General features: G+C 44.7%; 2 protein-coding genes across 2 annotated transcripts; both read right to left on the bottom strand.

Annotated features, from left to right (window-relative positions):
* Window positions 1-13,572: 13,572 nt before the first annotated feature.
* Window positions 13,573-78,341, bottom strand: VSTM2B (V-set and transmembrane domain containing 2B). The gene is made up of 5 exons (XM_029608450.1): window positions 77,681-78,341; window positions 76,421-76,605; window positions 74,572-74,604; window positions 71,277-71,643; window positions 13,573-13,796 (listed from the first exon to the last, which is right to left on the bottom strand). The coding sequence occupies exons 1-5, from the start codon at window positions 77,754-77,756 to the stop codon at window positions 13,708-13,710; spliced, it is 750 nt and encodes a 249-aa protein (XP_029464310.1). The 5' UTR covers window positions 77,757-78,341; the 3' UTR covers window positions 13,573-13,707.
* Window positions 78,342-116,181: 37,840 nt separating this feature from the next.
* LOC115096158 lies at window positions 116,182-125,055 on the bottom strand. Its single transcript, XM_029610669.1, has 3 exons — window positions 125,025-125,055; window positions 117,433-119,801; window positions 116,182-117,145 (listed from the first exon to the last, which is right to left on the bottom strand). Exons 1-3 carry the CDS (start codon window positions 125,053-125,055, stop codon window positions 116,363-116,365), a joined length of 3,183 nt encoding a protein of 1,060 aa, XP_029466529.1. The 3' UTR covers window positions 116,182-116,362.
* Between the last annotated feature and the right edge of the window lie 19,124 nt (window positions 125,056-144,179).

Raw genomic sequence — 144,179 nt, forward strand, 5'->3', positions numbered from 1 at the left:
TGTGGTCTGGAGACCTTTGCAGGGAGGGCAGATTACAATAATAAAAAGTGACTTCTTCAAGGCACAGACTTGTTACCAATCTCTCAGGCCTGATGCAACACGGACGCACTAAAAACCTGCGTCCAAACCGGGCGCACGTTTTTTTTTTAACGCGCGAACGATCACCGCTCCTGGGCGCTCAGTGCAATTAGCAAATGAGCTGCCGCGCTAAAAAGGATATGCTAGGGATAAATTGTGCGTCCCTAGCGAGTCCGTGGCTGTATATCGTACGCCCCCCATTTTTTATTTTATGTCAAGACTTGGTTTTGCGTGGTACTGCTTTCGGTGGTTCTTCCTGCTTAGGATCTTGTGGCTACTAAGTAGGAGGAACCACAGAAAAGCAGTTTTTTTTGAGTTGAGCCCTTGACAAGCAGGAAGACTTTACACCTGCTCAGAGGCAGGCCTAAAAATTTACGGTTTAAAAAGTGGGCCACGGGTACACAGGGATTTTTTTGCATTGTGAGGTAATAGCTAAATAGCTTCACCTACATGGCATTTACATGGATGAGCGCTATTAGCTACACGCAAGTTTGGATGCACCTTTTGGATGTGCTGATCCCCTTTTTTTGCATCGGCGTTTATCGATGCACGTCCAAAACATGCATCCAAACACTTGTTAACCTGGGCGCATTTTATTGCATTGGCCCCTCTGTGCATTGCAGTCAAACGCACTGAAGTCCTTTTCTCATCTCCCTGATGTGAGCAGGGTCGGAGCCGTGAAGCTCAAGCCTTCTAGCATTCAGAGCCAAGAGAGGGGATTGGGAGGGGCAGCAGGAACGAGGGTTAAACGAAGACATTATCATTAAAGATATTGCCTTCCAATGGATCCCCTGCTGCAGGATGATGCCTTAATGGGGAATTTATTTCTCTGTCACTGTGTGAAGATTTATTTCCTTGTGAAATTTCGGCTGGGAGGAGCAATATTTGAGTCATTAAGGAAATTGGTCAGGGCACTTGGGTGATATCCTAAATATACTAAAAGGATACAGTCTGTGTATGTCAGTGTTCTTAATTGTAAGGCTCTCCACTTAGGACTCCCTGACTCTCTTCTCCCAATCTACACTCTTCCTCCACCTTCTGTTTTTTTCTGGCAACCCTGCAGCTCTCAGTGAACTTGAACCACTCATGCAGTGCCCAGAAACCTTTGCTCTTCTTGCAAGATTATGAGAACAATGCAGGAGTTCAGGCACAGAGTGGCTCAAATTTATTGAGAGTCAGGTAGTGCCGGAAGAAAACAGAACATCTGTTTCAGAGGTGGCACTGACAGCAAACCTCTAGAGAAGGTAGTGGTGGTGGTGGTCGGGGGGAAGAGAAGGTGTGGGGGAGATAGGCTGAGGAAGAGAGAGAGAGAGAGAGTATGTGTGTGTGTATGTGCGTGTGTGAGTCTGTGGAGCGGGGCAGCCAGGCTGATGGGGAGAGAGAGTATAGGGGAACGGACTTCATTTTATTCCGAGTCACCACGAGTGCACCTAAACAGCCAGGCTGGTTACATCATTGGAGGGGAATGTCCCCCATTCTTGTTTTTCCAGCCACAGTCTTGGCTCTCGCATTGAAGAGAGCCAGGAACCGCTTAAAAAAATTAGTGAAGATCCCTGCCCTCGGTGCACCTTTCCCTGCTGTGGAAGGAATGGAAGTGCAAGCTTCAAAGGTGCCCCAGATTTAGTACAAGAAATATCTTAAATGGAAGACCTCCAAAACATATGTATTCTTTTCTGTTATATCTTGCAAAGAATCAAATTTGATCTATTTTTTGTTGTTTTCTAAATTTTGATTTTAATACACCTATACCTTTATACTTGCCTCAGTTACAATAGTTTTCAACCACTCCCCCTTCCCCCGGTGACTTACAGTGTGGCCCAGAATGAAAGTAACCCTCAAGAAAGACATCCAGTTGAAACACCATTGCCTGGGGGACTTATTTGCACTATAACACACCAAAGACAGTATTCCACCAGAGTATCTTTGCATCATGAGATTGATAACCATGGAAGGATAGAGCAGCTAAGTTGACTGCTTTTGCTCTGGCTAGCATGAATGATGCAATTTCCAGTCTCTGCAGATGTATTCTGCATGTTTTCATAGTCTGGTGAATGTGTTTGTATGCACATTATAAAAAAAATAGATTCCCTAGAAGTGGCAAAATCCTAAATCAATCGTGTGTCTGACAGAGGAAGTTGTATGAATGAGAGAGGAAGCTGTGTGTATATATGAGAAAAGAGGCTGTGTATTTGGGAGTGTGTGTGAATATATGAGAGAGGAGGTTGTGTGTGTGTATATATATGAGAGAGGAGATTGTGTGTTTGGGAGTGTGGGTGTATATATGAGAGAGGAGTTGTGTGTATGAGAGAGGAAGTTGTGTGGGAGTGTGTGTGTATGAGAGAGGAAGTTGTGTGTATGTATGTATATAAGATAGGAGCTGTGTGTTTATGGGGAAGTATGGAGGTGGGTGTGTATTAGAAAGGCTTTAGTGATAAGAGAGCAAAACTGCATGAGAGAGGCTGCGGTTGATGTCTTTATTAAGATTGTTTTATAAAATTTTATTTCAGCTTATACTGAAGGGGTTGCTTGAAACCAAATAATGAGTGGATCAACAACTGAAAGTAGTAGTCTGTAACCTTCCCCCCCCCCCTCCCAAAGCATGAGGTTTAGTGGGGTGTCCAGTTATGGATCATGGAAAAGTTGGCCACCCTATATATATACACACACGTTCTTCCTCAGAAACCTACCTGCACAAAAAGGTGCAAAAATCCACAGATACTTTGTACCTGTGATAAGTTTCAAAAAGAGAATACGCATATGCTTTCTTTGTGAAAATTGGTGGAAAGGCCATGGGAAAGATATATCCATGTACATCTATACTTTTATGTGTGAGGCAATACATGTGTAAACATTTACTCACCGATAGCCTGGTGTAGACTGATGTATGCTTCTCAGATACTGCATATACATTGCAGATCTTATGGGATTTCTTCTCTAGGAACGTAGCTCCTATTAACCACATCCGGTTACCTGATGTTACATACTGTACTAGGATTGAATACAGAATATACTTTTAAGAGCCAATTCATGCTCTCTCTGACAGGAAGATTAGATTTAGAGTTGACTTTTTCCACTTACCTCTATAAATTAGATCTGACACAAGTGTGTGTGTAATGCGGTTTTGAGCTGTATTAGTATCGACTGACTTTTGAAAATTATATAGATCAAGTACAATTTATGTCTTACCTTACTATACACAATAGACCAAGAATTAGTTGCCAACTCAAAATCCCCCCACAAAACCACTCCCACACCTCTTCTTCCCCCTGCATGCCTACACTTGTGCCTGCTCCTTCTCCCCCACCCTCCCGTGTGCCTCCACTTCCACCCTCTCTCCTTACCTGAGGATTTCATCTCATGTCACCTCTTCCAAAATACAAAGCGGGTATCTCCCTCTGAAATCAATACAGTGCAATGCATCAACAGAGGTCTTTCATATAATCATCATCCCTCGTGAACAGTTGATCGCATTTTTCAAAACACATTTATTAAATATTATCATGAAACATATACATTATGAAAATACCATTACATAATAGATGAGGTGCACCCCCAAAATATTAAAACAACATGTATCACGTTATACAAACCTTCACACACTAAAATCCATCATACATCACACCATCTCATACTAACACACCATCTCATGACGGTGTCATTTGGTCGGAATGGCGGTTGTAATCAAGGTGACTGGTCATGATGCAGTGAACTTTTGAAGTTTTTGGAGTTATGAGGTGCACCAGTTGCATTCGGAAGTAGCATTTGTTATAAGCGCGTGGTCGGTGTCTGTGTTTCGCCAGACATTTGTTGGCGACATCCCGTGACTGGGAGTGGAAAACGTCTACGGTTAGTGTTTGTATCCTGACGCGAAGAGATAACTATCGACTTTTAGGATGTAACAAAGGAGACATAACGGAGTCAGAAAGCAATAAAGGAGACATAACGGAGGAGCCCTTCATATAATTGAACTGTTATTGATGTCAATTTGCTTGAAACACCGGACAGCGATCTGAGGAGCATTCCAGTTTATGATGGTCTTTGAAGGCATTTTGTGGGGGGAAATTAGTCTTTATTATGTACCCCTATGAACAAGTTGTATGAATATATCCCCTGAAGAAGCCCTAAGGGGTAAAACAAGGGACCTTGTCGGGAAAAGGAAAGGGAAAGTATAATAGGGAATTGGAAAATTCATATTGGTGGAATTGTAAAGATTTAATGAATGTATGTGTGTGTGTGTGATGGTATGTTAGTATGAGATGGTGTGATGTATGATGGATTTTAGTGTGTGTATAATGCGATACATGTTTTAATATTTTTGGGGTGCACCTCATATATTATGTAATGGTATTTTCATAATGTTTATGTTTCATAATAATATTTAATAAATGTGTTTTTGAAAAATGTGATAAACTGTTCCCGAGGGATGAGGATTATATGAAAGACCTCTGTTTATGCATTATACCTCTTCCAAAGTGGCAGGGCAGCCCTGGGCCTATTGCTACCATGGAACAGTGGTACAGCAGCAACTGCAATATTTTTCTGTGAGCTCAGGGACGGTCCTATCAGCAGACGCTCATGGACCCCGTGGCTCCCCTTCTCTTCCTTAAGTGAGCTTGGAACGGAAATCCACCCCCATGGAGGAGAAGGTGCTTCTGCAGGGACTGTGAATGCATGCTGGCTCTTAGTCCCTATGCTCAGGGATAGACTGCAGCCGATGCTGTGTTGGTTCTAGGGATGTGAATCGTTTTAGGACGATTAAAATTATCGTCCGATAATTTTAATATCGTCTTAAACCGTTATGGAACACAATACAATAGAGATTCTAACGATTTATCGTTATAAATCGTTAGAATCGTGAGCCGGCACACTAAAACCCCCTAAAACCCACCCCCGACCCTTTAAATTAAATCCCCCACCCTCCCGAACCCCCCCCCAAATGACTTAAATAACCTGCGGGTCCAGCGGCGGTCCGGAACGGCAGCGGTCCGGAACGGGCTCCTGCTACTGAATCTTGTTGTCTTCAGCCGGCGCCATTTTCCAAAATGGCGCCGAAAAATGGCGGCGGCCATAGACAAACACGATTGGACGGCAGGAGGTCCTTCCGGACCCCCGCTGGACTTTTGGCAAGTCTTGTGGGGGTCAGGAGGCCCCCCCCAAGCTGGCCAAAAGTTCCTGGAGGTCCAGCGGGGGTCAGGGAGCGATTTCCCGCCGCGAATCGTTTTCGTACAGAAAATGGCGCCGGCAGGAGATCGACTGCAGGAGGTCGTTCAGCGAGGCGCCGGAACCCTCGCTGAACGACCTCCTGCAGTCGATCTCCTGCCGGCGCCATTTTCCATACGAAAACGATTCGCGGCGGGAAATCGCTCCCTGACCCCCGCTGGACCTCCAGGAACTTTTGGCCAGCTTGGGGGGGGCCTCCTGACCCCCACAAGACTTGCCAAAAGTCCAGCGGGGGTCCGGAAGGACCTCCTGCCGTCCAATCGTGTTCGTCTATGGCCGCCGCCATTTTTCGGCGCCATTTTGGAAAATGGCGCCGGCTGAAGACAACAAGATTCAGTAGCAGGAGCCCGTTCCGGACCGCTGCCGTTCCGGACCGCCACTGGACCCGCAGGTTATTTAAGTCATTTGGGGGGGGGTTCGGGAGGGTGGGGGATTTAATTTAAAGGGTCGGGGGTGGGTTTTAGGGGGTTTTAATGTGCCGGTTTTGCGATTTTACGTTTTTTCGATTTTTCACGATTTTTCACGATATTTTACCCCCCCAAACGGCAACAATACGATTCCCTCCCCCTCCCAGCCGAAATCGATCGTTAAGACGATCGAGGACACGATTCACATCTCTAGTTGGTTCCGTGATTGAGGCTATTCCCTGCAGCTTTGAGAACGATGAGCTGGGCTAGGGTGGGTGGAAGGAGTGCCAGCTTGCTGCTGGGGGGGGACGGGGGGACAGGGTCAAGCAGATGGTTTACTGGCAATTAATTTGACAGCTTAAAGGTCCTGTGGATTGCTGCCCTCCCTTAAAATACTGTAAACAGACTGTAAATCAGCTGAGTTTGACATGTCCTTACTCAGCTCCAGGTGCCACCGCCTAAAAATCGCATCTTGCAGCCCTGAGGCTACCTCTGAAAGACGCGAAAAACAATACCTTATACGCAGGAATTGACAGTGATCTATCCTGAGCGGGCCACACTGTGCGATGGCCATGAAACTATAAAAAAAAATAAAATAAAGAAAAAAAGATAAAAGCTATGCCTGGGAGACAACAAGATGATGGATGAAGATTCTGACAATGGTCAAATATCCACATACATGGGAGGGTAAATTAAACAGGTATTATCATTACATCATATATACCAAAGACCATTCATTCGAATTAATGTTTAAAAAAATAAACATAAATACAATTTATACAGACAAATACAACACAGTATTTAACCATCCACTCTCACATACATACCAACAATATCAGTACATATTGACATAACGTATTCCACAACAATTAAAATATAACAAGTACATTAGTTATATATTTCAATATTGTACTTTGATTATTAAAACATGTCACATTAATTAGCAGGATTGTCCCTATATATATAGGGACAATATATATATGGTGTTTGGTATATAGGATAAAGGTTCTGACCATGCACTTGCTGGAAATGGTACCCAGGCCTTGATACAAATCGTGACGGACTCCATTGGTGGTGGTTTTAAAAGGCTGACTTTGTGAAGTTGTCAGATAAACTGGAGGATTCAAACACCGCGATGACCGACGGAGCAAGCGGGTTGAAGTGGTGTAGCAGCGGGTCTTGAATGCGGAGAACGTTGTGCAGGCCCTGCAGCAGCCCACGCAGATTTTAGAAAAGCGCCCTGGAGGGATGGTGGATCTTTAAGCTGAATGATCTCACAAGTAGATCCAGGCGGGATAACGTTCGCCTAGCGGGAATGCCTGGGTCCATTCTGAATGGAGAGCTGCAGCACATGTTGGAAGTTTGCCTTTAGGGCAAGCTACTGCTTGAATGGGCCCACAGACTTGGTAACAGGGTTCAGGCTGGGAATAGGCCCCAAGTCGTCACAGCCCGGATGCTATGTTTATAAATTATGCTTTCAAGCTTTCCAGAAGCAAGGCCTGCCCTATGAAGGGGACGAGGTACTCTTATTTCAGGTTTTTTTCCTCCTAAAGTAACACAGCAGTGCAAGGAATTTGCTGCAGACTGCTCCGCTTTGCTCAGCAAGAATATTAAGCTCAGCTAAGTTGAAGATTTGCAATGCAGGGAAAGTGCAGACTTTTGATTCTGCAGTGGAAGCCAAGCCTTTACTTGCAGGCTCTCACTGGGGAGAACGGACAAGTCTTCGACTTTCCCTGTCTGCATGGGTGAGCTGTGACCCTGAATTTGGATCTTCGGGAACTGCACTATCCCATTCTTCATAGAATTACAGCTTTGCCTGTTAAGGTGGAACAAATGAAGATTGCTCCGTTGGACTCTTGTCTGAGATGTCAAGCGCTCTGTCATTGATTATAGTCCTGTCCCCTAACGCAGACATTTTGGAAAGCTGTTATTAGATATTTGGGAATGATTAAGAAAGCACCTTTTTCAGTCGCGTTCAGTTTTGTTGTGTTATTTAGACAAACACATCCTTGTTGGGAGATATAGTAGACGGTTACTAGCTAAATCCTTTTTGTGTTGGCTTCGTTACAATTGGCCAAAGGATGTTCCTGCTTTTTCTGACCGGGATGCTTGCATGCTGGATGTGGTGCATTCAGAGTTTGGCGCTGCTGCAGCTGGTCCTTCGAAAGGCCATGCCATATTTCCTCAGAAGCTGGTCTCCTTTTCCTGATCACTTGCCGGAAGGTCTGTAAAAAGACAGACTGAGACTGCAAGAGGCTCTCCCTCTTGAACTGGCTGTGCTGATATTAGGAGACGGAGCTTTAATTAAATTGTTGTTCTGAGGTAGACTGGTTGTTTGTTGTACAGGGGAGAAATGAAAAACTTGGCTGTGCTTATGGCCGGTTGTCTCTGTGCAAGTATCCCTACAATAGGCCAATACAAATTATTTAACCGTAAAAACTGACCAGACTGGCCAAATGGTTGCTAGTGGGTAAACTACTAGGACTAAGAAGCTCTTTGCATATCATTTAGCTAAAGTGGCAGAACTAACAAATGATACTTTTTAGATAACCCGGACGGCGGTGGAAATGGTTCGCCTCCCTTAAGTTTTGAAATTCCGCTGCTAAGGAAACGCTAGCGTTTGACGTTTTTGAAAGCACTTCCCTATAAGGCATTCATCAAAATAAACCTGGGGACACCGTTGTGCTGATTCTCATCAGAGTCCCCATGTAAGCAGGTCTCTAATAAAATAAAACACGACGCCAGCACAAACAGCTAAAGACTGTACCCCGTGGAGATGTTTAAAAGCAAGGCGGCATGGCCATAATAAAAAAGGTACACTCATTTTATCACAGAAGTCTAAAAAGAAATGAGATATAAAATATATTAGGGCAAAAAAAACGAGATGAGAGCTAGGAATAAAAATGACAAGAGGGAGCAATAGGGACACAAATCTGCTGCTTTGCTCACTGAAGGAGCAGGAACCTCTTATTTCTACAATGGAATAAATTTGCCCTCTCCATTCTCGAGGGGCTGCCCCTCCAGGTACTCCGGCAGGATTTAAATGGGCGGTTAATGGCTGCAGGCTAAAATTTACTGATGTTAGCTGTGAGCATTGGTTTGGTTTGAACTCTCCCATCCATCAGATCAGCCGCCTGCCTATTTAGGTTCGACGCCTGTGGGTTTTAAAATCCGCCTGCTGTGCCGTGTTGTGTTTTGCTGCCTCATACGAGCAGGGATTACAATAAGGAGGGCCCGGAGAACACAGATTAAATCCTCTTCTAACGAGGTTAGGTATGGCCTCTGGCAGAGCATTGGGAAGGGTCTGCTCCCTGCCCGATATCTGAATAGCTGTAGCCTTTCTCCCCTTTCAAGCATGGGGGGCAGGATCTGGGAGATCTGCGCAGGCAGCTTTATAAAAGGCCCGCGTTAAGGTCGGGGTCCATATGCAGAAAGTACGTCGCAGGCTTCAGCCCAGACTTTGAAAGCAGACTCACGCGCGTGCAACTCAGCCTGGCACGTGTGCCCACGCTTACATCAGCGGGAGCATAAATGTGTGCGCATGGCATTTGCACGCACACTTTCAAAAATCTAAAGCATGCATGTACATGGTTTCCCCATCCCAACTCCCCCCCCCCTCCCCTTCCACACACACACACACCACCCCCCAGGAACGCTTCTTTCTAGTACATGTACAGCCCAGGCGACAATGTCTAAAAACCCATTTCCGTGCACAAAACGCGTTTGCAAATCAGGCCCCCGATGCCCACCCAGACTCCTTCCCCTCCCCTCCTGTTTCTGCTCTGGGACCATTTCATGGCTCTGTCCTTGCCTTTAGTAAAGCCTTTTGAGATTTGATTCACCCCAATTTCCTTTTGATCTCCGATGGCTGTGCAGGAGGAAAAGATTTGGGTTTTATTAAACAGCAACTGTCAGGAGAGGATCTATTCATGGGAGAGCCCAAAAGGACATTTTTTTTTTGTCAAGATCCGAGGAAAAGAAATGACGAGGGGGGTAGGAGAAAAAGATGCACCATTAACTCCCCCTCGTTCTGCCTGCAGATAGGCCCACAAAACGTATTCACCCAAATATATATATATATGACATTTATTTGTACCCGAGAGCCCTTACACTCAAGCAAGCTTACCCGCTATTTTACCCTATTTAACAGATACACCATCTCGCCTTGTCTAACATACATTTTGTTTTCAACGTTACGCCCTCTGCCACGCTGCGTACACTCACACACGCACGCCACGTACTTTCTACTTGCGTACGCTTTCTCACGTACACACCCTTCATCTTCTCTTTAACACAACACGCACCCATGCCACAATGTGCCTCCGAGACCAGTCAGAAGACAGAGACACTACTGTCGCACTACATTAGCCAGCATGGGTCACTCATGCTGACAACTTACAGCACGACAAAGGACTACTACATGCGACAGATACTGCACACACATCTCATGTACAAAACACCCCTCCTTCACAGGACACACATATCAACTGGCAGATCACCATTCGGACCTTTCCTGCATTATATAATGCTTGGCACACAAAAGTAAGAACACACACACACAGAAAAGAATACAACATTGAAACAAAAACTCTAAGGCATTTGACTGCAGTGTCTTTTTCAGGCTGCTGGGGTGTGAGTGTGGTAGTTGGTAATTTGCCTCTCCTGTGTTGCTGGTCAGAAAGTGCTGAAGGCAGAAGATGGCTCTGTTTGTGACCGAGATGAGCATCTCTCTGCCACCTCCTCACCTTTCTCGTGCACGGTTACTTAATGTAGTCAATTCAGAACTGTCAAGGCATCCTATGTAAGAAGGCGATGGAAGCTACTGAGTAGTAACAAAAGCCGGTCATGTATTATTCGGGATGTTCTGTCACTAGGGCAACCGAGAGCAAGGCCGAGAGTGCTCCCTCTGGAAAATGAGAGCCTGATGTTACTGACTAGTGTCAGGTTTTGGGCAGGTTTCCAAGTGCAGGGTTTGACTCATCCAGGGAGGTTTTTTTTTTTTTTTTCCAAACAAACACAGAATACAAGACAACCTCATTTTGATAACTCACCTCAGCGCCAGGCCCAACTGTTTCTTGCGCACAGACAGGTGAATTGTGTGGCGCAGGATAAACATCAGCAGCCTGACCAGGCTGCCAATCTCCTACCCCAGCTGATCCAAGCCAATTTTACAGCAGCAATTCAGGTTGAGAGACACCAGGTTGCTGAGGCTCACTTACAGTACCGTGACAGGGTAATTACAAGCTCGATTGTATAGTATGGAAGCCTCATACAGTGACTGCAAAATCAGCAACTAGGATTTGGGGTTTGATGAAAAGGGGAAGAAACATTTAAAACTCTGCACACATGTGGTGTTTCGTGAGGCCTATAGAAGATAATCTTTGTGTGCTGTGCAAAGAATAAAATGAAAATTTGACCACAAGAAGCTATGCTCAGGCCTTGTGGGGGAGTGTTGGATAAAAAATATCCACAGGCAGTTTGATTATTGCCCCTTAGTCAGTCAGATCCTTTTATTTCAATTTGTTAATCGCCCATATCCTAGGTGATGTACATAAAAAACTCTGTATCACCTTAAGCCATTCAGATCCTTCCCTGGTGATTATCATTAACTGGAATCAAGAGATAGACTACATCCTGTAAAGGAGGATAAAGCAAAATTGCATTTAAAAAACAAGCACAATAGTCAGGAGTATGATCCTATATTCTTAGGATCCGTCCGTGTAGAAGGCGGCTCGATAGAGCAAGATCTTATCCAACAAAGTATTTATTGTCCAAGTTAAAGTAATGGAGTGATTTGCAAAGACAATTAATGATGAGTCAGTAATATCCCCTCCCGACACGGCCCGTGTTTCGCTTTATCGGGAGGGACCGAAATCACCACGTACCAAAGGTTATCATAAGATCTTGCTCTATCGAGCCTTCTTCTACACGGACACTTCCTAAGAATATAGGATTACAATCCTGACTACTGTGCTTATTATTTTGGTTTGTTCTACTACTGTCCCCACCATTGCTTTTCATAAGAAAAAAAAAAAAAACAAATCACATTTTTTTATGATCATTTTTCCTCGTCTCTTAGTATTATGCAAGTTTGGGAGAACAAAGCAATGTCACCCCAAAGAGGGAAAACCTATGCCTAATGTGTAGACTGCTGCTATTAAGATGTTTTCCGTAGACGTCTATGGAGTAGATTTTCAAAAGGGTCTAGCCGGCTAACTTCGGGAGTTAGCCGCCAAGACCTGAGATTTTGAAGCCTTTCCCTTGCACAGCAGCTAAAGGTAGCCACCTATATTCAGCAGCTGAAAATAGAGGTGTTTCTGGAGGCATGGTTGGGTCACTGGGAGCTGCTGGCTAGTGCAAATTTTCAATGATAGCCTTATAAATGTAGCACAGGAATAGCAGGCTTAAATCTAATAGGTTTTGTTATAGCTGCTAAGATGTAGGTACATTTTTAGCCACAACCTATCCTAAAGATAGATGGCTAGGACATAGCCAGACATCTAACCACTCGGCAGCGTAATGCATATTCTCCCCCTATGATTTCAACATGCGGATTCCAAGCTATAAGTATCTAAAAGACCAGTTTAAGAAGGAGAAATAAAGTAAAGTCATGACACTGTACCAATAATTACAAAACCAATAAGCTGGCTTGTTGCTTGCTTTCAAATTTCTGTTTATATAACGAAAACATGAATCTTTATAAGCCACGATTCCTTTAGTTGGACCAACATTGCAAAGATGGTGTATTACATGACCTTCTTCAGGACACTTACGAAGAATGGATCGATGTGGTTTTCAAAGCTTATACGCTGCAGCAGTTTTGGATAATGGTCATGTTGGCCAACTAAAAGTTGTCACAAGCCAGCAAAGAGTCCATACCTCTCCCAGGACCAATATGGCTACTAGAACTCTGCACATCATCAAGGAACATTCAGGATTACCATTTTCTGTTTCCTGAAGTTGCTGTAGGCGTCAGAGTTTGACCCGAGCCTGGTTCTGATGAAAGGTGTGGAGTAGACTGAATTTTCCCTTGAATGTGAGAGGATGTTGCGAGAACTGGGGATATAATTTGATTCGAAATTGCCTTCTTGAATGACCTAATGTGGTTGCTGAAAATCAGTCCACTTAGGTATGAAGAAATAACAGCCAAGTGGGAGGTGATACCTTTTTATTGAACCAACGTAATACATTTGTGACGAGCTTTCCAGAGCTATTCCTTTTTAACTGACTTGAAGGCTCATCACAAAAGTATTAAATTAGTCCAATACAAAGGTATCACTTGGAATTTGAAGTTTCGTTGACCTTGACTTACACATTGCTCTCTTAAAAGCAAAGAAAATGGGGAAACCTTATTTCAAAATCTTTTTTTATTCAACTGTTATTCAGCAATATACAATACAGTTTATAAACAAATGTCTTACCTTGTTTCCAGTCTTTATTTAAAAATAAATATTATTGACGTTGAATATTAATTATGGTAAGATGTGCCTTTTTTAATCCAAAAATGCCTTGAAAAGAAAATAATTTAATAAAAAGAAGAAACTTCCCCTCCCCAAAATAAAAAAAAACCAAACAATAATTAAAAAAAAACAACCCAAAAAACAAACCCCTATCCACAATAACCTACTAAAATATAATTTTCCCTTCCTTGGAAGGTTTTTGACCCAACTTCTTTCCATAGACGGTTCGTGCAAAACGAATAATCAGAAGGAAAGAAAATTCTGCTATAATTAAGTGTAGAAATCATAGATGCCATGCAGGCGGCAGGGCTTTACGCTGTACCATTTGGAAACGGGATGAATTATTTCAGTGTGTTACTGTACATCGTGTCTGGCGTCTCCAAAAATATTGTTTCTTTTTTTTCCTCTTGTGTGGAATATATCATGCTTTGTTTTTTTTTCGTTTCAGTCTTTTCCTGTCCATCTTTAAAACCACAACTCGGCTTGAGGGTTTGTGAGAGATTCTGGTTGGTTTGGTTGAGGAGGAGTGGATAAATAGTCCATCAGTGGTTCATTAATAAGTGAACCAGCTTATGTAGCATTAACAAGAATGCGTACAGGAGAGGTTCTGTAGCACAAATGGATCTTGTACCTAGAAAAAAAAAAAAAAGCGAGAACATGAGAAAATCAGCTTCTTTTCAGTAGGATAACAGTGATTCCAAATGTCTGTGGCTCACAGAGCGTTTGTTCTAAGTTTCAGCAGCAGGAGAGGAGGGGGAATAGATGAAAGGAATAATTTAGGGGCTTTAGCTCTGGTCTTCAAGAGCTGACAAAAAAAACAACTTGAATTTCAAGATTTCCTTAATGAACATTTATCAAATATATCAGCATAGACTTGGTCAAGGAACCAAGTCTACAGCATAGACTGATCTTTCAGAGTAATCAATCTATAATTTGTATAGTTTGATTACTCTGAAAACCTGACCGTTTTTGCAGCCCACAAAGACCTGAACTGAGAGCAGGGGAACAGGGGACAGAGAAGCCGGGATAGGCAATAAACATTTGTTTCTACTCTGTAGCTCTAAAAGGTTACAGAGTACATAATAGCATTAGATATCCACAGAAAAATATTTCACTTAGCTCCATCATAAAACCCTCCTGAGTCTATTCATTGACAGCTCTCTTAACAGGGCCCTGCTGAAACGCAAATGAGAGAAAAGTTATTTTGTCCTGAAAAAAAGGGGGGAGGAGCAATGCAGCCTGGCCTATTATGGGGCAGCGATGGGCCAGTCCCAATTTTTGGATCCTTGAATCTTGGACCAGTAATCTGCAATTCATTCATTCATTCAAGTTTCCACGATCCCGTCCTGCGACTCACATACCGTGACTGGGGTTCATGGTTCAAAATTTGTAAACTTATTTTAGGCAGTTTCATTCTGAGTAATTTACTGAGTATCAGGTTTTTGTTTTTGTTTTTAAGACATATTTAGACATGTTTTTAAGACATATTTAAAATACCTATTTTGAAGCAGGTAGTGGTGGGTATTGGGGGCGAGGGGCAAAATGCTAGTCATTCTGGCTCAGATATCCACAAAATGTTAACCATAATTTGTGCCTTGTCTGCCAGGAGCTTCCCAACAAGAAACAGAAATACAGAACACGACCCTAGAGAATGACTGCAAGCCCCATGTGGTTTTCCCATTTTCCATATATTTCCTGCAGTAGATCTCTGGCTTTAGCCTACTTTCCCACCACTAGGGGGGGCTTTTGGGCTTGTTCCCGGCTTTCTAGTATTCCTATACTGTTTTGCCCCCGTGGAGCTCTGGCGGTACCCCATGTGGAGGGGGGAGGAGGATGAGGAGAAGGGAGAACTCACACCCTTACCCTGGAGTTATCACCGCGTTCTTCTAGTGGCAGAGAAAATCAGCACAGGGCTTGTGAACTAGGGCATGCTCACAGGCCAACGGTGGCCCTGCCCACTCCGCTAACACAGGAGGGGGGTGAGGCCACCACTGGAACTGTGAGTGCATGTTGGCTCACAGGCCTGACGCCGATTTTTTCTTCTGCCGCTTGAAGACCGGTGCAGCACGGCTCCGCCGGGCCTGATTTTGGTGCTCCTGGTTGTGGTGACACCCTATGCTGGGGCACACTCTGACTGTGCTCCCACCACCTCCACTGGGAAGCTTCTTCATGCATCTACCAACTGCTCAATGAAGAACATCTTATATCAGTTTTTCTTCCCCCCGCCCACCCACCCCTGCAATTTAGCATGGTGCACCAAGCCATGACTTAGTGATACAAAGTAAGGATTCATTTTATGTTTTTGTGATTCCTGTCATGGATTTGCACACGGACTAATCATGATTCATGGACTGCAGTTCACCGAGCAATCTGGCCCGTGCCTCCTTCTGGATGATCTAGGTGCAAGTATAGCTATTATAATAATAAGAACATAAGAACATGCCATGCTGGGTCAGACCAAGGGTCCATCAAGCCCAGCATCCTGTTTCCAACAGTGGCCAATCCAGGCCATAAGAACCTGGCAAGTACCCAAAAACTAAGTCGATCCCATGCTACTGTTGCTAGTAATAGCAGTGGCTATTCTCTAAGTCAACTTAATTAACTTAGCCAATCCTTTTTTAAACACAGCTATACTAACTGCACTAACCACATCCTCCGGCAACAAATTCCAGAGTTTAATTGTGCGATAAGTGAAAAAGAACTTTCTCCAATTAGCATATTAACTTCATCTTTATAGAGGCTCCTTTAAAAAAAAAAAAGGAGTAGAATTACATTGTAAAAACAAATAAGGAGTCTGTCAGAATATAAAGAACCTTGTTCCAGCAGGCCTATGAGTACCAATAATTTGCAATTCCAAATTTCTCTGTGAAAGAAGAGTTAAAGATTCTGCAGCATTAATGCACAGGTAAGTAAGCTGTACTTCAGAGGCGCTGAAGTCTACAAGGAGAGGCTCGCATTATAAAAATGCCACATTTTATTATTGAGGCGCGAGTCAGAATAAACGCTTAGGAGTGAATTTACAAAGCTTTATGTGCATAAAAATGAGCATTTACACATGCAAGTAGGTTCTACTCATGTATTCTGCATTTTATAAAAGTTGCACTTAGGTGGGTATTTTCACTTTCATGCACACACATATACGCATGCAAAAAAAGGAGGCTATAGGAGCTTTCCAGAATGAGACCAAAACTTACATGCACAAATTCCTATTATAAAAGACACATGCACATACATTTGCCAACTTATATTTTTACACCTACTAATCTGTTGAAAGCAATAAACCTGTTTACTATGGGAGGTCTGGATGAACTGGAGTGGAATCAATAAATGTGGATAAAGGTGAACCGGTAGATGTAGTGCATTTGGATTTTCAGAAGGTGTTTGACAAAGTTCCTTATGAGAGGCTTCTAAGACAACTAAAACGTCATGGGATAGGAGGCAGTGTGGATTACAAACTGGTTAAGACGGGAAACAGAGAGTAGGATTAAATGGACAATTTTCTCAGTGGAAAACATAGAAGTGGCAGCAGAAGAAGACCATATAGCCCATCCAGTCTGCCCAGCAAGCTTTCACAGTTATTTTTCTCATACTTATCTGTTACTCTGACCGCTGAGGTCAGGGCCCTTATTGGTAACTTTTTGATTATAATTTTCCTTCCACCCCTGCCATTGATGTAGAGAGACGTGCTGGAGCTGCATAAAAGCAAAGTAACAAGCCCAATTGGTTAGGGGTAGTAACTGCCGCAATAAGCAAGCTACTCCCACACTTATTTGTTTACCCAGCCTGTGCAATTTAGTCCTGGTTGGTTGTCTTAATATAAATCCTCCTTTCTTCATCCCCCCCTGCCGCTGAAGCAGTGAGCTGCGCTGTATATATAATTCAAAGTGGTATTGGTTCGGGGTAGTAACCGCCGCAACAAGCAAGCTACTCCCATGCTTATTTGTTTTCCCAGACTATGCAATTCAATCCTAGTTGGTAGTTGTCTGACTGTAAGTCCTCTTATCTTCATTCCCCCCTACCGTTGAAGCAGAGAGCTGCACTATATATGTATTCAAAGTGAAGTATCAGGCTTAACTGGTTCGGGGTAGTAACCACCGCAACAAGCAAGCTACTCCCATGCTTATTTGTGAATGCAAATCCTTTGTCCCACATTTCCTCTTGCCGTTGAAGCATAGAGCAATGTTGGAGTCACATTAACAGTGTGTATGTTTATTGAATAAGGGTATTAATCACCAGAAAGTAGCCATCATTCCCGCAAGCCACCCCATGCCTCTTCTCTTCATTCACATCCTCTAGACTTTATGGATCCACAGTGTTTATCCCACGCTCCTTTGAAATACTTCACAGTTTTAGTCTTCACCACTTCCTCCGGAAGGGCATTCCAGGTATCCACCACCCTCTCAGTGAAGAAATACTTCCTGACATTGGTTCTGAGTCTTCCTCCCTGTAGTTTTAAATCGTGACCTCTGGTTCTGCTGATTTTTTTGTAATGGAAAAAGGTTTGTCGTTGACTTTGGATCATTAAAACCTTTCAAGTATCTGAAGTTCTGTATCGTATCACCCCTGTTCCTCCTTTCCTCCAGGGTATACATATTTAGATTCCTCAGTCTCTCCTCATAAGTCATTCGATGACCATCCACATTTTTGGTCGCCCTTCTCTGTACCACCTCCATCCTGTCCCTGTCTCTTTGTAGATGCGGCCTCCAGAACTGAGCATAGTACTCCAGGTGAGGCCTCACCAAGGACCTGTACAAGGGGTTAATCACTTCCCTTTTCTTACTCAATATTCCTCTCTCTATGCAGCCCAGCATTCTTCTGGCTTGTCACATTGTTTCGCCAACTTCAGATCGTTAGACAATATCACCCTAAGGTCTTTCTCCTGCTCCGTGCACATCAGCCCTTCACCCCCCATTGAATACATTTCTTTCGGATTTCCACACCCCATATGCATGACTCTGCACTTCTTAGTGTTGAATTTCAGCTGCCATATCTTCGACCACTCTTCCAGCTTCCTGAGTGCCTCAGGGATCTGTACTTGGACTGGTGCTTTTCAATATATTTATAAATGATCTGGAAAGGAATACGACGAGTGAGATCAAATTTGCAGATAATACAAAATTATTTAGAGTAGTTAAATCACAAGCAGATTGTGATATATTGCAGGAGGACCTTGTGAGACTGGAAAATTGGGCATCCAGATGGCAGATAAAATTTAACGTGGATGTGCAAGGAGATGCATATAGGGAAAAATAACCCATGCTATAGTTACACAATGTTAGGTTCCATATTAGGAGCTATCACCCAGGAAAGAGGTGTCATAGTGGATAATACGTTAAAATTGTCAGCTCAGTGTGCTGCGGCAGTCAAAAAAGCAAACAGAATATTAGAAATTATTAAGAAGGGAATGGTAAATAAAATGGAAAATGTCATAATGCCTCTCTATCGCTCCATGGTGAGACCGCGCCTTGAATAATGTGTACAGTTCTGGTTGCCGCATCTCAAAAAAGATATTGTTATGATGGAGAAGATACAGAGAAGGATGACCAAAATGATAAAGGGGATGGAACAGCTCCCCTATGAGGAAAGGCTAAAAAGGGTTGTTCTATTACTGGCATTAGTAGCAAGGGATCTACTTGGTGTTTGAGTACTTGCCAGGTACTTGTAGCCTGGATTGGCCACTGTTGGAAACAGGATGCTGGGCTTGATGGACCCAGTATGGCAAGTTCTTATGAGTTCAGGCTGAAGAACCAGGAAGGTCTGATGACTTGGAGAAGGACTGGGCAAAGTGTTGAACTTACTGCTAAACTGGTTAATTTCATGTATACCCGCATGTTTTAAACTTGGTCAACTTACATAAGTCCTGCCTACTTTTGCACTTAAAATATATGCATGTATGTTTTTAAAATAGGAAAAGTACACACATTCAATGCATGCATTTATTCACACGTAAGCCTACATATGCGCGTTTGTTGCGGGGTAAAGCTACATGTATTTTATAAAATGGGCATGTATCATATGTGCAGGTTACATAAATATTAGCATATATCTGCTCAAAGCCATATTCCCATGCATATACCATGGCATGCATTTGTTTGAAAATCATGCATAGTCTAGCTAGTTGATGTGAAAAGTGCGGTCAGCTAGTGGGAAGGGTTGACTTTGACAAGCCCGGATAAAAATGTGCTGGATGCAAAGTAACACATGAAATCAAGTTTAGAAGGGATTTTAAAATTTGTTCGGGACTTGTTTTGTACTCCTGCCCCGCAATGACAAGTGTACGTGTGTGTGCGCGTGTGTGTGGCAGAAGTACACGATGAATATATTATTTCCCTCATGAGTACACACCCCCTTTTTACCCCAGTGCAACCCCCCCTCTCTCTTCTCCTCCAATTCCCACCCATCTCCCACAGCTCTTTCATTCTCCTCCATTTCTCACCCCACCCCAGTGAAGACCTGTCTCTCTTCTCCATCCTAACCACGTCCAGTTCTCTCTTCTCCTCCCTCCTTCACCCCTTCCTCTCAGCCCTATCACTTTCCTCCCTGTTCCCCCTCTCACTCTTCTCCTCCTCTCTACTTGATCCCTGCTGCAACCCTCTCTCTCTTCTCCTTCTAGCCCTGCTTCTGCTTCTCAGGCACCAAATGTAGCCATAGATACCCCCTCTTCACCCCTTCTCTACCAGGGCCCAATTAGGGCAGAAGACCATCATTCTTCCTAGCTCACCACTTCTGCTGCCTCATGGACCCTGATCAAGTCCATCGACACCTTCTTCCTTCCAGGATCATGATGCAGGCCTAAGAGCTACGTTGTCCTCTAGAGCCCGCTGCTGTTGCCTCCTGTTAGTCCCAGTCAAGGTTGAAGACTACTCTTCCTGCTTGGGGTCCCCCAAACAGGATCAAAGATGGCTTTCACCTTGGGACTGGGTCTACCTTGATAGCCATGAAAACCCACTCACCACAGATGAGTGGGTGACTGCATGCTCACTACCCTGGCTGTATGCAGCAATTTAAAATAGAGCCTTCGAAGCTACATTCCTTGTACAAAAGAAACCTTAGGATGGGAGGACAGGTTGAAAGGAACAACCTCTCAGTAAGGCAGCGAGGAGGAGAGCTACAAACCAAAAATACAGAGGTTAGTCCAGCCCTTTCTAGAAGCAGCTAAATGTCCAGATCTCAGGCAGATAAATGACTCACATAATTCCACATACGTCAGCACAGGATATGCAATCTGCTTGCTGTGAAAGTGTTGTTGAGGGAAAAAACTGAGCTTTTCTCATTTCATTTTAGGATATTAAAGTCACAATAGAAAGAGAAATGGGAGATGGATTTTTTGCTGCTGAGGGGAACACCGGATTTTTTGCGAAGTATTTATTTATATTTATTTAAGTTTTTTATATACCAACATTCAAGACAATAGTCCCATCATGCTGGTTCACATGAAACAGGAGTGCAAAATAAACTTAAACTTGAACAATAGTGCGGAAAAAGCAGTTACATGTAACAAGGAAAATTGAACTTGGAGTGAGAAGGAAAAAGGAAAAGGAAAACCAGCTAATTACATATAATTACATTGTAAGAGGTAGCTAAAAGTGATGTTGATGGTGATGTGTGTTGATTGTTAGGAGTTAAATAATATTGGAGTTAGGAAAAGCCTGCCTGAACAGCCAGGTCTTGAGTCTTTTCTTGAAGGTTGAGAGGCTGGGTTCCATTCAAAGATCTGGGGGGATAGAGTTCCATAAGGTAGGACCGGCTGTGGAGAAGGCCCGATTTCTTAGCGTAATGTGTCTGGTAGTTTTGGCTGGGGGTACTTGAAGTGATCCTTTGTAAGCATCTCTTGTCGGTCTTGTTGAAGTGTGTAATCGGAGGGGGAAATGAAGGTCAATTGGGGCTAGTTGATGGATGTTTTTGTATATGGTGAGAATGGCCTTGTAGATTATTCTGAAGTGGATGGGTAGCCAGTGGAGGCCCATTAGGATAGGGGTTATATGGTCTCTTCTCCTGGTATTAGTGAGTATACGGGCACAGGCATTTTGAACCATTTGCAGTGGTTTGGTGTGTAGTGAGGGGAGACCAAGCAAGATGGTGTTACAATAGTCCAGTTTTGCGAAGATGATTGATTGTAGGATTGTTCTAAAGTCATGAGTATGGAACAGAGGTCTTATTCTTTTCAGTACTTGGAGTTTATAAAAGCAGTCTTTGGTGGTTTTGTTGATGGTAGCTTTCAGGTTCAGGTGATTGTCAATTAGAACTCCTAGGTCTCTCACTTGTGTAGTTTTTGGTATGGCTGGATGAGTGGGGGTGCAGGATCTGTTCTCTGGTGTGATGAGTAGTAGTTCCGTTTTGGATGAATTAAGTACCAGGTTGAGGCTTGTGAGAAGCTGTTTGATATTTTGGAGGCATGTTTCCCAATGAGACAGTGTTTTCGCGAGTGACTCCTTGATGGGGATCAGGACCTGGATATCATCCGCGTAGAGGAAATGTTTGAGCTTGAGGTCAGTGAGAAGTTGGCATAAGGGTAACAGGTATATGTTAAATAAGGTAGGAGATAGGGATGAGCCCTGAGGGACTCCTACTGACGCGGGGTAGAGTGAGGATTCTTTGTTATGAATCTTAACCTTGTATCCTCTATTGCTGAGGAAGGTTCTGAACCACGAGAGGGCAGTGCCTGAGATACCTATGGCTATTAGTTGGTTGATGAGAAGGGAGTGATTGACGGTGTCAAATGCTGACGAAGTGTGATATTTTTCATTTCACCCCCCCCCCCCCATAACAATCCAAAGATATTACGTGCAAGAGCCACCAAGAACGCAAGGATGTGATGCATCTTCCCCCGCCTTTCAAACTGTACAAACTAGGAAACATTTCCAAAGTCCATCCCTCCCCCTCGGCAGCCTGGATAAAGAAATGTGGCTGCTGTGATATTCCACCTGCAAGCACAGAAATACAGGTCAAGGTAACACCTGCCAAAGAAAAACCATGGCCAAGGAGGCCTAGAAAGCATGAGAACAATTTCCAGCTTGCGCCTATCGATCTTTGCTGTTCATGATGCTGTGTGAAAGGAGTAAGAGGAGACATTTCTTTGGTCGGCTTGGAGTTCCCTAGTCCAAGGGATTCTCCTGGCCAAACCAGCACAAAAAAAAAACAAGAGAGAAGGAGGAATGGATACCCTGCGGGTATCGTCACTAGGGAAGAGAAGGGAGAACCCGAGCGACCATTCCAGACGCGCAGCTACAGCAAGCAGCTAAGGAGATGCCTACAAGGTGCACAGGAATGGAGCTGCGAAGGTTTGAGAGCTCAAGAGCAAGACTGAAGAATTCAAATCGGGGACTCCACGTTTCACAGTTTTCAGAGAGGAGACTTTGCATTCTATCCAAGGATAAGGATTTGACGCCAAGATCCAAGATTTACTATTTTTTTTGTATTTCGGCGTGAGACGTACCCAGGTGCCATATTCCATGTATGAATTATTTCATCAGCCAGGTTTTGCTGGAACACCAGATTTGTGTACAAACTGTTTATTCGCACTCAGTAAAGCGACAGCAATGCCCAAGGTCTAGGAGGTTTATTCTCACCCCCCACCCCCCATGGATGGGAATTTGTGAGAAAGATAGTGTGTTACCAGAGACTTAGCTTTAGTATTAAGTGTACCCCGTGACTCACTGATCAGAGACCTGAGTATGAGGGAGAGGGATGACAAAACGTTTAATGTAATCTGTTAAGCTATTTTAATATAAATGAGCTGCTTTGCATGCATTTATATAAATTTGCATGCAACTCACTTCATTAATATTTTACCCGCGTTAATTGAAATGTGTTAGTGTTATTCATAATGCTTAAGCAGCCTTTACTGATAACATGCATTAATATTAATTTAACATGTGTTAAGTGCCAGCTTCTGCAATTAACATACCTTAATGTTCTAATTTATTTTAGCAAATAGCCTGCTAAGTGAGTAAGGACTGTGTGTGTGTGTGTGTGTGTGTGTGTGTCTGTGTGTGTCTGTCTGTGTGTCTGTCTGTCTGTGTGTGTGTGTGTGTGTGTGTTTGTTTTAAAGCTTCTGGTGAGCCCGATATGGGGTGCAGTAACCAGGGCTCTGTCTGGCACTGCTCAACAGGTAGCAGGCAGAATGAAGCCAAAATAAAAAGACCCTTAAGTATGAATACAAGGATGTCAAAGACTGGTGTATTACCCCCGACGGGGAGGAACCAAAGTGCAGAACTCAAACCCCAACTGGATGACAAAGAGTTTAAGGCACCTGTGGACCCTTCACAACCTCCCTCCCACCGAAACAACTGAATTTTGTTTTCTGTGAAGTCTGATTGTTGTTACACGTGCCTTTTTCAAGATGTCTTCTCCTGGTCAGTGCAAACAGAAAAAAGGGTTTTGTCAGTCTGGAAAAATCTGTCAAATCCCATTAATCTGTTCTGAACAGAGGGGCCCCTGCAGATTTTAAAGCTTTCACAGTTCATTACTCTGCACTCGACTTCCATCCACAGTTTTCAGCTCTCTGTATGGGCCAGAAGTACAGTACCTATACCAATGTGTATTATACATAATCCTCCGCAGGAAGAGGCCTTTTATGTTTAACATATGGCATGTTGCACAACATCAGCCATGTACACGGTATATATTATCAATCGGCGTTTTCATCAATCATTATATCACAGTAACTATTTGGTTACTGTACAGTGGCTGTTACTGCTTTAAGCAATGTTTCATTACAGTTCACGGGTGTTACATCTGTTCAAGATCTCTTGGGGAAGGAAAAGCAGTTTCTGTTGTGCACGAGATGAAAAAAAAAAACTTATTTCACCTGCAGTAGGGTGTACCTGGGTGTTTCGGCAGGACGGTCTCCAGTTAGTTTATACAGAAATGCTGCTTTAGCTAAGTGTAGTTACTTCTGGCAAAAGATGCAACAGCATAGAAGAAGACACATAGCAGCAATTGTAGACAAGTAGACCTCCAACTAAGCCTTTGAAAATTTAACCCAAAATGTTATCAAAAATACTATCATAAACATGTAGGCCCAGTTTTGTTATTCCTGCGTATGTTATGTGAATTCTAATGGATTAACACAGAGGTTGGAAAATTAGAGCCCATGGGAACTTTTAATTAATCTGGCCCATGGTTGTCAGACTTCCAGAGAGGATTCACCTCACCCACTCTTTAAATCCTCTCAGCCCCCACAATCCAGCCCCTGGACTGGGCCCCCAAACTGGGCGAAAGGTTTGCCAGCCCTGGACTAGTAGCACTGTGCACGCATGTGCTGTGCAGTCTTGTGTTAGGGGCTGAGGCCTGCCACTGACCACCAATGCCAAAGTGGTGGGGGGGTCTGGGATTTAAATGTGCCCCATGCTAACTTCATGGAGTGCCCTCTAGTCTTCCTATTATCTGAAAGAGTAAATAACCGATTCACATCTACCCGTTCTAGACCTCTCATGATTTTAAACACCACTATCATATCCCCCCTCAGTCGTCTCTTCTCCAAGCTGAAAAGTCCTAACCTCTTTAGTCTTTCCTCATAGGGGAGCTGTTCCATCCCCTTTATCATTTTGGTTGCCCTTCTCTGTACCTTCTCCATCGCAATTATATCTTTTTTTGAGATGCGGCGACCAGAATTGTACACAGTATTCAAGGTGCGGTCTCACCATGGAGCGATACAGAGGCATTATGACATTTTCTGTTTTATTCACCATTCCCTGTCTAATAATTCCCAACATTCTGTTTGCTTTTTTGACTGCCGCAGCTCACTGAACTGACGATTTCAATGTGTTATCCACTATGACACCTAGATCTCTTTCTTGGGTAGTAGCACCTAATATGGAACCTAACATTGTGTAATTATAGCATGGGTTATTTTTCCCTATATGCATCACCTTGCACTTATCCACATTAAATTTCATCTGCCATTTGGATGCCCAATTTTCCAGTCTCACAAGGTCTGCCTGCAATTTATCACAATCTGCTTGTGATTTAACTATTCTGAACAATTTTGTATCATCTGCAAATTTGATTACCTCACTCATCGTATTTCTTTCCAGATCATTTATAAATATTGAAAAGTAAGGGTCCCAATACAGATCCCTGAGGCACTCCACTGCCCACTCCCTTCCACTGAGAAAATTGTCCATTTAATCCTACTCTCTGTTTCCTGTCTTTTAGCCAGTTTGCAATCCATGAAAGGACATCCCCACCTATCCCATGACTTTTTACTTTTCCTAGAAGCCTCTCATGAGTAACTTTGTCAAACGCCTTCTGAAAATCCAAGTATACTATATCTACCGGTTCACCTTTATCCACATGTTTATTAACTCCTTCAAAAATGTGAAGCAGATTTGTGAGGCAAGACTTGCCCTGGGTAAAGCCATGCTGACTTTGTTCCATTAAACCATGTCTTTCTATATGTTCTGTGATTTTGATGTTTAGAACACTTTCCACTATTTTTCCTGGCACTGAAGTCAGGCTAACCGGTCTGTAGTTTCCCGGATCACCCCTGGAGCCCTTTTTAAATATTGGGGTTACATTTGCTATCCTCCAGTCTTCAGGTACAATGGATGATTTTAATGATAGGTTACACATTTTTACTAATAGGTCTGAAATTTCATTTTTTAGTTCTTTCAGAACCCTGGGGTGTATACCATCCGGTCCTACCACATCTTCCAGGTTCACCGTGATTTGGTTCAGTCCATCTGAATCATTACCCATGAAAACCTTCTCCATTACGGGTACCTCCCCAACATCCTCTTCAGTAAACACCGAAGCAAAGAAATCATTTAATCTTTCCGCGATGGCCTTATCTTCTCTGAGTGCCCCTTTAACCCCTCGATCATCTAACGGTCCAACTGACTCCCTCACAGGCTTTCTGCTTCAGATATATTTTAAAAAGTTTTTACTTTGAGTTTCAGCCTCTATGGCCAACTTCTTTTCAAATTCTCTCTTAGCCTGTCTTATCAATGTCTTACATTTAACTTGCCAATGTTATGCTTTATCCTATTTCCTTCTGTTGGATCCTTCTTCCAATTTTTGAAAGATAATCTTTTGGCTAAAATAGTCTCTCTCACCTCAGCTTTTAACCATGCCAGTAATTGTTTTGCCTTCCTTCAACCTTTCTTAATGTGTGGAATACATCTGGACTGTGCTTCTAGGATGGTATATTTTAACAAATTCCACATCTCTTGCACATTTTTTACCTTTGTAGCTGCTCCTTTCAGTTTTTTTCTCTCATTTTATCAAAGTTTCCCTTTTGAAAGTTTAGCACTAGAGCCATGGATTTGCTTACTGTCTCCCTTCCAGTCATTAATTCAAATGTGATCACATTATAATCAAATTACCTCTCTCACCAAATCCTGTGTTCCACTGAGAATTAGATCTAAAATTGCTCCCTCTCTTGTCTGTTCCTGAACCAATTGCTCCATAAAACTGTCATTTATTCCATCCAGGAACTTTATCTCTCTAGCATTACCCGATGATACATTTACCCAGTCTATATTGGGGTAATTGAAGTCTCCCATTATTACCGCACTACCAATTTGGTTAGCTTCCCTAATTTCTCTTAGCATTTCACTGTCTATCTCACCATCTTGACCAGGTGGATGGTAGTACACCACTATCACTATAGTCTTCCCCAACACACAAGGGATTTCTACCCATATTCAATTGTGCATTTATTCTCATACAGGATGTTTATCCTGTTGGACTCTATGCCATCCCGGACATAAAGCGCCACACCGCCTCCCGGGTGCTCCTCTCTGTTATTGTGATATAATTTGTAGCCCGGTATAGCATTGTCCCATTGGTTCTCCTCCTTCCACCATGTTTCTGAGATGCCAATTAAGTATATGTCATCATTCACTGCTATACATTCTAATTCTCCCATCTTACTTCTTAGACTTCTGGCATTAGCATACAAACATTTCAAAGTTAGTTTTTGTTTGTATTTTCATTCTGCTTTTTAATTGATAGGGATAAGAATTTTTTAGCTCAGGTGAGTTTTTAGTTACAGGCACTTGGACTACTTTTCTTATTATTGGAACCTTACTGTCGGGATGCCTTAACTCTAATGCATCATTAATATCCTTTGAAGATACCTCCCTCTGAACCATGCGCTGCTGAGCGACTGTCGGCTTTCCCCTTTGTTCTAGTTTAAAAGCTGCTCTCTCCCCTTTTTAAAAGTTAGCGCCAGCAGTCTGGTTCCACCCTGGTTAAGGTGGAGCCTTTGCCGGCTTTAACGCGCGCCTGCAGTTTTCCAATTCGTCCACCAGTTTGCCCAGTCGAGGTCATCCAGACCTCTCTGGTTCTTCATCCTGCACACACACCCCCAGTTCGCGAACACCTCCACCCATTCACCTAGACCTCGTCTGGTTCATGCAGCCTCTCCAGCATTTCATCCTGAGCTCCCTCCCACCAATTAACCAAGACCTCCCACCCAAACACTGCAGACAAAAGACAAAGTGTGAATTCAGTTCTGCGATTCAGTGAGTAGGTGTAAAAGCGTGTCCAGGTTTGGGAATGTAAGTGCATGTACCACGTACCGAATGCTAACTTGTACGTGAACATCCGAAACCTGTCCCGGAATGCCCCTACACTGTCCCTTTTATCATCTTTTACATTTACACTAGACACTGCTAATGTGCGCATACCTCCGGCTTTTGCAAAATTGTACTTCTGCACATACATGCTACTTACATGTGCAACTTCCAATTCTACCCACTGAAACCTTTTGAAAATTAACCCCAAAATTGCTTGGAAAATGCTGGTGTGAAGTCCCCTGCTCTGTGCATGAGTTACATGCCGGAAGTTACATGCGCTCCTAGCAGTGCGCAACCTCTGCATGCAAACTTACATGCAGACTTCTGAAGATCTGCGTGCAAGCCCTATCGCAACCCAGGTCCACCCTTCAGAATGCCTACCATAAACGTGCAATCGGGGTACACGCTTACATTTTTTACACAAAACTGGATTTGTATGCATGAAAAAAGGGCTTTGAAAATTATCCTCATAAGGTGGAGAAACCTTCGTTAGCGGAGGGATAGCCTACGCCAGTCTTTCAGGTCTGATGCAAAGTTACCTGATTGTTAGACCAAATCTATTTTGAAAATCTCCATTGCAGATATTAAAAAAAATAAAAACCAAACAAACCCAGAGCTGTCTGAAGTCGTTATAGAATGAAACTGCCTGCCCTCACACTACGGAGTAGATGGAGGCCACTGAACTCTTTTTACTAGAAACCAAAGCCAGATATGAACTTAGGAAAGCAGAAGCAAAATGCTTTTGACTTTGATCCTAACGCACACATAAATATATGTCAAGTACTATTCATTTCAAGGCAGCCTTCTTAAAGTCACCTTGAAAGACAGCAGAAGCAGAGAGATGTGGTGTGTTGTCTGGATACATTAGGGACACGGGATTTGTGGTTACACAATCTCTACTTCTGGCCATTGTCTTCAACCAATTTAAAAAAAAAAAAATCATATGCAATAGCCAAAAGAAGAGTGATACTGAAAACAAAACTACGGATGTGTCATAAGATAGGCTGGCGCTGTTCTTTTAAAATGACAGGGGAAGGCCCCAGAAGAGCTATAAAAGCGGCCCCTCCTGTATTCTATCTTTGGGGAGAGGAGCGAGGTAATTCCTGGCACTGTTGGACTTGATTACCTGAATTTCTTTATTCCTCGAGCTTGGAGAGAGCTGGAGCTGCCTCGACTCTGCGGCGGCAGATTCGAGCCGCGCAGGTGACGTCATCACAAGGCCCCGAAAGAGCTATAAAAGCGGCCCCTCCTGCGGCGCGCGTAGGAGCCGCCGGCGCGCGGCTTTGTTTGAATCTCTCTCCGAGTTGAGACTGAGAGAAATTCCGAGGTTTTGTAAGTAATTTTTAATTACATTAATCGCTCCTCAAGCCCCCATTAAACCAAGGATTTGGAAATAAAACAGAGCTGCATGAAATAAGGAGATTTGAGTTAATTACTTTTAAACTATACCTCACACCAAAAGAAAGGCACAATTGAGGGAGAATCAAACTTCAACTCCCTCAATCATTCCATCTCAGCCTTCAATTTCCTCCTTTTTCATGGCTACAATTGATAAGCCGGAGGAAGGTGCCGCAGTAGACGGAGCTTTAGAGCGAGAAGCAGGTCTACAGGCAGAAGCCATCTCTTTAAGCCCCGGCGCACCTATGACTCCCTCCCCACCTGGTATTAATGTGGGAAATCTTATCGGCCCTCTCGAGTTGGATGAGGGTACAGTAGATACAGACCAAAATATGGAAAAATCTTTGAGGAGTGGAGACCTTCCCATGGGGGGAAAGGAAGAAACCAGGAAAGAGTTGGAGATTATTATACATCCAAAGTCCTCTGAGGTCACCATGGACATTTTATGGGATGCAATTAAAGCATTGGAGCAAGCAATTGTAAAACTAACTGAGAACACTAATAATTTCCAACAGAAAATATTAAATATTGAAAAATCAACATCTAATTGTAATAACAAAGTGGCTATAGTTGAAGATAGGGTGGGGAAAATGGAAAAGATACAAAACACTATTGTAAAAGCTGAAATGGTTAATGGGAAAAAATTGGAATTTCTTGAAAATTCATTAAAATACTCTAATCAGGGTATTGAATTTTCCCTTTCAAAAATTAATTACAGCTACTGAAATGTTTAAAGAATATATGCAATTTGTGTTAAAAATTCCTCAACAATCATTACCAGCTTTAGCAAAAGCATACTATATACCACTAAAAAATAAGAAAGATCAAGTGGGTAATTTACAATCAGAGGAGTCAATAAATTTAACAGGAGTATTAGAAACTTCTATTGATACTGATATATCCACAAGGTGTAACCTCCTTGTATCTTTCCTGTTTTCAACAGAGAGAGACACTATACTCCGGTTATTTCTCAGGCGACGTCTTGAGAGATTCCACGGACAAGTCTGGATTTATCCAGATTTGTCCAGGACTACTCAGTTAAAAAGGAAAGAATTTCTAAAGCTGAAATCAGAAATCACACTAAGGGGGGCTACATTTATATTGAAATATCCTTGCAGATGCGAGTTAAAATATCAGGAACAGAAATATGTGTTTCATGAAACATCTCAATTGCAATCTTTCCTGGAAGCCCATCCCCCGTAGATGGGAAATGGTTAATAGGGCAATTATTAAGGGTTAAGTTGTTAATCTCTGAATTTGAAGTGAAAGTGTAAACTTTCCCTCTTGAGTTGTTACCTCTATGAAATCGCTAATGTTAAACTCCTTTTCCTTGGAAATGCCTTGAGAAAAAACAGTGAATGAGTAAAATTATTACTTTAGTAAATATCTGTTGTATAATTGTGAGGAATATCATGATCTGTATACCTGTGATGAATTATTAATGTATGATTCTTATTGAAAATTCAGAAATAAAAAAAAAAATTAAAATGACAGGGAAAATAGCAACGCCATGGCTCGTTTTGCTTTGTGTCATTGCTTATGCAAAATGACACAAAAAACAATGTTGTTTCGTTTCTGTCAGTTTAGCGCGTGCTAAAACCATTTATTGCATGCTGAAATGACAAACAAAATGAAACAAAAAAAAATTCAAAATAAATAGAAAATTGAACAAAAAAAAAAAAAGAATGAAAGTTGTCTTTCCCAGGCGTATCATGCCACAGTCACGTTGCTTGTATAAGTAGAGACACTTACAAACCCATAATTAAGCCTATATTAATATATTCTATATTAAGCCTCATTTCTAATTTTTGTAGTTTTATTCACTGTTCTCTTATAAGTTCCATGTAAAGCTCTTGTTGCTGATTTTTGAAGTTCTATTGTAAACCGATCTGATGTTTCTTTACGAAGTTCGGTATATAAAAGCCACAAATAAATAAATAAATAATCAATCAATAAAAGACATTCAGGGCTACATTTTTAGAAGTCAATATTCAAAAGCATTTAGCTGGATAACTTGTGGGGCATTTTGGGGGCATTGCGGGGGAAAAGCTGAGATAGCCAAATAACCTATTCAGTTGTCTGATATTTGGAGTTAGTGATCTGGCTATAACTAGATGTGGGCCTGAGGAGGTTCAAAAGTTATCTGGGAACTTTAACTTACTCGGCAATACATACCGGTGTTATTCCAGGGGAAACCCCACCCTAGTGAAAACAATCCTGGTCCTGCTAGCCAATCCCCTCTCCTCCCCCGAAATATGCATAATGCGTTGCAAGCCTTCAGGCTTGAAAAGTCTTCTTCTCACTTCTCCCCAAAAGTGCATAGAGGAACTAAGGTAAGGACTGAAGCATTATGCCGCCCTCCCCTCTCCTCCTCCAACCTAACCCTCCCTTCCCTACCCGCACCCTCCCAAACCTTTAATGCCAACTGAGAGCTCGACACTTGCACCCGCTCCATCCAGCTCACCCTTTTCTGGCTCCTGGCATGTCAGACGTTGTCTGCAACTTTATTTCTCATTTTGTGAGACTTGGGAAGGGTGAGGGGATCTTTGGGGTAAGGGGTACATAAGAACAGGCCATACTGGGTCAGACCAAGGGTCCATCAAGCCCAGCATCCTGTTTCCAACAGAGGCCAAACCAGGCCACAAGAACCTGGCAAGTACCCAAAAACTAAGTCTATTCCATGTTACCATTGCTAATGACAGTGGCTATTTGCTAAATTAACTTGATTAGTAGCAGGTAATGGTTGTAGAGGATTGGGCCATGGGGTCCACACAGGAGCTGTTTTTTTGTTTTCAGCTACCCATTGCTTAACTGGAGATATTATTTGAACACAACTGGTCAAAGTTAACGTTGTCCAGTTAAACCTACCAGGATAACTTTCCAACCTAACCAGCAATATCCAAATCTAGCAGGTTAGGTTGCAAAGTAATCCAGGTATGTAGATTTACCCAGATAACCTTATCTGGAAATAGCCTTGATTGTAATTTAAAGAAGAGGACCAGTCAGGATTACAAAAATAAGAATCTGCATACATCCAATGATCAATAAAAAAGCAAATGGTTTCTCTGTACGTCCTTATTCTGAAAATATCCTCACCAGTGAGCATGGAATAACTAGAGCGTAATTCCAGTTCTGGCATGAAATGAACTGGAAAAAAATAATCACCAAGCAAACTTTCCAGTCAACTCTTCAACTGCAATTCAACTATCAAAATCCAAGTCTCTTGAGTTAGTGACTCAAAATTCTACTTCCTTCTCATCACCCAATTGATTACTGGTCAAATGAGTCAAAAGATCTTTGTCCCGGCCCTTTGGGATACCGGGGGTGTGCCCTTCCCTCAGGCACTGGGCAGTCAAAATCCCCAAAGTCCTCTTAAAACTTCGTCCTCCAAAGCTCTTTGCCAAACGCTTGAATTGCCTTCTGTGAGATCCTGCGGGAATCTCCAACCACCTTGGCTTTCAGATCTTGGGGAAATCTCGTGCTCTTCAATCCGCGCTCTATTGAAACCCTGGGGAGATTTCATTTCCCACCTCTTCCTCCCATCAGCCCTCTTACTTTGAGATCCAGGGGCCCATCTCTAGCCTCCTCCTTAGCTCCTGGCCCACTAACCCACTGAGCATGCTCCAAAGGGATTTAAACCCCCAAAAAACGCCTATTCCACCCCCCCAAAAAAAGGTGGGGTTAAAAGAATGGGAGGAATCGAAACCATCAAAACCCCCTCCTACCGTCCCTAGATAGAAAAACCACCCAGGGATAATGTTAGTGACTGGTGTAGCCCCGTCGCACCTAGAACACCAATACACTTCCCATCGGGAAGAGCAGAACAAGCTGGACTGCTACAGATTCCTGCACAGAAAAGACATGCTAGAAGAAGGCTCCCCCTCGCACACACATGCACAGACACAGGCAGACCCTTACCAAATACAGGCCACGTGTCAACAGACCAGAAATAGAAAGATGCAGACTAAAACTGAACCGGGAACCCCCCGCCCGCCCCCCGATACGGCAGACTCTGCATGCAATGCAAAACTGGAGACACAGACACAAAAAGGCATTTCCTCCTGTGCTGTGCAAAATACCAAACAGGTCAGAGGTGCACATTCCCCAAAGCTGACAGGGAAAATCCAAGACTTCCTACAAAAGAATGAACGAGGAAAACTCTGGATAATCCCGGGGAAAATAGGAGAAACAGCAGCTACAGCAGGGACTCTAACAATATGTGCCAGCACCAAAACCCGAGGCCTGTACCTTCGCTTGACATTACCAGTTTGTTATTTTTTTCCCCTTCTTTTTAATCATTCTGTGTATTATTCTGGCAACGCATGTAAAATTGTCATGCCAATAAATGTAATCCTTTTCCTGATATCCTTTTCCCCCAAAAAGTCAAAGGCTGGACACGGACAGTTTAAAAAGGTACAAGGAGAGGGTTGGGAAAACTGGAATTTGAAAATTTCTAAAAGACAAATCCTGTCGTCCCCCCTATTACTTACTGTCACTCGTTTATAATTTAAACTTCTTTCAGTCTTTTAAGCAATTATTTTTTTCCCCAACTGCTTTAAAGATTATCTGAAAGCATTAGGTCCCTCGGGTGCAACCACAATAGTCGCCGGCAGCTTACGACGGTGGTGCGGCAGCAAAATTAGGCGAGCGGGAGGAGGGTCAACCCGGCCCAGGCTGAGCCCGTGGCGGAAGAGCTCCTGTTGACCCTGTGGCTTTGGTCAGCATCCTTGCTGCACTCGTACGCCTTCCCACACTCATCCCGCAGCGATGACGGCGTCCCCTCTACGTGACCTGCTCATGGTCGCCCGGTGCACGAGGAGGGGGGAAAAGAAAGAGGACTAGAGTTGGTATTGCAATAGCAACCAAGACAAGAGGATCAGTGAACACCAGGAGTTCTTTATTCTGCACAAAACATCATAAAAAGCCCGACTCAGGCCGAGTTTCGCTCTTTGAGCTGCTTCAGGGGCTGACAGAACAAGATTTGTGCAGAATAAAGAGCTCCTGGTGTTCACTGATCCTCTTTGTCTTGGTCGCTACTGCAATATTGGATCAGTTTCCGGTTTGTTTTTTTGGACCTTCCCAAGAGTTTGGTATTTCCAGGTTTCACAGCTCCCTGGCTATGGCCCAACTTCAGAAAACCTCTTTTCTATCCCCATTCAATATAAGCTTTGCAAAAGAGAGGGCAGATGTCGGAGTAGGAGCTGTTCCTTCAGTCCTCTCCTCTTGCAGTGGCGCCGCTGTCACTTCCTTTGCAGACGATGGTTTCTGTGCAGAGCACAATTACACCTCCCCCCCCCTCCTCTCACCCACATCACCACTACCTCCCCCAAAGCTACTGAACTTGCCAGCCCAGACAAGTGCTTCAGAAGTGATAAGAGCCTAGCAGAACAAAATGCTCAGGTGACAAACAGTGCTCTGCTGCTGACAAACCAACCTGTCCTGTCAACCCGGACCCTGGAAAGCGGTTATGCTTTGACCCCTGCAGTTGTTTTTCTATTGGTTAAAAAAAACAAACAAACCCCACACTGCCTGTAATGCATAGTAATGTTGGATATTTCTTTTTTGACATCAAAACACAATTAGAAATCTAGGATTAGTAATACTTTTGAAGGTAAAGCACACGGACATACATGCGCTGTATCTCTGTCCTCTTTAACACTAGCAATTTGGTATTCATATCTCTGACAAGATCCACTGAGATGATTAACATCGCTCTGTTTTTTTTTAATTTATAACAAATTGGCAAGCAAGCACCTTATTTAGGTAAAGTTACCTGGATAACTTTACTTGTATACTCAGCGGAACGCAGCCAGTTCTACATTCCGTGGAATGCACCCAGATAAAGTCCAAATTATCTGGATTATCTCTACCTGGGAAACATCAAGCTAGGCTGAGAGAACATTGTACAAATCTCATCTGTGGGTGAGTTTCCTCACTCCGAAGGTCATCAAATCTTCACAAGAGTGCACTGTTCTGTTCGTACGTCGCACTCTGCATGTCAAAGTGGCCCCTAACCCTACACTAACACCTAAACCTCACCTCAAGTTACTATGTGGGCTCCTATAGAGCTATAAATAGCTAACTACAAGGGCCTTATAGCTAGACCCTCTCTCTCTCTCTCCCCAACTGCTTAAAATACTGAAAAGGCTATTTGTGAAAACATCACAAAGTGCGATAAAGCCATGTCGCACAGCTTAATGCAAATGAAAAAGGTGTAGTTATTTCCAGCGTTAAAACCGTGTGATATGGCTTTGCCCACTTGGCCAGAAATCCCGCCCCAAGCTCCTCCATCTTTTCCAAATTAGCATTGCACCATGCGTTATGGTGCTTTTTTGCATGGGTTATGGCGTTTTTTGCATGCGTTAAGACGTTTATCACATGCGAAAACGCCATAAAGCAATTTGATAAATGACCCCCTTAGCTGGATAAGGCTGAACATGGACAGGATAAGTCAGCCTTGGCCCGAAATATCTGTGGTTACAAACCTATCCAGCTACAAACTTAACCTGAATAAATCAACGGTGGTTAGCGCTGGATAAACCGTTCAAACATGGACCTCAGTATTGATATTGGGCCATACCTAGGTCACCTTACAATAAATAATGGAGAAGAGAAAAAAATAGCAGTACAGATGCTTAAATAGCGAGGTGCCTAAAGGAAAAAGGAGAGGATTAAGCACTTGGATAGATCAGCGTGAATAAGTTAATGTTGAGCTCTTTGTGCAAATGGCCAGGGAGGATCTTCTTAAGCCGAAAGACGGGAGCAAAAATAGAAAAAGCAAGAAAAAAAAAACAAAACGAGACAAAGCCAGGAGGTCTGAGGCGAGTGAGCAAAGACAGCATGGGGGACCATCTCCGGGAAACCAAGGCAGAGCGAGAACGAGGGGGCTGAGCCATGAATCACGGCAGCTTGTGACAGCAATATGTCACTGAATGACCCAAGCTGTTCCTTTCAGGCTAAAACTGAAAAATGAAATTGCATATCTACTGCTGGTCAAAGAATCACAACAGCTGGATTACTGCTGCGTAACATATTGTTTCTACCCTGTCTAACCAATGAAGTGTCCAAGGCATGCTTCAGCAGATCAAATTACAAATTAATTAATGTAAAACATTAACTACAATGTCCTTATTACTAAAATACAACAAATAAACCCAAATAAATAAAAAAAAAATGCCAAAAGCAAAAAACATCACAGTAGATTAAAAGTCCATAAAATAAGTGCTGGTGTTTTGTCTTCTCTGAAACAACTTTATAAATTGATGAAAACATGCTCGGGTAGTGAAAAGGCATGGGGACGTGATCTGGATAGGAAGTCATGGGGCTAAGGTTTGGGCATCTACGTCCCAAATTATTTCCTTATGCGCAAAGCAATTTGGATACCAGTTAAAGTGGCTAAGGTATTAAACGAAGGGTCCTGCGATGCAGAGAAAGATAATGTTATCTTATATGTTAGTTTACTGTTTGAAGTTACAGACATTCTGGGAATCTGCATGGTATGGGGTTTTTATGATTATTAATATAAAGGAAAGCTTTTTATTGTTATCTGAGAACGTATGGCTTTAGATCTTGAGTTAACTTCATCTGAAAAGAAACTGACTTTCTGTGGCTGTGAAACGGATATAAAAATCACTGGAAAAAATAATTCTGTGTAAGATTTAAATACGAACAAATTGGAGTTGGCAGCTGCACAAAAATAAAATGTTTGTTTTATTGCACTAAGGTGTGGGCCACATTTGAAAGATTTGTGTCGTGACCATTTGGAGTGGAGGAGCAGCCAGATGGCTAGCTCAGTGGGCTACAAACCCGGAAATCAGGATTCAAATCCCCTCTGCCACTGTGACTTTGGGCAAGTGGCTTTACCCTCTGCTGTTTCAGGTACAAACTTGGGAGGTGATGCATCAGGCCATTAGTGTTCTAACGCGCATTAAACAGAATATATCGCCTGATATACTCTGTATATCACACAACAGAGCACTATGGAGGTGATATCGCGTGATATTATGCAAGGTCCCGCCCTGGTACCCTCCCCTATTACAATGACCTTCTTTGCATGCAATTTGCTTGCATGAAAAATGCAAATGAATGCAAAGAAGGTCAATAGTAGACAATTTAAGGTTAATATTCTATTGCAGCTGACCGAGAAATTGATCAGCTGCGATAAACACCACCACCTTTTCAGAAAGCAGTAAAATGTGACCCGGTTACATTTAAAGGGTCCAGAAAATTAAAAAAAAAAAAAAAAATGCCGTGGTTAAAAAAAAAAAGATTGAGTGGGGGGTCGGTGCTGAGCCCTGGCTGAACCTGGGGCCGCTACCCTAGGCACCCCTTGACGTCTCAAAGTGAAAAAAAATGTGTGTACAATTCATGCGTGGCAACGGCTCCCCATCCCCATCCTCTACCTCTATCCAAAGTCTTAAATCAAAGTAATTGGGGGTTCAGGGTTCTCACCCGCATCCCAATTGACACCAAAACTCGCTGAGGTATAGTTTACCCCCACCCCCCCAACGTGTGAGCTAAAAATAATTGGTGGTTTAGGACCTACCCTCCGACCCTCTCCCCGCCCCCCCTCCGCACTCCCAAACCTTATAATGAAGAATCCAGTCCAGCTGGGGCTGGGGGTGTTTGTTTGCAAGACAAAAGAATGCACCCTAGAGCTGTAACATTTTTTTCGGGGGAGGGTCTCCCCCTATCACAGCCATCCCATCCACAATAGTGGGACCGCTCCCATGAAAAAAAAACAAACCATTGCGGCTTAATGCAACTAGGCCTCAGATTGTGAGCCTTCCGTGGCTAGAGAAATGCCTACAGCACCTGAATGAAATCTGCTTTAAAAAGGCAGAAATAAATCATGTTTATAGATTATAAACGCGATGTATTTCTTGCATGCCAAACTGATCGTAATTGTATACTTGTTCCTGTTGTTCTATTGCTTTGTTGTTTAAATAAGGGTAATAAAATATTTTGGAACAAAAAATTCGATAAAATAGACCCAAATGCCCTCCCCAAACATCCAAAATAAAATGTCAATAGAGCCAAATATCCTCCCCACCATCTGCACATTATTTACACACTGCACTGCATTACTCAGGGTCACAAAAACAACCGCCACAGAAAGCCACATGGTTGGCAGATCCTGCTATAGCCCTCATTTATTTGGGCCCTAAGTGCATGTTAAACAGGAGTTTGTCCAATGATCATTATTGAAATTCCACACAGAACTAATGGTGCCTACTTTTCTGAATACACTCACAATTGTGTGCACATGGATTCACCAAAAGAAACAAACCCCCCCCCCACCTATATCTGACACTTCTTGGCCCCTGGGACATTTCCTGATAGTTTCCGGATCAGGTTTGAAATCCTAAAGTTATTAGGCGACATAAATGCCAATGCATTTTCATGTATATCTGGATTCCCATCTCCCACCTGCGAAAGAAAAATCCCTCTGAGTTTTATAAACATCAGGGCTAGCATAACCATCAGGCAGAATGGGCAAGTGCCTTGAGCCCAGGCCCAACACTGGGACATGGTCTGGAGACTGGATCCCAATTCCTGGGCCTCGGCCTAGTCCCAGGCCCAGTCCAGAGGCCAAGTCCGGACACCTGGGCCTCGGCCTAGGCGAAGGCTGGATCTCAATGCCTGTGGCTCGGTGTAGGCCAAGGCCCGACATCAGAGCCTGGCCTGAAGGCAGAGGCTCGATGCTGGGGCCCAACCTGGATGTTGGGTCCTGACGCCAGGGCCGAGGCCAAAGAGCAGGCTGCATAGTTCCTCTTCAGTCTTCTTTCTTCAAAAGACATTCACCTAATTGCCGAACACTAAATCACTACCCTCCGCTGAAGAGGTTCCACAGAGTTAATTTACTGTGGCTTGTCCCCAGCAGACGCAGACAGAAGAAAGAAGACGTCCTATGAGGCCTGGGCTCTGGCCTCCAGGCCTGGACCTGATCCTGGGCTGAGGCCCCGACATCAGGATCCAGCCTGTGAACTGGGCCCCAGAGTCGGGTCTGAGCCCGGGTCTTGCCCTAGGCCTAGGCCAAAGTCCAGGCGTTGGGACCTGGCCTCCAGGATGGGCCCTGGCATTGAAACCAGGACTCCAAGTCTGTGCTAGGCCAAGGTCACAGAAATCTACTGCGGCCAAGGCCTATGAAAAGCTGAGGCTTTGGCCCGGGCCTGGACCTAGTCAGCTGATTACCCCAGGACTGGGTAATTGAGGGCCAGGAAGGATTCTGGCCCCAGCATTTTTTAGGAAGGGATGGATGGGTGGTGGGACAAGAGACGCCATTTCTTTTTTGTTTTATTTTTTTTAGCTAAAGAAATGAAATAAACATTAAATGAAACAAACAAATCCAAGGGGAAAAAAAAAATCTCCCCAAAATGAAAAATGAAACTAAATTAGTTAGGAGCTTAGCATTGAATTTCAGTAGTAGGCACCTAACGTAGGACCCTAAATCTAGGAAAATGAATAGCAGCTCTAAATTTAGGAGCCAAAGCATTAGGACTGTAAAGCACACTCTATGCTTATGGCCAGGGATACAAGAACACTTAGACTCAGTAGAAAGTATAATTTCTTTTTATTAATCAGTATAAGTATTCTCGGGAGATGCTGGGTACTGGATGCCCTTTGTCTGACAAACTGACCAGCATCTCCTCGTATACAGGAAGTGATCCTTCTTTTATAGATAACATACAATATTGTGGAAGCTTCTAGACTTGCGTGACTGCCCAAAGAATCATTTACATAAGTTGTGATGTCAAATGCATGATTAGATCATCCCTAACTACCCCTGATTAGTTTCCCCCAGGACTTGTAGCCCATTTACCATGGCTTTCTTTGTTCTGTTAAACTCTTACTGGTCAAGATAATCAACACGTCTGTAGCTGTGTTGATTACAAACGCCTGAGAATATTGCCTGAAGCTCCCCCTGTGGTTTCTTCTTTGTGGCTCTATGAATAGGCATCACCTGTCTGGTGCCAGCTTGCCTGCGTCTACAGATATCCAGGGACATTCTGCAAGTCATGCTCAGAAAGTCACTCAGAGTCCATTCAGCCCAGGCAGGCCAAAGAAAAGCAGAGGCTTCTGGGGATTTCCTTCTCCATGTTGGTTTTCTGTTCAGGCATACTTCTCAGGACCCTAAATTTACTCGCATTATCAGATGAAAATTTAGGAACCCTACATTTGGTTGAAAATAGGTGCCAATCCTGCAGCTAACTTTAACTTAGAAGGCTAAATTTAGGGTGCTCAGCTCTTTTTTGAATATTGGCCCCCTTTGTTCTCACTTCTTTCGTGTGCACAAATAAACAGCCCCAGCAAGTACTGCTTTTTCCCATGGCTTTATTTATTTTGGTGTGTGGGGGCCTGGGCCTGTTTTTAAAGTGGTTTGATTCACTTTGAATCCTGGGAGTTGGTGTTATTATGGTATGGTGTGTTTGATTATATGGCTTCTGAGTGTCTTTTTTGCAGGGTTGTATGTTACTTCGCAAGGTGTCTGTTAGTTGACGGGTGTTGTCTTGCTGTTACTGAGGTGGCAACATAATCTGAATATATATTTTATATGATGAGTTGGATCAACTTTGCAGCCATTGTTGAATTGGGTTAGTGGGGAATTGAAGTGGTGGAGGTGGGGGGGGGGGGGGGGGAGAGAGACAGTGGGAATATAAGGGTTAAGATGGGAAGAGTGGGAACTGCAGAGACTGAAGGGGGAATGAGGAGTTGAGAATTGGGAGTGAGGGGAAATGGGAGAGAGAGTAGGAAATTAAAGACTGAGTGAGGCCTGGGGGACAGTGCACTTGGGCAGCTGGGTAAGGGTGTGTTGGTTGGGCTAGGAGATAGATGCAAGAGAATGGGAGGAATCAGGAGGTAGCGCTGAGGGGTAAGGGAGTTTAAAGGGACAGGTGACTAAGCTTATATCCCAGTTACTCCTGTATCTTCAGTTTATCCCAAATCTTTTAAATAACTAGCAATGCCCCTGTTTATGGGGGTAGATTGCAAAAAATATTTAAAAAAAATAAAATATATAAATGTATAAATTAAAAAATCCATACTACATTGGCTGAACGTCGTCTATGAAAATGGTTGCCTGGGCTGAACTAGGATGTTTCCCCCCTTATTATTCACCATACACAGAGGCTGATATTCAATCACTACTTAGCTGAATAAGTAGGACTTCACCAGCTAAGTGGCAGCTGCTAAATATTTGGCTATGTTGAGCAGACGCCACTTAGCCGGATAAGTCACTTACTTAGCCAGAGAACTCAATAGCAGGTCTAAACTTAGCTGGATATATCTTCTCTGGCTAAGTAGCGGCAAATACAGGGATATTTAGTAGCATAATTCTGCTGCTGAATATCCCATGAAAGTTAGCCGGATAAGTCTTATCTGCTAACTTACATAAAATATCTTTGAAAATTGGGGTGAATAAATATTTAAAAATTCTTTTGTCACCTCAGTGATACAAAACTCCCTCCATTTCCAGGCAAGTGAAGTAACAAATCTCAGCAAAAAAAATCCCCAAAAAAACTTTATAGTAAACCTCCAATACCAAAACAGCACTAAATCCCAGAACTGAAGCAGCAACAACCCTACCTATGAAAAGGCCGCAATGCAAATGTAGACTGCTGCCTTCATGATCATCGTGGCCAAGTATGATGATGACATTGTTTGTAGTTGTCTCTTCTACAGTGATGGGTTCTGCGGTGTTGTCCCACAGAGCAGACAGTCCAATGCCCTCCTCCCAACCAGGTCTCCCAAGGGGATGAGGCACACAGCCGGCACACTCTCCCAGGAAACAGAGGGGCGGCAAAGATAGGATAAAGTAATATAATAGGATAAAGGAAAACACTCTCCTTTTAGAGTGATAACTTCAACAATTTTATTCTACTTAAAACAAAAAACAGTTGCTAACATTGTACTTTTCTATTCCTTTAGCTTATCTTTACAGAAAGATAAAGAATTGGTTTAAGAATACAAGTGGAATGTACAGATAAGTAATTTTCTATTTTCAACTTTTCCTAATTACAATCTATTTGTCTATATATATCTCTTAGAAAGTGAGTCTTTCTGTACTATTTATTAGGGATGTGCATTCGTTTCATCCGTTTCCTATACAAGCATGTAATATGGAACGTATGAAACGAATGCACATCGAATTGACATGTAATGGGAAACGTATGAAATGAATGAAACGAATGCACATCCCTACTATTTATGTCTTACAGAGGAGCTCCTATGGTGAAGTACGGATACTGCAGCTGATCTCCTATTAAGGTAAGTAGGATTTTATTAGGGATGTGCATTCGTCCAGGACGAATTAGGCAATTTCAACGAAATTGCCGAATTCATCCTGGTTCGGGGAGCCCAAAGCCCGAAGGAATTTTTCCCAATTTTCAGGAAAAATTCATTTTCGGGGTTAGTGCGCACTAACTCCCATTAAGAACATAAGAACATAAGAAATTGCCATGCTGGGTCAGACCAAAGGTCCATCAAGCCCAGCATCCTGTTTCCAACAGAGGCCAAACCAGGCCACAAGAACCTGGCAATTATGGAAAAATGTTAGCGCGCACTAAAACGAAATTTGGGTCTCCCCGAATTTTAAAGGCCCGAACCACGGGAAATACGAAATTTCCTGCGGTGGGCCGAAAACGAAGCTCGAACCGATAGGTTCGGGCTTTGCACATCCATAGTTTTTATTCTCTTTACTTTTCTGTATTCTCTTTCTTGCTTTCTGTTTTACTCTTCTTCACTCTGCTGGATTTCTTTTGTGTGTGTTTTGTCTCTTTAAGTGCATTCTCTGTTGTTCAGTCAATGATATTAGTGATGGTGTGTGCGCATAATTAACTAGTATTTTCTGGGGCTGGCTAGTGCTGTTAGAGCTTGAGGTTGGGGGAACGCTGGCAGGAGGCTCTTGCTTTGGCAATATCTTTCCTCTTCTCCTTACTCGCCTATGCTTTAAATAACAAAAAAAGAAAAACTAACTCCCTGCGCCGGTGATCTTCCGCCAACCAGTCAGTCTGATCCCTAACAGTGTACGTCTCCGATGGGTAAGTGAAACTGTGTAGATACCTAATGAAAACAAAGGACAGCTGCATTCCCCTACTTTAGGACAGAGGATCGTTGTATCGGCCCCATTATGCATTACCTTTTCTTCGGTAAGAAAGGAAGTCAATGCATTGTATTCTTAGCTATGGCTCAGAAATTTTCCCCGGTTGCTATGCCAGCCCTAGTTTTACTAGGCAGGTGCTGGACTTAACCATTAGAATAGGGTGGGAAAGGGAGATGCCATCGCTCAAAATTGCAAACTTCGTTTTTAAATTCTCCCAAAAGGTGTTTTCCAGCCAACCAAAACATATTTTCAGAACCTAGCCACTGGTACGGTCACAACAAACCCTAAATACCCCCCCCCCCCCCAGGTCATTCATTGACATTTTTGTTCTCTATTTAAAATCTATCCCTTATATCCCAGATAATGCTTGGGTCCGGGTGCTTAGGTCCCTCTCTGATGACCACCTCTCAAACATCATCAACTGTGCTCAATTTTAGAGGGTTTTAACTCCAAAATACATCAGAGTTTTAACGGAGCAAATTCTGACTAAATTTCACTTCGAAGGCAGGGAGGTGGTTCCAGTCAGCTGCTCAGGGTCTTGTGACCTGACCACCATATTTGTTTGATTTTAATCTTGCCTAATATTCCTTATTTTTTTAATCAAATTCATGCCGCCCCCCCCAGAGACCGCAAGTCCCGCTGATGTCATTGCTGATGTCAGCAGGATCATAGTCTAACCAGCATCATCATATCGAGGTCTCCCAAAGGGCCCTGATGCCAATATATTATTTCAAGAAAAATCTGTGGGGTGTGAAGTTGAAGGACTCATCATTGCTACCCCGGACGTCAGCTGGAAGATCAGGCGTTCCCGTCAGCTGCTTCCTCCCTCAGAGCTCTCTGCCTTCAGTTCCAGGCTCTCCTCCTGTTGCGCCCGGTTGCAGACGGCTGCGACCTCCGTTGCTCATCTCCTTTTTCCCTGCACCAGCGATTCTCTGAGGAATGGCAGCCTCCGCCTGTGCATGCCGCTTATTCTCGGGACAGTGTGAGCGATCCCGTCCGCCATCTTGAATCGGGGATTACCTTAGGGCACGCGCGGGCCAGGCCCCGTCTTATACAAGTCACGGGGGAAACATCGGGGGCGTCCTCCTCCGCATGACGTCACCCGCCAGCGTGTACTTGTACCATCCAGCCCGTGCCACCTACGAGTTAGCAAGGACTTCCTTCCTGCTGAATTCCACTCCTTTCGGAGGCGCTTCGCTATGGCTACGCTGAACTTGTTGCTGACCCAGAGGCTCGAAAGCCTTAGGTACCCGCTCCTCGGAGGCCTTGTCACGTTCTGGCTATCCGCTCCACGGAGGGCCTTCCTGCCTGGAGATACTCTACATCTGCTCTGGGCACTGGTTCAGCCTTGTGAGGACCCCGTGCCTTGGGCCACTACCGTGCTCGCCTCAGCAACCTTCCATCTACACTTCAGAGTGAGTACCATCCTCTACCCAGCTCTGCTGACCTCCTGTACTTCTCTTATCAACCATCTGTGATTCTCAGCGTACCCCGCCCTGCGAGCCACTACAGGGGATATCATCACTGGGCTACTACTCTGGACTGTGTCTCTCCTCCCACTTGGTGGGTATTTTCTCTATGTTCCAGTACAATAAGGTCTCATTACAGTTGTGTCCGCCTCAGCTGAGGCCACGCCTATCATAGTGAGTCCCCACATGGCTCCTCCCTCTGGGTGGAGTCAGCTCTCACTACGATCCAGGGTCCACAATCATACCAGATTATAACACCTGCCCTGCAGCCCTTCACCAGCCGCTCCAGGCCTCTCCATCAGGCCTCCCACTCGAGTAGTCTCTTCTCCCTGCTATCACGTGGCTGACAGCAACCAGCTTCCCCCACTTAGCAAGTCACAGACTTCTTTTTGTGGGGTACAGCCGGCTGCTATTGCAGGTCTCTCCCCCATGCCGCCCAGACTGCCGCTGTTCCAGACTCTCTTCAGCTCTGCTCCGGGCCCCATCAGCTGCTTCGGCTCTTATGGGACAGCCCGTTTCCCCTTAAAGCTCCACATACAGCCCGGCTCCTGACTCGGGCCCCTCCTCATTAGGCAACCAAGCTGCCACAATCCGACACACTCTCCTGCATGCCAGCTTACACTCTGAGCCCCTTCTCCACATCAGCCCCAGCCAGTGCAGCACTGCGCCGCCATCCCCAAATTCAGCTGCGAAGTCAGGCCCACACCTTCTGGGCTCCAATCCAGCCCTCTACACTGCCCCATGCTACATGAAGTTAGCTTGGGGCACATTTAAAACTAATCGGAGAAAGTTCTTTTTTACTCAACGCACAATTAAACTCTGGAATTTGTTGCCAGAGGATGTGGTTAGTGAAGTTAGTATAGCTGTGTTTAAAAAAGGATTGGATAAGTTCTTGGAGGAGAAGTCCATTACCTGCTATTAAGTTCACTTAGAGAATAGCCACTGCCATTAGCAATGGTTACATGGAATAGACTTCATTTTTGGGAACTTGCCAGGTTCTTATGGCCTGGATTGGCCACTGTTGGAAACAGGATGCTGGGCTTGATGGACCCTTGGTCTGACCCAGTATGGCATTTTCTTATGTTCTTATGATTCCCCAATCCAGGACCACCAACCTCTGCGGGAACTTTGTACCTCAAAACTACCAAACACTGGCAGTGTAGAGAAGACTCGGATGGGCATTTTATAGGGATGTGCAATCGTTTTTCCAAAATTAGGTTTCCCCAAATTAGGTTTGCCTAATTCGGAATGGTTCGGGAGAACCCGAAAATCAGGGCCCCCGAAAAAAAATACAACAAAAACGAAATTCCCGCGGGGGGGGGGGGGGGGGGGCCCGAAACGAATATATATATATTTTTTTTTACTTTGAGCCCCTATCTACACAAATATTACACCAGGCCCCAGACCAGCATTAGTATTCTTCTGGAAGGGGAAAGGAATGGGCTAGTGGTTAGATTAATGGGCTAAGAACCAGGGAATCAATTTCTCCTACTGACACTCCTTATGACCTTATTTATTCTACCTGAAGAAAGAAATGCTGTAAGCAGGGTCCCTAGTTCCCCCGTGATGCTGCAAAATCCAGCCCTTCCTGCGGAATACCTCCTCTTCTCAGCGGATCTGCTGCCAGATGCCTGGGTGAACTGTACAAGTGAGTTTTCCCCATCTGCCTCCTCATCCATCTACGCCAATAGCAGCAGGAACTCCGCGCCTCGGCCCGCTTCCTGTTTCCGTGCAGCCCCACTGGTTCAAAGCGCAATGCTTGGGGTCCCTGGCTGCGATCTAACATTATGTGGCAGCAGCAGAGAATGGAGTAAGAGGAGCTTACCTAACTCTTTACCTCGAAACAAGCGGCTTGTCCTGCCAAGCTTCCTTACAATCAGCAGATCCCACCTCCCTCAAATTGGTTGAGCCTGCATAATGCTTCTTGGACCAGTACAGGAGGGAGGATCCTTTCCCTCCTGTGTGCAGCCACCCAGCTGAGTTCTCCTTTAGGCCGGAGTCCAGATGTGGCCAAATAATAATAATTTATTATTATTCCATTTATTTATTGCCTTACAGTAAATCTCAAGCCCATTTCAGGTTCGATTTTTTTCCCCTGCTATGCAGGGGGAAGTGTATCACATTGGACTGATTTGGGGTTGCATAGGAAAAGGAAGCAGCCTGAGGTGATGCATTCCTGCTGCTAAAGACTGTATTAAGGAAGCTGTGTTGGTACAGGAGGGTAAGAGAGGGTTTCACTCAGTTTCGGGCCAATGCAATGAAGTGCGCGGGAGAGCCAGCGCTCCGAGGCGAGCGCCCGCTCTCCTGACGCACGCCCAGGCCACTCTCCTGGGTGAGCGATTCACTATGCAAATGAGGGCCCGCGCTAATAAGGAGGCGCTAGGGACACTAGCGTGTCCCTAGCGCCTCCTTATTGGCAGAATCGGCGGCTGTCAGCGGGTTTGACAGGTGACGCTTAATTATACCGGCATCAGTTGTCGAACCCGCTGACATCCGTTCGGAAAACGGACGCCAGGAAAATTGAGCGTCCGTTTTCCAACCCGCGGGCAGTTTTTTTTTTAAGGTTTTTTTTTATTATTTTTGGGGCCTCCGACCTAATATCGCTATGATATTAACTCGGAGGGTGTACACAAAAGCAGTATTTTTTGCTTTTCTGTGCACTTTCCCGGTGCCGGCCGAAATTAACGCCTGCCTTTGGGTAGGTGTTAATTTCAGAGAGTAAAATGTGCGGCTTGACTGCACATTTTACTTTCCGAATCGCGCGGGACTAACTAATATGCTCATCAACGTGCATTTGCATGTTGCGGGCACTATTAGTTTCGGGGGTGGGGTTGGCCGAACGTTTTCCACGCGCTATTACCCCTTACTGTATAAGGGGTAAAAATAGCGCGTCGAAAACGCGCGGCCAAACGGGGGCTAATGGTGTACTGGACAGAGTGCACCATACTGCATCGGCTCGTATAGGTGCTAGTGAGAGATGTTACAGTTCCGCCTACTGCACAGCCTCCCCTCCACCAGGTGTCCTCAGAGAGAACACTCACAGTTGCATAAGTTAACTCCTCGCTGATCAACTGATGCCTCAGCCCCAGGCCTACTTTACCCAGCCTGTTCAGTTCCTTGGTGCCTCTTCATTGACTCACCTTGGCTCCTTGACCTGGCCACCTCTTCCTTACAATTTTGTGTTGCTTTCTGGCCTACCCAGGCATCCTGCCTTGCGGCCTATCTTGGCTTCCTGCCTTGCTCTGTGGCCTTCTTGGCTCTCCTGCATTGCTATGTGGCCTTCTGGGCCTACCTGTCCTGCCTTGTGGCCTTCGAGCTTACTAGGATTACCTTGCGTGTACTAGTCCTGTCCTTGTCTGGTCCTTTTAAGAACATAAGAAATTACCATGCTGGGTCAGACCAAGGGTCCATCAAGCCCAGCATCCTGTTTCCAATAGTGGCCAATCCAGGCCACAAGAACCTGGCAATTACCCAAACACTAAGAAGATCCCAAGCTACTGATGCAATTAACAGCAGTGGCTATTCCCTAAGTAAACTTGATTAATAGCCGTTAATGGACAAGAACATAAGAACATGCCATACTGGGTCAGACCAAGGGTCCATCAAGCCCAGCATCCTGTTTCCAACAGTGGCCAATCCAGGCCATAAGAACCTGGCAAGTACCCAAAATCTAAGTCTATTCCATGTTACCGTTGCTAGTAATAGAACTTATCCAAACCTTTTTTGAACACAGTTACACTAACTGCACTAACCACATCCTCTGGCAACAAATTCCAGACCTTCTATTATGCGAAAGTGTAAATAACCGATTCACATCTACTCGTTCAAGACCTCTCATGATCTTAAAGACCTCTATCATATCCCCCTTCATCCGTCTCTTCTCCAAGCTGAACAGCCCTAACCTCTTCAGCCTTTCCTCATAAGGGAACTGTTCCATCCCCTTTATCATTTTGGTTGCCCTTCTCTGTACCTTCTCCATCGCAAATATATCTTTTTTGAGATGTGGCCACCAGAATTGTACACAGTATTCAAGGTGCTGTCTCACCATGGAGCGATATAGAGGCATTATGACATTTTCTGTTTTATTAACCATTCCCTTCCTAATAATTCCTAACATTCCGTTTGCTGTTTTGACTGCTGCAGCACACTGAGATGACGATTTTAAAGTATTATTCACTATGATGCCTAGATCTTTAGACAGGGTGGTAGTTCCTAATATGGAACCTAACATCGTGTAACTACAGCAAGGGTTATTTTTCCCTATATGCAATATATATATATATATATATATATATATATATATATCAATAATAAAAGCTCTGGTCCAAGTACAGATCCCTGAGGCACTCCACTGTTTACCCTTTTCCACTGAGAAAATCGACCATTTAATCCTACTGTTTCCTGTCTTTTAACCAGTTTGTAATCCACGAAAGGACATTGTCTCTTATCCCATGACTTTTTAGTTTTCTTAGAAGCATCTCATGAGGGACTTTTGTCAAACGCCTTCTGAAAATCCAAATATACTACATCTACAGGTTCACCTTTATCCACATGTTTATTAACCCCTTCAAAAAAATAAAGCAGATTTGTTAGGCAAGACTTCCCTTGGGTAAATCCATGTTGACTGTGTTCCATTAAACCATGTCTTTCCATATGCTCTACGATTTTGATCTTGAGAATAGTTTCCACTAGTTTTCCCGGCACTGAAGTCAGGCTCACTGGTCTATAGTTACCCAGATCGCCCCTGGTACCTTTTTTAAATATTGGGGTTACATTGGCTACCCTCCAGTCTTCAGGTACAATGGATGATTTTAATAATAGGTTACAAATTTTAACTAATAGATCAGAGATTTCATTTTTGAGTTCTTTCAGTACCCTAGGATGCATACCATCCGGTCCAGGTGATTTGTCAATCGGGCCTACTACATCTTCCATGTTCACAGTGATTTGGTTCAGTTCGTCTGACTCATCACCCCTGAAAACCATCTCAGGAACTGGTATCTCCCCAACATCCTTATTAGTAAACACAGAAGCAAAGAATTAATTTAGTCTTTCTGCAATGGCCTTATCTTCCCTAAGAGCCCCTTTAACCCCTCGGTCATCTAATGGTCCAACCGACTCCCTCACAGGTTTCTTGCTTCGGATATATTTTTAAAAGTTTTTATTATGAGTTTTTGCCTCTATGACAACTTTATTTCAAATTCTCTCTTCCCTTTCTTATCAATGTTTTACATTTAACTTGGCAACATTTATGTTTTATCCTATTTTCTTCAGATGGATCCTTCTTCCAATTTTTGAAGGATGTTTTTTTTGGCTAAAATAGCCTCCTTCACCTCACCTTTTAACCATGACAGTAATCGTTTTGCCTTTCCTTCCACCTTTCTTAATGTGTGAAATACATATGGACTGCACCTCTAGGATTGTATTTTTAAATAATGTCCATGACTGTTGAACACTTAACCTTTGCAGCTGCACCTTTCAGTTTTTTTCTAAATATTTTCCTCATTTTATCAAATTTTCCCATTTGAAAGTTTAGTGTTAGAGCTGCAGATTTACTTATTGTCCCCCTTCCAGTTATTAGTTTAAATTTGATCATGTTATGATCACTGTTGCCAAGTGGCCTCACCACTGTTACCTCTCTCACCAAATTCTGCATTCAACTAAGATTTAAATCTAAAATAGCTCCCTCTCTTGTTGGTTCCTGAACCAATTGCTCCATGAAGCAATCATTTATTACATCCAGGAACTTTGTCTCTAGCAAGTCCTAATGTTACATTTACCCAGTCAATATTGGGGTAATTGAAATCTCCTATTATTACTGCACTGCCAAATTGGTTAGCTTCCCTGACTTCTCTTAGAATTTCATCAACTGTCTGACCATTTTGTCCAGGTGGACAGTAGTATACTATCACTATACTCTTACCCAACACACATGGGATTTCTACCCATATAGATTCTACTGAGCATTTAGTCTCTTGTATGATCTTTATCCTGTTGGACTCTATACCCTTCCGGACATAAAGTGCCACACCCCCACCAAGTTGATCCTCCCTATCATTGCGATATAATTTGTACCCTGATATAGCACTGTCACATTGGTTATACTCCTTCCACCAAGTCTCTGTGATGCCAATTATGTCAATCTCATCATTTGCTGCTATACACTCTAACTCTCCCATCTTACTTAGACTTCTGGCATTGGCATACAGACATTTCAAAGTGTGTTTTTTGTTTGTTTTAACAACCTGCTTTTCAGTTGTTAGGGATAATTGGGAAATCATTAGCTTCGGTGATTTTTTACATATAGGCACATGAACTTTTCCTGCCCAGTCAGTTCAGTCCCTTGTCTGTTTCCCAGGCATTGCCCTTGATTCAAGCCCTGACTGTATCCAGCCCCTGACTGTCCTCTATACCAGTCTTGAGCATAAGAACATAAGAAGTTGCCATACTAGGTCAGAGCAAGGGTCCATCACACCCAACACCCTGTTTCTAACAGTGGCCAATCCAGGTTACAAGTACCCAAACTTTAAATAGATCCCAAGCTACTGATGCAATTAATAGCAGTGTCTATTCCCTAAGTCAGCTTGATTAATAGCAGTTAATGGACTTCTCCTCCAAGAACTTATCCAAATCTTTTTTTAAACCCAGCTACACTAAGGGGTAGATTTTAAAAAAGCGCGCCTTCGCGTACTTTTGTTGGTGCATCAGGCACAAACAAAAGTACGCTGGATTTTAGTAGATACGCGCATAGCCGCGCGTATCCGCTAAAATCCTGGATCGGCGCGCGCAAGGCTGCCGATTTCGTGTAGCCGGCGCGCGCCGAGCCGCGCAGCCTGCCGCCGTTCCCTCCAAGGCCGCTCCGAAATCGGAGCGGCCTTGGAGGGCGCGGAGGGCCCGGCCACGCCCCCGGACCGAAACCACGCCCCCGGGCCCGCCCCAGAAACGCAGCGTCCCGCCCCCAAAACGCCGCGCCGATCCGACACGCCCCCCTCAAAAAACCCTGGGACTTACGCGAGTCCCGGGGCTTTGCGCGCGCCGGTAGGCCTATGGAACATAGGCGCACCGGCGCGCAAGGCCCTGCTCGCGTAAATCCGGGCGGATTTACGCGAGCAGGGCTTTTAAAATCCGCCCTTAACTGCACTAATCACATCCTCTGCTAACAAATTCCAGAGCTTTATTGTGCGTTGAGTGAATAAGAATTTTCGCCAATATTTTTTAAATGTGCTACTTGCTAATTTCATGGAGTGCCCCCTAGTCCTTCTATTGTCCAATAAATAACCGATTCTCATGTACCTGTTCTAGATCTCTCATAATTTTATAGACCTCTATCATATTCCCCCCCCCCCAGCAGTCTTTTGTCCAAGCTGAACAGCCCTAACCTTTTCAGCCTTTCCTCATAGGGGAGCTGTTCCATCCCCTTTATCATTTTGGTCACCTTTCTCTGTACCTTCTTCAGTTCAACTATATCTTTTTTGAGATGCAGCGACCAGAATTGTACACAGTATTCAAGGTGTGGTCTCACCACGGAGTGAAACAGAGGAGTTATGACATTTTCCATTTTATTAACCATTCCATTCCTAACATTCTGTTTGCTTTTTTGACTGCCGCAGCATACTGAACCAATGATTTTAATGTATTATCTACTATAACACCTAGATCTTTTTCCTGGGTGGTAACTACTAATATGGGTTATATTTCTCTATATGCAGTACATTATATTTGTCCACATTAAATTTCATCTGCATTTGGATTCCCAATCTTCCAGTATTGCAAGCACCTCCTGCAAATTATCACAATCCACTTGTGATTTAACTACTCTGACTAATTTTGTATCATCTGCAAATCTGATTACATCACATATTACTTTTTAGATCATGTATAAATATATTGAAAAACACTGGTCCAAGTACAGATCCCTAAGGCACTCCACTGTTTACCCTTTTCCACTGAGAAAATTGACCATTTAATCCTACTCTCTGTTTCCTGTCTTTTAACCAGTTTGTAATCCACGAAAGGACATTGCCTCCTATCCTATGACTTTTCAGTTTTCTTAGAAGCCTCTCATGAGGGACTTTGTCAAATGAATTCTGAAAATCCAAATACACTACATCTACTGGTTCACCTTTATCCACATGTTTATTAACAAGTCCCACTGTTGCTCCTTGTGACCTTGGGCAAGTCACTTTACCCTCCATTGCCTCAGGTACAAACTTACGGGCCGATACAGTAAATGTTGCGGGAGAGCGGGCGAGCGCACTGTACTGTATCTGCCCGTTAAGATTGTAAGCCCTCTGGGGATAGGGAAATACCTCCAGTACCTGAATGTAATCCACTTTGAAGTGCTGAAAAAAGTGCAAAAAGCAGAATATAAATCTAAATAAGTAAAAATAAATTAACCACTTCAAAAAAATGAAGCAGATTTGTTAGGCAAGACTTGCCTTGGGTAAATCCATGCTGACTGTGTTCCATTAAACCATGTCTTTCTATATGCTCTACGATTTTGATCTTTAGAATAGTTTCCACTATTTTTCCTGGCACTGAAGGCAGGCTCACTGGTCTATAGTTTCCCGGATTATATTGGCCATCCTCTAGTCTTCAGGTACAATCGATGATTTTAATGATAGGCAACAAATTTTAACTAATAGATCAGAAATCTCATTTTTTGTTCCTTCAGTACCCTAGGAGGCATACCATCTGGTCCAGGTGATTTGCTATCCTTTAGTTTGTCAATATGGCCTACTACATCTTCCAGGTTCACAGTGATTTGGTTCAGTTCCTCTGAATCGTTACCCTTGAAAACTGTCTCCGGAACTGGTATGTCCCCAACATCCTCATTAGTAAATACAGAAGCAAAGAATTCAATTAGTCTTTCTGCAATGGCCTTATCTTCCCTAAGAGTCCCTTTAACCCCTCAGTCATCTAACGGTCTAACGGACTCCCTCACAGGTTTCCTGCTTCAAATATATTTTAAAAAGTTTTTATTATGAGTTTTTGCCTCTGTGACCCACATCAGCTCCGTCCTGAAAGGAGATTTTTACAAACTTAACATCATCAAAAAGCTCAAGCCACTACTTCACACTTATGATCTTAAAACAGTTGTCCAAGCCGCCCTCTCATCCAAGCTGGACTACTGCAACTCCCTATACCTTGGACTCCCTCACTCCACCATCAAACCCCTCCAGATACTTCAAAATGCCACGGCGAGACTCCTCAGCAACACATGCAGAACAGACCACATAACCCCGGTCCTTAAGGACCTGCACTGGCTCCCCATATCATTCCGTATCCTGTTCAAAACCCTCACCATCGTTCACAAATCTATTTACAAGAGTGACTCCTCATGGCTCAGCGAACCACTCAACTCTCCCAATCGGCACGCCCTACTAGAGCAAACTTCGCCTGTACCCTGCAAGTCCCACCCCTCAAGAAGGCCCGCCTCTCTGCAACCAGGGACCGTGCCCTATCTATCGCCGGTCCAACCCAATGGAACGCCCTACCTGCCCACCTTGAGCCATGCCCCATGAAGTTCAGAAAAATGCTCAAAACATGGCTTTTCCACCAGGCCTTTCCGGACTAGCCCCCCCCCCTCCCACTATTCACCCGCCCCCCCCCCCCTTCTTCGATGTAAATATGTTCTCATACCCACCCTGAATTTTTGTAAATATGTTATGTATTATCATTCTCAATTTTTGTAAATATGTTCATATCCCTCCCCCCCTTTTTTTTTCCCCCCCTCGCTTGATTTCTGGCTCCTCCTCATAGCCCTTATTCTGTTGTTTATTGTTCTCGTGTTTCCCCCCTCCCCGTTCAATGTAATTTCAACCTTTTGTTATGATGTAAACCGATATGATGTGTATTTTAATGTCGGTATAAAAAAAGCTGTTAAATAAATAAATAAATAAAATTTCAAATTCTCTCTTCGCCTGCCTTATCAATGTTTTACACTTAACTTGACAATGATTATGCTTTTTCCTATTTTCTTCAGATAGATCCTTCCTCCAATTTTTGAAGGATTTTTTTTTTTACTAAAATAGCCTTTTACCTCACCTTTTAACCATGCCGGTAATCGTTTTGTCTTCCTTCCACCATTCTTAATGTGTGGAATACATCTGGACTGAGCTTCAAAGATTGTTTATAAATACAATGTCCAGGCTTGTTGTACACTTTTAACCTTTGCAGCTGCACCTTTCAGTTTTTTTCTATTTTCCTCATTTTATTAAAGTTTCCCTTTTGAAAGTTGTGTTAGAGCTGCAGATTTACTCATTGTCCCCCTTCCATTTATTAGTTTAAATTCGATCGTGTTATGATCACTGTTGCCAAGAGGCCTCACCACCGTTACCTCTCTCACCAAATCCTGCATTCCACTAAGAATTAAATCTAAAATAGCTCCCCATCATGACTGTTGAGTTTAATTATCAAAATCTCAGGAGAGGAGGGCATAAGGATGAAGGTTGGCCTAGACTGCTTAGTACCATTGCACCAGCCCTTGCATTTATAATATTTATTTTATTTTAAAATGTCTACCACTTGCGATATCTAAAATCCTAGGTGAGTTACATAAAACCATAATACAAAACACACAATCCTACAATCACACATCTTAAAACAAATTAAGCCATTCATACTATGAATCCCTCACACACCCCTTTAAATCTGTGAATAAGAGGTCAGACCTCTCTGTTATAAGCCCTCATTATTTAACTCCTGACATAAGACATCCTGTCAGCTCTTAATTAGTTAATGTGCAACTGTGCATCAGATGCAAATCTAAAGTTATTAGGTGGCACAATTGTACATGCGTATTCTTGAAATCTGTGGATTTCCCAAATAGATAATCAGTCATGATCCTCGTAGACCATGTGACATGTCCATAAGGTTTGGTGTAGATTAGAAGCAAACCCAAAAGGTTATCAGTGGCATAATGGCGTAAGTGCTTTTGTGGAATACGTGGGACCCCCTCTGTCATGGTCCACGTGCATCCCCCTCATGTGGTGAAAATCTGGTGTGGATTGGATGCAGAATGAATGCAAAACCAGAAAGTTATTAGGAGATTTGTGAGTATGGGAAAATAACACAGGGGTCTGACTTCTCTTGGGTCCCCTGACAATTTGATGTTGATCGCGTGCCAAATAAGGACGTTATTAATATTAGTGGGACACACACATATTCACCTGGAGATCACATAAACCTCCCTGTCTTTGAAAAATAGGCTAACAAACCGTGTGGTTGCCATACAAGTCCATTTCAATACAGGTCAGCAAACCTGCTGCAAGCGATAATGTTTTTTGCCGGACTAACGGCAGATTTGTGACTAGCTTTCAAGAGCTATGCACCATAAACCTTTTGAGAGGAGGATTAAGGATTTAAATACATATTGCCTGGAAGAGGGGAAAAATGGGACTGCGCTAGAGACATTCTGATACCTCAACACACATAAATAACGCACAGGGGATTAGCATTTCCTCAGAAGTACCCAAGTTCATGGTGGGAGACTGAAAGGGAGTTGGCTGAGGAATAACCAAAGCCAATACTTCTTCTCAGAAAGGGGGTGGAGGTTGCTTGAAATGGCCTCCTAGCGAAAGAAGTGGAGGCAAAAATCAGTAGGGTGGGGTCCGTAGTTGCTGGGAAACGAAAACAAATGCCAGAGATCAGGTAGGGTCTGTGGAATTGCAACGGGAAGGGGAAACGGGATTTTACCAGTCGTCATGTTTTGGGTTTCTCTGTTTTCTAACTGTGCAGAAACTATAAACATCGAGGTGGATAGTCCCTTCCCATTATCCTCGCAGGATAGATCCCCTTACCCTCTGAAACATCTTCTCTCACTTTGTCAACCATGACTGTAAGTCTTGAATTCCCGCAAAGAGTAGGTTGATTTTTTTTTTTTAAACTTTTGTTATTATTATGCATGACTAAAAAGTGTCTAATGGCTAAAAGCTCTTGGCTGATTGTCTTTTCCGGGAACGGAGGTACTAGAGAGTCCGCAGTGCTTGACAAGCCGTGATAAAGAACGAGGCTTTGCAACATTAAAATGTTGCAACCTATTCCTGGTGCAATGCAAGGGGAAAGGCCAGAAAAGTGCAAGCCGCTGCTGGAATCGCTCCACGAACTAATCAATAATACATCGCCCCCTGCACGTAATCTAATGTGCTCTTTCGGGAGACGAGAGGGGCCATTTAGAGTTAGGCGCAAAGCATATGGGTACTTTCTGGCTTATTTTTAAACGGAAACTACCAGGCAGTATTCGCTTGGGAAATAAGCTAGCAGGAAGCGTGCAGGCTGAAAGTGCACTGCTATGTGGGGGGGGAGGGGTAAAACATTTTGAAGATGCCAAATGCACCCACTGTTTTCCTCCCTTGACCTACCCCCCCCCCCAGCATGCCCCTTTAAGCTGGATAAGCGTGCGGCTAAAAGAACGGCTAAAACGCGGCTAAAAGCGGAAGCCCACGTGTGTTTTAAGCCAGGCAGAGGAGGACAATGGACAAACAAGTTTTATTCGCCCGCGTAAATTGCTCTGTGCCCATGAAAAAGCCTTGGAGAACTGCTCCATCTGTAAACCGAGGCACTCTGTAAAGGGGACGACTTACTAAGTTTTAACGTTTTCTCCTCCAAGAGAACAGAAAAAACACGTCTCATGCATATTTCCAAAATCATATAAGTGAAATGGGCCAACACTGAGATAATCCAATACTTGATTTTGAGTTTCCCCCTCGTGAGATATAGTTTTTAAGATGCAATGGAGAATTGTTAAATGCTGTCCAGCCAACAGGGATGGACAGCACTACCCCGATCCTGCAATCTCAGTGGTGATTTAAAAGAGAAATTAAGGCCGGTGGGAGAGCCTTCACCTGCAGTGGGCAAAAGGAAGCAATCGGCCCCCGTTCCGGAAGGTTCCAGGTTGGCAACGTCAGCACTGCCCCGGAAGGGGAATGGCTCATTTAAAACCCTGTTCCGGTAAGTGGAAGTGCTGGGACGGGAATTCAAGCCTCACCCCTGGCCACCCCTAACTCTCAGTCTGACCTCGGTCGAGTCACTCTCCCCCCCCGTGCTTCTGAGATCCAGACGAACAGCCGTGCGGGCAACTTCATTCTGGCTTTCCTGGCCGGCTTGTGAAATTAAGGAACATCTTCCTTTCATGAATGATTCAAAGAGGTGAAAAAAACAAAGGGGGGTGCAGGGTGAGCTTCTGGTGGGACAAGTTTCACACACCAGTCATGAAGGCCGACTCGTGTTCTTATTACTGGGTGATGTAAGTGAACGGCAGCAGATTACAGCCAGAAAGGGGATGGGGGAACAGAAATCCGCATCACGGGAGGGGAAAAACAAATCTGTGTTACGCAGATGCTCTCTTTCTGCGTCTTTTCATGTGCTAGAATGGGAATGAAAGCAGGAGTCAAAGAACCAGAGGGAGCAGAGTCCCAAGTCTTCCAGTGCAGAAGGCAGACCTGGAGATTATTTCCGGATCTTTTGTTTCGTGGGCCCAAGTGTTCTGGTGCCACCCCCCTCCCCCCCAACTGTCAGCTCTCTCAGTTACACAAAAATGACAAGAGGCGAAGCGGCACCTTACAAGCCAAACAATTTACTGAGGCAAGGGGTTTGAAAGACAGAGTCTGCCTCATCGTGCGTCTGACGAAGCGGACTCTGCCCTCGAAAGCTCACGCGGCAATAAAAATCGGTTAGCCCGAAAGGCGCCGCTCGCCTCTTTGCCACAAACCAGCGCAGCCGTCCCCGCTGGTAAGACGAGTTCTGAAACGGCCGGTGCCCCGCAGAGAAGATGCGACGTACCATCCGGTGATGTGCTGGAGCCGGCTCTCGTGGGCTTCTGGGAGCCCCCTTGTTAAAACTATTTTGAAGGAAGAGCTTTTCAGCGAGCGGGATCAGAGCTTGGAAAGTCCCTGCAGAAGAAACGGTAGCAGCATCACATCTCCAGGTCCTACGGGAGGAGGGGACCTGGCCCATCAGAGGCTGGGAAGAGACCTTCTTTAAAAACTTCCAGCACCAGCCGTACCTTGGGTCCAACGCGCAAATCTCTTTCCATAAATCCCAATTCACGTCGGGCTTTCGTCCTAACCAAACGACTGCTCCGTACCAAAGCCGTCTCAACGTGAATCTACCGCTCAGCAGTTTTGCCTTTCCGCGCCGGAAACCATTTCATTTAAATCTATTAAAAATGTCACAGCCCGCCTGCAAAGCCATCCAAGCAGATGCACGTTAAAACGCGCACGTGATCGGCCCCAGTGATCACAAAAAAAAAACATATTCCCCCCTCCTGCCCCCCCCCCCCCCCAAGTCTGTAATAAACTAAGCAGCAAAGGATCTCACAAGTCACGGGTTTCGGAGGAGTTCACCTCTCCTGGATTCAGTGTCCGAAACATCTTTGATCGGATGGGGATGGGGAGGGGGGTACAGATGTTCCAGAAAAGCACAACGCGTGCCATTCAAAACCAAAACATTCACACGGGTAAATAGGTCTTGGCTGAGGACTATTGCCTTGACCGGCCCAGCCGTGCAACATCTGGGCCCAAATGAGGAATTCCAGATGGCGTGGCACATCTGGAACCCATGGCAGGGCTGAATAATAGCCGGTGCGAACATCTTACAAAATGGGGTGTTTTATACATCTCCCTTCTCACCCCCATCCCACCGTCTGTCTTACAGCGCATTGGTCATCTGATCCCCGCAGGACGTTTTATGCCAACTTGCAGCCAAATGCAATCTGTTTGAGATTTTCTATATTGATTTCGATGCTCTGGATAATACACCAAAGCAGCGGACAAGCTATATAATCTTTTAAAAATCTCGTAAGGCTGTGATACTGGCTTTTTATATTAATCTATCTATCACAGATAATTCTCCAGTCCTCTCCGGACCATGTCATGCTGTCCGTTTGCTAGCACCAGATTGACCCGGCAGAGCCATGGCGGGTATTTTCGGGATCCTGAGGCCCAGGGTTGGACTTGGGGTCAACAGTATGCAAAGCCCCTCCCCATCTCTCCCCATGCCCCTGCTCCGGGTCTGAGATTAAAGCAGGTCCCCTGCTACAGACTTCTTCAGCGTGGGCACTGACCAGAGGGTGCGCTTTTGGCGGGGTGGCAGCATTGGTACGGGCTCGTGACCCTAGATCCGGGCATCCATCGCGCGCCCGTAACCGGTACCAGAGCTCGCTTCTCTGCCCGGCCCCCACATGAGGCGTAGAACCGGGAACGAAAATAAAAGCAGCGTTGTCCTAAGTCCAGCCCAGCCCGGTTCAGTTTCCCCACATGCCCGCAGCCGCCCCTCCTCTCCCTGTACACATGCATGCATGAGGCAGGTCGCTCGCTTGCTACGCGCTCTTCAGAACGAAAGCCAGCTCAGACCGCAAAGTCTCCTGGTGTGTGTGTGTCAGAGGCTGCTGAGATCTGGCGCCACCGCCTCGTCCCCGGGAGCCCGCAGTCACTACACTACGAGAGGAGAAGGTGGGGCCGTGGAGGCACAGCGGGGAGGGGGCAGGCCCCACTATCTCCTCCTCGCTTCCCTCAAGGCACACACGCTGCCAATCTGTCACCAGCTTGGGGACAGACCTTTTTCTGCAGAAAATGTTTTTAAGAAGGGGGCTCCAAGGAAATTTCCTGAAGCACCTCACTGTCTCCCTCTCAGGTCAGCAAACAGTGCACAGTGACACCCCCCCCCACCAGGCATCCTACACTAGGGCTAGCCCTCGGTGTCTGCAGCTATGGATCTAAGGCAAATGATGCCCTGGGTGATGAGTGCATCCCACCCCCTCCCACCTGATGACACCTCACCCCCCCCCCCCACTGACGGGGGAGGAGGCGGTCGCAGGTTTAAAGCGTCATTCTCTTCCCGCCGGCATGACAGAATCGAGCTGGTAGGGCTGGGCTCAGCGGGGAGGATTGCGCGTGCGGTACACAGAAGAGAGACTGCCAGTGGTGCTCCAGCAGGCCTGCGGGCGGCAGACGGAAGGGTGTCCCTTGCACACAGTGCCCCTTTGCAGACATGCATGCTCCGAAAGCCAGCCCTGCCCAAGGGTGGATTAAACTCATCATAGCCGGTTACAGGCGCTCCACACCTTACTTTCGATTCACCCCCTTGGCTCTGCTCAGTCAGATGGAACAGAGTGCTTTCCAGAATCTGCAGAAACAGATGTCTCCACAAAGGTGATGTTAATGGGCCGTGCATGTGAATCAGATTTTTTTAAAAAGTGTAAAAATACACAAACAGTGAGTTGCTGAAGAAAGGCAAACGATGCCACCCTGGCTAGGCCAGTGCTTCACAACTCTGGTCCCCATTGCATCCCAGTGGCCCTCCCCTTGCTCCCAAAACTCCTACACCATTATAAATATGATTCTCAGGCTTTTCCCAGATCTCTCCTGGTCTCCTCTTCGCAGCCAGTCAGGTTTTCTGAATTCCTGCGGTATATGCAGGAGATCGATCCGCATGCACTGAAGACTTCGTGCATGCACACTGATCTCATGCATGTTCACTGTGGGAGACCTGAAAAACTCTACTGGCTGTGGGGGTCACCAGGACAGGTTTCAGAAGCCCTGATAGCCAATGATTAAACCTACGTTTGTTCTAAGAATTGCATATTTTGGTTGCCTTGAGGAAACCACGCCTGCTTGGGGTGCGGCCACCAGGGCCTCAGCTGAGAACAGATGGGTTACAATGCACGCGCTACGAAAGCCACAAAACAATCCTGGTACTGAAGTTGCAGTTTGCTCCATCATGGACTCTCTTGTGTGAATCTGGGCAAACTTCTCTCCTTGCCTTTGGCCTTAGCTGTAATTGGATGATGATAACAGCAGCCCTATTTCTCCTCCCCTTAGCAAATCTTTCACGTAGAGATCTCGACAATGCGCAGCTCCCATCCCTAAAGTGGCTGCAGCCACGCGACTGAAGTACTTAAGCTGCTAAGTGCACAGAGATCCTGCTTGAAGGTAATTAATAAATCCAAATACTTATTCTTAACCATGTTTTTTTTTTCTTTATACGGTTAGTTAGGGGTATCTTTCCTGCTCTTAAGAGTGGTGTACCTTGAGGATTTTGAGCATTTAAGAAAAAGTCGTTGAAATCGGACATCGAGCGGCACGTTGTAACCATGCCAACGCCTTCGATTTTAAATAAAATATGAATATATTCCATCCACCTATAAATTCTTTTTATGCAACACTTTCCTGCTGCTCCTTTTGTCTCCAGTTCAATCAGAACCAGTGTCTTCTGGGGCCATGATGCCAAGAGACGTGAATCACAGCTGTCTCGTATTTTTTTAACCCATCCACTGTCTATCCCAAGCATCACATATTCAGCTGCTGTGTGGCCTGGCTAGTTAAGCCAGATAAGCCTATCCAGCTAACTTACAGGGTCATTCATCAAAATGTGTTGGGGCATTATCGTATGCAAATTTAGTCAAAGGGGAGGAGTTTGGGCAGGGTTTATGAAAATGAGGGGTGCAATGCTGGAAATATGGGAGGGAGTGAGGAAGAGAGCGCCTCTGGGGGTGGCACACATATTTGTCATCTATTTATACCACTATAGGAGGGTCATCTAGTAACGTGAGGTGAGGTTTTGGTGGTGGCCTAGGGTTTGGGGGGCAGTATTACATGCACAGTGAGAGGTATGAACAGCACAGTACACATCAGTGAAGATTTGATGTGATTTGGAATGAGGAAAGGTCACAAAGATGAGATTTCTACAGTGTTCTCTCACCGTAGCTTGATGAACTCTCTACCTGGGAACCATCAAGCTAGGGCGAGAGTACATTGTGCAAATCTCATCTTTGTGTCCCTTTATTCATTCCAAATCACATCAAATCTTCACTGATGTGTACTGTGCTGTTCATACCTCTCACTGTGCATGTAATACTGCCCCCCAAACCCTAGGCCACCACCAAAACCTCACCTCACGTTACTAGATGACCCTCCAATAGTGGTATAAATAGTTGACTTAACTGAGAGAGAGACCTATAAAGGGTCTCTCTCTCAGTTAACTCTGGTCAGGCCATAGATCTTTCCTAACTTTAGGAAAGATCTATGGCCTGACCAGAGTTAACTGGCTAACTCTACTTGCTGCCACTTAGCCAGATAAGTCGAATCTTATCCGGCTAAGTGGCGCTGAATAACTACCCCCATAGCAAAAGACCATGGCTCCCTGCAGAGCACGACATGCATACTCTCTGAATATGATCCCGAGGTGCCCCCCGCCCCACGGATGACACATGCTGATACGCCTGCTTAATTCTCTCTGGCTCGGCTTTACGTGCAGAGAGAGAGAGGGTCACGGAGTACGCAAGCACTACACCTTTCAGGGACATCACAGGGTGCAGGTGCTTGTAAACGGTGCTTCCTGAGGGACTACACGACTGCACTGAGAACCAATTACAAAGCCCTTGCCTCCCGTTGTGTTGACCGACCAAACAGATGGGGATTGAAGGTAAACTTCTGGCACAGACCTCCATGCTCACATCTGCTTTGCTGACACTAAATAGATGGGGGGTGGGGTGGGGAGGGAATCAGATTAAAGTTTATTCCCCCTGCTGTTGCTAGGCAAGGAAGGAGCAATATCTTGTCAGCCAGTTACTGCAGTGACGACCGTGTCCCCCCGTTTCTGCAGGAAACCGGGATGCTGAAGGCCCTACAGAAAGAGAGCAGGAAATCTGCTGCTATCTTCTCCTCCAAGCTACTTTTCAGCCTAATGGCACAACAGAAAGTGTGGGGGCACAACCAGTAATTTGTGCTGCCTGCCCCTGGGGAAGGAATCAGCTCACTCCTCCACCCATGGAAAACCAGTAGGAGGTGTGGATTCTTTTTAGAAAAACGTTTAGGTCGCCTTTCCACACAATGCTGGAGGCTGCTCCCAAATTTCTCTTCACTGAGTCCCTCTGCACCTTCCTTTGGGTAAGGAAACCACAAGGTTTGTTACAGTTGAAAGATAACACACACTCTGTGCACTTGATAGCTCCATTATCTGACTGATAAGAATCTGAAAGTTATATGGCCTCTTTATCTAAAAGGTTTGGGCACCCCTGCTCTAGGATCCTAACCTGCTTAGCATAGCTTTTACTGTCATTGTTTCATGAAACCAGGACATGTTTTTTTTTTGTTTTGTTTTTTTTACATTGAATGCTCCTGGTTTTGTTTTTGAGGTAATAAACACACTGATAAATTCTGGGGGGAAACATAAAATAGGTAATGAAACAGAAGCTCCCCTTAAGTATCAGCCAGCGCACCTTGGTTAACTGTTAAATTATTTCCAGAGAGGTCAAAAAACCTCTGTGCTTGGAAGGGAAAGAACGAGGGGTGAGGAAACGTCCTTCCAGCGGAGTGGCCGGCACAACAAGCTACCGGAGAACGGAGAGAATTCATCAAAGCATGGATTGCTGGGACCAGCCGGTCTGCCCGTCTTACTGCGCCGTCACGGGTCTTCTCTCTCTCCCCCCTCCTCACGACTAAGGAGCGTCTTTTCCGCGCACGCCTGGGATTTCACCACCATTTTAGCTCTTACCAATTCCGCTGGAAGTCGGTTTCAGGCATCAACCTCGTTCACGGTGAAAAAAAAGTGTTTCTTTTTTTTTTTTTTTCATGCGCCTTTTGAGTTGCTTTCCCTTCCACTCACAGACCCCCCGTGGAAAATGCTACCTTCTTGTACGTTACTGAAACCTGCTAGATACTTTCCCCTTTCCCAGAATGCCGTATAAGTCCGAGTATGACTTTGATTGCATTACAATCACTACTGCCAAGCAGACGTTTGCATCTGCTTTTTTTCACCGAAAGTAATACATGCAATCTGTGCCTCTTAATTTCCCCCTCTTTATCTCGTTCTGGGGCGCACTAATTATTTAGTGTGCACTAAAAACCAAAAATGAATCAAAACAACTGAGCATCTCTAAAATGCAATCTTGGAAGCACAGCTAAAATTTATTACCTGCATTAAAAAGAGGTTGAAAGAAGACCAAACATTATTAAACGATGATGTGAAAGTGGCTATTAAAGCCAAAAAGACATCTTTTAAAAAAAAAGGAAAGCAATGAGGAGAATCTGGCAAGGTAGATATAAAACATTAATAAGGCAGACCAAAACAGAATCTGAGATGAAGCTTGCTAAAGAGGCAAACACTATTAATAGAAACTTTTTCAAATACAGCCTGTGGAGTCAGATGGACCAGTAAATGACTGGAGTGAAAAGGGCCAGTTAGAGAAGATAATCCTACTGCTTTGGCCTTTACGGAAGGGGATGTTAGGGAGATAATCCACACCAGATCCATTCTTTGAGGTTGAGGAATCAGAGGAACTGAAGCAAATCCCTGTTAAAATGGAAGATGTATTAGAGCAAACTGACAGGCAAAACAGCAAGAAATCACCAGGACCTGATGGTATTCCCCTCCTCCCCCCCCCCCCCAGCAATCTGAAAGAACTCAATTATGAAACTGCAGACCTGCTTCTGTCAGTCTGTAACATATCATTAAAATCTGTCTCGCTCCCTGAAGAGGGGAGGATAGCCAGGGTAATGCCAGTTTGTAAAAAAGGGCTCCAGCGGTGATCCAGCATACCAAAAGACTAGTCAACAATTACTGGGCACATGGAGAGACAGGGCTTAATGGAGAAAAAGCCAACAAGGTTTTAACAAAGGGAAGTCATACCGTACCAAACTATTAGGATTCTTTGAAGGTATAAATAAACAGGAGCTGGTTTTCAGATGGCATTTGATAAGGTCCCACATGAGAGACTCCTCAAGAAATTACAACAAATGTCATGGAATAGGAGGCAATGTCTTATCGTGGATTGGTAACTGATTAAAAGACAGGAAACAGAAAATAGGTCTAAATGGTTTCCTAATGGAGAGAAGGTGAATAATGGAATGCCCCAGTGATTTGTGCCAGGTATCGTTTATTTATTAGAAAAAGAAGCAATGAGCAAGGTGACCAAGTTTGCAGATGACACAAAATTCTTGAAAATTCTTGTGAAGAACTGCAGGAGGCCACTGCAAGAGTGGGGAACCTGCCACCTAACAGATGAAACTTAATGTGGACAAATGCAAAGTGATGCACATAGGGGCAAAAAACCCTAACTGTGTATGCTCAATGCTGGTTTCCATATTGGGATTTACCATGGAGGAAAAGGACCTGGGAATCACTGTGGAGAACACAATGACATTTACACCTCAGTGTGCAGCAGCAGCCAAAAAAAAAGCAAATAGGAATTATTCAGAAGGGACCAGAAAACAGAACTGGGAGTATCCATGGTAGTGTGTGCAGTTCTGGTTACCCTCATCTGAAAAAAAAGATTTAGTAGAACTAGAAAAAGTACAAAAATGATTTCAGGGATGGAGTGGCTCCCTGATGCAAAAGGCTACACCAGTTTTGAATTCCTCAGATATCCTAACCATGACGCACACAGGAGGTCTTGGCTGCTAATATTCAGACTGGGTTAGGCTTGACTTGGGATCTTTAACAGCTTTGGATTATCTCCCTAAAAGATTTCCATCTCTGAGAATGAAGGATGTCTCTCAAGGAATAACACGGCTCTCTGGCTGTTACAGTGGCAAGGTGCCCAGTGCCTAACTCATGAGTTGATCAGGAGTCTATTAAACAGTGGGCTTGGATGGGCATCCTGCTGAATAAAACAGGATACCTGCAGGAAGCCCCTTCCGCTAGGCAAAGCTGAGCCATAAGTCACACCAAAAAGAGCTTTAAAAAAATGGGTTTCTTTTTTTTGTAAAAAGCTTTCTCTGGGTTTTATCCCGTTTCTATCAATTCAGATGCTTTAAAGAAGACACATTAGTAGGGGGTAAAAATATGACGGATAGGGCCACTCTTCATATGGAATTATTTGGCAGCTTTAGGCTATGACACATGCTCCTTTATACTTGTTCACTCTTCACGGGCTTTGAAAGGAATACACCGCTTTAATACGAAAGCTACAAAAGGCATTTGGGTATTCATGAGCGCAGTGGGAATGGAAAAAGAGTGGAGAGAGAGAAAAAAAAAAACCCAAAACCACAGAGAAGGTCAAAATGGTAAACAGGAAGTACAATCCCCCTGCATAATTCCACCGCGAGAATAAATGGGATCACAACGGGTTACCTCTCTGTACAGAGCACTTCTCATGAAGAACCTTCATCCCTCAGCTCTGAGCCAGGCGCATTAACGAGTGCCGAGCATACGCGGTTGCATATAGAGCACCTTAAAAGCACTTTAACGCGAGTATATATTCTCGCTCTGCTGCTGCGATCTCTGCCCAAGACAGATTCGTCTTTCAGAAAACTCGTACGCAGTAGAAAGATAACAAATAAATTCATCAAAATTCTCCAAACGTGTGCTTAGTAATCTGTTAGGTTATTGGTCGGTGTCAGTAGGTTTTTATGGTTATGATTATTTAGAAGAAGAAACAAAAAAACTCTCCAAAAAAAGGCAGTTGTACATTATAAACTGATCGTTTCCTTAACTGTCAGATGTGAACACTTTAACGAAAACCTCTTCTGTTAGATAAAAATGTGTCTCTCTCCTACTATTTTCAGTCTTCCATTAAGCTAATAACCCAGAATCCTTTCTGCATTATTCAACTTTCCATCTCCTTAGATGGTTCTGAGACAAAATCAGTTTCTACTTTCTTAATCTTAAAACACTGAAAATTAATGGCAGTCAAAAGGGCGTAGGGAGGAATGTTCATTTTGTTCTCTATTTCATTAAAGGGGTTTTTTTTTCCCCATTCCACGTGTGCGCTAAAACCATTTGAAGAGTGCGCTGAAACCATTCTGCACGCGCAAACGCCACGCAAACCCAAAAAAAGAAGACATTAAAAGCACATCCCCAGCGAAAATACGAAACAGGGGGCAGCCAAGAGGGAGTAACTCCCTGAACTGGGACAGGGCAGCCTCTCTCTTGCGGTCTTGCCATCACACTCAGGAAAGGGAAGTCGTGCACAGCCAAAAAAAAAAAAAAATCATGAATCCTACGGTGAAGAGAAGCCCCTTCCTCCACCCTTCAGATCCAGAGAGAAATCCAGGTCTAACAAGCCATTTTACAGGGGAAGAGTTATAAAAAAACTAAAACTACCGAAGTCAAAGCCAAACGCTCTCCTCATTTCATGGCGGGAACCGTGTGCCCGTCAGCCACAGACAAAGCGGAGAGCAGAGACGCCATCTGCTACAATTTCTAAACCGTCGTCAGACCGAGGGGGGGACGGGGGGACTCTGGTAGAGTCGCCAAAACTAAACCGCATGCATCGTCTACCAGAAACGTGAGCGCCTGTCAAACGGAGCCATTTAAGCACCAGGGGCCCAAGCCATAGAGAGAGAGGTCGCTCCCGGTTGGTTGGATGGGGCAAAAAAAAAAAAAAGCTTTCCTAAACTGGATCAGCAATGGGCCCCCAGAAGGAATCAATCTGTGGCCAAGAAGGAATCCAAGGATATTTGGTGCCTTTTAAGGGGGTGAATCGGGCACAACATGACTAGGAAATCCAATTACCTAATGAAGGGACATTAGGAATCCTAAGTGCATGGCCGGTCCCCGGCACGGCTCGCTTTGGGAGCTCTGAACTCTTCTTCCGAGGACAGTTCCCCACTGCTGAGCAGTCTGCAGCTGGGCGCTGTCACTGCAAGGAGCGCACACGTGAGCAGCAGGGCTCGGCTCAGTCCTACCAATTGCGCCAACAGCAGACTGCAGCCTTCCGTCACGATGCTTCACGGAGATACGCCCTCCGTGATTTCTATGTGCTAGCCGCCCGGGCAACATAAGTAATATTAAATAAACTTTAACCTCGTAATCGTTAAGGTAAAAAAAAATAAAAACAATGGCATGATTTTCAAATAAATTAATCAGGGACCATCAATCTAAAGAGGAAACAGCAGTCACTGAAAAGCCGGGAGGATTCCTAGCCTGTGCACATGAGCGATGGGCGAATTTCATGCTGAAGTGGATATTTCTGAAAACTTGCAAAACGTATTCTGCGCTCCCACGAGGACCTGCCCTTGAAGGAAGATCATAGCACGAGAGCGACTGCGCTGGTTTGGGTCTCGCCATTGCCAATTTCTTAAGCGGGCAAGCAGGGGGTGCCTACCGTTAACCCTTTCACCTCTGTCTCTCTGCGTCACCGTAGGTAAGCTTTACAGTAGGGTTGCGCGCCCATGCGATGAATGTGTTTAACAGCGACAGGACGCATCCTACGTCTCGCATGCATGTGGTGACCTCACGTGAAAAGGAACATGCAGGGGCAGGTCCTGGGGGGTAAAGTCCCGCATCCACCAGAAGAGAGGATCCCGGGCCGGCCTGCCCAAGTTTAGAGTGAAAGAGGTGGCACAACTGAAGGGAAACTGCCTCTGGGAGAAAGACTGAAGGGAAAGACAATCAAAGGGTATAGGAAAGCACAAATGAGAGATACAAAACAAAGGGGCACGTAAAAGAATGCTTCTTGAGGCTGCTGGATATATTTTCGTAGCATTTTTTTTTTTTAAGGGTGCACATGCTCAGAACTCTTTCCCCCCCACCCCCAAAACACTAATGATAAAAATGTGATCACTATGCAGGTAGCAAGCCAACCCTCATAAAAAAAAACATCAAAAACGGAGATTTCTGCTAAACCACCATGGCATAAAAAAATACATTTTCCAGATTTGCAAAGTCATCTTTCCTTGCTCACTGAACCAGGACAAATTCTAAGTTCCCACTTTAATTGCTGATTTAGAACCTTGGCAGATCCGAGCATAGAATCTGCATAGCCAATGTATTATCTTCTGTCTCTTACACCTCCGAGGAGGGCGGGTATGGAAATCACCTTCAGAAGGCTTATAGATTACCTTAAACAAATGACACATTTATTCTTCAGTGTCTAAGCTGAGGGCGCCCCCAACTGTAGACAACCAGTGGTGGCCCAATGTCACCATCATTTAAAGGGCCTAAGCAGCCCACAGATGTCCCTTACTCCAAGTACTGAAAAAAGCCCAGGGGTCCATTCCCCAGCTGCTCCCTGAGGCAGCCAAAGTATAAAAATAAACTGGCGTGTAGCGTGTCCAGCACAGGATCAGGCCCTCCCAATCCCTTCCCTTCCCCCCTAGACTGCCCCCCCCTAAGATCCTCCCTCATCCTTCCTAGATAGCACTGATGGTCCAGTGGATCTCAGAAAGCCCCCCCCCCCCCCCCCAGGGCTCCAGGCCCTGCGCCACCATTTTGAAAATGGCATCAGCTGGCCACATAGTATCACGTGATGCGGGCAAAAGTATAAAGCTGACCAGCTGGCACCAGGAGCCCCAGTGAGCATTCTGAGCTCCAGTGCTCCATTCAGGCCTATCTAGGTAAGGACCAGGGAGGGCGGTCCACAAATATTTCCACCAGGCTTTGGGAAGGAGGTGCATGGTCTGTGCTGGACAGGCTACATATATTAATATGCTTTTACACTCTGGCTGGCTCCAGAGGCGGGGGTGGGCGTTCTCAAGACCCCCCAGGATTTTTTTAACTACTTGGGGGTGGTGGTATTCTTTGGGTCACTTGGGCCCCTTTAAGGACAACCTGTTGCCCCTGGAGAAGGTTAGTTACACCTTTAGTTAACTTTCCATAAAACAACACAGCTTGTGATTTTTGATGCAAGCCACGTTATTTTATTAGGTTGAAGTTTCCTAGTAATGCATTTGCTTGCAAATCATTTCATTTAAAAAACTTGCATTGTGCTAGATTTACACTATATTTCAAATACCGCATATTATCTAAGCATTAGGCCATTTACCATGTGGTAAAATTGCTAATAGAAGTTAGTAAATCACCCCATGCCAGATACGTGCTGCCAGATCAGCCATACTCGTACAACAAGAATAACACATCAAGCTTTATAAAACTCAACAGGGTAGCTTTTTAAAGTTTCTGAATAGCTGTGTTACTAATTGATCGTTCCCTCCACTGTCAGATGTAAACATTTTGAAGGCAAGGTTGGTATCATGAGTGACTACTATGAGGTGTCAAGAGCCTTTTAACTCAGATGCAAATGTACAATCCTGAGCTGATCACATCCTGTTATGAGACTGAGAATCATACAATAAAGCCCTGTCCCCTAGACCCCACATAGGGCAAAATTAGGTTAAGACCGTTGTCAAATTTAAATGCTTTTGTTAAAATCTAATCAAATCAATGTTTTGAAAAAAACTCTCTCCCCTGTCGTCTTACAATCTTCCCGTTTTTCTGCCAATAAAATAAACCTTCTTTTGAGCACTGTATGCTTTTTTTTGTCTTCTTAGATGGCTATGAGAAATAAAATCAGCTTCTAATGTTTCAACCTTAAATACTAAAAAATAAAATCGATTTGATTTTTTACCAAGAAGGGTTAGTTTGTGGGATAGGACAGGGCAGCCCAGTCCCAATCGGTGTCTGGCATTCGAAAAAGGAAACTTTTCATGCAGAGCAAATGACGACGCCCTCCATTCAGACCTGATCCAGAGACAATTCCAGGCCAACAAGCCGTTTCCTCGGAGATTTATAAAACGAAACTCAAAGTACAATTTTAAAATAAAAGTTGTATAACATTCTCCGATGGTTTGTGTGCAATTTTTTTTTTATTACACCAAGGAATCCCCTCCTCCCCCTACGTGTAATTCCCCATTATAGGCACTAGGTGGCGCTGCAGGCCCGGCTCAGCCGGCGCATACCTGACCCGTGCTGCTGCCGCAGGATCGCCGCCTGGCCCGGCGGGGGAGAGGCCGAAGAGGCTGCCGCCGCCGGCGCGGCCGCGGTGGAGGCCGGCCGTATGTGGCGGCCGGGCTCGGAGGTGGATCGGCTCCACGAGCTGTTCTTGCCGCGGGTCCCGTTGCTCTGGATGTGGGACACCGCCTCGGCGGCCTGCACGTCCGGCGGGGAGAAGCGGGAGCTCACCCGCAGCATGGCCTGCGCCTTGTGCTCCTGGGTCTCGTCGTCGCTGTAGTCCGACACCCGGCACTCGTACAAGCCCTCGTCCTGCTTCCGGACGCCGGAGAGCCGCAGCCGGTGGGAGATGTCATTGCCCTGGACGCGCACCGTCTGCAAGGGACACACACACAAAGAGGGGGAGGGGTGTTAGCTTTCGGTCGTCCCGACTAAAGGGTCAGATCGGCTCGGCTCAGCCCTTCCTATAGGGGACAGCTTACATTTTTCTCTCAGCTCTGCCTATAGAGGACAGGTCAAGTCCTTCTAGCCCTGCTTAAAGGGACAGCACAGTTTCATTTCAGCCTTGCCTATGGGTGGACAGTTCAACTTTTCTCAGTCCTGCCTATAGAGGACAGCTGAGCGTCTCTCCGCGTTAGCCAGTGGTGACTTTTTTGCAGGTCCCCGACCTTTTTCCAATTTGCTTCCTTTACTCTATTGGGAAAAAGAGGAAGATGGTGGGGCCCATTGGCCCCGACCTCGTGCCTTTAAAAAAAACCCCCAAAACGTTAAAGAAAATTACCACTGGGGAAAGCTCAACTCCCCGATCTGTCTATAAGGGACAACTTTGCTTCTAGAAGGCAGCTGATCATCTCCAGCTCAATTATTTTCAGCCTTGCCTGGAGGAGATAACTCAGCTCTCCTGAGCCCTGCTTTTCTTATTTAAAAGGACAGCTCAGCTCCTCTTAGTCTTTGCTATTCGGGACACCTCAGCTCTTCCCTCACCTCCTCAACTACTTTTATCTAAAACAAAAATAGAAAACGATAAGGAATAAGTTCTGACACTTGCTCCTCCCCAATAAGCCACATTTTTCAAGGCTTTTTTTTTTTTCTCACTCAGATGCAAAATGGGAAATAGTCTCAGGAAACAGCACAACTGTCACCTGTCCCTCATTTCGGATTATAAAAATTACCATTAGCAGCTGTTTTTCAAACTAATGCATCCAATAGGGATGTGAATCGTGTCCTCGATCGTCTTAACGATCGATTTCGGCTGGGAGGGGGAGGGAATCGTATTGTTGCCGTTTGGGGGGGTAAAATATCGTGAAAAATCGTTAAAAATCGAAAAATCGAAAAATCGAAAAACCGGCACATTAAAACCCCCCTAAAACCCACCCCCGACCCTTTAAATTAAATCCCCCACCCTCCCGAACCCCCCCCCCAAATAACTTAAATAACCTGCGGGTCCAGCGGCGGTCCGGAACGGCAGCGGTCCGGAACGGGCTCCTGCTCTGAATCTTGTCGTCTTCAGCCGGCGCCATTTTCCAAAATGGCGCCGAAAAATGGCGGCGGCCATAGACGAAAAAGATTGGACGGCAGGAGGTCCTTCCGGACCCCCGCTGGACTTTTGGCAAGTCTCGTGGGGGTCAGGAGGCCCCCCACAAGCTGGCCAAAAGTTCCTGGAGGTCCAGCGGGGGTCAGGGAGCGATTTCCCGCCGCGAATCGTTTTCGTACGGAAAATGGCGCCGGCAGGAGATCGACTGCAGGAGGTCGTTCAGCGAGGCGCCGGAACCCTCGCTGAACGACCTCCTGCAGTCGATCTCCTGCCGGCGCCATTTTCCGTACGGAAAATGGCGCCGGCCATACGCGTATGGCCGGCGCCATTTTCCGTACGAAAACGATTCGCGGCGGGAAATCGCTCCCTGACCCCCGCTGGACCTCCAGGAACTTTTGGCCAGCTTGTGGGGGGCCTCCTGACCCCCACGAGACTTGCCAAAAGTCCAGCGGGGGTCCGGAAGGACCTCCTGCCGTCCAATCTTTTTCGTCTATGGCCGCCGCCATTTTTCGGCGCCATTTTGGAAAATGGCGCCGGCTGAAGACGACAAGATTCAGAGCAGGAGCCCGTTCCGGACCGCTGCCGTTCCGGACCGCCGCTGGACCCGCAGGTTATTTAAGTTATTTGGGGGGGGGTTCGGGAGGGTGGGGAATTTAATTTAAAGGGTCGGGGGGGGGTTTTAGGGGGTTTTAGTGTGCCGGCTCACGATTCTAACGATTTATAACGATAAATCGTTAGAATCTGTATTGTATTGTGTTCCATAACGGTTTAAGACGATATTAAAATTATCGGACGATAATTTTAATCGTCCTAAAACGATTCACATCCCTAGCATCCAATGCTGCTCAGGGAGAAATTAAAATATGCCTCCTATCTTAAAGGTGGTATTCCTTCTTTCAGCGTTCACAGCATCATCCCCCAACTCCAAAACAGGAACCTGATGCCAAAACTGTACTTCTCCAGAGATATCAATCAAACATATATCAGGCTGCCTATGGCCTGTCAGGATAGGCTTTCATCATTAGGAGAAAAAGGGGGTATAGCTAGTGGCAGGCTTGTTGGCTCAGCCTCCCTGATAGGTAGTCCCAGCTTTCACTCAGGAGTGTCTGCTCCTTGGCCTTGCCAGGGTTGGGGGATGCTGCAGAGGAAGCCCTCTCAGTCACTGTGCAACAGTGACACCTACTGGTTGACTCGGGGGCACACTCTAAGCACCGTCACTGCCAAAACCATGAAGACGTCCTCCTCATAGCTTGCACGTTTGCAGTATGTTCACTCCAAAACTCCCTATTTATGTTCCATTTACACCGGCTCATAACAGAAACAACCACATCCATATAAAACATCTTCGAAAACTTTAGAAAAATATTCCAAGCTAAAAAACCAAACCATATATCCCTTCTTTCTTTCTTTTGTTTTGTACTTGGTTCAACCAGAATGAGAAGCAATTTAGGAACAAGAGGCAACCAAAACAAGAGCCAAATAAAAAGAAACCAAAGCGATCTGAAAAAATTGTCTGAGGTGAGATACTACTACTACACAAATGTGACTACTGGTCTAACAAGGAAAGACCTAGGCTTACAAATTATTGTACACTGGGATGGAGCGAATGTGATGCCAGTTCAAACAAATGGCTACCGAAAGATAAAACAAGCCATCAGAGGGGTTTAAATGGGATGACACAACCTTTTAAAAGCAGATGACATTATTACCCCTCCTCCCCCAAAAAAAAAACGCCCCTGGCAAAAACATACATTTGAATCTACACTTACACTGATTTTGATCGCATCCTTATTTGCTGTGACCTGAAAAGCAAGGCAGACAACAGATTAGGAGGAGGAGGAACCGCAGCGCGCGCGCGCGCACACACACACACACACACACCCCCCCACCCCCCCCAAGCCAACTTTGCTCCCTTTACCCAACCTAACCTGGCACAATTTTGCCTTGAGAACATATAACCAGCTATTTGCGGTTGCCTAGCTGGTGTTTGCCCTACAATTCTGCTGCAGTTTCAGGTATCGGGCAGCTTGCATGAGTTTTGACTATCAAGGGATCTTTCTCAGGACAGAATTTCTGCGCACAGCGATAGGGTTGAGCTACCTCCTCACAAAACAAAACAAAAAAAAAAAATGCCGGATAGGGGAATCAACAAATATATATATATATATATATAAAGGCTTGTTGGGTGAGAATGAGAAGGCCATGCCACACAGGTTCATACTTACTTTGGGTTACAAGCCTTCAGTTTATTCTGTTGTAAGAGAGGCTGCAATGCATGAGGTTAAATGTGTTACTTTCTGCTGATAAAATAAAACCCCGTAACTGTGTTTACAACAGCAAGGGCTACTTTATGGGGCTCTAGCGCAGGCTTGCGGCACTTCTGTCCTGGGGGGAGGGGAGTGTTCCCTTCCTGATGTCCTTTGTGGAACCACCGCATGCACTGAATTGAATTAAGCCAACCCACAGCTTTTCTTTCCGCTTCCCCTGCATGGATGGTTCCCCCATGGTTTTCTGAGAATTGATGGGCACCGGGGAGAGACTGCTTCATGGAGGGTGAAGGAGGAGCCCAGCAGCCATGAGGACCCTTTTCTGTTCATCTGTCAAAGCGGCTGGCTTTGCAGCCAACAGGCGCGACAAGCCCCCAGCCTGCTATTCCCCTCCCCCCAATACTCCACTTTGCATCTCTGTGAACCCTGCTGAGTGCAGAGCTCACAAAGGGCTGGACCAGAATGCTCATTAGAAGTACAACTCTGCAGGGAGCATCTTTCAGGCTTATGGTCCTGTGCTAATCAAAAGGTTAGATACTACACTTCTCAAAAAAAAATTACCGAAAGACCCTTAACTTCTGCGCTTCATGCTTCTGATGGTGTCGACCTTGTTTTATATTCGGATCATCACTGCATGCCAGCAAATGCTGGTGGCTCCTCCAAAGGTGTATATGCAGCATGCAGAGGAGTCTGAGAAACACAGAGGCGCTGCATCTGGCTACTTTAATCTACTGAACATCTAATAAAATACGTGCAATGCAGCTTTGAATATCAGAGCACATCATCAAATTACACATTTCCTATAAAATACTCCTGTTGTGCATGCATTTCCCACTAGTTAGTGAAAACTTGCTTTTCACTGCTCCCTTTCCCACAAATCATTTTAATTAGAAAGACCAGGCGTATTTCAGGAAATATTGGATGCTTTGCTTGTTGTGTCTTTTTAAATACAGTTTGTTTGGTTTTTTTTGTTTGCAATGGTTAGAACAATAGTCTTCATTAATGCCTTATTTATTCGTTTGCTAGAGCATCTGGCTCTCTAGGGTTACTACAAACAGAAAAGCGAATCTCTTTGCAGTGTCTACAATTAATAGCAAATAGCTATTAACGAATATATATTTCAGTTCGAGATTTCCAAACTACGTTTCAAGTTACCTTTCCTTATGATTCTCTAATGGACATTAACTTTAAATGCCTACATCACACTCCTGCTTATATTTCTATAATATGTGCCTACCATATCTTTTTTCCACTTTCTGTCTATAAGGTTTTCTTCCATTTTGTGTTTTTTGGGGATTTTTTTGTACACAAGGCCCAACATCTATGGGAAATGGAAATGGTTATTAATTACCTTGTTTCTGCTGCCAACAGCACCGATGGCTAACTCGTGTGCCAGCTCTCTGGCCGGCTCTTTTAGGTTCCACCACTGGATTTCCAAGGAGTAAGAAGTGGACCCGCTGGCACGAAACGCACAAGGCATCTCAATGTCATCTCCCTCCCTGACAGTCACATCTTTGGGGACTTCTGTAAATGTGGCTGAGAGGAGGAGAAGAGAGAAACACGGGGGTGATTAACAGAAGAGATTAGGAGACAAGAGGAGTCCCTGCTTAGGTGTAATCTGTTCTGTGCTCACTCAGGGGCTAAGAGGAGTTTGATAATAAGACCCAAAGGGGCTCTGACACTGAAGGAGCAGCACAACAGCGAGGTCTCCTCAGCTCTAGATCCTGTTCCCCCCAAAGGCGATTCCTTCCCTGATCATATTATATTAAGGTGACCCCCAAGAACTTCCCGACAGTCCGCCTGGAGTCATACCACATCGAGGCAAAATATAATAACGTCAAGTGTTATCACACGGATAAATATGGACATTTCATAATAATTAAATATGAGATTATGAATTTATAAACTATTTTGGCTTTTATCAGTTAACCTTAAAAAAAAAAAAAAAGGATGAGACGATTTTTCACTTTGTGGACACTGCTGAGTCTCCTTGCGCTGTGTATTTATGTGTACAATAAATGCTATTTATTATCCCGGTCCCCTTTCATTCCCGTCCGCCCTTCCCCTCCTCCCCTCCCCCTCCCTCCACCCCTCCCCCCTGAACATATACACATTTCCTTCTGTTTAACCATGCCGTAGTTTCTGGCGACTGAATGCTACAGATGACTCGAGTTTCCAGAATCTTTAACCCTTTCTTCCGCCTCTGGAAGAGCAGTAAGGGACAACATCTGGGCAGTAACCACCAAAAGAATCAACGTCACATTCTGAAATAAAAACTCAGCCCAGCAAGGGAAAAAAAAGAGATCACTCATACATGTCTGAAAGATGCGGGGAAAGGTCGAGTGCCTCTGGGTCCAGTTGTGATTACTGGATGAAGATTTCTACTGCAGCAAAGGCAAAAAAAAAAAAAAAAAATCCAATACGGCTGCTTTTTCACTTTGCCGAAAAAAGGGGGCAGCTATTGTTTTGGGGGGAATTTGCAGGGATCGGTCACTTAATTCTAGTTGGGGTTTTTTTTTTTTTTGCTTTTCAACACCCAAATAAACTTGTATCTGTGCAAATATCCTCTACGGGCGGGTATAGAGAGAGAACTGGAAAGTTTGCTACTCACCGTTTACGCTGAAGAGCAGGGGCGCGCTAAGCAGCATTAGGTAACACAGGGCGCGAAGCAGCCCTCGCCTTTCCATTTCATCTATGTCAATTTCCGCGTAAAAGGGCAAGGCAAGGAGGATTCACTGGGATCCCAGCGCGGCTTTAAGAAACCTCCAATCCCATGGTAAATAAAGCGCAGGCACGTCTCCGCTTCTGAGCCGGGCACGGGCAGGCTCGCACCCTCCTCCCCACCCCACCACCCCCCTCCTCGCCGAACACGAAATTAAAAATCACCAAGCCTCGGCGACCGAGGGTTAAGATCCACGGCGGGTGGGTCGATCGGGAGGGGGGGAATTCCGTCCTTCCCCCCCGAGGCCCAGGCGGTGGGGGGGCTCCTCACGCCAGTGTCTGCTGGCCGAAGGCGAAAGCGGCATGCAACTTCCTGGGGCGCAGCGGGACTTTTCGGCTCTGCTGCAGAAGTAGGGAGACGGCGGCGTCCATGACAGAGGCGAAGCCCGGGAGGATCGATCTGCCGGGGGAGGGGGCTGCGATCGTTCGTTTTCTGGCCGGAGGCGCCTCTGACAGGTGCAGCGGCGGCGGCAGCCCCCAGCCTGCGCTCCCTCTCTCTTCTCTGTCCTCGCTTTCACTCCGGGAAGATCGGAGCTGGGACTCGAGCCAAGGCTGCTCTCTCCCCCCCCCCCTTTTTTTTTTTGCTTCCACCAGATCGGCTCACGCCTCAACCTTTAAGAGGAAGTTTTTGCCACCCCATCATTCGACGTGCGAGCGTAATGCATCTGTAATACCACAGTCTCTCTCCCCACCACTCCCCACCCTCCACCAAATACTGAAAGGATCGGATCGTTTGGGCTGTAATCAAGTAGCGAGAGAGCTTCAAGCTGCCAGTTTCGGTGATCTCCAAAACCCTCATCAATGCAGCAATTCACTGTGCCCCTAAAGCATCACTGGCAGGGGGAGCGGAGGGAAGGGCATTTGTCAAAATGACAGGAATGGCAAAACACTCCTTATACATTTTTTGGGGGGGCTGTTATAATTACCAATTTTTTTTTTCGATAAGTGGTGAGGTTGATATTTAATCTTGAGTATGGCCTTGCACGGGAGGAGAAAAGTAATAAACAGTTTTGCTTTTTTTTTCTTTTGGTCTGTGCAGTGGCGCGCGAGGGGCTTGGAGCCTACTTAGCGCAGGGAGGCGATCAAACGACGAGCACCAGCGCCGCCGTCCTTCCGCTTAAGCTGGGCGCAAGGCTCTCGGCGGGGCCTCCGAGGTTCCTGCATCCCCCAGCTGCTTCCCGCTTATCGGGACAGCTGCAGCGGGCTTCCGCCGGCAGGCCCTCCTCGCCTTCACTTCATCGCCTCCGGGCTGCTCCGCGCGGTGGCTTCCTGCGGTTTGAAAGGCGGGCGGGCGGACTGTGCTGGGCAGAACCTGGGAAGAGAGGTCCGACGTGCCGGGCATAAGGATGAGGAGGGAGAGGCTGCCTGCGAACCGGAGCCCAAGTCGATTTCCCTCTGCGCCGCGTACGGTTGCGCGGGGGGGGAGGTGATTAGAGAGCCCTGGGTCTGCGCTGAGGGCGGGGCCCGCGGAAGCTTTGGGCGGGGCCTCAGAGGAGCCGCTGAGCGCGGCAGGTTTGAAAGGACGGAGGGAGAGGAGAAGTGAGGGGGAGGCGCGGAGCTGGAGGGCGTTTTTGGATTTCTTTGAGGAGCTGTGCGGTTTTTGAGAGAGCAGGTGAGGACATCCTTGTACCGGCTGAGAGTGACCGGGAGCTGTGTGGGCAAGGGAAGGGGGTTGGAAGGTCACAGGCTCGATGCAGGCCCTCCTTGCACCTGTTGGGTTGCTGGGGCGGGAGGAGGGTTTCAAAGTGGCAGCTTGCAGAGACAAGGGGAGACCCTCTCTTCCCCCACCTCTCAATTCTCTCTCGTCTCCCAGCCTCATCTCCTTTTTTCCTTTTTTTCAGTTTGGAGTTTAAGCTGAAGGGCCCATTTCATGTTTGGCTTACTGCAAAGTTTCCTGTCGTAGGAATCCGATCTGTAGGAAGGAGTGATGTCTTTCTACAGTGAAAGAATTTAGGGGGTCATTTTCTAAGGAGTTACCGCAGGAGATAAATTCGCAAATCGCGCTAACAGCCGTTAACGCGATTTGCGAATGCAAATTCTTAATTTAGTATTCAGGGGGTGGAGTTGGGGCGGAGTTTATGTAAAGTTATCGTGTGCGGCGAAACGGCCGCAGGGGGGGAGAGAGAGAGCCTTCCTATAATGCCTATGCCCTAGACAGGTATTTGTATCCCTATGGGAGGGCCACCTAGTAACTCGAGGTGGGGATTAGGTATGAGCGTAGGGGGTTGTGGGCCACTTTCACATTCAACATGAGACCTACGGAAAGAACAGTGGTCTCTAGTGAAGATTTGCTGGCCGTCGGAGTGAGGAAACTCACTCCAAGAAGAGATTTGGGCAACGTTCTCTCAACCTAGCTTGATGGACACTCTACCTGGGCAACAACAAGCTAGGTTGAGAGAATGTTGCCCAAATCTCTTCTTGGAGTGAGTTTCCTCACTCAGACGGCCAGCAAATCTTCACTAGAGACCACTGTTCTTTCCGTAGGTCTCATGTTGAATGTGAAAGTGGCCCCCAACCCCCTACGCTCATACCTAATCCCCACCTCGAGTTACTAGGTGGCCCTCCCATAGGGATACAAATACCTGTCTAGGGCATAGGCATTATAGGAAGTCTCGCTCTCGCTCTCCGGAATTGTCGTGGACTGCGATACTCCTGGCTGGACTGCGAAGATTCATTGGTGGTTTTATCGCGGTGCACGATGTTTTTGCAATGCCTTATTTGCATAGGACACGCCCCTCATGCGTTACCACTGCGATATTGGAAAATGAGGCCCTTAGTTTGCTGCAAAGATCAACCCAGGGAATGTTTTATCCAATGTGTCTAGTAAAAGTAAACTGGTTAATTTAATATCTTTTGTCTGCAACAGACACTAGTGAAGATTTTTTTTTTTTTTTTGTTATATTTCATTTGGGCCTTGTGAAAAGGGGTTGGTAGCATTTTCTTTTTTATCCTCCTTGTCCCCTCCCATGCTCCTCTTTCTCTCTGACCCCCTCCCCTGCCTCGCTCAGTCTGTTCCTGTATGGCAGCAGGATGGACTTTGCTGGCTCTTGCTAACTTTTCCTTTGCTGTCAGTGGGTTGAGAGTGGCTGCTGTGCCCCCCCCCGTGTAGTAGTGGCTGTGTGGTCAGTGGGTTGGGTTCTGCTGAGGTCGCTCCTCTTCAGTGCCGTGGGCTCTGTTCTACTGCTGTACTCTCTGCTCATTGTTTGGTTATTTTTTCACACCTCTGAATTTTGCAGGTTAAATTTCAAGGGCGGTAGTTCCCTAACTCGTTCACCTGTTTTGGTCTGTTCTGCAAAATTTGGTGATGAGCAAAAAATTATGTGCGGGAGTAAATCTGCTTTGGACAGAGCTGAACTTGGTCCAAATATCATTTTTTGGCAGCGTGGGGAAAATGTTGTGGTCTGAATATCCCACATTGAGCCATTGTCAGGGCTCAGGAATTCTGCAGAATAACAACCCGATCCTCATGAAACTCATCTGTAGGAAACTGGACCCTTTGATAGCACACTTATTCCAACTGAATATAAAATTTTTGCTTGATTTGTGTAGCTTCCTCAGTTTGTGGTGGTTGGGTTTTTGTTTTTTGTTTAATCTTTTCTTCTTGGTGAGATTTGTTTATCAGGATGCATGGTACTTATCAATGCTTATTGCTTTTGGATGGGCTTTAAATATTAACTTCATAGTATCAATACAATTCAATGTACATCTATCAATTTTATTTATTTATAAACATTTGATATTCCATCTTTACCAACCTGGGCTTCATGCAGGATTATAATGAAATTTACACTAAAATTCCTGTTACATCTGCATCTCCATTTATTTATATTGTATGTTTTATATTCTGCAAATCCATTTTATTCAGTACGGATTACAACTTCAAATACATAAAATCTTGCATAAAACACATAAAAACATAGACACAAAACTTTATAAATACAACCATATATACATAAATTATCCTAAAACATAAAAATACAGCCCCTGATGTCCTCTATGAGTGCACTCAAAATGTGTTCCTCTCTTCTGCATAGGCCTGATTAAATAAAACTGCTTTAATTTGTGTCTGATTTCTTAAATAATCCTTGCCTCATCTTTAAAGATAACATATTCCATAAAGAAGATGGAAAATGTAACAATATTTGTGAACATAAAGAAGGAATTGGTACCATTCAAACTTCCCTGCATAAGGGTGGGACTTTATATCAGGGGTTCCCTCTATTCTGTGTGTTCGCACGCAGCTTGTGAATCCTGCACACACAGCAAAACATAGTGGGCCGGATTTTAAATGCCCTGCGCGTGTAAATCCGGCCGGATTTACGTGCGCAGGGCCCTCGCGCGCCGGCGCACCTATTTTGCATAGGCCGCCAGCGCGCGCACAGCCCCGGGACGTGCGTAAGTCCCGGGGCTTCGTAAAAGGGGCGGGGAGGGGGTGTGTCAGGGGGTGGGGCGGGACCAGGGGACATGGCGCAGGCCCGGGGGCGTGGTCGAGGCCTCCGGACCAGCCCCCGGGTCAGGTGATGGCGTGCGCAGATTTACGCCTGCTGAAAGCAGGCGTAAATCAGCCAACAAAGGTGGGGGGGGGGTTTAGATAGGGCCGGGGGGGTGGGTTAGGTAGGGGAAGGTGCGGGGGGTGGAAAGAAAGTTCCCTCCGAGGCCGCTCCGATTTCGGAGTGGCCTCGGAGGGAACAGGTAGCACACGCCGGACTCGGCGTGTGCAAGTTGCACAAATGTGCACCCCCTTGCGCGCGCCGACCCCGGATTTTATAAGATACGTGCGGCTACGCGCGTATCATAAAATCCAGCGTACTTTTGTTCGCGCTAGCGCAAATTTATAAAATCTACCCCAGTGCACATAAGAAATCCTAATAGTACGATGGAGGCAATGCATATAAATCTCTCTCATGCATATTCATTGCAGATATCCTGAAAACCAGACCGGCTAAGTGTACCCCTGAGGTTGCGAAACCCTGCTCTATATGAATGGCTTTTATAAACCAGTGTAAGCACTTTAAAATGTGTAAAACAGGTAGCCAATGAAGTTCTTTCACATAAGGCATCAAACTCCCTTCCCATCTTAATCCAAAAATGTTCCATATAGAAGCATGTTGCACACACTGCAGAGCTGTTAACAGACAGCTAACCCCAAGTAAATTGCATTAAGGTAGTCTAGATGTCTTAGAACAACAGCTTGCACTACTTATTTAAAGTCATTAACTGACAATAAATTCCCAAGATGTCGAATAGTTTTTAACATAAAAAATGTTTTAACTGCTCGAGAAATCTAAGCCTTAAATTATGACAACTTAGAATCTCTCTATAGAAACAGGACAGTAGACAAAAAAGGACCATATGGCCCATCTAGTCTGCCCATCTGTCCAATTTATGTAGCCCTTCCAATTCCCATCACTCCCTCTGGGATCCCCCTGTTTTTATCCCATGCTTTCTTGAACTCAGATACTGTTTTCATCTCCACCACCTTCACTGGAAGGCTGTTCTGTGCATCTACTACTCAGTCTAGTAAATGTAGCAGTACACCTAGGTTTCGGGATTCCTTTTTTATGTTCACAATGGATTTGTCAACAGTAATTTTCAAGGGGTGCCTTCCCGCCCAAAGAGAGGTTGTACTGCAATTAAGGAACAATCCATTTTCAGACAAGCAGCTTTCAACTTGTCTGAAGCAGGCGCTAAACTAATCCAAAGAGGCTTCTCCAGGGGTTGCACTGGCTATAAAACAATCTTACGTCATAGGCATACATTTTGTAAATAACCTCCCCCAACTCAGACGATACATTTCCTAGGGGGCTCATAAATACATTTAAAAAGAGCTGCAGATAGCATAGATCCTTGAAGCGTACCTACCCTACAGGGCTACCAATTGAAACAGTTTCCTTTATAATAAACCTTTTGCACCTTATCTTCTAAAAAAAAAAAAAAAAAAAAAAGACTAAAACCAATGCCATACAGGCCCACCAATTCCTATATCCCTAAGTCTTGTTGTAGCACACGGTGTCAAAGACGGACAGTATTTGCAGTTGAACCAGTATCCCTGATTTTTTTTTTTCTGTTCTGTCTTTTTATCTAGAAAAGTCAGCATTGATGGTTCTGTTCCATGATGTTGCATCCAAAAACCAACCTGCTCTTTCATGAAAAAATGTTTGTTAATAAAATCATCTAATTGTAGTAGTATCTGTTTCTCAAGGATTTTACTTGAGAAATAGGATGATAATTACTAAGTAGTTCCAATGGCGTAGCAGCATCTTGTCTGAGCATTTGCTCGTTTCAGAGCTTGAGAAACAGTGCCCTTTGCCAATGACAGATTAAGCCTATTGATTAAATATTCCTAAAAAATATATATCCTATTGTTTAATTAATAAGAGAGGACAAGGATCCAAAGAACACAATGTCAAACAAATTTGTGAAGAGTTTCCCCACAGGCTAACAGTCCCATTTAACTACCAAATAAGACAGCATCTAATTGCCTTTATCTTGATCAGTCACTGTTGCAGGAAGCTGCACCAGCAAAGTAATGCAACTTACTGTCAAATTTTGCTAAGGCAGTACTCTTAGGGTGTTGAGCATCAACAGAATTAGGTTGCTTCATGGCCCTTTTAATTAATGAAAAGAGCTCTGAGGGTCTGTTGACTGAGTTGTTAATGGCAGTCGTAAAAGACGTTCCTTTAGCAACCAAAAACAGCTTGTCTATAACTTCTCAGAGCCAAATAATATCCATCCTTATCCTGATCCAGTTCAGATTTCCTCCATTGTCTTTCTAACCTGTGAAACTCTCATCCCAACACAGCTACATCTTGGTGGAACCATGGCGCCGCATGGAAACAATGCATTCGCTTCACAGTTTTAATCGGGAGTGGCTGCATTATAGATATTAGCAACCAGTCACGTTCCAACGACATATATACAGCGTCTGTGGGAGAATTTAAAGGTTGCTTCATCTTCACTCGTTCCCACTGCTGAAGGAATGACTCAGAGTCTGGGAACCTTCTAATCATTTTCATAATATATTCTTATTTTTAAACCAATTCCATCAAATTGTAATACATAACGATCGGACCAGGGTACATGCGCACAGTTTAATGCTAGAAATAGTGTTCTTCATCTTTAACAGAACAGTTGCCATTGCCCTATGCCAAGATTCAGTAATAAAAAAAAAAAAAAAGCGCATCTAACTTATGCTGAGATATCAACTTGGAAATCTCAATATTCTTCCTCTTTGCTCGTTGAGCATTCAAGTAAGCTATGCAAAAATGCTTCTTACTTAAAGGCACCTGAGAGTGACTGCATCTAGGTGGATAAGGTTAACCAGCTCTTCCGATTCAGATCAGTAATAGGAGAAGGCAAGATGCCATATTTCCCCCTTCCCATTATAACCTCAATTTGGGACCCTGCCATGACAAAATCACACATGCTACAAAAAAATCAAATATAATAACCCACCGCAAACCTTTAAAAACTTCATAGTGTCCAATCTTTTTCACAGTCCCACTCGTAGTTAGTGTAGAATAAGCACAGGGAAACTCGGACAGGCATTGTAAAAAAAACTAACAAAAAAAAAACCCCAAAGTGATGTTTGCAAATGTATTGTCATTACTGTGTTGTGACACACAGTTCATGTCTTCTTAAACATTGCAACTGAACAGATATCTCTCTATGACAAATGGTATTTGGGGGGGGTCACACTCAAGATGTATTTTTTTCCCTTTTCCCCCTTTTTAGAACAGTACTGCTGCAAAAAAAACAACTTAACTTGGTTGGAAACAATACCTAGATTACAATTGTGAACAAAAATGACCATCCCATGACTTTTTTTTTTTACCTTTTCTGAATGTTCTTGTGAAACCTACAGTCTTCACTTTAAATGAGAACAGCATTTTCCAAAAACCTCACATTGTCAAGGCTCTGTCCTGAATCAACATTTATGGGTACAGACCAGGGACTTTGTGTGGGCTGAAGGGTGAGTAGGACAGCGTGCTGACCCCTATCGTACGCACACTGTACACTTAGAAGTTTAAATAGCTGGTACTTTTTTCTTAATTACAGCACAGCCAACTAAAAACTTAGGGTAGATTGCTGGGAAATTTTATTGTGGAACAGACAGGTTGGAAAATCACCATCAGATGCTGCGGTCCAGACTCTCATGTTTAACCTGCGTTTCTCCCCCTTTGGAGTGGTTAATTGGATTAGACTGGACGAATAAAATCCGGTCATAACTAGTGAAGTCCGTGCTGTGATCCATCATACTAAAACAAGAAGCATTTTCTCCATTCTCCTATCTCTCTCCAATTCTTCATATGTCTCTCCTTCATCTCTCTTTCCAAAAGTTTGTCTTCCCCCTGCTCTTCCTATGCATTTTTTTGTTCCCATCACAGGGCTGGGGGCTTTGAATGGTCTAGCCTGATTCTTGGGGGGTCCGCAGGTCTATGTGGGCAGTGGCTAGGCTATATGTTCTCATTGGTGGTTTTTCTTTTAATATTATGGAGATTGATGGAACACTTTGTTTATACACACACACACACTATATAATTTGTGTTTGCTGTTCACTGCTTTTAGTGTTCTGTTCTAGGAGGTGTAATATAGATTTTAATAAATAAATATCACCCTCTTTGTCTCTGCTGCTCAGTTCTCCAGGTTTTCATGCCAAACTTTAGGAAAATCAGTTTTCTAATGCTGGCCATTTGACAGCAGAAAGAGCATGGGGTGGTGTGTGCAGGAGGTGTAGGGGCGGTGTGTAGGAGGAGCGGGCCAGATTTTTTGCTGTCTGCTGCTGTAACACTCTACCCATTTCTTTCAGTCAGGAAGCACATTCCTGCAATGGCATCACGTTAGGAGGACTCTGTTTCTCACACTGTCATTTGAAAACTCAATTAACTTGGTGACTAGCAGGCGTTCATCAGCTCATTGGTGTGTGTGTGTGTGTGTACTCTCCTGACCTGCCGTATACCCAGCAAGGGCCAGGACTGAACACTACATACACACACACACACACACACACAGCAATGGATAGGTGAAGTCATCTTTTAAATGTACTTCCTTTTTTTCAGAGCTGATAATATACCGGTGGATTTACAGTACATACTGTGCATGAAACCCTAAAATCAATGCGATCTTTTTCTTAATATTCCTTGCATTGTTGGTTTCCTGCCCCTCTCTCTTAGAAAAAGCTCTTCAAACTAATTCTGCCAGTAGGGTTAATTTCCCAAATCGAATTTGCGGGCTATATGGTGTGTCGTTGGCCATTAAGCTCGGAATATGCCCAAAACACATAAATAAGAATATGGGGGCTTCAAAACAGGGAGATGAGCTCGGAGATTTGCATGGATTTAAAAAAAAAAAAAATCACAACCCAGCGGCCCCTCCCCCGTTCTTCACATCATTTCGTACTTATCCTATCCGTAACGTGGAAAATGGCAGACCAATGGGGGTCTATTCATGAAAGACTTTTTTTTTTTTCTCCTAGACACGCTACTGCATCAGGTCTTACGTGCACCTGCACTGTGCAATCTCCAGTGAAACAGGAGGTAGCACTGGGCAAGCATTGATCACTCAGGGTATTGAGCGGTCCTTCTGAGCAGTACTTGGCAGTTTCTTCTTCTGGCATGTATTGTTTCTTTGTTATGCTGGAAAGCATTGATTACAATGCTGACATTAATATTTTTCTTCCCTGCCACCTAATCTCCTTGTCAGTTGTTAAATATTGCCCACTCTTGCTTAAAAGATTTTTTTTTTTGACCACAGACTAAAAATAACCCGAGGATACACGCCAATAGGCTGTAAATTAACTTTTGGCTGTGTTTATAGCACAGAGGCAAGGAGGACCTTGCTTCCATTGCTCTGTGATGGATGGGAGACAATTTCTCATCACTAACCTTTCCCAAATGTAATCTGTCTGTCCTCTTTCCTCTGCTTTGTAAATAATAGGGCTCATTTATAAACTGGGGGTGCATCAAATGTGTAGGGCAGCCTCGACACCAAATTTACCGCCGCAAGAGACTGAGGGAGAGAGGCAATAATTATCTGTAAATGGCTGCGGCACTGTTTAAAAAGAGATGGAAGCTTTGCAGATACCACTTAGTGACAGTGGCAGGAAAATAGGCTCTAGGGCTCAGTGTAACATTTTGCAGTGCTGCTTCTTCACAGACGTCGTTGTTGCTGTTCGGATCCTGGCAGTTAGTGCTGTTTTTGGTACGGCAAGATTTTGCTCTGTAGGTTCTGAGAATCTGTTTTGCAGATCTTTGTGTTAACTTCCCAGAGCGTCTGGTAGTGAAGGGAGTTTGTGTTGCTGTTACTGAGGTGGAAACATCCAAGATCATCTATTCCTCATCCATTATTGGGGGGGGGGGGGGGGGGGGGATTTCTGTGGATGCAGAGCACGTGTTACAGAACTGGGGGATGCAAGATTTGTATTGACATTCCAGACTTCCCTTCCCGTATAGAATAATTGGTTGAACGATGCTATCGAATAAGTTTAGTGTTAGTATTTCTGGTTGGTTGAAACAGTCTAGGGGTTTCTTTCTTGCATAAAAGCCCTTGGGACTTATTTTTGTAGCCAATTTAAAAGCAGGAGGCAAGGGGGGGGGGGGACAGGCTGTGGGAGTGGGAGCGATGTGTGGAAATGCCCTCCATACCAAAGATTATTCTCCTGCTACCTCCCCTCTCCCCCCCCCCCCCCCTCAAACCTCCAAAGAAATATTCTGTTTAGAGACGTCTCATAGCTTTATCCTATCTAACCAGGAGAAGCCTACGGCCATCCTGCTGCGGACGGTTTTGTAAGGTAATCCTTGTGTTCTGAAAACCCTTCCTTACCCCACAGACACACCCCATTTGAGAAAAAATGTGCCCAAATCTGGCCCCCATTTGGAAATCAGAATAGGCTAGGCGGGGCTTTCTAATTTTTAAAATGTTTTTTGAGAAATCTCCTAGAGTAGTATTGTGTGAAGAGAATTGCTCATGCCTCGCGGTTCATTTCAATCCTAATTGCATTTTATGTGTCTTTGTTCCCTTAGGCCTTTTTTTTTTTAAATTTATTATTTTTTTTTTTTTGTGAAGTCCATATCATTGCATTGTAAGTAGGATTGCAGATATTTTATTGTAATTTTGGTTTCTTTTATGAATTTGTATGATTATATTTGTTTATGATAATTGTACACTATGGGGTGAACGTTCAAAACATTTCTGCTCGCAAAATTAGTATACCTGCTCACACGTAGCTTGTACTTGCGTCCACGCTGTTTTATAAACATCAAAAGTACGCGCGTATATTCGGTCTTGCATGCACGTTTATGCACAAAACCTTGGGATGGACTAGGGTGTTCCAGGATGGGGCAAAGAAGTACACATGCAAGTTGCTCTTTTATAAGAAAGGTACCTGCGTACATTTGTCAACTTATTTCACGTAATTATAATACGGCTGCTAATTATCTTGTGCAATTGATATCACACTTGACCATTGTTTGGGTGGGAGATTTGTTTGAACTGGGGGGAGTTCAGAGTGAAGAACTAGGAGGGTCTTGATGACCTGGAGAAGGACTGGCAGTGGAGATTTTGGGATACTGGCAATTTCAGTTATGAACACATGTTTTAAAATATACCCACTTCTGTGCATAAAATGGGGTTTTATATGAGCAAGTCAATTAATTTTGTTTATAAAATATATTTGTATATTAGGGGTGGTCCCCCTAAAAGATTTTGGCACATTATCATTTTCAGTCCGGGGTTGGCCATTTTGGATCCACCCCTGGATCGTTGGTTTGTTGTTTTTTTTTCATTGTACGTTTCGTTTAAAACAACAAAAAAACAACCCAAACCCAACCCTTCCCATTTATTTAAATATAAAGCCCCCCCTCCCAACCCCCCAGGACTCGCACAGTATCCTTGGTGGTCTAGCGGGGGGCCCAGCAGCGAACTCCCACTCCCGGGCTGGTGGCTGCCATTAGTCAACATGGCACCGACCGCCCATTACCCTAATCATATGACAGGGGCTACCAGTGCTATTGGGCAGCCCCAATCACATGGCAGGGGCAATGGATGGCCCATGCCAGTTTTCAAAATGGCACTGGCCGTCCCCCGCTAGACCACCGCAGATATTGGGTGAGTACTGGGCGGGGAGTCAGGAGGCTGGGCAGGGATCTCTGCTGATGGGGGAGCTTCATGGGAAGGGTTTGGGTGTTTTTTGGGTTAGTTTTTTTTCAGCCTGGAGTCTATTCCTTGGCTGTTGCTGACTGATCAGTACCACACGCAGACATCTGCAAGCAACATATGTGCATATGTTTAGGGGTTAGACATATGTGTGTTTTATAATCTGTATGTACCTCATATGTATAAGTTTTTATAAATACTGTAATATTTAATTGATAAAAGTTAAATTGATACTTTTAATTGATAAAAGTTAAATTGTAATTTAAATTGATAAAAGTTTTAATTGATAAAAGTTAATTGATACGATATGTTCTGCTTACTATATATTAAGTTTATACTATATATCATTTTTATATTAAGATGTTCTGCTTTATATATTAAGTTTAAAATTCTTTCATATTTGGATGCCTCCATAGTTATGTTGCTCTCTGTTATATGTTATTTGTGTTATGTAACGCTCCTAAGCGAATTTTGTTGTTATCATGTAAACCGGTGTGATCTGTATTCGTACAGGAACTTCGGTATAGAAAAATTAAAAATAAATAAATAAATAATAGATCTCTGTACAGCCATATATGTGTGTATATGGGGTTGCACAGAATTGTTTGTTACCTTAATCCGCCTGAAATTGTTTGAAAATTACCCTCTCTGGGTTGAAACAGGCCTTAGGTGTTTTTAGTGGTAAGATGTGGAAGAACAATAATAATTATTAGTATCAACACTGACAGAAATAGTTCACGTAGAAATAGTTATTCAATTCCAGGAGTGAGGGAGCAAACTATTCTCACTGTTCCCACCCCACCCTGGGCAGGCATCCATGTGAAGCCCCTTATCTGTTTTCAGCTCCTGACAGAGTTACTGTGCTTGGTTTAAGCATATTCTGTGAACACTGTGCAGATTGCTATTCCGAGGTCAGAATAAAGAAAATCTGTTTTTTACATCAAATAATTACACAATCTGTTTGGCTTCCATGAAATTCCATTTTTATTATGCAGAATGTGCTGTCTAAAAATTGCTTTTGAAGATAAGTGGAATGATACTGTGCAATGCATAATATTCAGGTTTTTTTTAATATAATGACCTTTTTAAAATTTTAAACAAGCTTTATTAAATCTCAAATGGAATAACACCAGCTATGCAAATCTTGAGAGAGGCACAATAAAGTGCCAGCCTCACACATTGTCCCCAGCCCTGCAGTCCCCTGTAGTTATGAGGAAGAAAGTTATTGCAATTAGCAAGGAAATTTTTAGCCTCTAGTTAATAGACCCTCTCTCTCTCCCTCTGTTCCTAGTCTGGTCTTTGCAGAAACAGACCTGAGGCTGGGAGCCAAGCACTAGAACTGCTTTTGGAATCCTCTAAATGCAGCCATATTGTGTCACCCTTAACAATAACCATGATTCCGCTCTCTCACCCCACCTACCAGCATCCCCAGCTCCAGCTGACCAAGGTCTGAATGAGCTGCAGAAGGGCTGATTGGGGAATGGAACTGGAAACTGTGCATGGCAGAGCACGGTGCTGCGTATGTGGAGTAGTGCTTATAGAAATGAAAGTAGTAGTAGACATCGGATCAGCTCATCTCTTCAGTTTCCGTGAAGATTTTCTTATTCGTATGTTAACAATGTAATGTTAACATATGAGGGAAGGCTGAAGAGGTTAGGGCTGAGGGGGGATATGATAGAGGTCTTTAAGATCATGAGAGGTCTTGAACGAGCAGATGTGAATCTGTTATTTACATGTTCGAATAATAGAAGGACTAGGGGGCATTCCATGAAGTTAGCAAGTAGCACATTTAAGACTAATCAGAGAAAATTCTTTTTCACTCAATGCACAATAAAGCTCTGGAGTTTGTTGCCAGAGGATGTGGTTAGTGCAGTTAGTGTAGCTGGGTTCAAAAAAGGTTTGGATAAGTTCTTGGAGGAGAAGTCCATTAATGGCTATTAATCAAGTTTACTTAGTGAATAGCCACTGCTATTAATTGCATTAGTAGCATGGGATCTTCTTAGTGTTTGGGTAATTGCCAGGTTCTTGTGGCCTGGTTTGGCCTCTGTTGGAAGCAGGATGCTGGGCTTGAGGGACCCTTGGTCTGACCCAGCATGGCAATTTCTTTCCAAATTATTCCTTACTTTTTTTTTTTTTTTTTTGACCACTGCTGCATACTGAGCTGAGGATGTCCATGCATTCCCCAATGACTTCAAGACACTTTTTTCTCTGGGTAGTGACTCCTAATTCAGAACCCTGCACTGTGAACCTGTAGTTAGGATTATCTTTCCCTACATGCATCAGTTTTCACTTGCCCGCATTAAATTGTTTCCATCATTTAGAGGCCTAGACCATCGGTTTTGCGAGGCCTGTCTGAAGTTCCTCTTGGTTTGCTGTTTTAATGACTGATTTTTGAGTCATCTGCAAATCTGATCACTTCACTCGTTGTTCCCTTTTCTAGCTCATTTATGAATCTGTTAAACAGCATCGGTCCCGATACAGATCCCTGAGCACTCCATTATTTACCTTTCCTCCAATGGAAAACTGACCACTTAGTCCTACCAAGGGCAGTATTCAAAGCCATTCAGACAGCTCACAAGTTATCTGTCTAAATGGCTCGTTTTGAATATTTTCTTTGCTTATCTACCTGATAGTCAGAGAAGCCTTTTACCCTGCTAAGATTTAGCTGAATAAGGAAGGGGGATGTTGGGGGCATTCCAGGGTGGAGCAGAATAAGGCAAATAACTTATCTGGCTAAATCTGATATTAAGAGAGAGCTGGATAAGTTTTCTGGTCTAATTCTAGCCGTCCTGAGAGCAGGTTAAGTGGAGTAGTAAGATTAAAAAAAAAAAAAATCGCAGGCCTACTAGCCCTAATGTCCAGTGCTCGGCCCTGCTGGGTAACTTTACTCTCAACCCCATCCCACATAAAAAAAACAAAAAAAAAAAACCCCTTCCTTTATGTATGGAAAATCCACGTTCTGCTGCTGCTGGTCCCATTCTACCCCCCCACGACTTCCAGGCCCTGTTGAAAGATCATAAATTTTATAATCTATAGGAAGTTTGGCTGCCGCGGCGTCATCTTGCCGTTCCCCTCCGGCGTCCCCGGACTGGCTGGATGCTGTGCTCCGCCATGCTTCCCAGCACCTAAGGATGCGCGCGCGGCGCGGCCCCCGACTCAAGTACCAGCAATGGCGCGAACCTCAGGGGCGTCCCCCTGAGGTGACGTCATCCTCACCGGATATTTAAGGTCTCTGAAATCGCTAACGATTCAAGTTAGCAAAGGATAGGTTACCGGGCTTTCCTCCAGGTATCGCTGCGGATGGGATTCACTCTCCGCATACCTTGCTACTCTGCCTCCTCGGACTTACCAGGGGTACCCGCTCCTCGGGGGCCTCACTTTCCCTTTACTTTTCAGATCGCAGTCTGGAACCGGTACTCGTTCCTTGAGGGCCCTTGTTCCTGGACTTGCTACTGAATACCACTTCTGCCAGGAAGTCTTAGCTGCCTACAGCACCAGTGAGTTACCATCTCTCTCTCAGAGCGTTCCCTGGAACCAGGCACTCGCTCCTCGATGGCCTAATCCATTCCAGCCTCTGAGCTGCTTCTAAGAGACTATTGTGTGAGAGTTACCATCGAGGTTCTGTTCCTGAATTCTGCATACCCTGCCTACTCACTATATTCAGTTTCTCTACAGCTCAGTTATCCAGGATCGCTGTTCCAGTATCTGAGGGACTACAGCCCAGCCGGGCTCTTCCAGCTCACTACTGCCACCTCTGGTGGTTCAGTATACTGTTTAATAAAAGAACTAGCGTGTGTCTGTCTCCTAACTCTTGAGCCTGACCGGTGGTCCCTCTCGGGATCTTCCTCCAGGGGCGTGGTCATCTCCCACCGGCCCAAGGATCCACCCACAACTACCACGAACACTAACAATACCCACTACTGTATTTTTCCACGAAACCCACTGCTATACTTTTCCCTGAGACCCATGGCGACAGAACCGAACACAGTCCTAAAGTCTTGTACAAAGGCAGCATAACCCCCCTTTTCCTATTGGCTATTCCTTGCTCTCTATGCATCAAAGCATTTTTATCATTTTAGCTACCGCCTTGTCGCATTGCTTTGCTGTCTTCAGATCGCCAGACACAATCACCCCAAAGTCTCTCTCCTGGTCCGTGTGTGAGAGTCTCTTATATCCCATTGCATACAGCTCTTCTGGATTACTGCATCTCGGGTGCATGACTATGCACTTCTTGGCATTGAATTGCAGCTGCCAAATCTTTGGCCACTCTACATTTTCTTAAATCACTTTTCACTCTCGCTACTCCTTCAGGTGTGTCCATTCTTGCAGATCTTAGTATCAGCTGCAAAAAGGCAAACTCTTCCTTCTAACCCCTTTTTGTTCAGGAAGATATTGACTAGAACCAGTCCCAAATCGATCCTTGTAGCACTCTAACACTGTTCTCTCATCAGAGCAGGGTCCATTTACCAATGCACATTCTCTCCTGTCAGTCTATCAGTAATTTTTAGTACACACTCACTCTCTCTCTCTCTCTCTATCCTGCCATCCAGTGTATAACATTCTTTATAGATACACAGAGTAAGTTTGTAACTCCTTGCCGATCACGGACCCTATCGCATGGCTGGCAAACCTTACCATTGACTCCTGGATACTGCTGATGCTCTCCTGCTGCTGCTGCTTTCTAGGCGCATGTGCTTTCCTGGATATATAGGCCATGTAGTGGGAAGCTGGATGGCAGTGTACCCTGAAGTCAGCAAGCTGGGGTATTTTAAACACCCGTTTTCCCCTCCACGGTGCCTCAGCAACAGGTCCCCTACCAAGTGCTTGCCCACAGTGCCCTTCTCTTCTCTTCTCTCCTTCCTTCTGTGCTACTGTCTCCCTGCTTTGTTCTGCCCTGGTTTCTGCTCATGTTCTTGTGTCTTCCTGGTCCCTGCCTCTCAATCTTCCTCTTCGTTGCTACCTCAAACTGGCCCCTGACTACATCTTGCTTGCCACCTGCCTCAACAACAGAACGGACCTTAACCACACTTTGCCTGCTGCCTGTCTCCACCTTGGACCGGACCCTGACCACGTCTTGCCTGTCACCTGACATAACTTCAGAATGGACCTCAACTACATCTAGCCTGCGGCCCACCATGAGTAGGGTAAGCCTGCTTGTGTTACTTTCACTTCTTGTTGGTCCAAGAGACCTCTCCAAGCCTTGTTACTAAGTTCAACCCCCTTTTTTTTTTTTTTTTTTTTTTTTAGCAAGCTTTATATATACACTTTTCCCAGCAAACCAATACTCAAAGGTCCAGCTTTCATACCAGTAGATGCTATCAGTATTTCTTCAGGAATTCTAAGCAGTTTGTGACAGTTACTTAGAATTAAAAAGTAAGATTTAAAAATATTTATCTGTCTGGGCGCTTCAGAAGCCTTCTTTTACCTTTTCTTTTAAAATAAAAAAAAAAGGTGAGTTTTATATATATATATATATATATATATATATATATATATTTTTTTTTTTTTTTAAGGAAGATGCTTTAAGTAAGGGGTTGTTTAATTCCTGTTTTCAAGAGTGGCAAGAGAATCTGTTTTGTAAGGCAAAAAAAATATGAGAATGTATTAAGTTCTTGGATCAAATTTAGGAAAATGTTTCCAGTGGTATTCATGATGGATATCCTGAAAACCTGATCAGCCTATGACCCTTGAACTGAAAATGAGCATGCCTAGTTTAGCATCCTTGAGCTGTGCGTTTATGCTTGCCTGCTTTTTATTGTCTGTATTTTTGCAATGTTGCAGTTTTGCCATGTACATATACATATATCTGACAAATATATTTAACAAAATTAACACAACTAGTATGCAGTCTATATTACTGAGGAATGTGGTCACAAAAATCTCACATACCACATCATCTTTGGACAGGCCTTATTCTAGGCTATTGAAGTTATGACAATCATAGAGAAAATTGGATTATTTTCTAACATACAGCTTCCAGTGCTGTATACTATAATGTGGTAAGGTTATTTTCACTGCTAGTGTCAATTCACCTGAGCATATATACTGCTGCTGAGTGGGTAGGGTGGGGTGGGGAGAGAAACTTCTGTAGGCCAGATCAATCAGCAGGAGGAAAAAGTATGGTGGGCCGGAAAACCAAGCTCTGTAGGTCTGGATCTGGCTCATGGGCCTGTAAATTGTGGAATGAGTGGTGGTGTGGTACGTCATAGAACACACAAATACAACTTATTAAAGCAAGTAATTGGTTTACTAAATATTGTATATATCAGCAAAAGTAAATAGTATCTCAGTAAAGGTAAATGGTATGCAATTCAACATCCATGTAATAGAAGTATAGAGAAGGCTTTAAACACAAGTCATTTACATAACAAGCTTTATTCCATCAGAGTATCAATCTGGTGAACAGCTTAGAAACAAAGTTCTCTATGTATGAGTATATCTCACAACACATCTGTTCCCCACCTGTCACATTACAAAAGGTTCTTCTGGTCCACTTATCTAACTCCCTGATTGTTCCCGCAGGGCTGTAATTTGGGGTCAACTCAATCTTATGGCAATCGTAGCTACTCTCACTTATTCTTGCCCCCTCTCACCTTAGGCAAAAATATATATGCAAAGCCAGCCAAAACAGGAAACATCTGTATAAAGAAAAAGAGAAGCTAACTTTGGAATGTTTATGCTTTTCATAACTTATATTATCTTGTAAGATGGCCAGTCCAAGTTTCGTTTCATATCTATTTACCTTATATTTAAGAAAAACTGACCATTACCTTACATTTTCATGCTAATATGGGATGATAAACCATGTAGCGTATTCTAGAATGATGGCCAGACAGCAATAGGCTACTGAATTAGTTGGGTCAGGCATCATTTGCAACTATCTAGTTTCACACAGATGAATATCTTTATGGATTTTGGGCAAAATGTTCAGAACTGAAACTAGGAATATGAGTGGAAAAATGTGTTTTATTTTGGTTTGTTTGTCTCTGTGATTCAATTTGTTGGATAATGGGCCAAAAAATATATTTTTTTCGTTCATTTATTTCCTGTTAAAATCAATGGGTGAAGCAATACATAGTAATTTGGGCTAAAAAATTAGGGTTTTAATTCTTTTAATCTTTGATTTATTTTCCACCTTTCAGAGCAGATGACATTTAGTTACTGTAGGGGTTTCCCAGTCCATAGAGGGTTTACAATCTAAGAGGGTCATTTATTAAGCCATGTTAGTGTGTGATAAATTGCAGGAAGACCTTGTGAGACTGGAAAATTGGGCATCAAAATGGCAGATGAAATTTAATGTGGATAAGTGCAAGGTGATGCATATAGGGAAAAATAACTCATTGTTGAGCTCCTGATCACCTCCCCCTCGGTCGGGCTCGAGGCCGCTTACCTCCTTCCAGGCCGCGGTAAGGAACACCGCTCCCCTGGCTCAGGCCGCAATGCCGCGGCGTCTCCTTGTGGGGACGCCGCCGAAGGCTCCGCTGACTCCGCCCACTGCATCTGCTACGCGCGTGCATAAGCACGGCACTTGAGGTCCTGCACCCAGAAGTCCTGGACCGCCCCCGGAGTGACGTCAGACGCCGGCAGAATATTTATACCGGGCGTCTGACTCTTGTGATTCGCCTTGCAACGAGGTTCCTGCTGTGAATTAGTTGCGCTCCTGTTCTGCTTCTGCTGATACTTGGTTCCTGACTCCGGTTTGTTTCTGATACTCCTGATCGCTGCCTGCCACGACCTCGGATCTGCTCTTGACTTCTCTTGCCTCTGCCCTCCGGCTCTGCTGCTGATACCTGGTTCCTGACTCCGGTTTGTTCCTGATACTCCTGATCACTGCCAGCCACGACCTCAGATTGCCCTGGCTTCCCTGGTTTCGTCTATCAACCCTGCTGCTGCCTCCTAGGCCTGGACCACTGCCTAGTGCCCCTACTCTGCCGCTGTACCAGTACCACCGACACCCCTGCCTCCGGTAGTAAGTCCCTGCGGCCCGGCCCCTACGGGCTCCTCCTGGGGGGGACCCAGTGTCCGCGTGGGTGAAGATCTCGCATCACCAGCTCCTCCACCTGGCCTTTCCAGTAAGAACTCTCCTCCTCCAGGCCGGCCCAAGGGTCCACTGTTCCTCCGAGTACAACACCCATGCTATAGTTACACAATGTTAGGTTCCATATTAGGTGCTACCACCCAAGAAAGATCTAGGCGTCATAGTGGATAACACATTGAAATCGTCTGTTCAGTGTGCTGCGGAAGTCCGCACCTTGAATACTGTGTACAATTCTGGTCGCCGCATCTCAAAAAAGATATAATTGCGATGGAGAAGGTACAGAGAAGGGCTACCAAAATGATAACTGGAATGGAACAGCTCCCCTATGAGGAAAGGCTGAAGAGGTTAGGACTTTTCAGCTTGGAGAAGACGGCTGAGGGGGGATATGATAGAGGTGTTTAAAATCATGAGAGGTCTAGAACGGGTAGATGTGAATCGGTTATTTACGCTTTCGGATAATAGACTAGGGGGCACTCCATGAAGTTAGCATGTGGCACATTTAAAACTAATCGGAGAAAGTTCTTTTTCACTCAACGCACAATTAAACTCTAGAATTTGTTGCCAGAGGATGTGGTTAGTGCAGTTAGTATAGCTGAGTTTAAAAAAGGATTGTTTAGGTTCTTGGAGGAGAAGTCCATTACCTGCTATTAATTAAGTTGACTTAGAGAATAGCCACTGCCATTAGCAATGGTAACATGGGATAGACTTTAGTTTTTGGGTACTTGCCAGGTTCTTATGGCCTGGATTGGCCACTGTTGGAAACAGGATGCTGGGCTTGATGGACCCTTGGTCTGACCCAGTATGGCATGTTCTTACAGTAAAACCTTAAAAAGGAGATAACACATGGAATTTCAAATATTGCTTGTAATCCCCTCCAACGTATACTGATACAACATGGAAATGCATGCTTGCAAATAAGCCCATGACTAGTAAATTGACTACAAATAAAATAAAGTGACTTGCATGAAAATTTGTAAGCCAAATTATTTTGAGGAAAGCTAGTAATCTAGTATATTAGTTTCATTGTGCAGGCAACCAAGATGTTTAACATTGTTTTATTGTTCTAAATGTGTTATCTTTAGTACAACATACAATCTATTATAAAGTGTAATTCTCCTACCATGATTTTTATTATAAGCGGACAATAAATGTTTAAATAAATAAATGTCCCAATGCTCCTGAGGTTCATCTTAAAGGTCCCAAGTATCCTCTCCACTCCTGCTCCAGTGGAAACTTGAGGGTCTGGAGAGAGCTCTGTCCTACCACCCCTGCCACTTCTTCTGGTGGCCCCAGTAATACTTTTTTTTTTTTTTTAACATTGAAAGTATTCCATCTCTGGCCCTTCTCCCTCCCACACTCCAGTCCTTTTTTGTAAAACAGTTACTCCTGCCTCCCACCATCTCATCACTCCAGACCATTACCTTCGGTTCCATGGTGGTCTACTGTAGGCTGTAGCACCCCCTACTGTTCTGTGCTCGCATCTGCCATTTTTAAAATGATGCTGGTTAGTCACATGTCCTATCATGTGATACACATTCATTTTAAACAAATGCAGATCCCTAACTGAAATTGAGACTGATTAAGATACAATGTGAAATTACATAATAAACTTCAGTTTTACTATCTTGCTCAAAATAAAAGCAAATCCTTGGAAACAGCCACAGTGATGATATTCTTTTGTAAAAGTAAAATGCATTTTGTTCCCTTCGGGGGCCAATATTTTATTGCCACATGTATTAGGGCTTAATTTTTCTGTGACAGTATAGGTCCAGAACCAGCCCAAAAAGTCAGCAGTTACCTATAGATCTTCCAGGGTTACTGCTAGGCATGGGCATATGGGACTTGTGCTCTGATTCTATTTGCCAGTGCCTTGAAATTACAAATCTCTGAATGAGACACTGGGCTCCAAAAAATGCAGACAAACCTGAAAACTGATGACAGTGGGATGCAACAGAAGGTATGGGTTGCAGGGCTTTTTAAGCAATACATGCATGCACCTATTTTCCCTGCAGTCTTCCTGTCGCTGCTGTTGCCTCTGTTTTCAGTATCAGCTTTTGAAAGTCAACACAGATGCTGTGACTAGAGGAAGAGGGAGGCAGCAGGATTGCTGGGGGGGGGGGGGGGGGGGAGGTGAGCATGTATGCATGACCTGCTTTGAGAACCTCCTGATGCCCACTGCTGACCATGTGCCACTGGCGGGGGAAGCCCCAGGAGAGGGCAGTTGGCGCACTGGAGGAAGATTATGGGAGGCTGGGCAGTGGGAACTCCTGGAAGATGATGATTGAAGTACTGGGCAAGATGAGTAAAGCCTAGGGAGAGGGAGCATTGGGGGAGGATGAATGAGAATGGAAGGTGCGAGTGAGTCCTTGGAGCAGCATTGGCGGAAGATGAGTGAGGCTATGGAGAAAGGAGCACTGGGGGAAGATGATGAGCAGTCTCTTCTGTTCTTGTGTGCATGCCGCTGCCCAGGCAGCCAGGATACTCCTGAACAGACAAGGCTGGTGCAATTGTGGACCAAGAAGCGGCTGCTTTTTGTAGGATCCCTACCATCCCCTGCAAAGGGCATCACTTGACTTAGGACCGAGCCCCAAATCCTTTAAATACCTACCACCACAGCTTTTAGGATGGTGAAATATTTTGTACAGAATCATAAATATACTGTAGCTCAATAATGACTTTTCCTTTCGTTATATATCTCTTTGTGATCTTCCAATTGGCAAACATTTTGCACAGTTTCAGAGATAACTTACATTTCTTATTCAGTTGCTTGGAAGGTTTTCAAATTCAGCAACATAGCTTCTAAATAAGTGCAGTCATGCTGTTCAGGAAATGCATTCTTATGACATTCCACACTTGTATTTTTTCTTTATGTAAATTACCTTTATAATCTTACAACACTTGCACTATAAACAGTTGGGGTTTTTTTTTACATAGTGGCAGAGTTATCAAAGGAAGCAGGATTATGGACATTACCATATCTTCTGCTCTTTGGGTGTGATCCTCTGCATTGACCTCTTTGGATTCCCTTCCTCCTGCTCCATGGGATTTCCAACTCAATCCAAGTCTGTTCCGGCTGAGGGCTGTGACGTCACGAGCTAGTTCACAGGTAACCTGAGTTCATTACCCACTTCCTTTTCTAGTCTCTTCTCTTCCCCCACCTCCTCCTGTTTTTTAGCCAAGCCATTGCTGCAAGAGTCTTCTGGCCGAGAGACACACATTATGGGTTTTCCACTGGAAATCATTGTTAGGTGCTCAGCTGAGTTAACCCGGTACGTGTCTATCTCGAGCGATGGTAATTCCTCCCTCTCCAGAGGCAGGTGCCGGATTTGGGCGCCGCATCTGGGTTTCCTGCATGGGCTGTGGACGACGCTGCCACTGGGGCAGGCTAAGCTCGTAACTTTCCAGGCTCTTTGCAAGCTGAAGAACGTTCCAGCTGGCAGCCCCCCTTAGATCGTCTGCCTCCCCTGTTTTTGTTCAACATAAAAACCTACTGGGAAAACAATTAGTGACCAGGGTGACCTACTGGATATATGCCGCTGATATCCAGTCATCCCTTCCCCTGCAGCCTAGTAAAGCTCATGGTTTGAAGGCCATGGCAAATTGCTGACAAGCAGAAGGGAACTGGATGGAGAAAGCAACACAACGAGACCCTCTGGGAGGGACCGTACATTTATAGCCCCCGCCCATCAGATTTACAACTAGGTGAATTCCAGTTGCTCATTTTGCCTGAGGTGAGGGATTTAGGAGTTAACGGTGATTTCAAACGTACCATGAAATTTCACATCAGAGCTGTGGCAAAATCAGCCTTTTTTCAAACTGAGGCCAATATGTCAGCTGAAGCCTCTCTTACAAAATAGTTTATGCAGGCCTTAGACCTTTGGGGAGGGGGGGGGGGTTATTGCTAGCGTGTTTATTTAGGTCTTCCACACAGCTGTTGCAAGGCGCCCTAGGCAAACCTTCAGTTTTGTGCCCCCTTCCCCCACACTGACAGCAACTGGTGGCAAATCCCAGCAGAACACTCTTTTTTTTTCGTGGCGGTGGTTCTAGCAGAGCACCCCTCTCTCTCTTTACTCCCCCCTCATAGTGCCCAGCATCTCTTCTCCCTACCCTTGCCCTGCATCTCTACTTTCTGCTTCCCCCCCCCCCCAGTACCAGCATCACTTCAGTCTCTCTTCCCTCTTTCTGTAGAGCCAACATCCTCTCTCTCCACCCCACCCTCAACTGCCATGAACTCTCTCTCTCTCTCTCCTTTGCCAGCTGCTCAGTACTTCCCTTTCTGCCCCCCAACCTGCTTAGCATACACATTCTCTCTATGCCCATCTACTGAAGGCACACACTCTCTCGCCATCCCCATTATACTCACTATCCCATCATCTGCCCACTTTCAACTCTTCTCTCTCTACCCCTCCACACTAAGCATTCACTTCCCTTCCATCCCTCTCTCTTTCTTTCTCTCTCTCTCTTCTCTTCTAATGCAGCAGCAGCTGACAGAATGGGCTCCATCGGTAGCCCTGCCCCCCTGGTTCTCTTATTCAGCTGCTGGTGGGATGAGCCCGGTAGTCCTGGGCCTTGTGCGGGGTCCCAGAGACCTGGGCGCCATTAGAACCAAAATCAGACAGGGGGAGCCAGAACCAGAACAGGCTGAAGCCTGAATAGGGCAAGTCCAGGACGTAGACTGAAGAGGCGTCGTAGGACAAGCTGGAGTCAGGGCCGGCGGCAATCTAGAAGCAGTGGCAAGACTAGGCCGAGGTCTGAATGAGGAGAGAGTCGGTAGCGTAGTCAGACAATGCAAAGGTCCGGGCTTGGAGAGAGTCAATGGCGTGGTCAGGCAATGCAGAGGTCATGTCCGAGAAAGCATTCCGATGAAAGGTTAGGAATCAGGAATGAAGGAGAACAGGAACTTGCGAGGACCAGGAATGCAGGAGAATCACCAGGAGGCAACGAGTACACGACCAGCGTGGAGACCTGTTGCAGAGGTGATCATTGGAAGCCGAGCCCGGCCTGAAGTACCGGAGCTCTGGCAACGTCTTCATCTGGGGCTGCGGCCAAATTCCCGCCATGGGTCCTTCATAAGAGTCAGTGATGCGCGCGCCTAGGGAGGGGCACGGCGCTGGACGGCGGCGTCTCTCCGGAGCACAGGAATCTGAAGCTGAGGCTTCGGGGGTGGCCAGAGAACGTAGCTGGAGGCCCACCACCACCAGGGATGAGGAACCAGGCACTGGATTCGCCAGAGAGAGGTGAGGGGGCCGGGCCGCTGGTCTGCTGCGGCCGGCACACGTAACACCGAGACTGTTTTCAGGATGATGATTCAGATGACCCAAACACCATTATGGTGAACCTGGAAGATGTAGTAGGCCAGATTAACAGACTGAAGAGTAGTAAATCGCCTGGACTGGATTTTATACACCCCAGGGTTCTGAAAGAAGTAAAAATGTCAAACCTGTTAGTAAATATTTGTAACCAATCATTAAAATCGTCCATTGTACCTGAAGACTGGAGGGTGGCCAATATAACCCCAATATTTTGAAAGGGCTCCAGGGGAGATCTGGGAAACTACAGACCGAGCCTGACTTCAGTGCTGGGAAAAATCATGGAAACTGTTATAAAGAATAAAATCACAGAACATTTAGATCGACATGGTTTAATAGGACACAGCCAGCATGGATTTACTCAAGGGAAGTCTTGCCTCACAAATCTCCTCCTACATTTTTATGATGGGGTGAATAAACATGTGGATATCGGTGAACCAGTAAATGTAGTGTATTTTTGGATTTGAATTTTCAGAAGGTGTTTGATAAAGTCCCTCATGAGAGGCTTCTAAGAAAACTAAAAAGTAATGGGATAGGAGGTGATGTCCTTTTGTGGACTACAAACTGGTTAAAAGACAGGAAACAGAGTAGGATTAAATGGACAATTTTCTCAGTGGAAAAGGGTAAACAGTGGAGTGCCTCAGGGATCTGTACTTGGACCATTGCTTTTCAATATATTTATAAATAATCTGGAAAGGAATACGACGAGTGAGATTATCAAATCTGCGGATGATACAAAATTATTCAGAGAAGTTAAATCACAAGCGGATTGTGATACATTACAGGAGGACCTTGTGAGACTGGAAGTTTGGGCATCCAAATAGCAGATGAAATTTAATGTGGACAAGAGCAAGGTGTTGCATATAGGGAAAAATAACCCTTGCTGTAGTTACACAATGTTAGGAAAAAGATCTAAAAGATAATAAGACGTGCTATGTGAGAGAATCCTGAATATGATAAAGTATGTACCTTCATATGTAGCTACAAAAATGTGGCTATCGTGTCTGTGAGCCAATTACTGTAAGGCTTTAAAAATCATTAGGTACCTTTTGACCTTTTTTGATAATTTTTGCCTGCATTCGCTTATTTGCTTGCACTTATTTTTACTTGCTTTTCCACTTAAAGTGGTAAAGAATTTTTGTGTGTCACGATATACCACTTATCTTATGCTGTCAGATGAACTCTGGCGAGTATTGTTGAGCTCTGGCAAATGTTGTACTATACTGGGAGGGAGCAAGTGATTCTGAGTGGGCATGTGTGTGAGAATCAGTGGACATGTGAATGGACAAGTGTGTGTGAATGGGCATGTGTGTGACTGAGTGGGTATGTGTTTCTGTGGAAGAGGGAGAGAAGTGAGAGAGTAAGTGAGCATATATTTGTGTGTGTATGTGGGAAAATGAGAGGAATGTGAGTGAAAATGATTGTGAGTGAGAGAGTGCAAGTATGGGAGACTGAGAGGAGTAATTATGAGTGTTTGTGTGAAAGTGAACAAGTACGCATGAGAAAAGAGAGTTTGCTTGTGTAAGCCTTCCTATCCCACTAATCCACCTCAGTCTCAGGGTGGCTTGAAATCAGAAGTTCCTAGGCATGGTCCTGGGTTGAGTTAGTGGCCTGGGGATTTTCTTTCCAGAATAGTAAAAGCAGATGTAGAGACTTCTGCAGTTTCACCTCTCTCATCCAACAACACATACCACGTATACTATCACATACATATCCCGCCCATCACCCACACCTTCCCCACTAAATGCTTTCCACGCAAACACACCTACCCCTATTCCTCCACCCCAACATAACACGTAGAAGACATCAATAATGTATCACAGATTGTTCCATAGTACTTGATAGGGAAAGAAGGCTGTACAATTCTGGTTGCCGAATCTCAAAAAAGATATAGTTGCACTGGAAAAGGTACGGAGAAGGGCGATCAAAGTCTAAAGAGATTATGGCTGTTCAGCTTGGAGAAGAGACGGCTGATATGATATAGGTCTATAAAATCATGAGAGGTCTAGAATGGGTAAATGTGAATCTGTTATTTACTCTTTTGGATAATAGAAGGACTAGGGGGCATTCCATGAAGTTAGCAAGTAGCGCATTTAAAACAAATTGGAGAAAATTCTTTACGCTCTGGAATTTGTTGCCAGAGGATGTGGTTAGGGATTTTTTTGTAGCTGGGTTTAAAAAATGTTTGGGTAAGTTCTTGAAGAAGAAGACCATTAACTGCTATAAATCAAGTTGTCTTAGAGAATAGCCACTGCTATTACTGGCACTAGTAGCAAGGGATCTACTTAATTGCGTACTTGCCAGGTACTTGTAACCTGGCATGGCCACTGTTGGAAACAGGATGCTGGGCTTGATAGACCCTTGGTCTAACCCAGTATGGCAACTTCCCCCTAACACACAAACACACACAATCCATTCACCGCCTGATAACCATAAACATGGATTTTTGAGAATGTTTGGATATTCCAGCAGGAGTTGCTAGATCTATCTGATTCTTGGAACGAGAGATTTTGTCACCTTTCTCCAGCTTTCTTGCATGCTGAAACTATGACAGGACTATCCTTCCCTCCAAGGGGAAGGGTTTTTGGAGATGGATGCAGGTGCAGTGGAGAGATGATGGGCAAGGAGACCATGGTTTTTCTGACATTGATTTCCATGATGATGTTTCTTAGTTTTTCTATTCTTGCCTGGATTTTGTTTTTTGAAGTAAAGTACATTTGTGGTGAACACCATCTGCTGTTCTGTGTGTGGGGAGTATGCTGGTATGTAGAGACCTCCTAGGTTTCCACCAGATGGCCCTAGATTCCTGCCCTTTAGTTAGATCAAGGAGAAGAGAAACCATCCCTACAACACCTCCCCCAGAGGATACCTGAGGTAGATTAATACTTTTCTAGAAGTGGGGAACCAGGAGAGGAGTAAAGATCTGTTTTTAGTTTCCCTGGCTGAGTTAGGGTTTCTCAGTCTAACTTGACCTTTTGTTAAGAGGAGAGATATCTTTTTAATGCACTCCCTTCCTGTGAAGATCTGCCTCAAATTTTGGAGAAGAGACTTTTATTAGAAGTTGGAGATTTTGGATTTTTCTTGTGGTGAGACCCTGGCCCAGTTTGGAGAGGTACAAGGCCCAAGCCCAGAGGCTAGGGGTGAGAAGATCTGTGTGCTTTGTTGCCTGATCAAGGAAGGGGCTGCAGTGAGTCGTTACCTAAGAGGAAGACTTTTGTTTGCATTTTGAAAGTGTGTTTCTCTTTTGGCTGGTGAGGAGGTTTGGTTCCATCCCCTCCTCACGCTGGTGCTGGGCTTTGTAGCCTGGTTTGCCTCCTCGTTAGGTGGACACCAGCCAGGGGTTGGAGAGAGGAGGCAACCTCGTTTGGAGAACCACAGCTGGGTCTCTACTCGCAAGACCCAGGCTGGGGATGATCTGGACTCATGTGGACCTCAAGTACAGTTTTGTGACTAAGGAGATCCTTTTGACTCTTAGAGGATTTCCCTGCCCAACTGGGATATCTTAGCCTCTGTCTGACTGAGGAATAAGCTCTGTCCAGGGTCCCCTGGTACCGAGGACACATACATAGAAAGTAGAGAAAGAAGCCAGCTGCAAGTCAGCCGTCCTTGGCACTCGTAGATTTGAGGAGATGGCAGATTTAAAATGTTTTTATGGCTCTTTTGGGAGATTGGCCACCTGCTAAAAAGGGGTTACATGAGTGTTTCCTTTTCTTTTATTCATTCTTTTTTTTTTCCCACCCTGGCGCTTTCTGGAAAAACTCCTGCACGCCATCCAAGGCCAGGAAACAAATGCAGTCTAGCACGGACGTGACCATGCTAGACTGCAAGAGAGACCGGTTCTGATTGAGCTGGGGGCCCAGAGGAGCAAGGGGAAACTGGCAGGCCCTTCCCCCACCCCCACAAAAAGGAAAAGAGTTTCTTCCATTTACTGTCTATCTGAAATAGGCCCTAGTTTACTATACAACTGCTATTTTTAACCCAGGATGCTATAAAGATTGTGGTATTTTTATGAGGAGTAAAAAAAATGTTTCAAGCAAAATGCAGGTGGTGCAATAAAGTTGAGTCTCTCAGGCTCCAGTATGAGAAGTCCAGCTCCTGAGTCCTCAAAAAAATTAAAAATAACTTTTCGGCATAAAATCTTCTCACTGGCTTAGTAAAAGCACCCCTACTCCTGGAATCAATAAAGTAACAAACATTTTCAAAATGTTTGGTAAAATAATGTTACCGGCTATTCACATAGCACCATAGGTGAATCTGCCACTTGATGAAATAATTAATTTTGTTATAATGATCTTTCTGTTCCGCAGAGATGACAATTTAAGTTTGAACATTTAAAGGGATTTAGTAGCTGACTTATGTGAGAGAGAGGTAGACTGGACTGGGATCGGCTGGCGGTTCTCATTCCCATTTCAGTCTCGGGACCTTACCTCACAAGTCATCCACGATAAATAAGCACAGCGTATGCAAATGTATGTCCGTATCGTAGTAGATGGATATCCCGAAGACCAGCCCTGTTAGCTGAGGCTCCAGGACCAGAGCTGGGAGCCGCTGCATTGCACTGCCCCCATCTATTTCTGATCTTTCCGAGCCGATCCTATCGTTAAACATTCAGGCAACAGAAGCGGCCTGGAGGCTGTGCACTGCCCTGGAGAAGGTCGTGCCTTTGTGGGCTGGCAGGAGCTGGGCGTGCTGCCAAGGTAAGGGTCACAGTCTCCAGTGGGGAGGTAAGGTTTGGTCCCTGGATGCCTGGTGGCCAGATTCAGGGCCCGTGATTGCAAGGTTCTGGAGGGAGCCCTGCTGCACGGTCCCTGGCTCAAGGCTTGCATGCAATGACCAGACGGGGGGGAGATTAAAAAAAAAAAAAAAAAAAGTACCACTAGTAGTTGGGAATGGAGGCTCCTGGCATCAGATCCCAGTCCCCATTACGCCTCAAGGACACAGGAGCAGGAAAAAAATTGGCAGCTCAATAATAAATAGTTTTGGATGATGTCAGGGCTGGATTAAGGCAGAAGGGAAGGGAGTTATCCTCCCCCTGCGGGGGGGGGGGGGGTGTGTGTTGTAGATGATCTCTCCAGCTTTAATCCCCCCTCACATACAATTTGCGGCGCAGCTCCTCTCCTGCAGCTGAAAATCTGCGTGGGGGCCTTCAGCAGCCCTGAGCGCGCTGACTTTACATTTATTAAAATTTATGAATCGCTTAACACTAAAAATTAGGTCTAAGAAATATACAAGAAAACAATCATAAAAATCATACAGATTCACTAAACCTAAATCAGATTTAAACTGACCCTGCGGGCCCCCTGACCCTCCTCCTCCAGGGCCTTCTGCCGCCTGGGGGAGAGGAGCAGGGCGGCAGCGCTGGCAGGCTCCGGTTTAAACATGGCAGCAATTTGGCACTGGAGATGGTTGCCTGTGTCAAAGTCCAGGACTAGACACAAGCAGATTGTAATAAATTGCAGGAAGACCTTGTGAGACTGGAAAATTGGGCATCCAAATGGCAGATGAAATTTAATGTGGATAAGTGCAAGGTGATGCATATAGGGAAAAATAACCCATGCTATAGTTACACAATGTTGGGTTCCATATTAGGTGCTACAACCCAAGAAAGAGATCTAGGTGTCATAGTGGGTAACACATTGAAATCGTCGGTTCAGAGTGCTGCGGCAGTCAAAAAAGCAAACAAAATGTTGGGAATTATTAGAAAGGGAATGGTGAATAAAACGGAAAATGTCATGCCTCTGTATCGCTCCATGGTGAGACCGCACCTTGAATACTGTGTACAATTCTGGTCGCCGCATCTCAAAAAAGATATAATTGCGATGGAGAACGTACAGAGAAGGGCTACCAAAATGATAAGGGGATTGGAACAGCTCCCCTATGAGGAAAGACTAAAGAGGTTAGGACTTTTCAGCTTGGAGAAGAGACGACTGAGGGGGGACATGATAGAGGTGTTTAAAATCATGAGAGGTCTAGAACGGGTAGATGTGAATCGGTTATTTACTCTTTCGGATAGTAGAAAGACTAGGGGGCACTCCATGAAGTTAGCATGGGGCACATTTAAAACGAATCGGAGAAAGTTCTTTTTTACTCAACGCACAATTAAACTCTGGAATTTGTTGCCAGAGGGTGTGGTTAGTGCAGTTAGTATAGCTGCGTTTAAAAAAGGATTGGATAAGTTCTTGGAGGAGAAGTCCATTACCTGCTATTAAGTTCACTTAGAGAATAGCCACTGCCATTAGCAATGGTAACATGGAATAGACTTAGTTTTTGGGTACTTGCCAGGTTCTTATGGCCTGGATTGGCCACTGTTGGAAACAGGATGCTGGGCTTGATGGACCCTTGGTCTGACCCAGTATGGCATTTTCTTATGTTCTTATGAATATGCCTAGGATACATATTTGTATGCCCTGCCTTCATTGTATGAAAATATCTCCTGCAGATTCATTGTGCATCCAAAAATCTAATTAACAGCATGGATCTCCCTAATGTCTGTTGACCAGGTGATAAGTCTGGTGCTCATTCGGTGAAGTTGATGGGACCTCTGTCCTATTTTCAAAATTTAGGAGGCCAATGTACAAAAATTTCACTAACTCCATCATAAGCTTAAATGTGTGGTGAACATTATTACATGCTGTTAAGATGCATAAACCAGCTTGCAATAGTGCGATGCAAAATCTATGCTAATGAGGTAATGAGATGCAAAGCTATGCAAAACAGTTCCTTACTTGCTAGCGCAGCGAGAAAGCAAGCACTTGAAATACTTGTCCGATGCATTAACCTGAAAAACTTGGCTTTGCTTTTGGGAAGGTGTAGTGAAGGTTTTGCGCCTATTATAGCGTTAGCGTTTGCAGAAATGCATGCTTCCTTTTCAGCTCTTGAGCATTGGCCTTACACTTACGTGTTAGTGCACTTTAGTACATGGATCCATTTAAAATAAAAAAAAAGAGAACCCCTAAACCTTTCCTGACATCTAATAAGGGATGTCACTTTGGCGGTGGGTTATTACATAATCCCCCAGGCTAAGGCCTCGTGCCCTTGTGCCATTCTCTTCTGTTTAAGCATGTGACTGACTGCTGCACGGGAAATTACCGCCTCTCCATCTTGGGATTACCGAAGGACGACTCATTCCCTTTTGGGCTTGCACAAAAATCCCTTGGACAGATTGCCTGCTGCTTTTCCTCAGCTGATGACACCCTGGTGCCAGTCCATGAGCCGGCGAAAATCTTGGATGCTAGGGTGGGGGAAAGAAATTCCCTTTCTAAAACCGAGGGCCTATACTTTTTTGCTGCTTTCGGCTGCCCATTGTCCGTCCCTTGTTTTGGGGGGTCCTCCCCCTCTCCCGAACACTAGGATTGTGTAAGAACACGGGCCGGCATGCTTGCCTCCTGCTTGCCCACAGGGCCACCAGCAAGCCAGGGCTGGCAACCTAGGCGAGAGGCGAAACGCACAGTGACCTTCAGCGCCGTTTTTCTCTTTATGCGCAGCTCCTGACGCTGGACTGCTGCCTGCCAGGCTGCTTCTTTCCGAAATGTCAGTGGTTTAATAGAGGTTTTACTGCACCTTCCCTTTTTTACTTCTTTGTCTTTTTTTTTTTCCCCTTCCTTTGTTTCTCTACGGGATTTCGATTCGAATCAGGTGACGGTGTATCTTGTTTCCCCACAAGAAGTTCGTAAAAGGTCATAAATTGCGGTAGGTTCTGCTGGTCCGCAGGATTTTCGGCCACCGTGATTATTTTCCTGTTTCGCACCGGCTGGCCACTGGGCAGCCCTTATCTCGAAGTGCTTCCAGACAGGAGGATAACAGATTGCGTCGGTGACAGCTGATTACTCGTATTTCGACATGAGGTGCCTGAAAATTATCAGACATGGCCATGCCACACAAGGTTACTTTTTTTTTTTTTTCAGTGAAGTGTCTGGCTTCAGAAAAAAAAAAAAATCAGCCTTGTTTTCACCTGACAGCTCCTGAAAGAGGAATTGTAGATTTAATAGCACTGTCACCGGCCTTCTTCACTTTTTTTTTTTTGTTTTTCTGTAGTTTTCGCTTTGTTCACTCAGGCTTTGGGTGACTTTCTTTCTTTTTTTAAATTTTGCTTTTAGTTACATAGAGAGAGGCTTAGAACTGACATGGAGGTGAAACGAGAGGCTGTTTTAAGATCTGTACCAGCACAAAAGGGAAGGGGGAGAAAACCTGAATCCTGTCCTAGAAGGAGACAGGTCTCCTGAGTGCTGTTATGTAATAATGCGATTCCAGAAAGGAAGGAACATGGGAACAGCAAAAACCGGGTTCTGTGTTCCTGAGACGTCGACTATGCCCGTTTTAACACTTTTGACGGTTCATGGTATTCACCAGCAATTCCTGCACGCGGTGGCTTGGTCTGTGACTTAGCGGCTGTCATGCAGGCCGATACAGTACAGTGCACTCTGGCGGAACGCACGTCCAACCCTCTGAGACTAATAGCGCCCGCAACATGCAAATGCATGTTGATGGCCCTATTAGTCATTCCCACGTGATACAGAAAGTAAAATGTGCAGCCAAGCCACACATTTTACTTTACGAAATTAACACCTACCCAAAGGTAGGTGTTAATTTCTGCCGGTGCAGGGGAAGCAGTTTTTACTGCTTTTCTGTGCACCCTCTGACTTAATATCATGGCGATATTAAGTCAGAGGTCCCAAAATTAAAAAAAAAAAAATTTAAATCGGCTCGCGGGTTCGGATGCCGGTTTCCGAACCCGTGGCTGTCAGCGGGCTCGCTAACAGCCGCCGCTCCTGTCCAAAAAGAGGCGATAGGGACGCGCTAGTGTCTTTTTACCGCCGGCCCTAATTTAAATAAATTGACTTACTGAATTGCGCGCACAAAAGAATGGCCTGTGCGTGCCAGGAGAGTGGGTGCTCGCCCTCTCTCCTGCGACTTTTACTGTATCGGCCCGATGGAGCGTTACAGTTCTGGGGGTTTCTTTCTTTTGGTGCAATAATGTAATAATATTGTCATTGTTATTATATAAGGGAGTATTTCAACATGGAGAAAGGGGGCAGAAACAGTTTCCGGATTCAAGAAGGCATAGGATAGGAACAAAGAAGACTTACAGACAGAAAGGCCTGAGTGAAAGGGCAGGAAGGGTGTGTTCTGTGGCCTGAGAGAGATGAAACGGGCAAAGAAAACCGGAGGAGGACCAACCTCTGCTTCAGGGGAAGCCCCGGGATGTAAGCTCAGGGTTCACCGCAGGCTCTCTGAGTGGCTTTGGGCAAATCATTTTATCTTCCTGGTTTCTCCAGGCCATGATAGAAAACCATGCACCGGACTTACTCCGGCTTTCTCAATCAATAAAATTATCAACTGAGCCTGGTAGCATTCGCAGGACAGACTGTCATCTCAATGTGGATTACCATTATCACTTTTATTATTCCGTTTGTACTGTGCTGTTATGTATTTAATTAAAATATGTATTTCCTGCCCATCAAACCACACTGTGCAGCGTGAGAGAGGAAGCTTATTTTACCCTGGGAAGACTACAGGAGGTTCTAGTGCAAACAATAAATAGTTATTACAGGGCCAATGAGCTAAACTGTGTTAATGTTTTCGCAAGCATTAACACACGTTAAAAGCACTGTGGGCAATCTAGTTTATGCACACTGGGGGGAATTTTTAACAGGTTTCAGCACATAAAATTAGAAGCTGTGCACGTTAAGTAGCATGTACGTGCCAAAAAATTAAAGAGGAAAAAAAAGGAGAAGTTTAGGAGCATTATGTGGCTGGGTTTGGAAGTTTGCATTCAAAATTTGTAGGTGAGCGTACATTACCAAATTTGTGCAAACAGCTTTACCTCAGCTAATTGGTGGAGCTGAAATTGCACTTGTGGTTTTTTGGGGTGGGAGTTCTCGGTAAATTGAGGGGTCAGGGTGAACTGCTGCAAGGCCGAGGCGAACTGGTGATTAACTGTGCATGCACAAGAAATTTCATAAGCGGAATACTTGTGTAACCGTCTCTTTTTAGTCAGTAAGGAGGTCCAGACAACTGATCCGTAAAGATAGACTTTTATTGCCAGCAAGATGCAGCTAAGACAAAGGCTCAGTACAACTGCATGCCACGCCCCCTCCGGAGCAAACTTTTATGCACTTTACAACTCTTATCTTTCACACATGCGTCCTGGTTTTTGCTGAACAAACATTTCACAAATTGCTGAACAAGCATTAGCTAGCGTGGTCCTCTAGTAGGTGTAGCTTAAGATCAGACTATTGTTTCGTCATTTAATTGACGTGTTAGACATTTTACATTGGCATTCGTATTAATACAATACAAAGTATTATTCCAAAATGGAGTTACGTTACGCTAAAAATTAGTGCGCCACTGCGTCACTACGCATTACGTATCATTTGCGTTGCAAATATTAGTATGTTCAAGATGGCTGTGCGTTTCACTGCTGGCATGATTAGTCGGAGGATGTTCAGTTGCTCGTTCGTACTTCAGGGGGGTCACGAAATTGAACCCCTTCATTCCCCCCTTTGATACTTCAACTTTGAAGAGAAGGCAGAAGTATCACTTTATATCTGAAGAGTAACTGAAATGACAAAAAGAGTTAATACCAGTGACATTGAATGTGAGCCCTAATATGTTGTTAGGTCGTTGGTTGCTTCACGGGTTTGAGACGGGTGGACCCTATTGGTGTCACCCCCCCTTTGTAGCCCGACTTACCCCAGCAACACGTTGGCTCCATTATGGTAATGCTTAGAGGTTAGAGTTTATCAGACTTATAAGTTAGTAGTTAGGTACTCTTTATCAGAATCAGTATCCAAATCATTGTTAGTGTCGTAGTCAGAAGAATCAGATGAAGGGAATGTGGAGACAGACACATACTTATTAATCATCATGACGTGAGCAGCTGCTCGCCGATCAGCAATATGTTCAATCATGGATCGGAGATGTCTAAAAATAAGAGGGAGACAAATAGGAAATAGAATGCATGTCAAAACAAGAAGTATCAGAGGAAAGAGGAGTTCTTTAAGGCCAGGAATGGAAGTGAGCCAGTTGGGTAAAGAACCTGTCCAGTCAAGGATTCCAGTCCACGTCTGCACTGGTACATGGGCCAGGCGAATCATTCGATCAGTAATCTCCTCAATGACTTTACTCTTGTCATCTACCTGTAAACAACAGTTAGAAAGATTAAATTTGCCACATACACCACCTTCCTGGGCTAGGAGGTAGTCTAAAGCCAATCGATTTTGGTAGACAGCTGTTAAAATTTTAGTGTTTTGCTTGGCTAAGATGTTGAGAGCCAAGGCAGAATCATTTGTCAGGAGTTCCAGTACTGCTTGGAGTCTTATAATTCGATTGAGCATATAGATAGGTGTTCTATATCCATAAGAACCATCCTCAGCCCAGGTGGCCGGACCATAGTATTGTACAATTCGTTCAGGAGGCCACTCTTGATCTTTCCAATCTCCTATGGATACTTTAGGAGTGTTTCGACGTTTGTTGGGTCTCATGAGACTGTATACTGGAACTCCTAAGGTTTCTCCAGCAGTGATGGGAAGTAGGAAGAAACTTGGCCGTATTGTAGCCAAGAAGCAAGTGCCATACCAGTTTGTGGGTAATTGTTCATAGGCTCTTCGTCCACATACATAATAATAACCATCTGGAGCATTGAAAACGGTAGTAGCAACGCCTGCAGCTGTCCATGTCTTGTTCAAAGTCGAGTCAGTCCAGATGGGAGTTGGCATGGTAGAATTTTCAGTCTGCCACCATGTCTGGGTGGTAAGGTTGGCAGTAAGAACTCCTGTGCATGGAGAATTTCCAACAGGCACGGTATAGATGCGTGAATGTTGTCGAGAGATACATAGTCTGCCAATAACATCAGTCTGTAGTGCCCATTCATATGGATGAGATTTACGGTTATAGGTTACAGTGGTATTCAAGGTGTTAAGATCAGATTGGAATGTTTCCTTGGCTTCCCATGGCCATTGCTCTCCTGTATCTGTTCCTCCACATACAAAACAGTTCTTGACTTCGAGAGAGAGAGCTATGTTTTCTGCCAAATTGACAAACAGGTTTTTTACTTGTTGAGAAATTGTATGTTTCTTTAATTCCTCAGAGGCATGAGATATTTCATCGAAGAAGGATTGATAACCCACCACAGTAGTCTGGTGAATAATTGGACGAGGTTTGTCTTTCCGCTGGGTGATGGTAATGTAGGTCATAGGGTCTTTTCCGGTTCCGTCGATACCAAATCCCCAAGTATCTTGCCAAGGGATTCCTTCACTCCTTAGAGGCCATTGTATCTATACTGTATTACCATTTACTGCAGTTAACCGTCCTATTCCGTGGCAGCCATGGTAACCTCCACCGGTGTAATCACAAACTAGAGCCCATCCTGACAGTGTCAGGTCCCCTCTGCATGGTAGCCAACTGGATGGATTAGCTGCACGGTTGTATGGGCAGAGGTATTTGTGATTGTAGACATAAGAATTTCTCCAGGCTTGAGACCCACAGTGAAGTGCATTTGGGTGTTTATCAATGGCTTCACAGGCATCGAACGTTATTGTGACAATCGTTTCACTTCCCATAAGAACCTTAGTGGAGTTGATGTAGTACAAGATGCCTTTTCCTTCTGGGACAATACTTGATGTGTAGCTCTTTGGTAGACCTGCAGTGAGGGTGATGTTGTAGTACTTAGGAGTGGTTGGGGTATGACAGATGACTTTGCCAGTTTCTAAACATCGATGGAAGGATTGATAGCCTTGAGTAGTATTCAGGGCGCAAGCAGGTAGTGTGGCACAGGAAGTTGGTGGTTGAGATTGGTGGATGATTGTTGAGACAACTTGAAATCCAGTTTGAGTGGTAGTACGAATTAGCTTGATACATTCGGTGCAATTCTTGCTCAAGGACAGGAAACAGAGGTAGTCGGTGTACAGAAGAGTAGTAAGTGAATGTAGAAGATGGATGCAACGTAGATCTTGGAAGTCGGAATCTGTGACATTGCTTTATGACGTAGATGGTTGCATTCATAAGTAATGGATTCTGAAAGGAAGGAGAGAAATGGACACATTAATATTCAGTTGCAGTTACTGATATCTTTTTACTCAGGACTAGCATTGGGCCTGCCTTGGGTGAATCTTAACTTGTGGTCTCCAATCCTGGAGACCTGCCAGTTGGCTGAAGCTGGTTTGAGACGTGTCCAATGAATCCATAAAGGACATCCAAAAACTTTGACAGCTGTCGGAGTAGTTAGCAATACAGTGTACGGCCCTTTCCATCGGGGCTGGAGGGAATCAGACTCATCCCAGTCTTTTATCCACACCGAATTCCCGATCTGGTATGGATGAATCGGGTTTAGCAGGACTAATGGTTCAGTGTCGCAGGTGTAATTTTGAATCGCAATAACTGTGTTATATAGTCCTTTAAGTTGGTTACTGAGAGACATTTCCCCTTGTATTTGCAGCGATTCAGGAAAAGATGGAAGAGGTGGAGGCCTTGCGTACATCATTTCATAAGGTGTTAAACCCGACTTCCGTGGGGTGCATCGGACATGTAGTAGAGCTAATGGCAGGATGTCTGGCCATTTAGTCTTTGTTTCCTGACACAATTTAGCGAGCTGATTTTTTAGTGTCCTGTTAGCTCGTTCAACTGCTCCGCTACTTTGAGGTCTCCAGGCGCAGTGCAGGTGCCATCGGATGCCCAGAATTTGACTCAGACGTCGCGTGACTTCACTGGTGAAAGCTGGTCCATTATCTGAATTTATCTGTCGTGGTAATCCGTATCGTGGTAAAATTTTATGGAGAAGCAATGTTACTACTTCCTTGGCAGTCTCAGTTCGCGTGGGTATGGCTTCGATCCATCCGGTATAAGTACAGACAGCTACCAGCATTGCTTTGTATCTTTTTGAAGCAGTCATGTGGGTGAAGTCGATTTGACAAACTTGAAACGGAGTTGTTCCTCACAGTATATGTCCAGGGGCTGGACCAGGTCCATTTCTGGGATTGTTCCTTGCACAGGTAACACATTGATTAACAGCATATTTAGTTAGCTGAAAGAGTCTATTAATGTAGTAAGTTTTTGCCAACAGTGTTGCTAATGCATCTCGGCCGAGATGGGTTTATTATGGGCTTCTCTGACAACAGTCCATGCCAGGGCGTCGGGTATCCATACCCTAGCTTCTTGTACAATCCACCACCCATCCTGCTGATGAAATTGTTCAGTTTGTGCCCAATCATTTTCTTCCGCTGAATAAATGGGGGTTTCATTCGTGAACTGTAGAAGTGGGCAAGTGGGAGTTGAAGTATGTGGTGATTGCACACGTGCTGCTTCTTTCGCAGTCTTATCTGCCCATTGGTTTCCTTTGGTGATGGGATCAGTTCTCCCTGTATGGGCTTTACAATGCATGACAGCTACCTTCTTTGGTGCCCATACAGAGTCTAGCAATTGATGTATCTCCGATGCATTAGCTATTTGTTTCCCTTCTGCAGTTAGGAATCCTCGTTCCTTGTATAAAGCTCCATGCACTTGGATCGTAAGGAAAGCGTACTTTGAATCAGTATAAATATTTACAGTTTTTCCTTCTGCCAACTGCAGAGCCCTTGTGAGCGCAATTAGTTCAGCTTTTTGCGCTGATGTCCCTGTGGGTAGGGGTTCGGCTTCAACAATGTCGTCTTCGGAGACTACAGCATACCCAGCGACCCTGATTCCATTTATAACCTGGCTGCTTCCATCAGTGAATAAAGTCCATGCTCCTTGCCAGGGTTGGTCGCGTAAGTCGGGTCGGCTGGAATGTACTGTTGCCATAATTTCCCCACATTTATGAGATACTGAAGTGGGGGTTGGGAGTAGAGTTGCAGGATTCAGGTTTTTACTGTCCTGTATTTGAATTTCTGGAGTTTCACATAATAACGCTTGGTACTTTACAAGACGTGAATTTGTCATCCATTTTGGTCCATGGGTCTCTAGCAGTCCTTGGATAGTATGAGGAGTTGTTACTTGCAAAATCTGTCCAAATGTTAGCTTAACAGCTTCGGGTATCAGTAGACATGCAGCAGCAATGCTTCGGAGGCATCCCGGCCATCCTTTTGACACATTGTCCATTCCTTTTGACAGATATGCAACAGGTCGTTCCCATGAGCCTAAGGTTTGAGTCAATACCCCTATGGCCATGCCTTTTTTCTCGTCGACGAATAGATGGAATGGTTTCATCACATCTGGCAATCCTAAGGCAGGTGGTTCAATTAAGGCTTCTTTTAGTTGACGTAAGCTTGCCAGTTCGTTTCCTTCCCATTGGAAGGGTTGAGATTCTGCCTCTTTACCCCGCAGCTTGTCGTACAGGGGTTGGGCAATAACTGCATAGTTAGCAATCCACAGCCTACAGTATCCTGCAGCTCCAAGGAACGCTCGGAGCTCTTTCTTACAAGTGGGTACAGGTTGACCTCGTATTGAACTGGTGCGAGAAACTCCCAGACAACGGGTTCCTCCACGTATTTGGAAGCCTAAATACTCTACTTCCAATTCACAGATTTGCGCTTTCTTTTTACTTGCACGATATCCTTTTGAGTACAACGTCTTTAGCAGCTGAAGAGTGGATACCGCACATTCGAGGTACGTCTCTCGAAACAACAGAAGGTCATCCACGTATTGTATGACTGGCCCATACTTTACTTGATACATCTTTAAGTCTTTTGCCAGTTGCTCACCGAACAGCGTAGGTGAGTGCCTAAACCCTTGAGGCAACCGAGTCCATGTGTACTGCTGCTTTACTCCAGTATCTGCATCTTCCCATGTGAAAGCAAAAATCTTTTGACATTCCTCCGCCACCGGGACGGAGAAGAAGGCATCTTTGAGATCAATGACACTGTACCACTTTGATGCAGGAGAGACTTGAGCCAGGATTGAGTACGGATTTGGGACGAGGGCTACTAGATCTGCTACTTGACTATTCACTTTTCTTAAGTCTTGTACTGGTCGATAGTCATTTGATCCAGGCTTCTTTACTAGCAACAAAGGGGTGTTCCAAGCAGATCGGATTCGCCGGAGAATGCCCAAATCATACAATCTTTGCAGGTGTATCTGAATTCCTTGTCTGGCCATATACGGAATGGGGTATTGAGATTGATTTATCACCTGTGCATTCTGTTTCATCTCGATCCAAATAGGGGTAGCGTTGATGGCTATTCCTCCTGGGTTTTGTTCAGCCCATACTTTAGGTATACTGTCCATTAGCTGTCTGCGCTTTTCGTTGAGGACGGTGTTTTCTCCATATCGGTGCGTAGTAGTATGTTCGACTATGGGGAGATGTAATCTCCATTCTTCTTGGAGTGGACAGATGAGAGAGACTGGGTTATCAGCGAAGGATGCTCTTATTTCTCCTGTCGATTCGAATTGTAAGTTGGCTCTTAATTTACAAAGAAGGTCTCTTCCGATGAGGGGAACTGGGCATCCCGGGACGTAGAGAAACTGATGAGATACTAATTGTCCTCCCACTCGAACCTGTCGTTTCTGAAGAAAGGGAGCGATAAGTGGCTTTCCAGAGGCCCCTACAATAGAAATGTTTTTCGAAGTGGGCGTGGTAATAGCGGTAGTCATGACTGATCTTTGTGCCCCGGTATCTAACAATCCCTTAAATGTCTCAGTCCCTACTTTGATTTCTACTAAGGGATCGAATGGAAGAATTCCCTTCTCTAGTCATGCTTCACTACTGTCTTCGCCAGAGGTTTCTCCTACAGTCATCTGCCATTCAGCTTCCTTTGGTTTGGACGGAGTATATCCTTCCTGCTTCATTTGCAGGGACTCTGGGCACTCAGACTTCCAGTGTCCTTCTTGTCTACAAAATGCACATTGATTGGCTCCCAACGGCATCCTTCCACCCCTAAACGATCCTCCTCTACTTGCTCGTCCTCTGGGCGGTCCCCTCGAGGGTGACCTGCCCCTTCCTCTCGGCCCAGGATATCCCTGATAGTGCCTGGCCGAGTTTCCGAAATTCGTTTCTTCCAGCGCTGCGGCTAACAGACTAACACTTTCTCTTAACTTTCTACTTTCTTTCTTTTCTTTCTTGTCTCCGTCCGGCTCTCGGTTTACATAAACTCTGTCAGCCATGGCTTTTAACTGGCTAATAGTCATTCCCTCAAATCCTTCTGATTTCTGTAACTTCCGGCGGATATCGGGACAGGATTGTCCGACAAAGCTCATCACTATGACGGACTGACTCTTGGGGTCCTCTGGGTCGAATGGACTGTATTGCCGATATGCATCCATCAATCTCTCCAAAAAGATTCCAGGAGTCTCATCTTTTCCTTGCACCACGTCGTGGATCTTTCCCATATTCATGACTTTCTGCTTTCCTTTCTTTAAAGCTCCGAGAAAGGCGACTTGGTATGCAGCAATGCGGGCTCGCCCTGCAGCCGTCTGGAAATCCCAGTTGGGATCGGCGACAGGGGCATGCTCTCTCACTTCATCTGGATTACCGTCTGACCCGGCTCCCAGCCGAGCTGCTTCTTCCATGTTTAATTGTATTTGTCGGCGTTCTTCGGTGGTAAAAAGGATGGAGGCGAGATGCCGAATGTCAGCCCAGTTAGGGTTATGGGCTGCAAAAATTCCTCGTAAAAAATCTAGCATCTGATCTGGATTATCAGCGTAAGAGGGGCCAAGCTGTTTCCAGTTAAAAAGATCGCTGGAAGTGAAAGGTATGTAAGTAAACAACTTTATAGTTTGCGTAGTATTATACTCGTTTTCTTCAGTAGGGACCACGGGAACTACGGTGGTTGTTTCTCTAATTGGTAGTTGTAAACTTGTGGCTTGGGTTTTACTGCGAGTGCCGCCTGACACGGACGACTCGCCGCCATCTTCAACTTTTGCCGCCGCCGCTTCCGCTTCAAGCCGTACTTCGGGAATCGGCATTATTTCATGATCAACTTGGGCAGCGGTGGGAGCTGGGGGATCTGGTGGCGCATTATACGATTGAGGGCAGCTAGGGGCATAGGGTGGCGGCAGAAGATCTTCTGCGTCAGGCAGTACTGCAGGCGGCAGGGGTTTAATTTTTTTTTCTTGAGTCCGTGAATTCCCTTGCACTACAAACATGGCCGCCGCAGATGACGCATGGTCCTTTATTCCTAAGATGGCCGCCCTTCCCTTTCTTTTCCGGTTTGAGGACTTCCGGTCTCCCATTTTGTTTACTTGCGCCACCATTACGAGGGCGGCTCCCTCCACTAACTTCTTTGCCCACTTCGGAGGATTCTCGATAACTGCAATCCAAGCAGTTATGTATGGCTTATCCTCAGGGCAACCCGGATTCTCTTCTTTCTCAACTATTTTCAGGACCCTTGTGGCCGTTTGGAAATTGAAAGTTCCTTCCGGAGGCCAATTTACACACAAACCGGGCCACCTATGGGTGCATCGCTGAATCATTCCGGGCTTCGTACATTTACGTTTATCGAACACTTCACTATAGTGTTCCGTCATAACTTTTAGTGGAGTTGAATAGCCCCCTCCCATTAGGATAGAATTCACAGACAAAGGAGGGAAGGGAAGACGGATAGGTAAGGGGTCCGTATCCGTCAGACACAAAAGGGTCACAATCGCCCCGACTAGGACGCGGTCAGCCCGGCCTAGAACTGCGAGGCCATTCACTCTCTTTCACACAACAAGAAACCTATTCCCACTATCGTACGCGTTACTACTTTTTCCTCTTTTTATGCGCGTGGCTTTCGGAATGCAATTCCTACCAAACCACCGCTTGGGGTGTGATCAAGGCCCCCTCGGTCCCCTCACGGATGGACCGGTTATTTGCTACTCTTTTAGCTATTCTTCACTTTTCCCATCATTCCCATAATACTCGCCTGCAGGGTTCTTCCGATCGTCACGAAAGCCTTCTTCCCAGATCACCAGCCCAGAGGTCTCAGAAGAATTTCTGTGGAACGGTCCCCTCAGAAACCTGATCGCTGAACTCAGCGGTGGCCACTCACCAGGTGCGTCTGGGGGATCGCTCCGCCACCAAACTACCGGACCCACTGGGGGGCTAAAATAGCGTCCCCGGTACCTCCTGGCTGGCTCGCCAAATGTAACAGTCTCTTTTTAGTCAGTAAGGAGGTCCAGACAACTGATCCGTAAAGATAGACTTTTATTGCCAGCAAGATGCAGCTAAGACAAAGGCTCAGTACAACTGCATGCCACGCCCCCTCCGGAGCAAACTTTTATGCACTTTACAACTCTTATCTTTCACACATGCGTCCTGGTTTTTGCTGAACAAACATTTCACAAATTGCTGAACAAGCATTAGCTAGCGTGGTCCTCTAGTAGGTGTAGCTTAAGATCAGACTATTGTTTCGTCATTTAATTGACGTGTTAGACATTTTACATTGGCATTCGTATTAATACAATACAAAGTATTATTCCAAAATGGAGTTACGTTACGTTACGCTAAAAATTAGTGCGCCACTGCGTCACTACGCATTACGTATCATTTGCGTTGCAAATATTAGTATGTTCAAGATGGCTGTGCGTTTCACTGCTGGCATGATTAGTCGGAGGATGTTCAGTTGCTCGTTCGTACTTCAGGGGGGTCACGAAATTGAACCCCTTCACTTGCACTCTTTACAAAATACCTGCCTCTGTGCAAAACAGAGAAAGTATGAATACACTTTACCTTTTATTTTGTGCATAAAATGTATATGCATCCTTTTATACTATGATCCAGCCTGCTATTCAGCCTCCCTAACCCAAGAGGTCCCCATGGAGCTACATTTGCTCTCGCTCCAGTCATAGTTTCCATGGGCTCATGAGTCAGTAGGGCTTGGCCTATTTTGTCCTGCCTCTTGTTACATCTAATGCCTTGTCATCGAGTCTTCTCGGCTCACTGCTTGGCCCTGTTCTACCTTGTCTTGCTCTGTGGCCTCTGGGCCTTCCAGCTCTGTCTTGCCTAGCCTTGTGGCCTCCAGGCCTTCTTTTCCTGTTTCTTGCCTTGTGGCCTAGTTAGGCCTTACCTAGCTTAGTGGCCTTTGGACCTCCAGCCTTTTTGCCTTCTGGTTTCTGTGTTCTGTGTTGTCCTTGTCTGCTCCTACCCTAGTCTGCCTTTTCTGGTCTTGGCGTGCCCTGTTCAGACCAGTCCCCAGTGACTTTAGCCTTTTACTGTCTTGTTATCCAGTCCTTGTTTCCAGTCCTGCCTTGATTCAGTATCCAGTCCTTGTCTCCAAGTTCCAGCCTGCACCTTGGTCCCAGCTTCAGTCTAAGCCCTGCTGGCTGCCAGAACCCAAGGGCTCAAGTCTGCAGGGGAGGTGGTTGGTCCAGGAGGAAGGTACTCTCTGCCTTTCCTTTAAGCCCTGTGGGTGTAGAAAGTATGCAGCTCATTGCATTTCTAACACGTGCACATCCTGGCAGGTACAGGTGCATTTTTGAAGCAGAGATATGCATTATTTTATAAACTCTGTGGCTCCCGCCTGCTGCAGCTTTACATGGGCTGTCATAGGTTGATGTGCATGCGCTCACTTATGCAGACTGTTGCAAAAGGCCCTCATTAAGAGCACTTTTATCAGGCATGAATGATCTTGTAAGGTTTTTAGCACAAAAATTATGCTAACAAGGTGAATGAGATGCAAAATAACTCATTACCCTATTAGTCCTGCGAAAAAGGATGCATGTATGCATGCATACGACTTCACAGGTGCATTTCATGCAAAAAAAATGAATTACACCTTAAGGAGGTAATTAGTTGATTTATTTGATATACCGCCTTTCAAAGTTTAATATATAATCAAGGCGGCTTACAGTAGTTACATTTTTGTGATACTATCCATATGCAAAATATGAACATACTTTACCATCTGCTTCCTTTGCATGCCATTAATATTGGCTTTTAATCAGCTCGATGAACACTGCATTTACATGCATTAAAGGCCACAGTGCACCTTAGCAGATCAGGCTCTACATCAGTACTAGCCATCAAATTACAGTAAATTTTTTTTTTGTTTTTGTTTTTTTCTGTTAAGGTCATGACCGTGTGCTTCTAACACTGTGCCATTAGATGCTGCACACTCACTGCTCGGAGACAAGAGGCACAAAAGTAAAACATTGCCCTCGTAGGATCACACCAAGGCCGCCTAACTTGTCTGGCTCAATAACTTTGAAAGTTTGTGTTAAATTACCAGAGAAGTAAAATAAAAATTGATCAGTGTTTATTACATCAAGAGCAAAAATATTTACCCCAAAAATTGGTGAACATTTTTTTCCCCCACTAATTTCTCCAGTTTTTTCTTTTGTTGTAATCTTGTAGGAAAAAACCCCTGAAAGTGAAGGTCCTGCTCAATAACATACCGTAAAGTGAGCACTGAGGATTCTGCTTTCTGCTCTGTGAAACCTCACTCCAAAACCAAAATCCTCTACCAGACATTCTTAGGGGAATTTACCTGTGTAAATGAGTTTTTAGAAAAACTGTCCGTTCTGTGTGCGGGTCAACATATGCCCCAACGTTTACGCACAGTAGGAAGAGGCATTTCCAGGGGCAGGGCTGGGCAAGCGTTTGCACGTTTTGCACCCATGTGCATTCTTTTACATTTTCAAAAGCATGCACATCATCTATTTTTTTTTTTTTTTTCAGAAAAGCTACCCGCACAATTAAGGCAGATGTAAACATGTGCTGCTAGCTTTTGTGGGATAATTTTGAAAGGGTAAATTCACCTGTACTTTCTCTTTGAAAATTAGCCTAAAATCAGCAGGGAAAAAGTACCCGCAGGCTTTGTGCCAAATGCGAGCAGTTCTAGAATTACCTCCGCTGTCACATTTAAGCAGTTCCTTCATCTAGGGCAGGCGTGGGCAATTCCAGTCCTCAAGGGCCACAAACCTGTCAAGGTTTTAGGATATCCTAATGAATATGCATGACATAGATTTGCATACAACTGAGGCAGAATGCATGCAAATCTCTCTCATGCATATTCATTAGGGATATCCTGAAAACCAGACTGGTTTTATTTATTTATTTATTTATTTTTTATTTTTATATACCGATGTTCCTGTAAAGAATACATATCGCACCGGTTTACAAGGAACTGAACAGACGCCTCCAGGGCGGAAATACATTAAAACAGTCGCCTCAAGGCGGAATACATTAACACAAGTATACAGGAAAACTATTATGGTTTGTGGCCCTCGGACCGGAATTGCCCACCCCTGATCTAGGGGGTCCCCGTTGTGTTTCTCTGACCACCTGACACATTTGAAAAGCTGTGCGGCTGCTTCCTCAGAGTAGCTTTTGGGAAAACAATGTTATATTTTTGGTATTCTGTTATATGTTCGGCTTGGGGATATGAATGGTGTGCCATGAACATGAGAAGCCATGTATGAAGTGTCACACTATGCTATGGAGGGACGCGCTCTGTCCTACATTTCTTGACTGCAGACGAAAGCAGGACCAGGTTTGTCATCTTGAGTATTAATGTACTTTCTGTGACATTTGGAAGACACAAGGCCACAGGAAAAGCGAGAAGAGATTCATTTAAACTCAATTTGTACTTTTCTAATTCCAAAGATTACACTCAATAAGTAGATAAAAGGACAGGACTTGCCTTCTAAAATATTTCTTTTCTTACTTTAAAACTGAGGTATTAAACTCTTCCAAGTTTGGGCACAAACTATTTTTCCACTTATTTTATTGAGATTCAAGCATGCATACAATTTTATCTTATGTTTAGGGACCTTCGTTTTCAGGTTTTATTTTAATTTTCTTGGAAATTTCAATTTCAGCACAAAAAAATCAGTGGAAAAAATGACTTTGTTATAAAAAAAAAAAAAACCAAAACAGGAGGAAACTGTGGAAAAGAACATTGAAATTCCCAGGAAAAATAAAATAACTGAACATGAAGGTTCTTGGTTATGTGACACACAAAACTGTGGAATTCTTTTCTTGGTAATATATAAAAATATTAGCTTTGGTTATATAAACCTACACTTAAACACCTTGTCTGGAGAAACAAGTCATTGAGACATGACCCAGAGTTAAGCTAAATTTGAACTGTCTTGGGAAGCTCCTTTTTCAATTATTTTCCTATTATTTTTGTTTTATAATGATAAATAAAGGATGTCTATAACCCAAGAGCTGACTCTTTCCTTTCATTGAGCTATGCTACTATGGCATTCATTTCCGTGGTCTGCTAGGCCCTGGAAAACCAGATGAAGGAAGGCTGAGGTATTCTCTCCTTCCATTTACCTGCTCCCTTCTCACTAGAACAACAATCTTAGTATTAGGGCAGTGCGAATGGCCAATTTCCATGTGATGGAATTAAATCCAGAAATAGCACTGTAAAGAATAATCAAATTATTAATCCAATTAATAATCTAAAGAGTTAAATCCAGAATGTATTTCTAAAGAAAATACATGTGTGATGTTGGAAGAGACTTCAAAATATTAGCTGTAAGGATACCAGTGGTCAGTGATCTTCGTTCTAATGCACATGAGGATAGACTTGAATATCCAAACGTATACTCTGGAAGAAAGGCAAGATAGGGGAGTATGAGAGAGATTCAAATCTCAAAGGTTTCCATGCATAGGAGGTGAGTCTCTTTCAATGGAAAGGAGGCTTTAGAACAGTGATGGCTAACCTATGACACGCATGTCAGAGGTGACACGCCAAGATGTTTTTGCTGACACGCACAGCATTTCGTGGACTATCGGGAATTTTTTTTTTTTTATCGGCTGTGCCGAGCCGATAACCCAAAAACACAGCCTGACCCTTTAAAAATTAGTTTTTTAGTATCCCTCCACCCTCCGGACTCCTTCACCCTCACCCCAATGCCTCCGGGCGCAGAGTGGCTCATGCGGCGCAGTGACAGGCAGATGGGCAGGGCCATGGTGAGGCTCACGTCCCCACGGCCCAAAGAAAAAGATCTCATTTAAATGCGCTGATGCTCCTCCTCCTTCCTGCCTGTGCGGCCCCAGAAGTAAACATTGCCGGAGCCGCGTGGGCAGGCAGGAGGAGGAGCATCAGCGTGGGCAGAAGAGGAGCAGCGCTTACGGGCCGCCGCGAATCCCAAGCTGCAGCGGCCCGAGAAGAGGCCCGGTAGCAGGGCCACCGCGGCCCGAGAAGATCAGGGCCGCTGCAGAGCCCATCCTGCGGCGACCCGCAAAGAGGAGGCCCAGAGGTGAGAAGAGAGGCTGAGGATCTGTAGAGGGTGTGTGTGCGTGTATGAGATGAGTTGAGAGATTGTGTGTGTGTGTGTGTGAGTGAGGACCTGAATGTTTGCAGAGACAGCTGTGGGAGTGAGAGTGAGCCTGTGTGTGTGAGATTCAGACAGCATGTGCCAGTGAGAGACTGTGTGTATGAATGATTGTATGAGAGAGAGTATGTGCCAGTGAGAGCCTGTGTGTGTGTGTGTGTGTGTGTGTGTGTGAGAGAGAGGAACGCATGTGAGAATGAGAACCTGACTGTGTGTTTGAGGGAAGAAGATGGAGAGAAAAGAAACAGAAAAAAATACAATATAAAAGGAATTGCAAAAAAAAAAAATAAAAAATAAGAGAGGGAAGGTGGAAAAAAAAAGCCTGTGACCAACCAATTAGAAAACTAAGATCAGACAGCAAAGGTAAAAAAAAATAAATAAATTACTTTTTAGTGATTGGCACATGTAATCTTTGGGAATGTGCGAGAATTGCACTTTCTCTATGCAGATCTCACAATGTACGAGATCAACATGGAGAAAGTGGAAGCCCACGGGGCCTGCACAGAGGAGGCAGCAGAATGGGCTTCAGTGTCAGTAGCAGTAATCAGCACCTCCCCAATAGCCATGTGGCAGCAGTGACAGTGGCAGCAGAGGAATGAGAGAGGTTCTGAGGTTGCTGGCAAAAGAGAGGGAGGTCTGTTTTTAGTGTGTGCATGTGTAAGAATGGGACTCTGCCTTGGGGTGTATGTATGTGAATGTATGGGTGCCTGCCTGGGGGTCTGTGTGTGTGAGAATGAATTGGTGCCTGCCTGGAGGATGGAGCGGGAGGGGTATGAAAATGAATGGGAGCCTGCCTGGGTGTGTGTGTTTGTGTGTATGTGAGGGAGCCAGTGAGTGTGAGAGCATGAGTGTGTATGAGAAAATCCAAGGGAGTAAGAGTTTGTGTGTGGGCAGGAGGTGTGTGGAGGGGGAGAGAGTGTCTTAGAGCCTGAGAGTGTGTCAGTGTCTGTGAGAGCGAGAGGTTATGGTGGGTATAAGAGCATGAATGTATATGTATGTGACAGTGTATGTGTGAGAATGGAAATGTGAGTATGTGTGAGAGAGAGAGGATAACCTCCTAATCCTCGACAATATCAGGGTGACTGGAAATCAAGAGCTCCCACAGAAGGCGACAGCAGGGGCTTTTTAAAATCCTTATTAGTTTTAATTGAAGGTTTAGCCAATGAAATTCAGCAACAAAAAAGTCACTAAGCAGGTAAGGTAAAGAATTATTTGTTTTTGCTTTATTAATACAGAACATATATTAAAATTATAACTTATTAATTAGAGCTACAAATATCACAAAATTAGGGATTTTTCTAGAAGTGACACACCACCCGAGTTATGCTGGGTTTTTTTTAATGAATTTTGACACACTGAGCCAAAAGGTTGGCCATCACTGCTTTAGAATGAGGGGTCATGAGATGAGGTTGAAAGAGGGTAGACTCAAGAGTAACCTTAGGAAATACTGTATTTCTTTACAGACATGTGTGGAACAGCCTCTCAGCGGAAGTGGTGTGTTGCATCTCTGGACTCTTGGGCCGAGGCAGGATTGGTGTAATCTGCAGGGAGGAGCCCTGCAGGTTCCCACCATCGGCAGGAGGACCTGAGCAAAGCAGAAACCCAGCGGGACCTTCACCTATACCAGCCTTTGTTCTCCTTGGGTTGAGCCTTTGGGTGCCGGAGATGGCAAGTGGGGTCTCTGCTGATGACAGATGGGTGGTCCTTGGATAGCTTGGGTCATAGGCAGGTGGAGATGGGTCCAAGGTCTGGGCGATGGTCAGAAGGAAGTGGGAGGTGTATGAAAGAATAGGTAGTGGTCAGAGGCCGGCAGCAGTCAGGCATGTCTGAGATCAGGCCAAGGTCAAACTAGATGTCCATTCAAGACGAGAAATGGGGTGGATAGACTGGGCAGGTTGGCTAAGAAAAGAACAAGTGGGCAACTTGGAAGGAGATGAAAACCAACAGGAGGGCTGGAACTGAAGACAAGGACACTGAAAGTAACCTGCTGTACTTCTGAGGTAGAAGCATTGAAGGAGTGTCAGCAAGGGCCTTTTATAGGCCTGAGCAAGTATGGTCATCAGGAGGTATGTTGAGGGTTTTCCCGCCACGGACCCTTTAAGTAGGGCAACAACAGGTGTGCACGTGCCTTTGGAGGAGTGGGACCAGCTGGATTGGCGGCGTCCCCCTGCGTGGAGCGTTGGCAGCGTGTCTCCATGTTAGTGTGGCGGCCCACTGTGAAGAGGCCCAGAGGAACCATGCCGAAATGGGAGCCATCAGGGAAGGCCCGGCCAGGAGGATGAGCGCAGTGCAGTGATTTGCAGGAGCAGCCCAAGGACCAACGAGTAACATGGTGAAATCAAAAAAGTATATGAATTCAAGAAAGCATGGGATAAATTATATAGGATCTCTAAGGAAGTGATGAGAATTATAATGCTAAATTAATTGGATGGATGGGCAAACTGGATGGTCTTTTTCTGCCATGATGTTTCTATGATCTGAAGTTAAAGAGCACATGAGATAAAGAACTCTAGTAGAAGGCTTGGACAAAAAGAAAATGAGATTTACTGGTCCCTTATTTAGAGGATCTGGTGGCAAATTATCTAATCTAGTACTGGAGGGCAAGATAGAGGACAAAAGAGAGTAAGCTCGTTAAAGGATGGTCTGGAAAAATGAGCAAAACTAAAAGGACAGCTGAGCAGAGAGAACTGGTGCACCAAGGAAGAAGGCACTTGATGCTGATAATTAAATATCTGGTAGCTATTTAGAACATTAGTAGCTGTAATGTATTTACTTGCACTTTACATATGCTCTTGGAACACAGTGTAATGTTTTGACCTCTGAAAATCACAGTGTCCCATAATGGAGGCGTTACCTAAGAGAGAACTGTGACATGGGCTGTAAAACGTGCTCGCTCTAGGGAAAGTGCCTCAGATAATGATGATCAAAATTGACAAATTTCACGGGTTGCCTGTGGTGGAAATGTCATTTTTCATGGTTTGTCTCAGATTAATAGAAAAATCATATTAAACTGTGCCCATTATTTTTACTTAAATGATTATTAAAGGTCAGCCATGTTTTGTGAAGAACAGCAGCTAATGAAAAATGAGCATTGCTTTGCCATTCATCTATCCACTGTAGAGTGCATGCAAAACCTTCATTTTATGTCCCATGAATGGATTTATTTTGTGTGATTGATACAAATTTTCTTTTTTTACACAGAATCTGTATTTTTGGGGGTTAATTTTCAAAAGGTTTCAGCGTGTAAAACTGTGTGCATGTGCTATTTTGTAAAAGCCTGAAGAGCCATGCAATAAATGTTAACAAAAATAAAGGGGAGTGGATTAGGTGCATTCCGGGTCAGGGTTCGAAAGTTCACGTACAAGTAAATATTTTGCATGTGATAGATGTGCATACATTTTACCAAATTTAGGGCCAGATTTTCAAGAGGTGATGCGCACCGGAACCTAAGGCCCGGGGCTTGCAAAAGGGGAGGGGTTGGGGCGGTATGGGGGGGCGGGATCAGAGGCTCCCAGCACAGTGGCCATTTGCCGCTGTGCTGGGGATCGCGCGCCGGCAGTCGGCCGTCGTGCGCAACTAAGTTTTTTAAAACAAAATGAAAAAGGTAGGGGGGAAAGGGCAGGTGGGGTAGGGGGGTAGGAAAGTTCCCTCCAAGGCCGCTCTTATTTCGGAGCGGCCTGGGAGGGAACGGGGGAAGGCAGCACGGCTTGGCGCGGGCTCGACGCACGCAAGGTGCACAATTGTGCAGCCCCTCGCGCGTGCCGATCCCCGCTCTTATAATATGCGCGCATACGTGTGGGTGCGCCGGGTAGCACGCGCACATGTACGCCCGCGTGCACGTTTAATAATCTACCCCTTAATGCACGCACTTTTACACCTGCTAATTCAGTTGCGGAAATGAAATCACACTTGTCTTTTGCTTGCAGTTTTTTTGGATGGGAGGGCTGAGTCAAGTTTTGTGTGGGAGGAGAGGTCAGGTTGAAGTGGTGGAGGGGTAAGGGTGAACTGGCAGAGGTGTCAGCGGTGATTAAAGGTATATGCAGAAGTTAGAATTTTCATAAGCGGAGTTCGTGCTTACTTTATGAAATATCTGCTCCCCACACAAACAGTGGTAACTACGTGCACGTTGCAATGATTTCATGCATAAAATGTGTGTGCGTACTTTCATAAAATAGGTAGAGAGAGCATGCAGCTCCCTGCATTAGAGGAATGTGCATGTACTGAAACATATGTGCATGCTTTGGGGGGGGCAGAGATATTTTAGAAACTGTGGCTCCTGCCACACAGTGTGTAAAAGGCAGGCATAATTTATGGCACACAGACGTGCATGTGCTGACTTACACACACTGTTGAAATTTACCCTCCCCGTTACTGATATATAATCTCTAGGGACAACTTCTCAGACGGTACAAATCTACTACGCTTTGTGCCGGATGCATGATTTGCACACATTTTCATAATCTTAGTCTCCTGCAAAACAGCACTAAAAGGCACTAGAATCCTAACTAATCCCCCACCATTCTCCTGACGAAGGGACTTGCCATCTCTAGTGCTCAGTCAGACCAGAAGGCTGGTCTGACTGAGCACTTTCCTCCGTTAATTCATTTCAGGTGGTTAATAAAACATTTAAAGGTGAATTTTAAAAGCCCCCACATGCCCATTTAATTAGGAGATGAGCAAATTCGTAGGGCTCGCATGCACTGACTGAGCAGGTTTTAAAAGCTGCCTAGATATGCCCGTAAATTCCACTGTGCGCATATCTCAGAACTTCGGGGCGTGGTCTGGGTGGGCATGGGCGATACACTGACATTTAAATTCTCGAACCGGACATTTGTGCATAAATGCTAACACGATCTGGCTCACGCAGAGGTCCCCTGCTGCGTAACTTTACTTCTCCTATAGATAGTGTGTAAGTTTAAAAAAAAACGAATGAACCATATCTGAGGGGTGTAAAGGGTCTGGGGTAACCACAGGGGCATTAGAGGACCTGGCTGTTAACTGAGCAAACTGGGGAGGAACCGGTAAAATAGGCAATGGCATAAAAAGTTTCCCCCTTACGTGGTAGAAGCGGTGTTTACGTGCACAGGCGCGCGTCCACTTAAAATTAGGCGCGCCGGGGCGCATGGCCAAGCTGTTTTGTATGCACGCATATGTTATAAAATAGCCACGTCCCTGGGCACGGGGCTGATGAATGCGTGCGCCTGTGTGCCGCTTTCAAAGTTACCATCCCTGTATATCTGTTGGGTCTGCTGTGTTTGGGATATTGTTTGATATTTTATTGCTGATTTTTACTTTTAGAATACCTGGTTTGTGATTTTTGTCTTCTTCATTTTGTGTGTTTATATACTATATCTATATTTTATTGTGTAAACTCCTTTATAGCCTTGTTAGAGGTACAACAAATCTGAAAATAAATTATCTAGTTACTTTATTCATTATACCGATTTTCAGTGTAAAATATATAAATACTTAAATGCCAGCTTTAACCAAATCAATGCACTGAAACCTCAGCAGATGAAGCAGTACGACCTGAGGTTTTGTTGCTGGGAGCTACTTGTGTTATACATTGTCCTTATCAATGTATTTTGTGAAACATGTATATTTTAGTACTATTGCATTTAAAATCCCGTTTAGATTCCAAGCGAATGAGTCAAGGTTAGCTCCCATTGGTGGAATTGATACCGTTTTATATAGGGCAAAACTTTCTAATAGGCTGTGCAGTGTTTATAACAGACTATTTTTTTCTTATTTCTTTTGGTAGTTATTCCTGTTATCCTCAAGGCCTTTTGCGGGTCTCTCTCTCACAGTTGTGGTCCAGTGTGGATTGTGTATGAGTGTATTTTTTTTTTTTACATTTTATTTCCTGTAATGTTTGATTTGTACTGATCGCGTATCTAATTTTTTCTTTTTCAAATATGTATTGTGTTTCAATTTGTTTAAACAATATAGTTTAAAAAAAAAAACCCAAAACAGATGAAGCAACATTTTGAACGTAAGAGACGAAGAAATGGCAGAAATATTAAATGAATACTTCAGCTCTGTATTCACTAAAGAAGACCCTGGAGAAGGACCATTTCTACACAAGAAGCTGGAGGGTAGTGGAATAGATGAAAATCATTTTACAGTAGAAAATGTATGGGAAGAGCTAAAGAATCTGAAAGTGGACAAAGCCATGGGGCCTGATGGGATTCATCCAAGGATTCTGAGGGAGCTCAGAGATGTGCTGGCGGGTCCGCTGTGTGACCTGTTCAATAGATCCCTAGAAACGGGAGTGGTGCCGAGTGATTGGAGAAGAGCGGTGGTGGTCCCGCTTCACAAGAGTGGGAACAGAGAAGAGGCTGGTAACTACAGACCGGTTAGCCTCACTTCGGTGGTGGGAAAAGTAATGGAGTCACTGTTGAAAGAGAGAATAGTGAAATATCTACAGTCCGGAGAATTGATGGACCAGAGGCAGCATGGATTCACCAGGGGAAGATCCTGTCAGACAAATCTGATTGACTTTTTCGACTGGGTAACCAAGGAATTGGATCAAGGAAGAGCGCTAGATGTCATCTACTTGGATTTCAGCAAAGCTTTTGATACGGTTCCGCACAGGAGACTGGTGAATAAAACAAAAAGCTTGGGAGTGAGTGCCGAAGTGGTGACCTGGATTGCAAACTGGTTGACGGACAGAAGACAATGCGTGATGGTAAATGGAACTTTCTCTGAAGAGAGAGCGGTTTTAAGTGGTTGTACCGCAAGGATCGGTGTTGGGACCGGTCCTGTTCAATATCTTTGTGAGCGACATTGCGGACGGGATAGAAGGTAAGGTTTGTCTTTTTGCGGACGACACTAAGATCTGCACAGAGTGGACACGCCGGAAGGAGTGGAGAGAATGAGACGGGATTTAAGGAAGCTGGAAGAGTGGTCGAAGATATGGCAGCTGAAATTCAATGCCAAGAAGTGCAAAGTCATGCATTTGGGGAGTGGAAATCCGAATGAACTGTATTCGATGGGGGGGGAAAGGCTGATGTGCACGGAGCAGGAGAGAGACCTTGGGGGGATAGTGTCTAATGATATGAAGTCGGCGAAACAATGCGACAAGGCGATTGCAAAAGCCAGAAGAATGCTGGGATGCATAGAGAGAGGAATATCGAGTAAGAAAAGGGAAGTGATAATCCCCTTGTACAGGTCCTTGGTGAGGCCTCACCTGGAGTACTGTGTTCAGTTCTGGAGACCGTATCTACAAAGAGACAAGGACAAGTTGGAGGCGGTACAGAGAAGGGCGACCAGGAAGGTGGAGGGTCTTCATCGGTTGACATACGAGGAGAGATTGAAGAATCTAAATATGTACACCCTGGAGGAAAGGAGGAGCAGGGGTGATATGATTCAAACTTTCAGATACATGAAAAACTTTAACGATCCAAAGACAATGACAACCTTTTCCAACAGAAAAAAATCAGCAGAACCAGAGGTCACGAGCTGAGGCTCCAAGGAGGAAGACTAAGAACCAATGTCAGGAAGAATTTCTTCACGGAGAGAGTGGTGGATGCCTGGAATGCCCTTCCGGAGGAAGTGGTGAAGTCCAAAACTGTGAAGCACTTCAAAGGGGCATGGGATAAATATTGTGGATCCATCAGGTCCAGAGGACGCATATAAAGAGCAGGTAGTAAAATACTGCACGGAGCGGCAGTAGCCACAGAGGCATTCACGGAGCGGGATGCCAGTGGCCAGTGGTAGGTGTCCACCTTCATGGAGCGGAAGGATGTAGGGCTGTCATCTCCCAATTAAATAAAAAACAAAAACAAAAAACAAAACAGGGATGGGATCCATCAGGTCTAGAGGACACATATAAAGAGCAGGTAGTAAAATACTGCACGGAGCGGCAGTAGCCACAGAGGCATTCACGGAGCGGGATGCCAGTGGCCAGTGGTAGGTGTCCATATAAAGAGCAGGTAGTAAAATACTGCACAGAGCGGCAGTAGCCACAGAGGCATTCACGGAGCGGGATGCCAGTGGCCAGTGGTAGGTGTCCACCTTCACGGAGCGGAAGGATGGAGGGCTGTCATCTCCCAATTAAATAAATAATAAAAAAACCCAGGGATGGGATCCATCAGTTCTAGAGGACGCATATAAAGAGCAGGTAGTAAAACACTGCATGGAGCGGCAGTAGCCACAGAGGCATTAACGGAGCGGGATGCCAGTGGCCGGTGGTAGGTGTCCACCTTCACAGAGTAGAAGGATGAAGGGCATCCATCTCCCAATTAAAAAAGAAAGAAAAAAAGAAAAAAAAACAGGGATGGGTTCATGGGCTTATAGGTATTACCAATTATTAGGCTTTTCAATATTTGATGATAGTTAATGTGACTTTCAAGGCATTCTTCACTTTCGGTGCATGTCCGACATGACTCCTTGCTTCAATGACAGGGGAAAAGAAAAACTGATACTTCACACATTTCCAGCATTGCCCTCTGCTTCATGGCAGAGAGCTATGCTGCCGCTTACCCAACTAATCAAACTTAATATTTCACTTGGAAGCAGCTCCAGCACTGCTCTCTACATTAATGGTGGGGGTGAAAAGGGAATTAGAACATAAGGTTACTAAGAGCCAAGAGAAACAGTTAAGTATGAGAACAAATGTGTGAAGCTTGCTGGGCAGACTGGATGGACCGGTTGGTCTTCTTCTGCCGTCATTTCTATGTTTCTATGTTTCTATGTTATCATGGTCTGCAAATGCCTTTTTTTTTTTTTTTTTATAACAGTTGTCACGATGACCAAATTTACCCTGGGCCTTTTCTCTGGCGCGTCATGGCGGAAAGACTTGGATATTTGTCTTATGCAGGTGAATAAGATGACACATAGTGGCATGCCTTCCAGAGAGCGCAGAAGAGGTGCTAATTAGATTAACATCACCTGAGCTTTGCTTTTCAAAAGTGAGTCGTCCCCCCCCCCCCCTCCGCTCGCTCGAGGTATTTGATATGGTGGCGAACTTATCTCTCACCCCATTACTTAGTTTCTGACTTGTGCTATGAAGCCCATATCTACTTTTGGAAGACCTCGTGATTCAGTGGCTGATTCCCAGATACACAGAATTACTGTGAGCTGGCTGCAGTGCATCGCATATGGCACGACATTCCTCCCTCCATCTGTTTCCCTCCTGGATCGGTACAGTAAGCCATGAGTTAAATATGTTTTGTAGCAGAGAAACTGCAATTATGGAACTCGACACTGGCTTAGATTTTAAGTGACTGCATATCTTTGAATGCTGTGTGGTTTTTTTTTGAGTTGCAGAGATCCTTCTGTTTTTATATTTTAGAAATCCAGCTATAGTTTGGAGAAGAATATTCAGATCTGTCGGCGTGCGACCCAGTGCAGCAATGCATTTGTTCTACCGAAAGTTTTTTTTTAACACTTCGGCGGCTCAGCTCGGAACGCCAGTGCCGTGTGCCGCGCAACCAGGGATGGAATACATGGCTCCTAATGTGTTAATTAGGAGATCTGCTCTTATAATAATCGTCTTAACGGGTTTATGGCAGAAGGGAGGACAGGAGCGAAAATAATAAATGCTAGGGGAGTCTCTCGGCACTGATTAACTGACTTGATACAGCTAAAATTATAGCCCTCCTCAAGTTTACTGCAATCAGCCTGCAGAAGTCTCCCTGCTCCAGCATAAATAATAATTGCTAGGAGAAGGGAAGGAGCAGCGGGAAAGTGAGAAACCCAAAGCACCTTCTTCTGTGCGCATCAATCCGTTATTTACATGCGCAATTTGCTGTTCTCATTACTGATTAAAGGCCAAGTCCCATGGTAAAGGTGGACCTGGTCGCCATTTTTATGGGTTAAAATCAGGACCTCGCCTCTCGTTTTTATATTGATGCTAGCTAAATAGAACAGACTATTACAGTATCACACATACAAAGATTAGGGCTGGCAGTCGGCCAAGAGTTTATTAGCAGCTATCATTAAGAAAAAAAAAAAGGATTATTTCCTTGAAGCTTGAAAAGTAAATCAAGAATTTTCTCTCTGTGACTCTGAAATTGGCCTCGGGGCCGTTTTTATCCATAGGGTAGATGGGGCACTTGCCCAGGGCCCAAAGGCTTAGAGGGGGCCCAGCTTGATCTCCCCCCCCCCACCCCCAAAAAAAAAAATTTAAAGAGAGAATAAAATGGTAAAATAAAATTATAAAGAAGAGAAGGTTTAAAAAAAAAAAATAGCTAAAATGCCATATTATTTTCTTTAGGTCTTAACCAGGATCATCGGAGTCCTTGGCTCGTAAATTGTGCAAAACGTTTGTATGGTGAGGAGTGGGGCGGGGCCCATCCTAGTGAGGTTTGCCCAGGGCCTCCCAGAGGCTGAAAACGGCCCTGATTGGCCTTCATGGGGAGGGCTCAATAATCCAAGGGCAGAATATATTTAGGTATCCCAACAGAGGGCAGATACCTCTAACTGGGGGACCTGTCAAGGGTACATAAACATAGGCCACAAAACGTGTGGAGCCTTTTAGTCCTGGATTTTTCCTGGCTGGTGCACAGCTTTGCTATGACCATACCTAAGGTCTTGGAAGCATGGGGACTGTTGCTGGCTATTTCATGCATGGACCTTGCTGCATCTGAACCATGACCTTGCCTAATCTGGCTCCTGAGCCAATGCTGATTGTAATCAAATCTTAAATGTGTTTCAAAAGATGTTCACTAAAAACAGGTTTGTTTTGTTTGTTTTTTGTTTTTTTGTTTTTTTTAAAGCAAATTAAGTATCCAATTTGTACACCAAATAACAGCAGGACTGTGGATGGGACATTTCCATTCAGTGTAATGAACAGTGTTCTTTTGCCTTGCTGTTTAAGAAGTTTTTTTTCCTTCCTCATTATTTACAAGAAGTTGTTACCCATTTATCTGGCAATATTGGAAATGCAATTGCTACTAATGAACTGTCATAAAATTAACCTAGAAAGGTTCGTGCACCAATTAGATTTTAGTTTTATGGTCCGCCAAACTGTCACTAGGGAAATAAGATGAATATAGATTAGAAGCATTTGAAGAGGAGATGAGAAACCGGGAAGCAAGAGGGTATTTAAACCTTACCCCAGAGAAAGAGGGGAGCAGACCAGACTAAAGGAGACCAGCTCAGGTGGACGAGAGGCAAGATGTCTGACCAGATGGAAGAAAACTGGACTCGTTTTTTTCTATAAAAGGGATTTTTAGTAAAAGAGAGAATGAGGTGAGAGAGATTGTTGCTTTCCTTTAGGTTACAGTAATGGTTTTGTCACAGAGAAGGGAATTAGCTAGATGGGGGGGTTTCCCCCCAACAGGAGCAGGGCTGGTCACTTGGTCAGAGCCAGACAGGGTCTTCTGCCTGACCAGCCCTCCCCCACCCCCTTGGGTTGAGCCTGGTTCTGGTGGCCGGCAAGGCTTTCTGGGAGCAGTACATGGCGGGCAGAGGTCAGGACAAGCAGCATTCAAACAGTCAGTGTCCAAGCAGGAGGTCAAGGCAGGCAGCGAACAAGTGAGATCAAGGCCATACGCAGTCCGAGTCAACAAAAGATCAGTCTAAGGAAGACTGACAGGGAAGATGAAGCAAGACAAGGTAAGCAGAGGGAAACCAGGCTGGAACTGGGGACTGGCACAGGAGGCAAGGCCAGGGACTGGAGACAGAGACCGGAACTGGAGGCAAGGGCAGATGTGGGAGGTAAAGGCTGGAACCGAAGGCCCACAGGGAGCAGGAGCCACTCGGAGCACTGGGCAGGAAGAGACAGGGACTGGACAGAAAAAGGATTGGACAGGACCATGAGAACAGGCAAAGAATGTACAAACACAAGCTAATAGAAAACGAATACAAAGCAAGGTACATATAAGGCAAGACAAGGAGAAACAGACAGGAAGGCCTAAGTAGGCCGCAAGGCAGAGCGAAACTAGAAGTCCCGATGACCACAAGGCAGGTTAAGAAGGCCAAGGAGGTCACAGGTCAAGGCAAGAGCTGCAATAATAAGGCAAGGTGAGCTCAATGCAAGGAGCCAAGGTGACTTGATGAAGAGGCACGAGTTGTGGGAGAGGCAGAGCTAAATAGTGTTGGCTTTTGTGTCATGGAGCTATCAAATAGGTGGCTAGTGGGAGCAAGTATGGCTCAGGAAGGACCTCTGCTGGTGGAGGACTGCCTAGCAACCAGAATCATTACATGTTTAAAGCACTGAAGCAGTAATTCTGTTATTGCTTCACCTAGTAATATAGATAGTGTGGGTGAAAAGAACGTTATTCCTTTTACTCCTAAATTTAATGTTTATTTCCTGCTCCCTTTTATGGACAAGTATAAAACTTCATATGGCTTAAAACTAAGTGTCTCAGATGTTCTCCTAATTAGTAGGGAAATTCTTATGAGGAATGTGTGTGTGTGCGTGCATAAATATATTAGGGAGCCTACATTTCTTCCTTGAAATTTTGGACAGCCATCCCCCAGATGGAACTATAGAAACTTGAGAGGATAATCACTCAGGGGCAAAGCTTGTTGGGAGTTGTAGTATTCAAGGAATTGGGCCTGGAAGGCAGGTGGATGTAACTGGGAAATTAAGAAATAAGGAGTAAAGAAAAATAAACATCTAGAAAAGAGTCAGAGAGAAGGTAGGGTGAGGAAGCTGGGAGAGGAGAAGCGGGTAATAAGGCTGAGGCTCAAATGGACATGGGCAGTGGAACACAAGGGGGTATCAGACTGCTGGGGGTTCTCCATTTGAGAAACCAGAGACAGCCAGCTGCTAGGGAGTACTGCGGCTGGTCAGGTACAGGAACAAACGTTTTCCCACTGCGTGGATTTTTTGCTAGCGTGCATTTAACCCTCACCTGTCTTGAAGGAGCTTAGAGTGTGAGGAAAGAGAGAAGGTGCCCGATATGTCACGCTTCATCTCAGGAAAGGGGGAGGGAAGTGCTTACTGAAAAACATTCCATGTCGCAATATGTATCTTTCTAAGGGGAGAACCTTTATGTTGTCCACACTGGGCCAAATTTCTGCAGGTACATTTAACTCTGGATTTTGCTTGCAAGAGTTTTCAAAGAGAAAGTGTGGCTTCCTTTTAGTCCAGACTCTGAATTTCCCCTATAGTAGGGGTGGGGAGTACCATATGAGAAATTATATTTATTAATATGATTTATCTTCTGGTTCATAGCCTTGAGTGGGGGATGAGACAAGGTCCCGGTCACACAATACCACAATTCTGTGGCCTTCCCAAAGAACCTTTCACTCATGGCACTACAAATCAGATAAAATCATCACACCAGAATAAAACAGTAATTAACTCTTTTTTACTAGTATTGTGTATTGTATTTACTAGTAATGTAGAAGTAACACTGGGTATGGCTTGTTAGTCGGGGCAACCGCCATACTCATATGGATAGCAAAAAAAAAAAAAAAAGGGCAAATAAATAAATAAATTCTAAGAGAGAGAAGTTAGGGGGGAAACAGTAAAGTACAGAACTTTCAGAAATTGTCTTTATCCTTGAGTACTCATAAAGGGAGCGGGAACAGATTCACCCCAATGTCACCAGTTTGCAAAGAGTGCACCCTGCCCCAAACAAAAAATTGTGTGCGGGGGGGGAAAAACCCAAACAAGAAAATGAAGAAGTCCCTCTCGAGGGTGGAGCTGGCTAGATCTCAAACTAACTAGATGAGCACCTCAGTGTGTGAGAGGTTTTGATCTCCTGGGGAGCTTCCCCCAAATGGTTTCAAACAGAAACCTGGCATGATTTCAGTCTCTTACAGTATGACCACAGCCCACCAGCTCTGTCCCAGCCCTATCTTGTGAGTCTGTATGTTCCAGCAAGGGTTTATGCTTGATTTTGGCTGAAAGTTTGAAGCAGTTAAGATGAGATATTGAATTTGTGACAAAAGGCAAGAGAGTAAACTGTCTCACCTTCTCTGCTAAGATACTCTCTGTGCAAAGTTTAGATTACTTAATGGAGCCTCTTAAGAGGGTGAGACAGTCATGTGCTCCTGGGTCTGGATAGGAAGTCTCTCTCTCTCTCTCAGCTTCTTGCTCCCCTTGCCCCCCAACAAGGGATTTTGCATGTAGCTCAGCTATGAAGCAAGAACAGCTTTCTGTCTCTCTATTTCCTCAGAGCACAGACTTCTGTTTTTTCCTCTTGATGATTAGCTCTTCAGGAGAAGAACTGATTGCACTGCTGCCAGATGCACCCCTCTCTTCCTGGCTCAAAGTCCAGGCTGTTCCCCACTCCCTCACACACAGGCAGAGCCATTCAATTTGTGCCTTTTCTTCTTTATATGTTCTCCCAGCATTCCTTTGGCTTCCTCCTCTATTGGCTATGTAGTGCTGTTCTCTGGGCAAGCTAAACAATACAGCCCTTTAACACTGTGCATGCTGGTTCCTGCAAAACATTTTGTCATTTACAGGAGAACACACGGGTTTTTCACATTTTTATATTCCTTCGGCATGGCTGTGGTGGCTTGCAGGGTTGAAAAACCCTTTTTGGCAGGTCCAAAACACATCACTCAAATCCAGACGCAGCTCGGACCACATTGTAAGGCTCTAACACATGATAGGGAAGGGCCCTGGTGTTTAGTAGCTTGCTACAAAAGTATGCTATGAGTAGTTTTTTTGTTGTTTTTTTCTCAGCTGTTGCGGCAAAGTCTACGTTAGAGAGGGAGTAAAATGGAGTGAAAGACTGGGTAGCTGAAAACAAAGGCTTCCTGTGCCATAGCCCTGATTGGAGCAGGCTCTGACTGAGCTGGAAGTCCGAAAGGTAAACATAATAATAGTAATAATAATAAAAAGGTAAACCTTTGGTTTTATGACATATGTGAGTTATAAGGTTCTTGCAATCCGATATTCTGATTCCATATTACTTCCTGAAAACCTTTTATATGGGGAGGGTAATGTACTCATGTAAATACGAATTTTCCTGGGTAAAAGGACTGTCTGAACATTTTGCTCAGGCTTAACCCAGTTAAAATTATCCATGAGGTTCCACAACATGGGTGGATACCTTTAGCTGCATCAGGAGGAAGCATTTCCCAGGGATGACCCAAGTCAGGGGCAGAAGTAATGCACACGGATTTTATTTTCAAATCTATGCACATTATTTTCCATGAAAAAGCTACCTGCAGAAAAAAAGTGCCTGCGGGTACTTTCTAGCAACGGTTACCTTCAAGGTGAAGGTATGTGTGGACTATCCCTTTGAAAATCTGGATAAAGTCCCTGTGAATTTTGTTTCTGTGTGGGCTGTTTCTATAATGGTGCCCATTATTTTCAGTAGCTCATCTTCGTGCATTTGAAATTACGAGCTAATACAGGAAATAAGGTTCCCAGTGCATTATTATATGTATCCATTCTTATGCTGCAGTGGATTGGTCTAAGTTAATCTAAAAGTAGCGATACTATCAAACTATAATTCTATATGGTTTTCAGCAATGATATACAGGTAGATTTTCAAAGGGGTACACACGTACCCCCCGAAAACTTACCCCAAACCCCCCCCTGCGCGCACGAGCCTATTTTGCATAGCTCGGTGGCATGCGCAAGCCCCAGGACGCCCGTAAGTCCCAGGGCTTGCATGGAGAGGCGTGGTGGGGGGCGTGGCGGGCGTGGCGCGGGTGATGCGACTTTTCAGGGGCGGCACCGCGGGCGTGGTTTCGGCCCGGGGGCGTTCCGGGGGCGTGGCCGTGCCCTCCGGAACAGCCCCCGGGTCGGGTGATGGCGCGCCAGCAGCCCGCTGCCACGCGCAGATTTACGTCTGCCTCCGGCAGGCGTAAATCCGGCGATAAAGTTGGGGGGGTTTAGATAGGGCCGGGGGGGTGGGTTAGGGAGGGAAAGGTGAGGGGAGGGCGAAAGAAAGTTCCCTCCGAGGCCGCTCCGATTTTGGAGCGGTCTCGGAGGGAACGGAGGCAGGCTGTGCGGCTCGGCGCGCGCAGGCTGCCTAAAATCGGCAGCCTTGCGCGTGCCGATCCCGGATTTTAATGGATACGCGCAGCTATGCGCATATCTATTGAAGTCCCGCGTATTCTTGTTCACGCCCGGTGTGCGAACAAAAGTACGCGCTCGCACAAAATTATAAAATCTACCCCATAATGTACATTGTTTGCAAAAATGTGTACTGTTAAGGATTTTCCATGTGTGACGTGCCCTTAAAAAAAAAAAATTTTGCTTTTGCAAATAGAAAGATTTTGCATGTTTTTTCTCAATGTGTAAAATTGTATTGAAATACAAAAGGAATGAGCTGCTGTGATGCAATAATATGCAAAGTAGCTATGTAATTATGAATTCCGTGAAAACTGGCATGCAAAAATGTCTTTGTAGGCCTGATCTTGGCAAAATATTTTACCATACATTAGTGAAGTGTAGTGGTTGTGTTTTTTTTGTGTTTTTTTTTTTTTTAAATCTTTTGACAGGTAATTTCTCATGCAAATTTTCTAACCAGTGCATTTGCGTGGATAGAGGAATTGCGCAAAAAATTGGTGATCCTGCAAGAGAAATTCCGTGGGTTAGTACATGACCCTTCAGGTTTGTGAAACGGGTAGAAGGTCTCAATGAGCATTGTAAAAATTATTTTCCAGTGTTTGGGGCATTTCGATGACTTGAAATCGGAGGGGATATGGGGAGCGAGTTAAAATTTTCCCTGAAGGTGTATAACGTTAAAACAGCATTACTGCATAGCACTGCACACCCTCAAGCAAACAAAGTAACTTCGAAACTAAAAGTAATTTGTACTGACCTCTATGCTGTTAACTATCTGAGC

The sequence above is a fragment of the Rhinatrema bivittatum genome, chromosome 7, assembly GCF_901001135.1.
Source record: "Rhinatrema bivittatum chromosome 7, aRhiBiv1.1, whole genome shotgun sequence".
Classification (NCBI taxonomy): Eukaryota; Metazoa; Chordata; class Amphibia; order Gymnophiona; family Rhinatrematidae; genus Rhinatrema; species Rhinatrema bivittatum.

Bases quoted from the DNA above. Each gene is read 5' to 3' on its own strand.
- VSTM2B (XM_029608450.1), bottom strand. From the start codon at position 77,756: ATGGAAAGGCGAGGGCTGCTTCGCGCCCTGTGTTACCTAATGCTGCTT. The intron at 76,606-77,680 runs GTGAGTAGCAAA...TCCTCCTCTCAG, and splicing joins CCTGCTCTTCAGCGTAAACG to CCACATTTACAGAAGTCCCC. The intron at 13,797-71,276 runs GTATGCGCCGGC...TTTTTTTTCTAG, and splicing joins GCGGCAGCAGCACGGGTCAG to GTACAAGATCCATTTGTGCT.
- LOC115096158 (XM_029610669.1), bottom strand. From the start codon at position 125,055: ATGAAGGAACTGCTTAAATGTGACAGCGGAG. The intron at 119,802-125,024 runs GTAATTCTAGAA...CTATTGTAGGGG, and splicing joins GCTTAAATGTGACAGCGGAG to CCTCTGGAAAGCCACTTATC. The intron at 117,146-117,432 runs GTATGGATACCC...AAAGCAATGCTG, and splicing joins GGATTGTACAAGAAGCTAGG to GTAGCTGTCTGTACTTATAC.